Here is a 106990-nt window from a genome sequence, read left to right on the forward strand (position 1 = left end):
TTTAAATAAATGGCAACAATTTTCTTGCCACATTTTCTAGCAACATAATCATAGTAACAACTTCAACGCAACATTTTTCTTATTTATCTTTAAAATCTCATCCGGCGATTTTTGCCGCAATACTGTCAAATTAATCCAAATAAACAATACACACACAAAAACGTTTGTAAACACACAAAATGTGCGTAAATACATGAACTTACATGAATACACATAAAACCTACATAGACACACACAAAAACATGTAAACACACAAAACGTACGTTTATACAGATATATATGGATACAGGCATGAAAACCTATGTAAAAAAACAATCAAAACGTATGTAAACTCCCATGAAGACTTGCATTAAAATGCACAAAATGTACAGAAATACATAAACTTACTTTGATACACACAAAAACATGTAAACACAAAAACGTATGAAAAACCGACAAAAACGCCTCCAAATGCTTATGATGACGTATGTAAAAGCGCACGAAATGTACGTAAACACGCTCAAAAACGTAGTAAACACGTAAAACCATGCAAACGCAGAGATCCCCGGTTTTCACGGTTAATGGGGACCAGAACCACCCACGAAAAGTGAAAATCCGCAAAATAACAGGGCACCTTCAAAAAAGGTTTAAACTTACCTCAAGACAACGTTAACACCAACCGAAAGTATACGACAGTTATAGGTTTACAAATAACACACGTAATTGAAGTTGAATGGATAATTTTATTGTCATAATACAAAAGTAAAACAAAATTGTAGGGCTTTTCCTTTCAGTGTAAGAAAGCAATATAGAGAGCGGCTGGCCAGCTGCACGCTAGCATCAGGTGTCTTAAAATGTAGACAGATCTCGGCGATAATTAGAATAAGACCAGCCCAAGTCATCCGTTTCATAGCTAATGGACCTGGCATTGGCAAGATACAGGGTCCGCAGCGGTGGCTTCAAAGAGTCGTTAACTTAGCCGTTAGCAGTCAGCCCAGGCGTGGCCTCTGTCGTTTCCCGGACCCGACAAGCATATGACAAACGCACGTACGTAAATGCAAAAAATGTACGTGAACACATAAAACGTACGTAAACACATGCAACGTATGTTAATTCACACAAAAACGTACATGAACGCACATTCAGTGCATCCGGAAAGTATTCACAGCGCTTCACTTTTTCCACATTTTGTTATGTTACAGCCTCATTCCAAATTGTATTAATTTAATAGAAAACTAAGAAATCACATTTACATAAGTATTCACAGCCTTTGCCATGAAGCTCAAAATTGAGCTCAGGTGCATCTTTTTTCCACTGATCATCCTTGAGATCTTTCTACAGCTTAATTGGAGTCCACCTGCAGTAAATTCAGTTGATTGGACATGATTTGGAAAGGCACACACCTGTCTATATAAGGTCCCACAGTTGAGTGTGCATGTCAGAGCACAAACACCAAGCATGAAGTCAAAAGAACTGTCTGTAGACCTGCGAGACAGGATTGTCTTGAGGCACAAATCTGGAGAAGGATACAGAAAAATTTCTGCTGCTTTGAAGGTCCCAATGAGCACAGTGGCCTCCATTATTCGTAAATGGAGACATTTGGAACCACCAGGACTCTTCCTAGACCTGGCCGGCCTTCTAAACTGAGCAATCGGGGAAGAAGGGCCTTAGTCAGGGAGGTGACCAAGAACCCGATGGTCACTCTGTCAGAGCTCCAGCGTTCCTCTGTGGAGAGAGGAGAGCCTTCCAGAAGGACAACCATCTCTGCAGCAATCCACCAATCAGGCCTGTATGGTAGAGTGGCCAGATGAAAGCCACTCCTTAGTAAAAGGAACACGGAAGCCCTTTTGGAATTTGCCAAAAAGCACCTGAATGACTCTCAGACCATGAGAAACAAAAATCTCTGGTCCGATGAGACAAAGTTTGAACTCTTTGGTGTGAATGCCAGGCGCCATGTTTGAAGGAAACCAGGCATCGCTCATCACCAGGCCAATACCATCCCTACAGTGAAGCATGGTGGTGGCAGCATCATGCTGTGGGGATGTTTTTCAGCAGCAGGAACTGGCAGACTAGTCAGGATAGAAGGAAAAATGAATGCAGCAATATATAGAGATATCCTGGATGAAAACCTGCTCCAGAGCGCTCTTGACCTCAGGCTGGGGCGAAGGTTCATTTTTCAGCAGGACAACGACCCAAAGCACACAGCCAAGATCTCAAAAGATTGGCTTCAGAACCACTCCGTGAATGTCCTGGAGTGGCCCAGCCAGAGTCCAGACCCGAATTCGATCGAACATCTCTGGAGAGATCTGAAAATGGCTGTGCACAAACGTCTCCCATCCAACCTGATTGAGCTTGAGACTTATTGCAAAGAAGAATGGGCAAAACTGCCTAAAGATAGGTGTGCTAAACTTGTGGGATCATATTCAAAAAGACTTGAGGCTGTATTTGCTGCCAAAAGTGGATCAACAAAGTATTAAGCAAAGGCTGTCAATACCTATGTAAATGTGATTTCTTAGTTTTCTATTTTTATCATATTCAAAAAAAGTAAAAAAAAAACGTTTCCACATTGTCATAATGGAGTATTTTGTGTAGAATTTTGAGATAAGAGATTAAATTAATACAATTTGGAATGAGGCTGTAACATAACAAAATGTGGAAAAAGTAAAGTGCTGTGAATACTTTCCGGATGCACTGTACGTAAACGCACGTTGTCACAAACCAGGACAGGAAACAGGAAGCAGAACCCAATCGCGTAACGTTACTCACAGTTTATTGGGGAGAAGAGGAATGAATGCACACTCGATCCGGGGATCGTTGGTTGCGGAAGTAGATTGATCGAAACGAGGAAGTGGTCAAAATCAAACGGATGGGGCGAGAACAAAACAGGAGCAAAACACAGGCAAAAACGGAGATTCACAGAGCTTGGCAAAACAAGAGCAAAAAACACAGGCAAAAACGGGGATTCACAGGGCTTGATGTACCTTAACAGAGTTTAGCAGGAGTTCCGCAGACGCTCCGACCAGAGGCGACTCACAAGACAGCGTTTAGGTAGTCAGGGAGCAATCTGTCAACGCGTTTCAGCTAATGTCCATGGGCGGGGCCGATTGGGCGCCTTGGCAACCGTGACAGAACCTGGCGCGACACGGTGGGGACCAATTGGGCGCCATGGCAACACACATACGTAAATGCGCGTACGTAAACGCTCATATGTAAACGCGCATAGGTAAACGCGCGTACGTAAATCCGCGTACGAAACGTGCGGAAAAACACAAGTAAACACGCACCAAAACGTACGTGGACACACAAAAACGTACGTAATCGCACGTACGTAATCGCACGTACGTAAACGCACGTACATAAGAGCACGTACGTATACGCATACACTAAAACGAGCATAAAAATGACACAAAAACATACACACAAAAACGACATAACCCACCACTTTTTGAGTAACTTTAATTCACATTTAAAAGTCACATGCCCAACACTGCTTCTTCCCAACCCTTGTTAGGTCGCATTTACAGACGCTGCCCTACTTACGAACAAGATCGTTCATAAGTTGAATTTGTTTGTAAGTTGCTTCAGTGCTAGATTTTGTATGTTTAAGGTTTATATGAGTATGTTGAAGGCTTATGTAAGTTACCTGTATTGTTTTGTACTAAAAAAAATATCTAATAAAATAATATGCTCTATAAAGATAAATAATGTTCAGTTTAACTTACTTTTGGAAGAGGTCTTCCTCCGTGCTAAAAAGTGGCCGAAAAAAAGCGTCCCAACCATTTTCTCAACCACATCGGGCTTTCTTAGTCGACTTTTGCTTCAAATGAAACGGGTCGCCTCTTCTTTACACTTTACACCAAACATATTGAATGGATGCACAAGATATTAAACAATAAAAATGTCTTAGTTCTTAGAGCGCTAGAGATAAGGTGCAGTGTGTTTACACACAAACTTGGAAGAGGAAGCGGATTTCTTCTTCGTGGATGGTGGGTGACCTCCCAAGTGCACCTGGTGGGAAGAAGCACAACAGTACTGTCCTCTACTCCAAAAAAGGTGCACACAATACAAAATCTAACTTACAGCAATGTCCGGATATTTTTCGATATCCGGAATTTTTTTTCTCCCCGGGTACCGTTTTTCGTAACTCGAATGTTCGTAAGTAGGGGAGTGTCTGTACTGTATGATGGCAATAGTATAATAATGTATTTCTCTGTCATTCTCCTCAGCCACTTGATTCGTCTGTTTTTTCCATTGCTTTTCGCCTGTGCATCATTAACATGACTGGAAATTGGGAATTCGGTTCCCAGTGGGCTGGTAAATCCTCAGACCACTCCCATTCCACGGAGCCATCTCACTCCCACACTATCAGACGGAACTCATCTCCTCGAGGTCTTCCCGGAGACGACACCGAGCAGCCGTTTGAGGTAGGAAAACCCAGAAAAGGAGGAATTAGAATGACTAATGTAATAGGGGACATATTGCATGCCTGAGGACTAGTTCCTACAAGTAGAGCGAGTAGCATGTGCAAATATGTCTTATTTGCTTTGAAAGACTAACCGCAGACATAGAAAGGAAAGCATTCTTTGGGACCCGTCTTCATCTTTTTCCCACTTTTGTCTTTGACTTTTGCGTTTCTGGGTGGCCATAATTTATAGTTATATAGTGCAGAGCGCTATTTGGAGTGAAGGGGTTAAGAAATTTGGCCAAGGGGCCAATCCTGGAGCCCTATCCATTGTTTTCATTCATAGATCAATATACATGCAGACATTTACTTTCTGTATTGTAGCTCTTGAATAAGATTAGTCTCATCAAACTGGTTTTGAAATGCTCACAATTAAAATTGGGTCCTTGTTTTAGGCACTACATTTGATATTTAGTTTTATAGTATTACTGTAGTTGTGTTTTTATATTTGTATATTGTATTTTTTGTATTTTTGTAGTATTTCTGCAGTCGTTTTTTTGTAGTATTTCCATAGTAGTATTTTTGTACTATTACTATAGTTTAATTTTTGTAGTATTTCTGCAGTCAGATTTTTGTAGTATTTTCTGGGATTACTGTAGTTTTATTTTTGTAGTATTTCTGCAGTTGCCTTTTTGCAGTATTTCCATAGAAGTATTTTTGTAGTATTACTATAGTTTAATTGTTGTAGTATATCTGCAGTCAGATTTTTGAAGTATTTTCTGGTATTACTGTAATTTTATTTTTATATTATTTCTGCGGGTGCATTTTTGTAGCATATCCGTGGTAATATGTTTGCAGTGTTATTGTTGTTTAATTATGTGTAGTACTTTGTGGTATTACTGTAGTTGTACTCTTGTAGTAATTCTGCAGTTGCATTTTTGTAATATTTCCATAGTAGTATTTTGTAGTACTACTGCAGTCTTTTTTTGTATTACTACTGTAGTTTATTTTTTATAGTATCTGTGCGGTAGAATTTTTGTAGTAATTCTATAAATTCCCATACAATTACTTTTGTAATATATCTTTTGTTAAATGTTTGTAGTATTTGTGCAGATGTATTTTTCTTAGTAATTCCACAGTAGTATTTTCATAATATTTATGTATTTCTGTGGTATTTCTTAGTATATTGTAGTTTTTTAGTAGTATTTTATGTATTAAAGTATTACTGTAGCTGTATTTTAGTAGTATTTCTGTGGAAATCTTTTTAAGTATTTCCATAGTAGCATTTTGGAGTATTTTTGCAGTCTTTCTAGAGAATTTGGTAGTATTTTAGTATTTTGTAGTATGTAGTATAAAGTTGAATTTCTGCAGTAATTCTTTAGTATTGTTTTAAAATGTCTGTAGTTGATTTTTGGAGCATTTCTGTAGTAGCAATGTTGTATCATAGTATTATGATAATAATAATAATAATAAATTCCTTTGTATTGTCATTCTTTGTAAGAACGAAATGTCGATACACCTGACCCGTTGTAGCGAGCCGATGCAGCCGCAGCCAACAGAGGGCGCCGCCATTTTACCAATGTTATATTGTACTATACGTTTGTTTGCAATATTTCAAAAGCATTTTTTCTTTTCAGAAAGAAAGCAAAATAATAGATTACATTTGATTAGTTTTTTTAGTACTTTTGTAGTAGTTCTGTTGTAATTCTGCAGTATTATTTTTGGGGGACAATGGACATAAAGTGGGTCAATATGCATTTATTTTCCATGTTTTCTGCGATGTTGACTTTACATTTTTTGAGTATTTAAAAAGTTACAAATTATTTTATCATTTTTTACATTCGTAGATATTGTAATTGATGTTTTCAGTCTTCGTTTTAAAATGAAAACTGTTTGCTGTGGTTTATTCTCGTGTTGATTTGTTGTTGTATGGAAAAATCAAGAATTTGTAATTGACATTTCATTGTGTCACGCTGAGATTCCAGTTGCTTGACTTTAAAGTTGCTTAGTTGGAAAAAGATTCAATCTTTAAATGAGTTTTAAGTTTACTGCAGAGTGAAAAAACAGATTATAATATAGTTTAGTGAATTTTTTTTAAGTAATTAATTACATTATTATTGGAAAGATACCTACCAAAGTGAGGTTTTTGAGTTTTTTCCTTGCCCTCATGTAGGTTTTAGATCAGGGGATGGTGTAGTCTGTAGTTTGCTATAATCTGGTCTGGCACTCCTTGTGATTAAGGGCTGTACAAAAAACATGACTTGACATGATTACTTTTTTATTCTTTTTTTCTTCCTTTTTTATTTTAGTTTTTTTTTCTTTTTTTCCTAGCTATCCACTTCTTTTCCCTTCTTTTTTCTGCATTTTTTTCTCTTTTTGTTTCTTTTTTTGGCTTTTTTACTTCTTTTTTCTTGCTTTCCTCCCTTTTTCAATGTTTGTATTTTTCTTTTTTCCTGCTTCTTCCCTTTTTTATTTCTTCATTCCTTTTTTAGGTTTGTCGTATTTTCTGTAACTTTACCTCACTTTTATTTCTTTTTTCCCGCTATTTCCCTTTTTCCGTTTCTCCTTTTTCCTAGCTTTTGACTGTACCTTTTTTTTGTTTCTTTTACCCACATTATTTTTCTTTTTATGTTTCATTTTTGTATTTTTTCCTTTTTTTTCTTTCAATATTTTCCCCATTTTTTAGTCGTAATGCGAATAATGCTACATACTAATTAATAATACATTGATTAAAGCGACAAATACAATCCGAACAGCAATTCTAGCCTCGAAAGACCTGGCTCTCTCACTACAACAGGGGAATATGTGTTTCCTTTGGCTGCGACATGTACTCATGCACACTCTCCAGCTATTCTGAATGGAGGCAGCCCTGTTCTCCAGTTCAAACACTTTTCTTCCTTTTTCTGTTCCACTGATAACACCTGGGCAGGTGATTTTATAAAACCACTTACGGGTGTCCAAACTTTTCAGAAAACGGGACAGATTTGGTAAACTGAAAATCCAGCCTGAAATTCTTTGAAATAGTCTTAAGTAAATTCACCCTCCGTGATAGGTTTCAGTGCTTGGCGATCAGTGTCGCGACCTCGTAGCTCGCCTTTGTAAGATTTTCATTCGACTCGCAAGGCCTCATAAAACAGCTTCCAGTTGCTTCACCTTTTCACAGCGTTCGTTTCCAGTTAGCTTTTTGCAGACAGCAAGTTTTGTCTGGCAGTACTTCTCGACATTATTTGAAAACGGCTACAGTCTCTAGGACAGTTAGGCAGACTGTCACGAGGTGTTGGACAGACCCAAAAAACGGAACACAAGTCTTACCCCACTAGGGGGATGTTTATTTAAACAGCAACAACAAACGTCTTGCCTGGCAAAAACGAGGTATGGTTCTGGGATTGCAGCGAAGGAGAACTTGAGAGGGAAACTTGAGAGGGGATCTTGGGGTGGTGGGAATCTTGAAAAGGAAACTTGGTAACCTTAAGGAAGAGGGTTGGAGTGGCAGGTTTTGGAGTGGAAAAACTGAAACGTGGAGGGAATTGAAGGAGGCGGTCCTGGGAGCTGAAGCTTGTCGTTTCGGTAAATGAAAGGAAAGTGAGGTGGTAACCTTAGGTATTTATAGTAGAGGAGGCTGGTTGTCAAATTGCAAAACCCTGAGGAGAGGAAAAGTGAATGGGATTGGAAAATGGCTCAAAGCTGCCATCTTTTGGGGGGAAGAGGTACTGCAGGGACCAAACAATGACACGGACCAAGTTGTTTAGGATTTTGGTAAAAAAAATATATATATATATATTTATCTTGGCTGCCCTCACATTCAACTTTCCTTTTTTTATGCGTTTTTTCTGTTGTAGTAAAATATGACACAAAATAAAGCAAACAAGGATACAAACGTATTTACCTTCAGTTCAGATGGCTCTAAGCAGTGCTGTGTGTATGTATCTGCTCATTTATAGTGTTCGCCCAATCAAATTGCTCTAAGTGCTATGGTAGAGATTCTGGGTATTTAAAGTTTGTTATGTGGCTTTTCATCATAAAGTGTCTCAAAAATGAACATGGATTGTTTAATGAACTTCCATATAAAGGATCATTTAGCAATATACAGCCGGGGACCGTTAGTGTGAAACCTTGACTGTAAACTGTAGTTACATTTTTGACTGAACCTTTTGAACAAAGAATATCGTCAAAGGCTTTGCACATGCGGTAGAAGTAAGATTTTTGGCATGGGTCCGAACACGACCTGACCAAATTTCGGGCCATACTAGTTTAAAATGTCAATCATTAAATCAGGCTTCTCTCTCTCTCATGTTTCAAAAGAAAAAAAAATATATTACGCTACAAAGCATGCACATACTTTTATTCAAATTATTGTTTAGATAAAGAAAATGCTTACCAAACAATCAGTTTAACTCAAAATCACTAAATCCAAATAAATATTCATCCTCTGTGAGACGCACGGCTTCCTCGTCCTACCTCCCTCACATCAGACGTCATTTCTGCTTCTTGCCAATAACCCACAAGCTTTACAAACCATCTTTCTTCTTTTTGGACATGTCTTTCACTTTTGCAGCTTGTAATCTGCAGAATTTGATTTTCTTTTTGGTGCCATTGTGTTCAGTTTCAGTTTTGTTCCCTCCACTTTGCCGAGATGCACCAAACCGTTCATTTAGGCGCTGAACTTACTGTTCGTTCTTGATTCGAGGGACTCGGCCCCAGAGAAACCCCAAGCTGCATAGTTCAGCCGAAACGCACAGTTCAGCGCTCAAGTACGTAAAGCTTCGTGTTTACTTTGATGGCAAATTAAAGCTTCGGCTTCATTTAGGGTTCGTTTATCAAACCGTCTGGTTTGGGCGGGTTCGGGTTTTTAAAATCGAAACTCGGATCGGGTCGGGCTGAATTTTTTAGGATTTTACCTCTAACATGCTGTAATCGTTCCGAGTATAACAAAACATTAAATAATACCGAAAATTATTTTTTTTATCTCCGAACAGGACCAGCCCAAGCCTTCATGGGGCCCTAAGCAAAATGAAATTTGGGGCCCCCTATTACTTGTTAATTTGCATACTTACTAGAACTCATTCCATGTTCTACTCCAGGGGTGGGCAACTATTTGTTGTCAGGGGCCGCATGTGACATGTTACACTTCTTTTAAAATAGACTTGTTTCATCAAATTGATTTTGATACGGCCACAATTAGAGCAAAGTAGTATATTAGGTCCCTGTTTCAAGCACTTAATTTGTTATTCAGTTTTGAGGTATTACTGTAACTGTAGTTTTTTTTAAATTGAATTTAATTTTTTCAAGTATTAGAGTAGTTAGAAGTTCGGTAGTTTTTTTGTTGTTATTGTAGTTTCATTTTTGTACTATTTTTGTAGTATTTCTGAATTAATGAAATGTAGTATTTCCAAAGTAATGTTTTTTTCGTGGGCAGCACGACGGCGCAGATGAGATGTTTTTTTCGTATTTCTGTAGTTCTTTTGTCGAATTTTGAAAGTAGATTTTTTTGTTGTATATCTGTAGAATCTCATCTCATTTCATTAGCTGCGCCGCTTATCCTCAGTAGGGTCGCAGGGGTGCTGGAGCCCATCCCAGCAATCATCGGGCAGTGGGCAGGGGACACCCTGAACTGGTTGCCAGCCAATATCTGTAGTATTTTTATTGTATTTTTGTATATTTACATTAGTTTTATGAATATGGTATTTTTGTCGTATTACTGCAGTATTATATTTAAAAAAAAAATTCTACTCTGTTGTATTTTGTATTCTATAAGAATGTTTGTTTTATTTCTATAGTATTTGTGTAGTACAGTGTTACTTTGGTTTCATTTTTGTAGTATTTTTGTAATATTTCCATATGGGAATTTTTCTAGTATTGCTATAGGTGTAATTTGCAGTATTTCTGTTGTAAAACCCTTATAGTAGTATTTTTTAATAATATTTCTTTAGTAGTTTTTTTATATTATACTATTATGGATTGGTATTCTTTTAGTATTTCAGTAGAATTATAATTGATGTATTTCCAAAGCAGTGTTTTAGTGGTATTTTTTTAGAATTTTTGTCGTATTTCCTTAGTAGTATTTCTTGGAGTAAATAATTCTGTAGTAGTATTTTGTAGAATAGTATCACTGTAGTAGTATTTTTGTAGTATTTCTATCCAATTTTTTATTTTCAGAACGACAGCAAAATCATAAATGAGGTCCCTTTTTTCAAGCACTCTATTTGATATTTAGTTTTGTAGTTATTGTGTAGTATTTTTTTGTATTTCTGAAGAAGTATTTTCTAGTGGACACACAAAGTAACGACTTGGGGGTCCCCTAGTGGTTGCAAGGCCCTGAGCAGCCACTTAGCTCGCTCACGTCTCCAGGCCATATGTAATTATGAAAAGAGCTTCGTGAGCCATAGGTTCCCGACCCCTGGAGTATACAATGCTTCAAGTTTCTCAAATATGTATTTTATTCTTTGAAGTAGGTGAAACAAAAAAAAAAGAAACAATGCTCCTCCGACATTGTCTCAGTTAAACTCCTAACAATGATTTGGAACATAACAACATGAATCCACTGGTCAGCAAAACCATTAATCAATGAGCTCATGTTACTGCATCCTTTGAGATGGAACTCTTTTCAGGGCCAAGAAACATAATTCACAAAAAGTCTTCATACAATAACATAGTAAACCCGAGCAAACTACATGATTCGTCGACACAAGAGCCATTGAAAAAACATCAGTGTTTACAAACAAATGTTAGAATACAATTTAATTTCAAATCTGAAGTATTATTTGTACAGTTTCCTTTATATAAAGAATTAAAGCCCTGGTGTGTAATATTTGACCACCAGATGGCACTGTGTTGACTGGTGCGAGCGAGGGCCAGTACCACAGAGCGTGGCGGATGGATACCGGAAAAACATGGCAGCGACCTATGTGGGGATTAAAAGAAATTTAAATTCCTCGACTAATAATTTTTGTATAAAAATGAACATTGATATGATAGTTCATGTATTGTTGCCTAGTATTCAAATCAACGTTTTTTTCAGTGAATTAAAGTTTTTTTGGACCACTAGAAATTATATTACACACTGTCCCTTTAACGTTTTTTATTCATTCATTTTTATTTTCATTGTGTTGTACTAAAAAGGAGGGAAATGACTTGTCTGAATAGTTTTTATTTGAATAGTGTCAACCTAATTATGTCACGAGGGTGGACCGGACCAGAACGGAGGCAGGAGGCAGGAAGGGAGAACTCAATTGCGTTGACAATCATAACTTTGATTTAACAAAATAAAAGTCGTCCAAAACTCCGGGACAAAACAGAACAAAAACATTCTTACACTCAGAATGGGCAAGTACAGGTTTCCTCCGACTCAAACTAAACAGGACAGGGCATAACAGAACGGAAAATGTGTAATGAGCCAGCACCCGCAAAACCCACAACCCAGCCTTAAGTAGCACACACGCAATTAGCTGATCTGCTTCAGCTGGTGCCCAGGGGGCGTGGCCAGCCGGTCGCCACATCGACCATGCTGGCCATGACAAATTATTTCTTTTAAATGTTTTAAATGAGTTCAGCAATGACCCTCAGATTAAAAAAAAAACGATTTCCACTCAATGCAATTAAAGAGACAGTGTGTGTTATTTAGCATGTGCGAGTGGTAAAAAAATACTTTATTCATCAAAAAAAATAAAATTCATTTGAATAATGAGCAACTATCATATTAACGGGTATTTCCTTATATACTTGTAGCAGGGTTCGTACAAGTGCTTGAAATCCTTGAAAATGCTTGAATTTCAACGTTGTGTTTTCCAGGTCAGGAAAATGCTTGAATTGTGGGTGTAGTGCTTAAAAATAATTGAAATTATTGCCATTGCCATATTTCTTGGCAGTGGTACTCTACAGACCATGCAATAAATGAAAAGTTTTTTTTTTTAAAAGTGCATGACAATGACACCCACACGCCTGCTCTCAGTCTTTATGGCATAGTCATGTGAAGCACCCCCCACTGGCCGCACCCAAGAGGACAGCTTTATTTAGATTACTGTCTCTTTTGGCTTGGCTCACTGAGAGGCTCCCAAACTGCTCCTAATATCCTTTATACCTATTACTAATTGTTGTTTGTTGAAACCTTCAGAATTATTTCCCATGCCCAAATCATTGTTGTGCTCCAATTTTGATTTCTGGTGTATTATCAGTTCTAAGACTGAATAAAATGAAAAGAAAATGGGACTCAAAAAAATGACTTAAATGAACTCAACTGTATAAAAAAGGGGCCTAAAAAACAAACAAAAAATACGGAATCATGAAAAACAGAGAAAGAAGTACCGTATTTTCCGCACTATAGGGCGCACCGGGTTATAGGGCGCACCCCCCAAAAATAGTTTTTGGTCCTATATCTTCCATAGATAAGGCGCACCGGATTATAAGGCGCTACAATGGGAACGTCGACAAAACAGTCAGATGATTCAGTCCAACTGATTACCCCCTTAACATTCCCAAAGCTTGCAAAGAAGCAAATACGTGGATGCGGTGTCCGTACGATGTCACTTAAATGCATCATTTCAAATATCATTCGGAAGGTTAAAGTCTTGGAATTCAAGAAATGCCAACCATTCCTTACTTTCTATTTTCTTTTTCGCTCGCAACTTTACTGTGCATATGACAATAAACACTTGGAATTGAGTTTAATTCACTCAACTCATCACAGCAACATCAAGATCGTTCTAAAACAAGATACCGGGAAAATATAAAGCCGCATAGCTCACCTAAGTTCTCACGTTCAATAATGATACGCAATCATGGTCTTCTTACAACTGTGAGTGTAGTAAATCCAGAAGAGTAAAATGTTTACAAATACAGACTAATGAAACATGTTTCTTTATGGCGTACTTTAGCAAGCTTGCTATTCAGTCATCTTTTTCGGCCAATTGCAGGGTTGGTTTTGGCCCTCTAGCGTATCCGAGGCTCCGAATAACTTCAACCAATAGCGATCGATGTAACGGATGATTGACACATCTTTTTCGGCCAATTGCAGGGTTTGTTTCGGCCCTCTAGCGTATCCAAGGCTCAGAATAACTTCAGCCAATAGCGATCGATTTAACGGATGATTGACACATCTTTTTCGGCCAATTGCAGGGTTTGTTTTGGCCCTCTAGCCAATCCGAGGCTCCGAATAACTTTAGCCAATAGCGATCGATTCAAATAATGATTGACACATTGGTTAGCCAATGAAACGCCGGTATATAAATCCCAGCATACACCGCGGACTACTCCACGTTCGGGGGAAAATCGAGTCGGCGGCTGTTGCGTAAGTTGCGAGACCTTGCGAATTTAATATTGAGCCATATATAAGGCGCACTGTATAATAAGGCGCATGGTCAGCTTTTGAAAAAAAATTAAGACTTTTAGGTGCCCCTTATAGTGCGGAAAATACGGTAACTATCAAAACGTATCACCGTTCAGTCTCTGAGCCATGTACCTGATGAGTGACAAACAGTATTCTCCATCAATCTGTTGCCAACTCTCTCCGATCGCAGATCATCTTTGCAGGTCGGAGACTTTCTGTGGACAATTATTTTCAATTTCCACCACAGGTTTTTTAATTGAGATCTGGGCTATTTGCAGGCCATGACACCAGACATGGGGACTTGAGACTTAGTGACTTGGACTCGAGTCGACTCGAGTCGCTGTTTTTATGACTTGTGACTTGACTTGGACTTGGCAATCTAAGACTCGGGACTTGACTTGTGACTTGACTTGCCCAAGAAAAAAATACTTGGGACTTACTTGGGACTTGAAGGTGAAGACTTGAGACTTACTTGAGACTTGCACATGTGTGACTTGGTCCCATGTCTGCATGACACTGACTGGATGCGTCTTTCTCCAAGGAATGCTTTCACTGTTTTTGCACTGTGGCATGATGCATTGTCATCTTAGTAATAAGTTCATCATGCCCGGACATTTTTTTCGATCGAAGGAATAAGAAATCTGTCCAATATGTCAATGTAAGCTTGTGCATTTATGGCAGATTTGACCACGGCCATCTCCCCAGTGCCTTTGCCTTTCAGGCTGCCCCATATCATTAAGGACTGTGGGAATTTTGTTTACTTTAGAAAATCCCACCGGAACGGCACCAAACAAAAGTTCCAATGCAGATTCATGACTCATCACTGAAGATTACCTTCATCCAGTCATCCACAGTCCACGATTACCTCTCCTTAACCCATTGCAATCTTGTTCTTTTGTGTTTTAGCATTAACTATGTTTTCCTTTAAGCTTTCCTATATGAAAATCCCATTTTCATTGACTCCAACTTCCTCCCATTTCCTCTTGTCTTGTGCATTATTGGTTTTCAAGAAATACGGCCTTTAGTTGTTTGTCTTGACGCCTACATGTCTTTTTTGGCCTACCAGTACGCTTGACTTTAACAATCTTCCCATACTGTTTGTACTTGATCCAAATCTTCAATACAGCTGACTGTGAACAGCCCACATCTTTGGCAACCATACAAGTAAATTTACCTTCTTCAAGAAGTTTGACGATCCTGTCTTTGTCTCAAGAGACATCTCTCTCGTTGGAGCCATGATTCTTGCCAATCCACTTAGTCCAAGAGCATTCCAAGGTGTGATAACGCACTGTTTTTAACTGCTGACTAACAAGCAGACTTCATCAGTAAGGTTCCTTAGGCAAGACCTCTCATGATATACCTTTCTACCTCACGTATGAGAGAGTAACATTGGCTCAGACATTTTCTGGGTCAACAAGGTCTGCGTCAGTTAGTAGGGAACCAGGGCATACTGATGAAAGATTTTTTGTCATTGAAGTACATGGTATTTTAGGAAAAACCTATAATAAAGACAAAGGAGAAAAATAGGATGAAAATATGTTTGTAAAAATAGGTGATACTTTTTCGAAGGTAGTGCTTGCAGACTGTTTTAAGTTATAAGTGCATCAGATCAATAATGCAATGAAAATTAGGACAAAGAAATTAGCAGCAACATATTTCCAAAGTGCAGCACGGCGGCGCAGTGGTTAGCGCTTGTGCGGCACAGTTCATGTCATGGGAACCTGTCGTGGGTTCAAATCCAGCTCCAGACTTCCTGTGCGGAGTTTGTATGTTCTCCCCGTGCTTGGGTGGGTTTCCTCCGGGCACTCCGGTTTCCTCCCACGTTCCAAAAACATTCATTTCAGGTGAATTGGCCGGTCCAAATTGTCCCTAGGTGTGAATGAGCGAATGAGTTGTCTGTCCCCGTGTGCCCTGCGATTGGCTGGCAACCAGTTCAGGGTGTCCCCTGCCCACTGCCCGGAGATGGCTGGGATGGGCTCCAGCCTCCCCGCGACCCTAATGAGGATAAGCGGTACGGCTGATGAGATGAGATGAGATGAGATATTTCCAAAGTAAGTCGAAAAATAATTTTTTTGATACATAGTTGAGATATGAATACTTTTCACAGGTTTGTTCACATGTTTGGGGTCGTAATGGCCCTGGGAAAAAGGTTATCCGTAACATATGCCAGAGGGCAGACAGAGGTGGTGGCTGCGGTGAGAGGAGTCCTTTGAAATGTTGCCGGCAACGTCCTTTTTTTCACATTTTGAATTTGTCTAGGTTTGACAAAATACATTTTTATGAAGAACAAGTATGTCAAGTTATTCAATGTTTAAGTTTGTTTGTTCTAGAATGATATACCTGTCTGTTCATGTTTGTTGAAAAAAACAAAACGTGAAGTTCTAGTGCATTCAAAACATGTTTATCTTGTTCGGCCCATGACCAAAGGTTTGGTTTTAGTTTCGGCCCACTTTGTAAAATAGTTTGACACCTCTGCTTTAGATCATCAAATCAATTCAAATATCCCATAGAGACACCCCAAGGAAATACAAAATGTAATTTTGAAATGTTGATTCCATTTATTATTACACAAATAAAGTCCAAACCTATATGGCCGTTCACAAAAAAGTCATTGCTCCCTAAACCTAATAGCGAGTTGGGCCACCTTTGGCAGCAATAACAGAAACCAAAGCTTTACGGTAATAGGTAATAAGTCCTTTCACAACACTTCTTTTCGAATCTGCCATACTGGGGTTTGGCACACACCACAGCATCTCAGTTGGATTTAAATCCTGACTTTGAACTGGCCACTCGGGAACCTTCTTTTTTGTTTTTTTAGCCATTCAGAGGTGGACTTGGTGTTTCAGATCGTTGTCCTGTTGCTTGATCCAAGAGCGCTTGAATTTGAGGGCACAAACTAAAAGCCGAACGTTCTCACGATCTTCTAGTAAACACCAGAATTCATTATTCCTTCAACCACAGCAAGTTGTCCTGTTCCTGAGGCAGCAAAGCAGCCCAGACCATCACACCGCCACCACCATACTTTACTGCTGGCATCATATTGTTTTTGTCACATGCTGTGCCATTTTTTTTTCCAATCGTTTATTTTATTAGGCATTTACAATGCGATGTACAAACAGCAATGACACAATGACCGCTAATTCTGGAGATTAGTCCTTTAGCCTTAAATGTAGATCTTGTTAGGGAAAAAAACTATTTTACAAATGTATCGTTTACTAAATTGTTCGAATTAGTTATCTGACTCCATTAACCAAACACAAAATTCATTTTCCTAACAATGCATGCTCGTTTCTTAATTTAGGGAAAAATATTGACAAGAGACAGGCATTTCCACACGGGGCAGATTTATTTTCTTAAAGTATTTAACTAAGTGAATTCCATCGAACTTAGCCGAATTCTTGTCGAATTAGTCTAATTAGTCTTCGTCGAGCCTCCCTCTCATTCTCCCATCTCTGCTCTCCCATCTCTCGTCTTCCGTCTTTTCACACGTCGGGGCGTCGGCCACCCCCCATGGGCGTGCTGACTCCTCCCATGGGCGTGCTGACTCCTGGAAACAGCTTTGTGACCTTTTCCAGACTGATAGATTTCAATTATCGTAAATTCCGGACTATAGAGCGCACCTGATTATAAGCCGCACCCGCCACTTTTTAGGTGATTTGCAACTTTTGTACTTACACAAGCTGCACCCATGTATAAGCCGCGTACGCCTGCATCCATTCTTGTGACTCAATCACAAGTTTAACTCAGAACAGGCTGTAAATTCCACGATGGTAACTACAGTTTTTGGTTTGAACAAATTTATTGACACTAATAACAGCAAACAAATAATGTGGGGTTTGATCAACCCTAGAAAGGTAGGTACTTTTAAAGTCCGGGTCCCGTTGAAAGTAATCCAAGGAAACAAAATGTATATTTCCAAAGTTAAGGCTGGGAAAAATATATATCCACTATTGTCTGCTGTGACAACAGACAGATCTACCGGTAACTCAGCTTTACCCCAACTCCAATCAGCCCGCGTTTGCTCTGCCACCTCTTTTTGATTGGTCCGTAGAACACATAACTGAATAAATCTCTAAAATAAATACATTACAAAAATATACAGTTGCAAATACATATTATACATGGTTACACATATTTACGTAGAAAGACGGTACACCGAGAGAGTTTTCAAAGCTTTAATAATAATATAACTTTCATCCCAAACCGTGCCTTTGAAATGTACCAACACGCTAGTAGGATCACGCCCGCAATGTATCGAACGTGCCTGTCAAAATAAAGCATACCGTAATTGTGAAAATTCACGGAAAATCGTCCTCAACTGCCTCCTCACAATTATAGCCATCAAGGGCGTCTTCCTTATTATCGGAACGTACCTTAACTTTACAGACAATGTATGCTTAAACTTAGAGGTTGCAGTCTTTCTTGGCGCACATATTCTACTGGTCTTAATCTTACCTTTTATACTCCAGTGCCACTGGTGGCCGTTAGAAAAATTCCATAAATTAGCCGCTTCACTGAATAAGCCGCAGGGCTGAACATTTGGGAAAAAAAGTAGCGGCTTATAGTCCGGAATTTACGGTACTTTTTTTTCTGATTTCTGCTGAAATTTCTTTGCATCATGGCATGTCAATTGTGATCTTGAGATTTTGTTGCCCACTTCACTTTGTCTAACAGTTTTTTCTTGATATAACAGAGGAGGTGGCAATCAATTTTGGGTCCGGCCTGCGGAATTTAACTCAGCTTTCCCCAAACTGTGGCTAGTCACAGTTACTTAGAATTGAGCAAGGAGAGGCAATTACTTTTTAAATAGGGCCAGATATGTCTAGATGTTCTTGTGCCATAATAAATGGAAACAGTTCAAAACTGCATTTTGTATTTCCTTGAGTTGCATCTGTGTCCCAAACCCTTAAATAACATTGATGATAATAATAATGCCTACGATATGTCTTTATGACCATGACCTTTGAATCTTTTAAGTGAGTCTTTTTTCGTCAACAGGAAATGGCTGCGAAGCGAAAAGTTGGTTACAAGTGTCGCATAGCCACCGTTTTATTCCTCCTCCTGGCTAGCATCGCTGGGCTCATTGCTGTTGCAGTCATCCAGAAAAACTGGCGGTCCACGGAGTACACAATAGAGGTGAGTCCTGGCTAACATGTAAACTAACCCTTGTTCGCTGGACCGGTCGCCTGCACACCTGTATAGTCTGCGTTGTGTTTTTCGTTGTTGATTTTGGGTTGAAGGGAACCAGCACGGAGTTCGAGATGCGGCTGATACGTTCACCTATAATTCCTTATCAATCCGAAAGAAACACTGACACGAATATGGCACCCAAGGAAGACGTAGGTAAAATAAGGGGTCTCCAAACGGACAAAATAAAACCACCTGCTTACATTGAAAAAGAATACTAAAACAGTGCAGACGCTGCCCCTACTTACATATGTTCATTCGTAAGTTGAATTTGTTCGTAAGTTGCTTCAGTGCTATATTTTGTATGTTTAAGGTTTATATAAGTATGTTTTAGGCTTGTAGAAGTAACCTGTATTGTTTTGAAACAGAAAAAAAGAACGTTTGAGAAAACAATATGCCTTATAACGTTACAAGGGAGGCTGAATAATTAAGCATAGTGCTAAAAAGTAAAGCTACACAGTAGGCGTTGACATTCTTGTGGTCTATAAGCCCTTTGGGACTCCTTATGATTATGGGCTATACAAATAAACATGACTTGACTTGACTATAAAGATAAATAAAGTTAAGTTTTACTGACTTTTGGAAGAGTTAGGCGACTTCCTCTTCCGTGGTAAAAAGTGGACGAGAAAAAAGCGATCCAACCATTATCTCCACCGCATCAAGCTTTCTTATTCCACTTTCATTTTAAAAAACAACAACAGTTCGTCTCTTCTTTACACTTTACACCAATCATATTGAATGGATGCAAGAGATATTAAACCATAAAAATGTCAAAGTTCCAAGCGCGCTGGAGATACAGTATACAATGTTTACACACAAACTAGGAAAAGGAAGCGGATTTCTTCTTTGGTGTGGATGCTGGGTGACCTCTCACAGCGCCACGCGGCGGAAAGAAGCACTACAGTAATTTCCTCTACTTGGAAAAAGGTGCACACAATACAAAATCTAACTTACAGCAATGTCTGGATATTTTTCGACATCCCGAAAAAATGTTCTCCAGTTTTGTGTAAGTCGAATATTCGTAAGTAGGGGATCGCCCCCCAGGGACGCTTTTCACTAACTGCCCTACATATACAAACAAAAAGAGAGCTAGGACTCCACTTATGATCTAAAAGAAGAAAAATATTACCACAAAATATGAAAGTGGCAGTGAAGTTGCAGATTTGATGAGGGAGTACTGGCGAAGCATTTCCATGATCTCTACTGTCTCAAGACAAGAACAGACCCTGAAGAGGAAGGGGGGCGGCTATGTACTAAGATACGGAAAAGCTTCTTATGATTTGGACACGTGAAAAACAGCTCGCTGGGGACAAAATCAAGCTATCAAAGGCAGTAATCGAGGAAGCAATTTCCTGCTGGGAAAAACACAGGCTTTGATCACAGAAACGGCACCCCGATAAAGCCAAACGTGGATGGTCAATGGAGGTGTTGGATGAAAACTGTCTCAAACATTTTAAAAACAGTTCGAGATTTAGACGGAAACAACAACCAACACAGTGAGTGCCAAGACTGACATTTTCATTCAGTTGTTGTGTTTTTTTCACTGTTCTTGGCTAATAAAGCTTTGCATTGTACAATAACTTCATCTTTTGCATTCCCTTAGCCCTCTGTTTTGTTTTATTTATACTACATGTGGTATATTTATGAACATTGACTGAACACTAGTGTACCTACAAGGCAGCGGAGTTGAATTCATGGGGCTTTGGTTACATTTGATGACCCTGGAACGGGTTGATTCTGTTTCAATTCATTTTAATGGTAAAATGTAGATGCTGAGTTGGTGAGTATGACAAGCATCTGGTCATCCCTTGTTTTGCCAGCTTATTTTCCTTCACCTGATGCAATTTCACTGAGGCCGGTGCCTATCTTCCAAAGAAAACTGAAGGAGGATTTTTAATAAAATTAGCATAGTTAGCCACGGCGACATGACAGCTGGGTGGTTAGCCCTGAGCCCCACGGTGCAGAGGTCCAGAGTTCAATACCAGCTACCACAGCTTCCCTGTGCGGAGTTTGCATCTTGTCCCTGTGCTTGCGTGGGTTTCCTCCGAGCATTTCGGTGTTCTCCCACATTCCAAAAAGATGCATGGCGGTTTAATTGGCCTGTCCAAATTGTCCCAAGGTGTGAATGGGCAAGTGAGTTGTATGTCTCTGTGTGCCCTGCGACTGGCTGGCAACCAGTTCAGTGTGTCCCCTGCCCACTGCCGTAAGATATCTTGGATGGGTTCCTGCACCCCTGTGACCTTAGTGAGGATAAGCGTCGCAAATAATAGATGGATGGACTGTTAGCCACAGATACCAGTATCATCTGAACAACCTTAATGGGGATTATTCTCCCGAATCATGGTAGAGCTGAACATATGTTACCAGCCACATCGTTATCAAAAAGGGCGTAGAACCTAACAGGGCAGCATCCCCTCCCATTCCCCTACCCAACCAACTCCTAGGGACCCCGGTAGCACCCGGGCACGCCAATTCCACCAGTATAAACAACCACACCCAGCCCAGTGACACGGCACTAGGCCAGTCGGCCCCCCAACCAGCTCCAGCCCCAACCCCTGATCCTGGGCTCAGCGGGTCCCTGGCAACTGAACCCCACCCTGCACCATAAAATTAGTATTTTCTCATTTCAAACAGTAAAGGGTACGTACCAGTGAAGTGTGACCAAACTTAAATAATTTAATCACATCATCCATGTTTTCTTAATGAATATAATTGACTAACAAATATGTATGTAACATCCGAGCAAAAAAGAAAGTGGTTTCAAACATGATTTCTGTTATTGCAGTATGGCATCGTGATTGACTCAGGATCATCTCGGTCCAATATCTATTTGTACGAATGGCCTGGGGAGAAGGAGAATGAGACAGGAGTGGTGACAGAGAAGTTAAACTGTAAAGTTTCTGGTGAGTCATTTCTTGTTGAGAAAATCACAATTGTGATTTTTATTTTTTGCATAAGGTTAAAAATAATGTTTTTGTATTGTACTTATTAGGTTCTCCAATCTCTGAATTAAAAATTGACCCGAAGAAAGACAAAGATACTTGGGAAGGCTTTCAAAATTGTATGAGCCAAATTTCTGCTGCCATTCCTGCTATGAAGCACAAAACCACCCCTCTCTTCTTAGGAGCTACAGCTGGAATGAGACTCTTACAGTAAGTAGGCAAGTAAGCATTTTTTACACTACCTTCTCAGCATTCTCACAACAGAATCACATTGCGGCATTGTTTGTATATTAATAATTCAAATAAAACTTTAATAGCTCTCTGACTAAAAAAAAAGTATATAAATAGAACCAACGTGTCTTAAATTACCTTAAAGCAAAAAGTGCATGGAACTTTTAATGGAAGTCATGGACTAAAAAGTGTGGGCACTCCTGTTTCAGAGCCAGATTGACAAACTAATGTTTTGGTAATAGCTCATCATTTAGCTTTCCACTTTATCTGGCTTTTTATGTTCTCTCTCATTCACAAACGCGCATGCTTGATTTAAGAACTGATAAGAGTTAATATATTAGTCTCCACCTGAAGGTGCTTCCCTAAAACAAGTTAACTACCAGTACACTTTTTACGCTATTTCTTAATCACACACACACCTTTTTCTTCTACATACTTTTTAAAGTGTCAGTATTATCAGCGGATCCCTTAACTGCATGGGTCTTCGGGGCGCCAATGAGGATACAACTCTGGTCAGTTTTCGGCACTGTTGACGGTTCCAACTGAGATGCTGTGGTGTAGGCCTGTTTTTGGGTCGTGTCGAAGTTGGCCCTAGTCAATTCCTTATTGTTAGATGTAGAGCCCTGGGATGTTTATTACATTCTCGGGGGAGTTTTCTGTCTTTATATTGTACATTTCTGTACTCTTCCTCCGGTCTGCATTTTCTGACTAGCAGAGTCCGGAAAGCTTTTGCCTCAGTTGCTCCGCCTCGTGTCGCTTAGTCCAATCAAATAGCCCAAGGTGGATAGTGACTGAGACAGAAGGCAGGAGAGAGAAAGTTCGAGAGAGAGTTCGAGAGAGAGGCTCGGCTGCATCTGAGCCTAAATAATGTTTTGAATAAATCAAAATGCCGAGACCAATATCTGTGCAATTCCCAAATGTTGGTGCTGGGTTGCTCGATAATCGGTCGATCTCGATTCCATCACTTGCCCCTTTTTTCCTATTGGCATAGGGTTTGTGTCAGGTTCTGAGTTCCCTGGTGTTTCTGGTGTAAGATATTTCCTGTCCTCAAGATTTTCTCACTTGTGTCAGCCAATGAGCACCTTAGCGCTCTTTTCTAATCTCCAGCTGTATGTCATTGTCTCGTCATTATGTGCCTATTAAGTTCTCCGTTTTTGCTGCAGTTTATAGCAGGTTGGTGCCAAGTTGCTGCTATGTCACCAACAACTTTGCATTGCTCCATGCCAGATATTTCAGCCTCTGTGTGCTATTCACTTATACTTAGCTTAGTTTGCGGATCCCTTAGCCGGTCGTCAGTGAACCACTACCTGTGGTGTGTCTTGGGAAAGTAAAGCCTGACGGCGCCCATCCCTCTCCAGGCTGATGCTTAACGTTATCAAACTTAGACACCGTTTTTTGTGGAAACCTTTGTGCTGCTCTTGACTTTACCGAACCTTGACCCTTTTCTTTCGTGCTTGTCTTCTGAAGTTCTTTTCCACCCCAGAACTTCTTTTGAATGTCACTGTTTCTTTATGTTTTCTCAGAACTGACCAGGTTTGATTAGCTTTTTGAATGGAGCAGGGCTTTATGTGTTTATGGCATTCTGGGATATTGGGTGGGGAGAAAGGGGACATTTGTTTTATTATACAGTACATTGAATGTTCTCATAAACCTTGGTGTTGCATTTCATTGTGTTTTAAAAGTGCTGTGTGTCATGTTGGTGTAGAGATTCCATGTCTCGCTGCGTATTCAACTCCAGGGAACATAGCAAGTATTTGAATGAAGTAAAAAGAAGCTGAAGAGAGCAGTTGAGGACTTTTGATACAAAGTTACAAAAAAATATATTTAACATATTATACTGTGGTCCGACTAGGAGACAGGCTTTCTCAAAAAAGGCATTGAAAAATGTATTTTATAGGAAAAGGTGTGCATTCGAAAAAATTGAAAATAAAATTTACATTGGCTGTACACCTTAACAGGAAACCTTTGTTCGGGCTGTAACTAACTGTATCTTGCAAGTGTTCTGATAAGAGTATGGTAGACTCAAGGGCACTTGCAAACATCACTGGGAAAGTACAGTAGTGATAGAAACCTTGAAACATCAAATGAATACAGAGAGTATATACTTCATTTAAATATGTGGATGAACATAAGTGCATTTATAACAAATATATAAGTGATGTGATTATCAAAGTAATAATGTTAAATAAATAATTAAACTAATACAGCTAGAAAACGACACATTCAGTGACACGTTTTAATAATCGAACAGTAACCAGTCGCATTGTATTTTTTTCCATGCCCAATAGTGGTTTTCCCACACACCCAATAGTCCCTGAATGTGCCCTGGCACATAACACAACACCTGTTTCAATAATTCAATCTACTGTGCACTATATAGGCTGCTCTCCCCAGTTGTGTGGGAGCCAGCCAAGGAGAAGCAGCTGCAAAATTAAACCATTGCTTCTATTGGGGACCTGTTTGTATGAGTGATGGCCAACTAAACTGGCCAATTTCCAGACCTTAGACTCCAAATTTATGGATAGTGAGCCAAGAATATTGGTAAAGAGCCTCCTTAGAACCCTTGCCTGGTAGGAGGCAATACAGCCTCTCACTTATTATCCCACCTCCTCAAGCGATGCCACAAACCAAGTTCCATCTAACCATTTGCACTATGGACATTACTCACCCAAACCCATAAATTCAGCATTGCTAAATGGTGCAGTAGGACCACACCTAGTATTCCCAGGTGGTCTCCCATCCTAGTGCTTAGCTTCCCAAGATCGAGCATTCTCAAATATAGCCGTAAACAGGTCAAATAAAGTTTACAGTTTGTAAAAACCTCAGTATTTAGTATTTATTAAATATTTATACAAACACATTTTGATTTGATTAAAGATTTTATATTAAAAATGTTTTCAGGACCTTTGGAGCAGACAACAGTTCTTTTTAGGTATGGTGAGGTATTGCATGTAGTGTACTATTGTATTTTGATAAATGCACTGTAAACTTAACTTTGTAAATGCACTTGTTTTGGAATTTTGCCACCATTTGATTATGTTTGCTCTGCTTCATTATAAGAGAGAAGGATTTGCAAAGAACCAATGACATCCTGGATCTTCTGAAAGAGTATCTCCTATCTTTGCCCTTTGACTTCCAAAATGCAACTATCATTACTGGTCAGGAGGAAGGACTATATGGATGGATTACTGTCAACTATTTGATGGGAAACCTTCTCGAGGTAAAATAAACTACACATTAAAAAAAACTCAGTCATTTCACAGCCATGAGAACTTTAAGACTATTTTAATACATTTTAAATATATGGCCCTTCCATTCCCACACCTGTTCTCTGCACATTTCTCTATATAACAGAAGATTAGGATTACCCTGAAAAAAAAACCCTATAGCTGCAAGAAGCAATAAATTCTGAATGGGGGCATGGCGGCTCCAAACAGGAAATTCATGCTGCGAAATCCTTAAATGTACATGTGCCATGAATTTTTTTTTTTTTTTACAATCCATTCTTTGAACTTTTTTTTGACTCTTCAGGGGTCATACTACTCCTTGTTGCAAAAGGTCAAATTGACTTTACCCATCTTTTTCCCTGGGAGAAAGGGTGACAAATTTAAGTGGTATTTACAGTGGTACCTCGACTTACAAATGGCCCTACATACAAAGGTTTTCAAGTTACTACGTACCTGAACAGGAAAATATTGCCTCTTGTTACAAAGGCATTTCTGGATACACAGTCAAAAACACAGTACAGTACGCGTTGCCATGCTATGCCCACAGTTCTACCTGGCAACCAATGCGTAAATATAAATCCTGGCATGCGCTTCACGTCCCCTTCCTGCTCAATAAACGGTCTACTGTATGGTACCACTACGAAGAGTAATCATTCACAATGGACCCTACAAAAAAACATGCAAAAAAGTGGACTACGAAAAAGGAAGAGGAATAGACCTTTTCTGGCTATCGAAACAAATTAAGAGATAATAGAAAGGTATGAAAACACACACCGCCGTGCAGAAGGAGTTCAGAGACGACAAGGAGGAGAATACAGCCATTATTCCATCAGCCCAAATGAAAGACATTTTGGCGAAAGTTCCATGAAGTCTCAGAATTATCGGAAAGGAATCTCCCAGAAAAAGTGTTGACATGTCGGGCTAGCGCTCGTTATGATGACGTCTGCCTCGCGCATTTTTGAAGGATTGTCAGAAGCCAGCAAAGCAGCGTCATTGGATCAGTTTTTCAAGAAACGCGAGACAAAAACATTGCTGAGGACCAAGTCAAGTCATGTTTATTTGTATAGCCCTTAATTACAAGGAGTCTCAAATGGCTGGCCAGACCACAGATTTTAGCAAACTACAGACGATTATTACACCATCCCCTAATCTGAAACCTACATGATGACAAGGAAAAACTCAAAAATCTCAACATGAGAAAAATGAAGAAACCTTGAGAAGGGACCGCACATGAGGTAATTCCCCTTCCAGGATGACCAGGCTGCAACAAATGTTGCAATAACAAATAATACACAGATATTGTCATCATAAAATATAGGTTATTCATCAACTATAGAATAGAAGTGTGTTTTAAGCCTGGATTTAAACAGTTGAGGTTGCAGATCGATTCTCAGGGGCCAGAGCATTCCACAACATTGGGGCTTGAATGGAGATCACTCCAGTAAAAAAAGAGATCAGTTAAACGGTTAATTAATATATATATATTTTCCTTAATTTTTACATTATGTGCCTCTCGTTTATGTTTATTGCGTGGTAATCTATTTTTTTTTGTTATATGTTCTGATGCTCTTTCATGATTACAAAAATATATGTATCATACTTTGGCAGGGCTTGGAACAGATTAGTGCATTTGAATTAAAAAGACGTCCGTACTTACAAATGTATCAGTTTACAAAGCTACTCCCAGAATGGATTAAATTCATAAGTAGAGGTACCACTGTATGATGATTTGTAACACAGGCTCTGGCATTATTATCATTTCATTGATGTTATCAAATCATCAAGTGCCACAGAACTATAATGCGCTGAAGAATAAGCTTTTGTCTGGAAAGTGCGTTTGGCGGTTTTGTTGTATTTCGAAATATCCCAATTTAAAAAAAAACATCTGCTTTTATGGAACTTTGGGTGAAAAATCCAAAATCCAAAATGGAGCCACACTTTGCATTTTCACTAAAAAACTTTTACTTTTTCTTTGCAGAAAAGTCTATGGAACACATATATTCATCCGCAGACATCAAAAACGGTGGGCTCAATGGATCTCGGCGGTGCATCAACACAAATTGCCTTTGTAGTTCCGGAAGAGTTCAGGGGACCTGACTACATGCATATCAAGCTGTATGGCACCTCTTACAATGTTTACACCCACAGTTTTCTCTGCTATGGCAAGAACGAAGCTGAGAAAAAAGTCCTGGATAAAGTCATTCAGGTATATACATCTTTGCAGTTGGGGTGATCATTTTGTCAAGATTGACAATGTATGTGAAGCATTGAAGAAAGAAAGTATGGTGTTTTCACGACCATAGGGCGCACCGTGTTTAAAGGCGCAGTCTCCGTGGCTGGTTCTATTTCTGTATTTACCGCATAAACAGGGCGCACTGCAGATAAGGCGCAGGCGCCTTCAGACAATTATACAAGTATGTGTGTTTAAAACTACAGCGGGTGCCTAAAACTGAATTTGGTTGGGGTTATTTAAGTATTGATTACAAAGTAAAACGTACCGATAAAAACTTACCGGGGTTTGTTTTTCAGCTTCCTACACTTGCGTTCTATCCATTCATTAATCTTTAAATCTTTTGCGACATAGATTACCAATACTATCACCTAATTAATTGCTTGAAATTAATTATCAATACTTGGACAAATTGTTTTTGTCCTTGAGGCCCATGAACTGGAATTTATTTGTTAGAATTTCTAAAATAACAGTTTATCATGTTATTACTATGTTGTTACTATGTTATTACCAGGTTAATTAGAAATAGGGTTAAATAGACACAGACAACAAATACAAAAATAAATCATATTAGTCAAAAATCACAATGACCCAGCACTGGTCAGCTATTTTCACGACAGGTCCGCGGGCAACTCAACTATCCTAAGTGGGCACTCCGTTGCCCGCGGCACCATGTTGGAGATCCCTATATTTGTATAATAACGTTTTAAAATAATCATTGATGCATTTCGTATATTATGTTTCATTATTATTGGTAACATATCGATTGGGATCCGAAAGAGCTGGCTCATTTTAGTGAGCCGAGCCCGGAAGTGCCTGTTCCCTGAAAAAGAACCGGGATTCCCATCACTACATTGCAACAAATCAATCCAAAAGCTAGGTCGTTAAAATTTGGCGTTGACGTTGCATTGTTTTTATAGCCTCTGAGTGCTGCTTGCAGTTTTTAAGTGGTCTAGTTTAGTGCACCAGAGAGATATTATATCTGTTTATTTATACATAAAACCTAAATGCAGAAAGCTGTTTGAATTGCATTGGAAACAACTAAAAGGGAAACAAAATATGGTGAGCTTATTGGCTGGCCAACAATATGCATAACCATACTGTAAAAACATACATTGTATTTCAAGTGCAGATGTAAAGCTAGTAAATCAGAATCAACAAAGATTATCTTTTTCTACACTCTGTCAATTCCAGCACCCAATTTGAGCACGATTTTGCTTCTAACAACTGGTAATCGCTCATACAAGTGTGAGGATGTTGGCGCAGGTAACATATAGTATGACCTGGCATGTGCACCTCAAAATTGGGGTCAGAATTGATCAGTTTGAATTACTTTCTGTTAGACACAAAGGGAAGCTTTTTTTGGTCATCCACAACATAACATTAGGCACAAAGGGAGTCCCATCCTCTAGAACAGGGGTGTCAAACTCATTTTAACTCGGGGGCCACGTGATAAAACGAATATTCTCTCGGGAGAGGGTGGGAGAAAGAAAGGGAGAAAGGGGAAAAGAGAGAGAGAGAGAGAGAGAAGAGAGATGGAGAGAGGGAGTAAGAAACAAAGGAGATAAAAAGAGAAATCGTGAGAGAGGGGCAAAGAAAGCGAGAGAAAGAGAGAAGGGGAGAAAGAGAGAAGGGGAAAGCAAGAGAGAGAGAAAGAGAGAAAAGAGAGAGAAAAGGAAAAAGGGAAGTGTGAGCAAAAGAAGGTAGAAAGAGACAAAGAGGAACAACGAAAGAGAAAAAGAGAAACAGAGAGAGGGAGAGAATGGAGATACAGTATAGAATGTTTACACAGGAACTAGGAAAAGGAAGCGGATTTTTTCCTCGGGGCGGATGCTGGGTGACCTCTCACAGCGCCACACGCCGGTAGTGGTGAAAAGAAGCACTACAGTACTGTCCTCTACTCTAAAAAGGTGCACACGATACAAAATCTAACCTACAGCAATGTCCGGATATTATTTGACATCCCGAATTTTTTTTTCGTATATAACGTTCTTCGTAATTCGAATAAGTAGGGGAGCGTCTGTATAGTCTAACTTTTTTATCTGAGTCAAAAGTCTCAATGCCGCATTTTGAACCGGCTGCAAACTTTCAATGTATAACATCAGGAGACCAGAGAGCAATATGTTACAGTTGATAGTTAATAAACACATTAAATTAAATTTTAGCATTTCCTTTCGACAGCATCGGGCGAATCTACGCAATATTACAAAGTTGGAGGAAAGCTATTCTAGTAATATTTTTACATGTAAACTGAAACGACAGATGAGGATCAAATATATCATCTAGACTTTTGACCAAATCCAGGTTTAGAGCAGTGTTTGAAAGCAAGTCACGACAATGAGCCGGGCGGAACAATTAACCTCTCGTTTTTTTTTCAGGATTTAGGCGCAACAGATAAAGTTTAATGTTTTGTGATCGTGGTCAGAAATATCTTTGACAGGTAAATCATTGCGCAAATAATATACTAATACATTTATGCATGTCACCCCAAGCCTTTTTTGTACCACGCACCTAGAATTTGAGTAATTTTTGGGTTATGTCACAATCACCCGGATCGGGAACACCTGTGTTCAGGATTTGGCGCCAACAGCCAGGACAGCTGATTGGCGCACCCTGTATATTTAAATCCCCAGCTTCCGGTAACACTTTGTTCGATTGTACTCTTGCTACCTGTTGCCTTCAGCTCAGTAAGCCCGTACCTCTGACTCTTTGCCTGCTCCCTGTTCTCTTCTGATTGATCTCCGTTGCCGACCCGTTTCTGTAAATCTGCCCTGCCCGTCTGACTCCTGAACCATTTTCCGAACACAATGACGCCCTTCTTCTCCAGCCCCAACCAACAACACGACGACTACGCCTGTCCGCGACCATTACCGCCAAGCCTTTACCCGCCTGTCAAGTCTTGACAATCCGTCAACCAACGGATCGAAGAATCCCACCTTGTCATTCCTTCCTTCCAATAAAAACCAAAAAACGAGCGCAAGTGATCTCAGTCTTCCTTTCGTCCTGCCTGACAGATTAAAAAAATACAACCTTATTCTCTAATAATTACGGTGTTTTGATTCACTGCACAGGAGTTCCATTATATTTGCAATAGCGTAAGAAGTACAGGTATACGGAAGAGTATGATGCGATTGCCTTGAATTTCAAGACTGTTAGTGATACTGCTGGTGCAAGCAGTCCCATGATAAAAATTAAAATTGTGATCTGGGTACCTTATCATCTTGTCTTCCTATTTCATTTATGGCTCTTTCATTTTTTTTTTTAATTGCAATGCCCCATGTAAGCGGGTTGGCAGCCACCCATGTCATGTCATAACACAGTAATACATGTTGAATATTTTTTTTTTTTTTGGGTGTGGGACTCTGGGCCTTTTTAACATACATTTTAAACTGGACTGTACTTGGACTATTCTTACACTAGAGTAATATTTCATGTTTCTTTTCAATGCAGGAATCATCGGACGCTGCCTACATCACCAACCCCTGCTACCCCAAAGGCCTAAACGTAACCATTCCGGCTTCAGCTATTTATGACACGGAGTGCACAAAGAAACCTAAGGATTACAGTTCAGATCAAGAATACTTCATGGTGGGATCTGGCAAATCAGAACAATGTGAGAGGATAGTTAAATCCATTTTCGATTTGGTCTCTTGTTCTTCGGCTCACTGTTCATTCAATGGGGTTGAGCAACCACCAGTTTCTGGGGAATTTATGGTAATGACACAGACACACACAAACCAGGGTTCCCGCAGGATTTTTCCGTTCAAATGCAAGACTTTTTAAGGCCTTTTCAAGACCAAATCCAATGAAATTGAAGACCAATCGATCTCGCACGTATTCTGAAGCCGGTTATACTTGAAATCACCCGACCACAACGAGCTATACCAAAGTCTGGCCCGGGGGCCAGTTACGGCCCACGATCACATTTTTATTGGCCTGTGGCCTCTGTCATAAAATTAATAATATGTTGCCCAACAGTAATGTTGACTGCAGGACAAAATACATTTGTACCCAAAAATAAATAAATCAGTATTTCACTAGGTGATTTAAATTTATTAAAGACTATTCAAAGAATGCGCGGCACCACGGCAGCGTAATGGTTAGCACGTGTGCGGCACAGTTCTGAGGTCATGAGATTGAACCTCCTGTGTGGGGTTTGCATGTTCTCCCCGTGCTTGCGTGGGTTTCTTCCGGGCACTCCGGTTTCCTCCCACATTCCAAAAACATACATGTTAGGTTAATTGCCCAGTCCGAATTGTCCCTAGGTGTGAATGAGCGAGTGAGTTGTGTGTCTGTGTGCCCTGCGACTGGCTGACAAGCAGTTCAGGGTGTCCCTTGCCCACTGCCCGGAGACAGCTGGGATGGGCTTCAGCACCCCCGTGACCCTACTGAGGATAAGCGGTGCAGTAAATGAACGAATGAATAAATGTTCAATGAATGCCTTGCTGAAGTGTCGGCCCTCACACATTTTCATCTTACCAGAACGGGCCCGCTTTCTGAAGTTTGGACACCCCTGGATTAAACCTTCATTTTCCCGTCCCAAACATAATGCAACAACAACAGCGGTTTAGAGACTGACTGTATGTAAAGCTTTAATGTAATGCTGCCTTTTGGAAAACGCGTAAATCCGGATTTTCCGTCTGACATATTGGTCAGAGATCAATAAAGTCGGAGAAAATGAAAAATAACTTCCGTTCCATACTTGTGTTAGTTAACTTAAGATGTAGTTCTTATCTCTATCACACAGATAAGACAGGGAACAACAGAGACGTTTAAGATTTAAATTTAAGTGTCATAGTCAAAATTTGAGACCTTGTCTGAATTTAAGACTTTTTCGAGTCTTTAAGACCTTGGGGGAACCCTGACATATACATTCAATATCTAGAATAACACATTTTATCCTTTGTTGTGGCTTTAAGGCCTACGCAGGCTATTTTTACGTGGCTCGAGCTTTGTTGATGTCAGAAGCAACCAACACGATCAGACCGTCAGAGTATGATGAGTTCTATAATTCCATCAATCAGCTGTGTAACACATCTTGGAACGAGGTAAGCAGGAATACACTGAACGAGGAATTTTGCGAAGCGCTCTAAATTAGGGATCTCAGACTCGAGGATGATAGTTTTAGGCCCCTACCTAAATGTGAGAGTCAAAGGGACGGGGTGGATTATTGGCCCACTGGATATCGCTGTATTCTGTCTAAAAGCACAGCGGAAGAATACAAAACACAGAGACTCATTGTGACAAAAACCCACCTTACTACTTGTAATAATAATTGAAAAAAGATCATGGTAAAGAAAAGGAAATCAAAGAGAAAAAAGGATGGAAAAACAAACAAAAAAATAATTTAAAAAAAATGCCTTTTTTTGTTTGTCTTTCTTCTTGTTACTTCCTTTCTTTTCTTTTATCTACTTTCATTTTTTGCTTCCTTTTCCTGTACTTTTCTTTTTATTCCTGTTTTCTTGTTCTGACTCTTTTTCTTCCTCCCTATTTTTATTCCTTTAAAAACCAACAACAATGTTTTCATTTTTTTTCTTTCTTTGCGAAAGTCTTGGTAAAAATTGGAAGAAAATGGGTCATTCTTGCTTACTTTCAGTCTCCGTGGTTTGTAGTCTTTGTTGGGCTCATTTTTGGTTGCACTTTGCATTTCAGCAACATCTAGTAGGCAAATATGAATCACTGTCTCTTTAAGAACAGCCCTACCTCACCCAGAACCCAGCATCCCCCAACTCGGTTGTGTTTGAGACCCCTGCTCTCAATTAAACAAACATTACATGAGCTATATTTAGCGATTTCAGCCACGTTGTGTCAAAATCAACTGGCGTTTGTGGCCCAAGCAACCATTCCGGAAGTACATCAGCCAAATCATTTATATGTGAAAAAATAATTCACCATTGCCTGAAACTCAGCAAGATGTACTGTATTTTCAGGACCATAGGGCACACTTTGTTAAAAACGCGCAGACTCCACGGCTGGCTGTATTTTTTTTTTTTAACACTACACAGGGCGCACCGCTCGATAGGGCGCGGCTGCCTTACAGCAACATGGCATACAAGTGTGCTTATTTAAACATGAGTTTGGCTGGTGTTTATTTAGGTATTGATTACAAAGCAAAATACACGGATAAAATCTTGTCGGAGTTTTTCAGCTTCCTAAACTTGCGAACCATTGATTCATTAATCTTAAATTCTCTCGCGGCTGCTCGGTCTCCATGTTCTTCCGCCTAATGAAGAAAGCAACACACCATGGCGGACGAAAACAGGGAAAGCATTTAATGAAGGGAAAGTGAGATTTTGGTTTGAATTCATATTTGGGGGGGACATGTCTGTCCACCATCTGGAAGCACAATAACTTTCAAATTGCAAGATACGCTCCAGCGGTAGCATTCTTCAGAGGTGGGTAGAGTAGCCAAAAGTTTTACTCAAGTAAAAGTACTGTTACCTCAGAATAATATTACTCAAGTCGAAGTAAAAGGAGTCATCCAAATACTTAATTGAGTAAAAGTAAAAAAGTACTGAGTAACGGGAGCCACGTCGTATTTATTGATTGTTTTAAAACAACCAATCAGATCATCAAATGATAACAGTCCATCAAATTAGCAAAAAAAATACATTTAATTTAAAAGTAGATTGAAATAATCAACGTAAAATCAAGTGTTTTAATAAACAAAAAAATGAAAACAGTATAAATCAAATCAATAAATTAGGCACATGTAGCACCAAGTATCACATTTAAAGCCCCAATACTTACCGTAACAGGCTGGGCAAGCAGTACAACAAGCTAAACCATGAACAAAGGAGACATTGCATATTGCACCCTTTTTAAGGGGAACATGCTTTTGATGTGAGGCTAAGGGACATTCTCCTCTTCTGTCTTTTCATAGTAGGCATTGCTAAGCAATATTTTCGATCAGTTTTATCCAATAACAAGTTTTCCCCCGCTGAAGTTGAATAGGGTCACGTGACGAGGCCGTTGAAGATGGCAGAGCCTGGCAGAGATCTGCGTCAAAATGAATGCGCCTTAGCGAAGACAGACAGACGCGTACTTACCTGAAGGGGATTTAACTAACAGCTTCAATGTTGCCTAATGTACCGGAGTAAAAGTGCTGTTTTTTTTCTTCACAAACCTACTCAAGTAAAAGTATAGGGATTTAAAAATACTCCTACAAGTACAAAATCTCCCAAAACGTACTCAAGTAAATGTATTTACATTTACTCCGTTACTACCCAGCTCTGGCATTTATGAGTACTTTCGCAAACAATGGACACATTGCGTGTGACATCACGTGTCCTCTTCTGCACAACCGGAAGACTTGTGGTGTTCGTACAGGAGACGCATAGAAGTCACAGGAGATCACATACGAGTCGCAATTATTTGGAAATGTGGACGATCTCGCAAAAACATCGTATTTCACCCAAAAATCGGAATTGAGCATTAAGCTCCTTAGTGTGAACCTAGCTTTCTTCACACACCCACACTTCGCCCTTAAGCAGCCTCATGGTGTCCCTCAGCTACTGTATCTAATATTAGAAGTAAAGCCGAGATTTTGTGCTCGTGCAAGTACGATAACTTGATTCGATCTCAGGTTTTGAACATGTTCGATGATGCTTTGTTTGAAACACTTGGGATCAGTGTTGCTCACCGTTGTTCCAAGTGATACTCAAGGAATTTTGTGTGATTCCCCAGACTCGTGGAAGCTTAGAGATAACTTTGCTCTCCACTAATTCATTTTTTTGTCGCTTTTAGCTGAAGGCGCAAAAGAAGTGGGTGTCAGCCAAATATCTTCGTACCTATTGCTTTGCAACTCATTACGTGTTCACTCTGCTGACCGCTGGTTACAAATTTGACAACAACACATGGAATGACATTCATTTTCAACACGAGGTGAGTAAGACTAAGACCCTTATTATTGAAATCTAAAAGAAGTGTATTTTTATGTAGTGTTTCACTTACACAGAGATTGTATGGGTGCTTGAAACCCTTGATAATGCGTTATATTCATGTTGTGTTTTAATTGTTTGAAAAGTGCTGGAATTTTGGGTTTAGTTCTTGTAAATGCTTACAATTGTTGCCGTTGACTTGTTTCCCGGCCATCTGACTCAATAGACCGCGCATTGAATGAAAAGAAAAATGAAACAAGTCTGCTTACAAATGGGAAATGGCAGCTGAGTGTTTAGGGCGTCCGTGGTACAGTTCTGAGATTATGGGCTCAAATCCATCTACCAGCCTTCCTGTGCGAAGTTTGCATGTTCTCCCTGTGTTTGCATGGGTTTCCGCCAGGCATTTTTGTTTCATCCCACTATCCAAAAACATGCATGTCAAGTTCATTGGCCGGTCCAAATTGTCCCTAGATGTGAACGAGCGAGCGAATTGTCTGTCCCTGTGTGCCCTGCGACTGGCTGGCAACCAGTTAGGGTGTCCCCTGCCACTGCCCTTAGTCAGCTGGGAGGGGTTCCAGCACCCCCGTGACCCCACTGAGGATAACCGGATCAGATAATGGAAGAAAGCTTATAACGACACCAACCGGTCTACTTTGGTGGCTTTTCCTTAAAGCGTCACCGCCCCCTACCGATAACTCTCAAAAGGACAGGTACATAAGACTAGTGATGGGAATTCCAGCTCTTTTTAGATACCTGGCTTTTTGGGCTAGGCTCCTCTGATATCTTTGGGTTTTGTTTCAATGATATATTATTATTAATAATAAAACATTATGCACCAAAATATTTAGAAAACAATTTAAAAATATGTGTTATTCTTGTGCATTATGATAGCCATCTACTGTGAACTCTTACTTCATTTAAACTTTCAAGTTGTTATCTACTATAAGTCACTTTAAAGTCCAGCAACACAGAATCCCTGAAAAACACACAAGACACCAAAATAGATATTATACAATTTTCCTTTTCCGTGGAACAAGATAAAAAGTATGGAATGCAAAAATACACTTCTGTCTTTTTATATGGTTATTTTAGTGATTGTAGTCAACAACAATAAAAATGTTATTCTGACAGGTGCTGTATTTCTTCTTTTTATGGTACTGGAAAAAAGTAAATGGGTGTACGAACCCTGCATACAAAATATTCTGTTGACTTTTATAAGCAAATGAAATTGCTGTTGGCTGTTCCATACTACTACACTGTCAGTGGTGGGCTGTGCATTTCACACTGAGGCCTTCAGTGATGGCCTGTAGTGGGGTGCTGTTTGCAAACGAACCGGTTCCATGAGCCGACTCCCCACCAAACAAGAGCCGGTTCATTCGAGACGCTTTTTCTTTTCTCCAGTGATTGGTCAATATGCAGTTTTTTTCAGAGAGTTCATGTTGTTGACTTAAAACTTGTTAGGTATAAAAAGAGTTAACATTGTTTTGTATTTTATCTTTTTGTAGATCTGTAAATATTTCTATTCATGTTTCCTCTATTTTTCAGGGATACTTTGTTTCACACAACAAATGTAAAGTTTTGTATTTGTTTTTGTTTTTTGTTGTTGCACTGAAAAGTCAATATTTTTAATTCACATTTTGTTGTGTTTTATCAGATGTTCAACATTAAAGTTGCTTGGTATAAAAAAGTTAAAAGTTTAAATGAGTTAAAAGTCCCCTGTAGAGTAATGTAAATTAGTAGAATCCATTTTAGACTTGGGTGCATGAACTGATGTTTCCATATGCATGTGAGAAGGCCTTTATGTTGCCATCTCAATTTCTGATTGGCTAAACCAAGTTTCATTGACCCTATGTTATACCTCAGGAAGGCCTGCAGGCAGATTTCTGAGCCTGGCAAGAAGTAATGGTTGAAATGTGATTGTTTAATTGCCTTAAAATGAAAGCACACATCTGGGAGCAGCGTAACCAGGGGGCGAAAGAATGAAAAGAAGCTGAAAGACAATTTGGAATAAGTGAATAAGCAGTCATGGACAAAATACATTTACAGAGTTAATGAGAACCAGAAACACTTGAAAAAAGTCCACCTTCATGAATGCCCCCAAGAGTTAAACTTACTTTAAAAGGACATCATTACCAACAGAGTGTATGTGACTGGAACAAAAAAAAAACCATTATAAATCTACAATTAATAACACACAACTCATAATAGCAGTTAAATGAATGACGAAAATAAATTTGTGGGCTTCTCCTTTCAGTGTAAAAAAACAATTTAGAGAGCAGATGGTTAATTGCGCGCTAGCATCGGGTGTCCTTGAATTGAGCAAAGTCAGTGATGATTAAAATAAGATGGTCCCGAATGTAACGGTTTTCCGCAAGTTGTTGATGCAGGTCATCCATTTCATGGCTAATGGACCTAGGTTTGGCAAGATACAGGGTCCGTAGCTGTGGCTAAGCTAGCCGTTAGCATAAGCAGCATCACTCGTGTCTTTTCCCAGACGCCGCCCGAGTCGCTTCTGGAACCCGATAATAATCCATGCAGCACCTGCAGGTGATCATAAATTCGTTGCTATCTTTTGACTTTTGTTTCAGTCCGATTTAATTGATGAATTTATTTTCAATGAAACAAGCGGCTAACGGCTAGCGGTTCCTATGCTTCCCAAGTTTGTTTACAGAAGCAGCGCCCACCCACGGTTTGACTGACCCCATACACCAGGCTGTCACGGCTGCGCGCACACACACTCACACCCACGCAACACAAAGCGCCCTCCCTAATCTGTCCCCGCTGAACACAAGGCACGATACGATGACATTAAATGACCAAAAAGCCAAATTTATTTCATTTAAAAATCCATGAAGAAGTGATAACCTAAGCGCGATCAGACATTTTTCTTGGCCACCAGAGAAGGCCTCGCAGTCCCTGATGGCCTACCACTGTGCATTGTTGATAGTGCAATCCATTTCAGAATTGCATGCAGAGCTTCTGCATTGAAGTTGAAAGGTAGCAATGTTTCAATTTAGAATGCCTGGAGGATAGTCGCCCTATTTCCCCTAAAATGAAGATAATTTCTTATGAGTCATACACAAGAAGAAGATGAAAAGAAGCTGACCTTTTTATCTCTCAGCGTTCCCAACCGAGAAGTCAATTGACAAGATGCTCTGTGTGCTGTTTATTACATTTGGGTGTCAAGAGGTTTTCCAGCAATTGTTCTAAAATGACACACTTGAATTCCTTACAAGCATCGTAATACAGATTTGTGTTTCTGACACATCTTAGGGACACTTCAGTCTTTTCACGATATTTTGGGACATTTAACATTCTGAAAAAGTGCTATTCAGTAACAAACAGTTGCCTCATTCAAAGAAAAATTACGCCAATACAATTCCTTGTGGTCTGTGAACATGTTCTTTATACAGTCCACTAGTTTTAACATGACATCTTTTCAATATTTTGAATTTTGTGATGAGTTAGACATAAAAACGTATAGTCTTTACCCGTATCGCGAGGTTAATATTTTGCTATTTACATTCAAGTGAAGACAATAGCACAGTGGCTCAGGACCAGTGTTGGGCATGATACTAAAAAAGTAATAAAAGTAATAAGTTACAGTTACTCACTACTTCCCAAAAGTAAATGCGTTAGTAACTGAATTACTAGTAAAAGTAACTAGTTACCAGGGAAAGTAATTATTTTACTTTAAAAATAATTTGTTGTATACCAAAGAATTGATAGTTTCCTGAGCATTATTTGAATCTGCTGAATAGAGAAGTACAGACTGGTTGTTGTGTTAAAGAACCTTGTCATATTTATTGCACCTCGCCAGCAACAAGTTTATTCTACACTTGAAGTGCAACACAAATAAATGGTAAACGATATAATTAAATTACATAAGCAGTTAACAATATAAAATGAGTTTACTGAATTAATTTAACTCTCACAAGCTGAGAAAACTGGTCAAGTAGACATAGCCCACTGTACTTCAGGTATTTTGTTCCCAACAAAAGTCAACTTTAAGACAATAAGAAGTGAGTTTCACTCTATATAATAAATCACAATCTCCTCTGAAACAGCCTCCCAAGTAGACCATATGCTACTGTACTTCAAGAATTTTTTTAACACAACAAAAAATAAACAGTTCAACAATATAAAGTGTGTTTAACACTGCAGTGTCAAATAAATAAATCAAACTCTCACAACTTGAAACATTGGTCAGTTAAATGCATTTTAAATAAAAAAAACAATATAAATTGACTATCGGATCCCTCTCTTTGTGATGTTGCATGCTTAATAACTACACTACCCATAATACCATAATGTTATACCACTGAGCATTTGCAGTGTGTCCTAATGTTTACAGTTGTATGCTATAGGTTACTTGTGAGTGACACAAAAGTAAAAATGTCATAGTTATTATTATTATTATTTTTTTTTTTCTTAAGCTCAGATGAGGATGTAATTATGGGCATGTGCAGTTCTTTGAGACATTTTGTGATGAAGAGCTGTACAAATAAATGTGACTTGACTTGACTTAACCGCATCAGACCGTCAGTAACAATAAGCGTGTTCTCATGGCAGAAACAATAACGATCACCTAAAAAAATAACACGGTTACGTAACGCCGTTATTTATAGCAGCGTTTTTTCTGATATTGGAAATGTGTGATATTTACTTTTCGTGAACATATTTTATTTCTCTCATTTTTTTTTCTACAGGTGAAGAACACCAGTGTAGGTTGGAGTTTGGGATACATGCTCAGTATGTCCAATATGATCCCGTCTGAGGTCAACGAAGTCCTTCCATTGACCGATCCTGTTTTCGCCGGTCTTATCTTTTTATTTTCAGCTCTGACCATCGCTACTGTCATTTTTATTTTTATCATTCTTATACGTACATGTTATTAAAACCCTTTACCTTTCCTGTAACATTGTCCTACAATCCCAATCCTAGACGTACCCAAAGTGAATTCAATGCTGTTCTTGAACCGTTTAGGTGTCTTTTGAAAAGTAACACTCTTAATTTGGTTCCAAACTGAAATATCCACTGCAAGTTCTATTAACATGAAGTAATTTCAGTTGGAACACACAGAACTAGAAGGTATTTATTTTCCCCTGAATTTGTTCTTTGCGATCAAATGCCTGCAAATGAGTGTAGCATGGGTAGCTTAGCTTGAAGCCTTACCTGGTGCCTTGTCAAATTTGATCACATTCTGAAAACTAACATTTGTATTTTAGACACTTTTCTAAGAGCAGGTTTAGCCGCTTCCAAAGGTGGCCATTTGGAAGCGACACTGGATTTTATTTTTTAGACATTATGAAAGAGTTGTAAGAGTTTGACTTATTTCACCAGAAGTCAATGATTGTGCACACTTGCACATAATGATGGGTAGAAATTAACCACGAGTGGCGTTACGCATGTTCCGAGGGTCTAATTTGAATACATTCCGAACATCTGCGTAACATTTTTGAGAACTTCATTGGCAAACTTATGAGTCAATCATCATTTGAAGCGGTTAGTCCTGCCTAAATTCAGAGTTAAGAGATCTGCACTTTGTCAATACAGGTCCTTATAGGCTAATGCGACTGTGGACCATAAAAAGCGTGCAATTGGCCGAGAGTGGTGTCAATCAAAATGTCGGAGGCTAACAGCCATATTGGAAATCATCTGACAATTCTGTCTATTTTTAAAGGGGAGTTATGGAGAAAAGCGAACTGATTACAACAGGGATCGTCAAATGATGCAGGAATGTTTTTAGGCGATTTTTGTTTTAATCTGTCAGCATTATCCTGTGTTTTGCACGGTTAGATTCGTCACCAACCAGACCATGTTTGTGTATAATTCAGAGAAACATGACAGCACTTTTGGGTGAGTTATACTGGCTTTTTAGTTTATGAGTATCTTGATTGAGACTGATCGTGATGAATATATTTTGAAATGTGTTATGTGTTATATCTTGAATTCAAAGAGTTTAAGCTTTCCTATGATAATGTGGCATGATGTATTTTAGTGAATAGTGACATCATACAGATGCGTATTTGAGTATCAGCAGTCCGACGGCCAGTTAACGGGCCAAGTAGGTTAAAAAAGTTGCAAATGAATGTGTAGATGTCTGTGACATCTAAAAGTGAGCTTTACATGTAACAGTTCTGATTTTACTGGCCTTATTTTACCCATACTCATGACAGCAGTATCATTTTAGGATCTACACCCTTAGAAATTAGAAGAATGTTCTATTGTCATGAATTGAATGCAGTTTCGATAAAGAATAATGTTGGGGTATAAAAATGTGTCTTACAAATGATGTACAAGCTCAGTATCAATGACTCTCAAAAGTTACGTATTGGTATCAGTCTCAAAGCACAATTAGTAACAGGAATTCCGACTCGTTTTAGAGAACCAACTCGTTTGGCTCAGCTCACCAAAAGGAGATGGCTCTTTTGGCTTTCGGCCCAATTGTATTATTCGCTTTAATTGGTATATTTTCAATGACAATGATAATGAAAATAATGTTAATGTGACACTATGCAGAAAAATACTTAATACTATTTATAATAATTTATTTTACTACTAAATGATATTAACCTTTATTCTTTTCACTCATTTAAAGATTTAACTTTATTTATACTGAGCATTTTAAGAGTAGAGAAACACAGAATCCTTGAAATACAGAAACTAAAAAAATGCAAATTAATTTCTGTACTTATTAGAACCACAACAAACGATAAATATAAAAATACATTTGTTACTTATACCTTATAAAGCAGGGAACTCCAACCTTTTTTTTTAACTTTTTGTCAAAAATTGGCGTAAAGGGCACCCAGTTTTATATGCATTTCTGAAAATAACTGAATATGTTATTACTATGTTATTATTAGGTTAGTTATTGTAATTAGGTTTGAATAACCTAACTAAATCAAAACCACTAAAAAAAATCATATCACTAGAAAATCACAATGACCCAGCAATGGTTATCCATTTTTAAGACAGGTCTGCAGGCATCTCAACTATGCTTTGGAAGGACCCTGGTGCCCATGACCACCACTTTAAAAGCCCCTAAAAATAAAAAATCACTGTTGAACATTCTCCTGAAGAAGAATTTGGGTTACAAATTAAATTTAAAAGGCCCTGGTGAGGATTGAACTCATGACCGTTGGTTTACAAGACCAGTGATGTAACCACTGAGCTTCAAGGACTGATATCTGTTATGAAGCGCTTTTAAAAATAAAAATTAACTAACTAAAAAAAAAAATCCCATCATTATATGAGATCTAGATTGTCATTCAATAGAGTACCGGATAGTTCTAGACTTTGACTAGAACGACCAAACTGACTACAGGAACATTATCATACCATTGATATTATTATCAGGTTAATTTTTTGGAAGTAAGGTTTAATCACCCCCAAAAAATCCTTTTAATGGAAAATCCCAATCACCCAGCATTGGTGAACGATTTTCAAAACTCAGTTAACCTTCGGGGGGCACCCCGGTGCTCGTGGGTACCACGTTGGAGACCACTGTTATAGAGGAACACAGAAGCCCTTAAAAACACTCAAAGTACAGATGCTCCCCGACTTACGACCATTCGATTTACGATAAACGGTAGATACGGATAAAAAATTGGCGATGTCGAAAAATATCCAGACATTGCTGTAAGTAAGATTTTGTATTTTGTGCACCTTTTTTACGAGTACAAGACATTACTGTCGTGCTTCTTTCCGCTGCTACCGGCGCGTGGCGCTGTGAGAACTTACCCAGTCCCCACTCAGAAGAAGAAATCTGCTTCCTCTACCTAGTTGGTGTGTAGACATTCTATACTGTCTATGTCTATACTATCTCCAGCGCGCTGAGAACAATTGTATTGATTAATATCTCGTACATCCATTCAATACGATTGGTGTAAAGTGTGAAGAATAGGCGAGCCGTTCCTTTTGAAATGAAAGTGGAATAAGAAAGCTTAATGCGGTAGAGAAAATGGTCGGAACGCTTTTTTTTCTGCGACTTTTTTGCATGGAGGGAGATCTCTTGAAGTGCATCTTCCAAAAGTAAGTTAGACTCAATTTTAAGACTCGTTATTGTTTCTGCCATTACAACACGCTTACTTATTCATCTTTAGAGAGCATATTATTTTATGATATTTTTATTTTTTAGTACAAAACAATACTCGTTACTTATGCAAGGGTTAAACACACTAAATCTTGTTCGTAAGTAGGGCAGCATCTGTATATATGAAACTGTTTACAGTTGTACAAAAATAACTTGTACAATACAAAACAATTCAAGTATTTTATTTGATCAACAAATATAAAGTCAAACAATAAGACAGAATCACGTTTCAACAGGCGGCGGCTCCTGATTGGTGGGGAGCCGGCTCATGTTGCTTTTAGTTTGCGATTCAACTCAACCTGCAAACAATACTACATGTCAGACTTAAAGCAATAGAAAACCATAATGCTTAAAGGTTGACGAGTTGCAATAAGACCAGTCCTTCTCCATGATTTTCTTGGAGACCCTGCAACCTCACAGTCCCAAGACCAGTCAGTGTCCAAAGGTTAACTGAAACCTCTGAAAAAGAGAAACTAAGATTTTGTTAACGTTGTCAAATCTTGGTATTACATTGTTTGTTACATATTCTTGAGTACAGGAAATATTTGAGTGCCCCCTTATGACTGTTGAGGTGCCCGCAGACCTGTTCTAGAAAATAGCTCACCGGTGCTGGGTCATTGCGATTTTCTTGTAAAATTATTCTTTTTATTGGTCGACTGAGTGTATTTAACTTTATTTTTTTAATAAATAACCCGGTAATAACATAGTGATAACATGAGTCAAGTCAAGTCATTTTTATTTGTATAGCCCTAAATCACGAAGAGTCTCAAAGGGCTTCACAGATTATTACACTTTATTACACAGACTATTTTTCAGCCGACGAGAAGAGTAGGTTATTCATATGCTATGGAGTAGAAGTGAGTTTTAAGCTTAGATTTAAACATTTCCACTGAGGTTGCAGATCGGATCTCAGGGGGAAGAGCATTCCACAGCACCGGTGCCCGGATGGAGAACGCTCTCGAACCAGCAGAACACTTCTTTGCTCTTGGGATCACCAGAAGACCGGCACTCTCAGATCGTAGGCTTCGGACCAGGACATAGGGGGAAATCAGATCTGAAAGATAAGAGGGAGCAAGTCCATGTATGATTTTGTATAATACTAAGAGAACCTTGAAATCACATCTAAGGCTAACTGGTAGCCAATGCAGGTTAGCCAAAATCGGTGTGATCGGACTTTTTTCTCCTAGTTAAAAGCCTCGCTGCGGCATTTTGTACCAGCTGAAGAGACTTGATTCTAGACTTCGGGAGACCAGAGAGTAGTGCATTACAGTAATCGAGATGGGAGGTAACAAACGCATGAATTATAATTTCCGCATCCGACTGAGACAGTATTGAACGGATTTTAGCAATGTTACGAAGATGGAAGAAAGCGGTTCTAGTAATTTTCTTTACATGCGTTTCAAAGGATAGATCAGGGTCAAATATGACACCTACATTTTTAACTGAGTCACTCTGTGTGATGTGACATTTGTCAATGTTCACAGCAGTTTTTGAGAATAAGTCACGGCATTTAGATGGACCAATGACTAACATTTCGGTCTTTTCAGAGTTAAGACGCAAGAAATTGAGTGACATCTACCCTTTGTTCTCAATGAGGCAGGCCTCCATATTTCCACAGTTTAGTGTGGGAGATTCCTCCAACGAAAGATGTAGTTGAGTGTCGTTTGCGTAGCAGTGGAAGCTGATATTGTACTTGCGATTAATATCACCTAATGGAAGCATGTAAATGCTGAAAAGAAGGGGGCCAAGCACTGAACCCTGCGGAACACCACAGGTAACATTAAACGGCTCAGATGTCATTTCGCCATATTTAACACAGTGCGTCCTATCTGAGAGGTAAGATCTGATCCACGAGAGGACGGTTCCTGAGAGACCAATCCTTTTTTCCAACCGTTCTAGTAGGAAATTGTGGTGCACTGTGTCAAAAGCAGCACTAAGATCCAGCAGCAGCAAAAGTGATGAAGCGCCAGAATCCATTGCCAGTAGGAGATCATTTGTTACCTTAGTCAGAGCTGTCTCAAGTCGAGTGGTTAGCCCTGAATCCTGATTGCATGACAAGTTGCTATTTTAGAAATTCAAATAAACAAACTTATTTCATGGGCTTCAAGTATTAATAATTCTAGAAATAAATTACCGTAAAAGGGTAGAATGAAATATTTTCATGTTTTAAACAAATGGATGTATTCCTCTTTTTGGTATTTTTATTTGACAGGAAATACAAAAAAATAATATTCCAATTTCTGGGTTTCATATAGCAAATGAGCCAAAAATAGCAACCTCGCTTCCTTTTTAGCTATTTAGCAAAATTGCTATTTTAAAAATCAAACTGGGTGCCCCTTGCGCTAATTACTCACAAAAAGTAGCTTGACACTTGAAAAAGGTCGGAGACCCCTGGTATAAACTGTGTTTTGATGTTTTGCATTCTAGTTGATCTTATTCTGCATTGCTGTTCTACACATTTAGCTCTATTGTGTTCGTACTGCATGTAAAATGTGTTTGGATGGAGAAAAACAAATAAATGAGAAGCTTCATTTGAAAGGTTCGGGGTCATGGCTATTGTTTCCTAAATCCGTAAGTTGAATAATTGCGTCTCTGTTATGAAACAAAGAAAAATTTTTTTTTAATTTTTTTAGTCACATCACAGAACAAAGAAATCACCTGAAAAGAAAAAAGGGATGACAGGTTGAAGCCAAAGGCTTATTAGAGACCCGTCCCTAAAATAACTTTGGACAGTTCTTCAAACAATCATATCAATAGATTACCATAGCTTTCATCATCATAACAATTATTTGTCAATCCATCAAAAAATAACAACATTATTGAATCCCGGTATATACAGTTACTAAAAAAATATTCTTTTCACATCATTCTCCTCCTCACTCTACAAAATAGTGTGTAAAACCTGTGACAAACACGTATTGTCTTGTGAAAAAATCTTTAAAGAGGGATTGGACGTGCACCAAGAGTGAACCACAACAGCCCGACCAAACCAGGTGAGCGCCCGCCCAGCTTCCCTTCTATGGCTTTTTGCAGCGAGATAACATCAACCCGTCATGATTACTCATTACACTCACCTGTGCCCGCTCGTTTGGCGCCAGTTGCTGGTTACCTGATTGGTTCCCCGTCCTATTTAAGCTCAGTCCTTTCTTTCGCCTGTTGTCAGTCCGTCAGCGAACATCTGTTTTCACAGGGCAAGCATTTTCGAAGCTGACTCCCGTCGCTCCCGTTTTGTCACCTGTTTTCCACTCGTCCGTTCATGAGTTCCCCGTTTGTCCCCTGCTACGAGCCGTTTTTGACCCCGGCCACGTTTTGATCTCCCGGCTAACGACCCGTTTTTTGTTCATAATACGCTACAAAGCCTAGGAGACGGGACACTTACTCTCAGCCAAGAGGCCAAGCTAAGGTCTGAGCCCTAAAGCCTTGCTGCGATCATTGCGGATGCACCGTTCCCGGAGGTACTGCAATACCGGGCCGATGCATGGAGTGGTCAGAAATTTCTGGCCGTGAAGCAGACGCTGCTGATATTGGCCCTGAAAAACCCATATTGGTTAATGGTTTTTTTTTTTTTTTTTTTTTGGTTTGGTTTGAACAAATTTATTGACACTAATAACAGAAAACAATCATGACAATCTCAACAGCAATTAAGCACATTCACAATATTATATTCCAATATGACGTTTTGAACAGCAAACACAAAGAGAGTTTTTTTTTTTTTTATTCCAATATGACGTTTTTAACAGCAAACACAAAGTGAGGTTTGAACAAACCTTCTCGAAAATCTTATTAGCAATCAAGCATATTCACAATTTCATTATATAACATCTTCGTTATTCATTATCCATTATCCGTTATCGGTCAGTTCATAATACGCTACAAAGCCTAGGAGCCGGGACACTTACTCTCAGTCAAAAGGCCAAGCTAAGGTCCTAGCCCTAAAGCCTTGCTGCGATCATTGCGAATGCACCGTTCCCGGAGGTACTGCAATACCGGGCCGATGCGTGGAGTGGACAGAGCAAGCTCTTATAGTGTCAATAGGTCCCGTCCCCAGAGGCACTCCAATTTCGAGCTGATACTTGCAGTGAACAGAGCAAGCTACTTATCATTTGATGCAGACCTGCAGAGTCGGGGTACCCGTTAAAAGTAATCCAAGGAATAAAAAGTGTATATTTCCAAAGTTAAGGGTGGGAAAAATATATATCCACTATTGTCTCCTGCGTTCACAAACACTCACCTTTACCCGTCCCCAGTTCCCATCAGCCCGCGTTTGCTCAGCCCCTTCTTTCTTATTCGCCCGTGAAAATCAGCATGTGTCTCAAATAAATACAAATAAATACATTACAAAAATATACAGTTGCAAATACATATTATCCATGGTTACACATATTTACAAAGAAAGACGGTACACCGGGAGAGTTTTCAAAGCTTTAATAATAATAATATAAGTTTCATCCCAAACCTTGCCTTTGAAAGGTACCAACACGCTACTATGAATACGCTCGAAACGCATTAAACGTATCTGTTAAATAGGCATACCGTAATTGTTAAATTCATGGTATACCGTCCTCATCTTCCTCCTTATAACTGTCGCTATATGAGACGTCTTTTCGCCACCTGAAAGAACGTTGGTAATATAAACAGTTTTTGCATAAACTAAGAAGTTGAATTCTTCGACACACGTGTTCCACCGGTCTAAATCATAAGCGGCCGCTAAAAAAATTACATAAATTGGCCTCTTCACTGGATAAGCCACAAGGCTGTACATTTGGGAAAAAACTAGCGGCTTATAGTCCGCAATTTACGGTATTTCCAAAGCAGTATATTAGTAGTATTTTTCCAGACATCTTGTCGTAATTCCATAGTATTATTTTTGTCATATTTCTTTAGTATTTTTGTAATATTACTGTAGTTGTCTTTGTGTAGTGATGAAATGAAAATGAAATGATCTGCATTTATATGCCTCTTTTCAAGTCAATGAAGACTTCCCAAAGCGCTTTACAATATGCTTCACATTTCCCATTAGCGGCCCTGCAGCCATGTAAGGCGCTAACCTGCTTATTGGGGGCATAAAGGGTTCAGTGTCTTACTTCGACATGCAATACGGAGGAGCCGGGATTCGGACTGTGATCTCTTGATCCCAAGACGAGCGCTCTACCTCCTGAGCCACTGCCGCCCCATGATGTTGGAGTCATTCATTCTGTAGTGGTATTTTGTAATAATGTAGTATAGTATTACTGTAGCAATATTTTTATAGTAATCCTATACTATTTTCATATATTCAGAATGAAAGCAAAATAATATATGAGGTCCCTGTTTTCAGGCACTATATTTGATATTTAGTTTTGTAGTCATTGTGTACTATTTTTGTTGTATTTCTGTAGAAGTATTTTGAGTGGACACACAAAGTGACAACGGGGACAATGTCGGCGGCAAAAAAGTGAACCACTCTTGGGGGCCCTCTAGTGGTTTTATGGCCCTAAGCAGCCGCTTCGCTCACATATACTTTGGGCTGGCTCTGCTGTCAAGCCGATTGCGCACCTTATCAATGAATGCAATCCCCCCTAAGCAATTAAAAGCAAAACAACCTTACAAACTCATGTAGGTGTCAGACAATCCGTGTCTCGACCAGACCCAGTATTCAGACCAGAACAAAGAGCTGGAGAGAAGCAGTTGAGTTGTGGACATGTATTACAAAGTTTAAAAAATAAAAGTAAAGTAGAAGAAAAGTAAAAACGGAATACAAGTAAAGACTGAATGCATTCTGCACCAATTGATCTGGGAAACCCTACCCCCATGTCTTGTTGCACTGAAGAATACATAGTTTTCATTTACATTTTGTTATGGCGTGTGTTTTTCAAGTTAAGTCAAGTCGAATCATGTTTATTTGAATAGCCCTTAATCACAGAACAAAACAAAACAGAACAAAAACAATAACTCAACAAAAAAATAATATTACATAATGTGTTCGAAAAGAAGTAGTCAGAAGCAAATGCTTATATTCCCTACCCCTTCACCATCCCCTCATCCAAAACCTACATGAGGGGAAATAATACACATAGTATCAGTTAATTTCCCCCTATGTTCTGGTCCAGAGTCTCCGCTCTGAAAATGCTGGTCTACTAGTGATCCCAAGAGCCAAGAAGAGATCCGCAGGTTTCAGAGCGTTCTCCATTCGGGCCCCGGTGCTGTGGAATGCTCTGACCCCTTAGATTTGATCTGCAACCTCATTGGAAATGTTTAAATCTAAGCTTAAAACACACTTCTATTCTAGCGCGTATGAATAACCTACATTTTATGTTGACAATATCTGTGTATCATTTGCCCTCATGTAGGTTTTAGATGGTGTATCAATAGTCTGTGGTTTGCAATAATCTGTGGTCTGTGCAGCCCTTTGAGACTCCTTGTGATTAAGGGCTATACAAATAAATATGACTTGACTTGACTATACTGATTAAAAGAACACCCAAAAACTTTTCCTTTTTCGTCTTTTACTTGCTTTACTTTTCATTTTTAAGTCATCCCACACATAGTAGTAGTATATGGATTAAAGAATCACGAAAAATATTTTTGGGAGCTGGAAGAGCTGGCTCTTCGAGTGAACTGAGCCAAAAAGCTGGTTCTCTAAAAAGATCCTTACTCACTCTGTGTTCGCACCCGATTCAAGTCTCTTCTCTATGGCTGCATAAGACGTCAGCAAGAGAGATCGATGCGTCGGGCCTGGTCCCATGACCAAATCAAAAAACAAGGCTGCATTTTCCCAGTCACATGATGCTGCGTCACCGACACACGGGGCTTCATTTTTCCAGGGAGGCTCTTACTCGACACACGCTTTGAAACCGCGCTTTTACCCATCACTGCCAGCTTTTGATACCGCAGAAGAGCCTTTAACATTTTGGAATAACCTCTTTGCCCCCTGGAAGGCGCTACAGATCCCTCAAAACAAGATCTTCCCCAGGGTCATCACCATCCTAAACAAGCGCACAAAACTGAAATCATACATCTTGCGACTTATTTAGGGATTGTTGTTGCTGCAAAATTTTGTTTCACTACTTTCATTCACTGTTGCTACGATGCACTATTATTGCCCCAATTTCGTTGTCACAATATGTTAACCCATTTTATAACAATGACAATAAAGGTATATTCTATTCTATTCTATTCTATTATAACTCGGGCGGGTCTCTAAGCACTAAATTGTAAATGTAAATGAAATATGAAATGATCTGCATTTATATAGCGCTTTTCAAGTCAATGACTTCCCAAAGCGCTTTACAATGTGCTCCACATTTCCCAATAGCGGCCTTGCAGCCATGTAAGGCGCTAACCTGCTTATTGGGGGTATTGGGGGTTCAGTGTCTTACCCAAGGACACTTCGACATGTAACACGGACGAGCCTGGATTCGAACTAGGATTCCTTAATCCCAAGACGAGCGCTCTACCTCCTGAGCTACTGCCGCCCCTACTGCCTTTGTGTTGACAGACTTATCTTTAAAATTTTTGTTACACCTCGGAGTGCCATGTCTAATCGTGTTGCATACAATGTTTCCCAACGTTGTTATCAGTGAAAATAAAGAAAATTCAATTGACCAGAACAAGAATGTTTCTGACTCATTATTTCAGTTTTGACCTTCCAAAAGTGAGCGATACATAAAACACTTGAGTCATTAAAAAAAAAAAAAAACCCTAACTTAAATTATAGGTGGAATCAAAACACAAAAAATCTACCAAGAGATTTAAATCAGGTCCTTACAGCAAGTTCCCTGTTTGGGTCTTTAAAATCAGAAGTAAAATTATAGTTTATAGTTTTTTTATGGCCACATTGCTGTTCATTCTTATTATTATTACTTAAAATAATATGATTTAAATGAAATTAATTGGTCTCAGCTGTGCATAATAGTACAATTTTGGCAAATAAGTAATTTCACAAATGTGTATCAAAAGAATTGCACTCGAAAACAACCAAAATTTGTTAAAAAGAATGACATGCAAATCCAAGCCATACATTGATGAGTGTGAATAATGGCGGGGCTCATCATGGGTAATCCTTTTTAAAGCTTGAGCACAGGAGTCGGAACCTTTGGCTCGCGAACCCTATATGGCCCTTTTATAAGTACATGTGGTTTGGAGATGCATTTCCATTTTAAAATGCTCAGAGACAAGTCTAGTGTGCGTATAGTTAACATTTCACTAATAGTCTAAAAGGTTTGGGCCATTATATGGTTCACTACAGCCCCTTTTTATCCTTCAAAAACGTGCAATAAGAACCATACACAGGGTAGGATATCGGGATCATACTAATATTTTACCAGCTCAGTAGCCTAGATGGTAAGGCGCCCGCTTTGAGACTGGGAGGTCGGTGGTTCGCGCCCCGGCCGAGTCATTCCTAAGACTTAAAAAGTGGTCGGCGGCGCCCTCTGTTGGCTGCGGCTGCATCGGCTCGCTACAACGGGTCAGGTGCAATCGACATTTCGTTCTGTGTACATTGTTACACAGAATGACAATACAAGGAAATTATTATTATTATTAATTATTTGATTCATGCAGTCCAAATTATTAAACTTGGATGATTTAATACAAATTTTCACTTCGAAAGTGTTATTTAAGGTCAACAAAAACATAGTGCCAGAAAACATACAAAAATAATTCGCTTGGAAAGAGGGAAATTATAACTTGAGGGGCTGTAGTGAATTAAAAATCCCAAAGGTGAGAACAACCAGGAAAAGTATGTGTGTGTCTGTGTGTGGAGTCAAACTTTGGAATAATTTACAAGATGAGATCAAACAATGTCCAACTATCCACGTGTTGAAATTTAAATACAAAAAAGCATTACTGGCGAAATACAGGGATGAAGAAAATATATATATGAGGGAGATTGGAAATATTGCGTTTAAAACCATGGTTAACTTGTTGTTATTGTTGCTATTATTATATCAGAACTGTTAATAGAAATATTATGTTTATTTTTATTGTTGTTATTGTTGGTGCCGCAGTGACATTTGGTAACTAGGCGCATTATGACGTTGAGGGATGGGTATTACAAAGACTAGAGTATAAAATATGTGATTATTGTAATTATAATGATTATTGATATCTGACCTATGTAATAAGTATATCCATGAGATTTTGTTATATTAGACACAAGAGGAAAGGAGGATTTGTAAAATGTATTTAATAGGGAAGATAAAGGGGTAGGGAAAATAAGCATCTGCCTCTGACTACCCCTTTTCGAACATGTTATGTGACATTATTTTGTTGTTGACTCATTGTTTTTGTCCTGTTTTTATTTTAATGTTCGAAATAAAAGTTTTCATTCATTCAAAGAGCATACTTAATACGAGAGTTCACAGTCAAGGTGTCACACCAACAGTGTCATGATTGCCAAACTCAAGACACCTGGGGCAATCGTTTGGCGCTAAGGAGCGCACTCTCTGATAGGCTGGCACTCCCCTCTTAAGCAGTCAGCACCCACAGGGGAGTGTCAGACCGTACTTGTGTCTCTCTGTGTGTTTCGCTGGATTACCAGTACCAAAGACTTCTCCTGCTGGATTCCTGCCTGCCTCCTGTTACGACCTGTTTCTGTCCCACGTTTACGATCTACTCTCCTGCCCTGGCCACCGACCTGCCCGCTAAGCTGTATCGATTCTGCCTACCTGTCACGGAACGATTCCGTCCAACGCTGCTAGCGACCGACAACCATCGGCGTCCATAGCAAGCTCTGTCAGCTCAATCCAATAAAGATTCCTTTAAAACGAACGCAATTGGGTCCGAGATTTCATCCTGGTTCGTGACAAACAGATCCCATTTTGGCTGTACGTCGCTAAGGAATCCTTTATATGGAAGCTCATTAAACAATTTAGGTTCACTGTTGAGCCACTTTATGATGAAAACCCACTGAAAAACTGTAAACTGCCGGAAACTCCAGCCAAGCAGACAAAGCAGTTTGATTGGGGGATCTTTAGGGGTGGTCAGAAATATGGTCACAGTGCACTTTTTTCTTCCCGGCGCTTCTGCACCGAAGGTTAATATGTCAGCATCCTCGTTTGCAGAATTTTGTGACATTTTTGCAAAATAACTCCAGTGCACCATGAAACCATTATTTACGAGAAAAAAAAAACTAGGTCAAAATAAGCCTAAACGATCTCAAGTAATTTCGGGAGGGAGACAAATTTAAAGTGGTATGTCTCGATATTTCATTAATTTTTATCAAATCATCTAATGTCACAGTAACATAATTGTCTGAAAAATTAAATACTGTCTGGAGAGCAGATTTTGCGATTTCATCGAAATTTGTCTTAAAATATACGGTGTGGCTCTCTTAAAGGAATAAATAAATAGATAAATAAATAGATTTTGTCATTATGGCTCTTTGGTTCAAATAGGGGCGTCACGGTGAATGGGTGGTTAGCGCGCAGCCCCTACTGTGCGGAGGTTCCGGGTTCAAGTCCGGCTACCGCAGCCTCCCCGTGTGGAGTTTGCATGTTTTTCCTGTGCCTATGTGGGTTTTCTCCGGGCACTCCGGTTTCCTCCAGTTTCCAGGTTAATTGGCTGGTCCAAATTGTCCCCAGGTGTGAATGAGCGAGTGAGTTGTCTGTCTCCGTGTGTCCTGCGACTGTCTGGCAACCAATTCAGGGTGTCCCCTGCCCACTGCCGGAGATAGTTGGGATGGGCTCCAGCACCCCCGCAATCCTACTGAGGATAAGCGGTGCAAATAATGGATGGATGGATGGATAGTTCAAATAGGTAAAGATTAAAAAAAGTATGCAAAGTTCAAGTCAGGTCACAAAATGTCACTTAAAGGGCTAAACTTCAAATATGCTTTACGTAACCTTTTATTACGACCACTTAAAAGAAACCTAAAAATGTCATTACTTTATGCTCTTGACTCTATATTTACCTGCTTTATAATCTGATAACTAAATACAGTATGCATGGTTGATTGTATACCTCACTAAAAGATGCCTGATAAAGGTCAAATATGGTGGCTGAATCTGGTTGTGCTTGTGAGCAAACATCCCACTTCACCTCCCAACCCCCCACCTCCAACGTAAGTCCCTTCCCTATTGGCTATCCAGCAGTGCGTTGGTAAGGTGGGAGTGGACATCGGTGAGATAAAAGAACAGAATGTGTCTCCCCAGTGTACACTTAGATATCTATTGATACTTTCCATTTCCATCGACAGAGGAGGAAACAATCCCCAATACACCACTTTTGTTGCTCTTGTGGCTGGAAACGTGAGTACAGATGCATACGCACATTTGAACACACACACACACTCACACACAGCTTGTAATCCTATTTCAGAGCAGTGTAAGGATAATGAGAGAAGGGTGAAGTACACTTGTTGCACAATAAAGCTTTATTGTAGTGTTGCACCAGCATGGGCTGTTATTCATATTCTTATGCATATTTTACTCTAACGGTACTTATCTCTAATGTACAAGTTCTATTTCAAATACATTTTTCATAATAACTTGATGTGACCTAAATAACATTTAGACAATCTGGCAATGCCAGTTATACACTTTTATGATTCCTCCTGTACAGTATTAAACGGAAATGAGCCAAATGCGAACTAATAACTACTTGGTTTATTCCACTGCTGTATTTTTCTTCCCACTACTATAATCATTGTGACTCTAACACTGGATTGACACCTTTGACAATCGCTTCCTAATGCATCCTGTTTCAAAGTGCGTTGGTGCGTGTGTTTGTGTTCTGGTTATAACACCTCTATTGACGGGAGGGAATTTATTATGTTCTCTAAACGTTGGGATTTGACTGAGGCGATTAAAGAAATCCTCTTGTCAGTTAACACCAAACTAAACCACAATGCAGTAAAACACGACCTGTTACAAAGTCACACGGTGCAGTCGAACACTCCAATAATTTGATTAAATCCAAAATAAATAGGAGGCAATTTTGCAGCTTAGTATATGATGCTTGTTTCCTAAATGGATCAGATATGTCAGGTTTGAGCCAAAGTAGGTAGGAAAGATAGATCAAATACTGTATTATTTGGATTATAATGTCAAGAACCGGGAGAGGAGGAGGACCCAGATGCGTGACGTTTCTCACACAAGCTTTATTTTACGGGAAATGGGGCAGTCATGCACGTTAACCCAAACGCCAGTGATTCGGCGATCGTTGGGTGGAAGACGTAAGGCGGCAATCTGGTGTAGAATGACAGGAAGCCAGAAACCGACGAGATCTATACCAATTGTACGAGCAGATATCGGAAAGATGGGGTCGATACCGGACAGGACGGGACAGACAGGATTGATATCAGACACTGGAGACTGGAGTCCGATAACAAGCAGGACGAGATGGACAGAAACCATACCAGACACGGGAGATCAAAATTAAACAGGGCAAACAAGACGGGAACGCCACCAGACACTGGAGATCGATAACAAACAGAACAAAATAGCCAGGAACGAAACTGGAGATCGATATTAAATAGGACAAAAATAGATGGGAACGACAGGGAACACAGGCAGGAAACTGGACATAGTCAAAACCCACGTTTAGTGGGTGCAGAGGTTCGTTGACGGACTGACAAGGGGTGAGTGAGAGCACTGAGCTTAAATAGAAAGGAAGCCAATCTGTCAACAAGCCGCAGCTGGTGCCACACGGGCGGGGCCAATTGCGCATAATGGCAACCGTGACATATATATCACACCAGCCCAAAAAGATTGTATAGTTAAGGAAAAAAACATGAATAGGTTGACTGGAGTATAAGTAGCATTTTTTATAGGGATTTATTTGATAAAATCCAACATCAAAAACACACAGCAGGAGTTTCCAAAGTGGTGCCTGACTTGAATCACCACAGACCGATTGCGCTCACTTCCGTTATCTCGAAGTGCTTTAAAAAACATATCCTTCGCTATCCTTCCAGTGGTTTGATCTTTACGAGATCCATTCCAGTTTGCAGGTGGGGGAACTGAGGATGCTGTAGCATGTCTCCAATTTTGCAACATCTCAAGTCACCTGGCAGATTAGAATCCATCCTCTTCAACTTCAGCTCAGCATTTAATACGATACAACGTCATCAGATGATCAGGAAACTACAATCCCTCAATTTGTCCATGTTCTTCATTCACTGGATCCGTAACGCCCTTAGTAACACACCACAGGCCGTCAGAGTTGATTTAGTCACCTCGTATGTCATAACCACCATCACTGGAGACCCACAGGGGTGTGTACTCAACTCCTTTCTACAGCCTCTACAACAGGGGTCAGCAACCTTATCGGTGCAGGGTGCCACTTTCAAATTTCCACGTAAATCAGCGTGCCACACCAAGATTAATGACTCGCACAACATTTTTTAATATCCAACAGAGCTGTCATTTTACACCAATCTAAATATACAACATGGATAGACATTTTAATCGTATAACTCAGTGTTTTTCAACCCTTTTTGAACCAAGGTACACTTTTATTTACGTCCGTCAAAAATGTTTAAAAATGAAGTTATCTCAAATATTTTACTGTACTCATAAGCAGATAATTAGTGTATGAAAAGAAGAAAATAATACTTAAACTAAAAAATAATGATGTGCTTTATGTTTTTATTTTTTACAGTGCAATAAAACTCACTTCTACTCCATTGCATACGAATAACCTACTCCTCTTGTCGGTTGAAAATAGTCTGTGTAATATAGTGTAACAATCTGTGAAGCCCTTTGAGACTCTTCGTGATTTAGGGCTATAAAAATAAAAATGACTTGACTTGACTTGACTATTAAACCGCTTTGTTAAACAAATTAAGTTATTAAATGTACTGGGCTACCTCAAGAGCAGATAATTAGTACATAAAAAGTATATAAAAATCTACTGCCACCTACCGATATGGATGACTATTACATTTCCTCGTCTGAAGAGTGCAAAAATACTGAATAATGGCCTGATTTTTTTGGAAAGATAAAATTCCAGCGGCACACTTAGACAAGGTCTCACGGCACACTAGTGTGCCCTGGCACACTGGTTGAAAAACACTGGTATAACTGACCTATTTATCTTCCACTATTCTTGTTCATCAATTAACTAAAATATGAATGTGAACAACATGTGGAAAGGCCTGTAGCCATTCCGACTTCAACTTTTTACCACAAGAACTAGAATCAACCATTCTTCATCAACTATAAACTACAATCAAAAAACAAGTAATATGGTCAGCTACTATACCTTTCATCAATGATATCTTCTTGCAGAAAATATAAAAACTTGAAACAACAGCAGCAATGCAGAAGGCAGGCGCGCGTGAGTGCGCGCGCTAACAGGCGTGTGTGTTAGCGCGCGCACTCCATCCATTATCTGCACCGCTTATCCTCAGTAGGGTCGCAGGGGTGCTGGAACCCATCCAAGCAATCCCCAGGAAGTAGGCAAAGGAAACCCTGAACAGGTTGCCAGACAGTTGCAGGGCACACAGAGACAGACAACCCACTCGGTCATTCACACCTAGGGACAATTTGGACAGGCCAATTAACCTGACATGCATGTTTTTGGAATGTGGGAGGAAACCGGAATGCAAGCACGGGGAGAAAAATCAAACTCCGCAAAGGAAGGTTGGTAGCTGGACTTGAACCCATGACCTCAGAGCTGTGCCGCACAAGCGCTAACCATCGCGTCGCCGTGCTGCCCTAGTGTTTCCACCTAGTTTCTAACCAGGGACCTATCGCGTGTTAGGCGAGCGTGATAACCACTACACTAAGAGGACTAACACACACACTTCTTTAAAATATTCGCCATCAGTCAATGGTTTTCTGAGCTTTGCCATTCAGTGAGCAATTTGTTAGATAGCTTCACTGGTGGTGTTTTTAGCAGTGACAAAGGTTTTTAGGGTCTGTGTTTGTTTGCTACCTGGACAAAGCGCGTTTTAATGTCCCCGCCTTGAATTCATGTTCAAGTTTAGTCTCGTAATGACGTTTAACACTTGATGCACGAGGTACAACGCTCTCGGGGCATAATGCACAAAGCCCCAGTCATCTGTCCACGCTGGCTGGAAAGAACAAGATGTTTTCGCCCGAGGAGCCGTCATGATTTGTTCATTTATCGTGCGCGTGTGTTTCGTTGGCTGGGTTAAGACACGGAGCTCTCCTTTGCGTGGTGTCGTGCAAACACGCGCTGACACACGGAGGGGCGCTAACGTAAATGGTAAATGGTAAATGCTCTGCATTTATATAGCGCTTTTCAAGTAAAGCTTCTAAATAACACGGTGCACAACTGAAAATGTCTAAATTTCAGGACGCTTTGTATTCAGAAATTATTGTGATTTTAATGCGCTTTAAAAAAAAATTCTTATTTTACCGTTCGCTTGCGTGCCACTGGTTAACCCCTCGCGTGCCACTGCTGGCACGCGTGTCATAGGTTGCCACCCCCTGCTCTACACCATAGGTCTCAAACTCGGGCCCAGAGCCAATTGCGGCCCCAGGATGATAGTTCGATGCCCCCGCTTTAATATGAAAGTTAGAGGGACAGTGTGTATTATTTTTCCACTACTTTGCCATGCCACCGTAAACAAGTGCTAAAAGCACTACGGAAGACGAATTCTATTGATTTTGAAAAGAGAAAAACACAAGAAAATTAAGAAATAAATGTAAAACTCAATATAAGAAAAAAAAAATAAAGGACAAAAAAGAAAACAAAAGAAAGGAATTTAGACAGAGAGTAAAATTAAAAAAGAAAATAAGAAAATGAGAAAAGGACAAAAAAAAAAGAAAAATGAAAATAACAAGATCAAAATTATATTTCAAGATAAGGAAAAGACAAATATGGTGGCTGAATCTGGTTGTGCTTGTGAGCAAACATCCCACTTCACCTCCCAACCCCCCACCTCCAACTTAAGTCCCTGAAGAGATGCTTTTCGGCGCGCAAAAAAGTAAAATATTATGTCTTTTTTCTCTTTAATTTCTTTTTTTCTTTATTTTTCTCCATGTTCCTTTTTTTGCCTCTTTTATTTTTATTTCCTTACTATTATTTTGAAATAATACTTCCCCTAATTTTTGTCTTTGAGAAAGGCTGGGTAATTGAAGAAAATGGCTGCTTTTTGCACACTTTCAGTCTCCGTAGTTTGTAGTCTTCCTTGGACTTATTTTTGGTTGCACTAAACGTAAGAGACATCTAGTTGACAAATATAAAACACCATCTCTTTAAGAACAGCGGAATGTTCTTATGGAAAACCCCATTTGGCCCGACTGAACCCAGCTTCAGTGGCCCCCAACGCAAATGAATTTGAGACCCCTGCTCTACACCAATGACTGCACATACCAACTTCCAGTCGTGCGCCAGCATCTTTCTTGATCTGAATGTGTAGACAAGACAATGGAATTACTCATATACAGCCAACAAAGTTCCCCGGACGTGGCACTTATTACACAATATGACATCCATTATCTGCACTGTTTATCCTCAGTAGGGTCGCAGGGGTGCTGTAGCTGTGGACACCCTGAACTGGTCACCAGCCAGTCGCAGGGCACACAGAGACATACAATTCACTCGCTCATTCACACCTAGGGACAGTTTGGATTAGCCAATTTACCTCATTTTGAATATTTGGGACACAAGTATCTTTCAACTCATCCTTCTCTACTGCTCCTCCTGTTATTTCAATATACGCTCCATTGCCAACAGATACAAACTTGCTAAAATCACCCAGTCTCCAAAATCATTAATCTGTCCATCACGTACCTCTCACATCAATGAAGTCATCACCAGGGCAGTTAGTAGAGACCAGACCATCCGCTACACAATCACTTCTCCCTGTAGCCCTCGAGCCGCAGATACAGAATTCTAAGGTGGAATCGGGTAGACTTCAGCAAAAGCTTTGTCTCTTCTGCTATTCCTGCATTTAACAGTCTGTAATCATCTTATCCAGCCATCTGTATGTGTATTGTTCATATTTGTCTTTGTTTTATGAATATCTGGCAGGTCTGGAAAACAATATCCCCCTGAGGACAATAAAGGTCTTTCTGTGAGTCGCACTTCCAAATTATGAAAAAACTGCGATTTATGATCCAAAAAATACGATAATTAATTGTTTGAGCTTTTAGCACATTTACTAACAGTAGGTGCGTTCAGATGGCAGGGACCTCTGTCACCTAGAACGTGCACTGTTGTAATATAAAGTGTGAAAATAAAGGTCTAACCTTTGAATCCACCGGGTAAAATTATATCACACACGTGTCAAACTCGTGGCCCGGTGCATCATTTTATGGGGCCTGCAGGACAATACTGAAAAAAGCACAAGAAAATAATTTGAGCTGCCCAGCATCAAACAATGACTTCGTTTTACATACAGTATATCAAGACCATAAGGCTCACATTAAAGTCCCAGATTCTCAGGGAATTGTGCGCCATAACGTATCTAGAATTTCAAAGTTATTGTCTTACCGGAGGCTGAGCAGAGTTGCCCACACAAATATTTCTTAAATCCAAACCTCATTTTCTTAAAAACATGGAAACCAAGCAGCCACGAGAGAATTGATTATTATTCATTCTATGGTTCGCAAGTGGAGGAAGCGGAAAAACAAACTCAAACAAAGAAAAAAAAACGCAGCTGAGCTTCCGCAGAAATAAGGCTAGGTGGACCAGGTTGGAGGAAAAACACGAGCGATGGATTAGCGAGCAAACACAACAGTAAAAGAAGACTTTTCAGACCCCGTTGTGCGCATCGCTACCCTGGTCTTTTTAAAAGTTTTTTTAATCCGTGTGTTTTACTTTGTAATCAAATCCTTAATAAACGACTACCAAACTCAGTTTTGCTTCTGCGGTATTTTCAAATGCACACACTTGTATGCTTGCCTATGCTGTTGTAAGGCGGCCGCAGCAGAGGGCACCCACACCCAACAATAACATGAGCCCTATGTATGTGTCGAATATAGAAATAGAACCAGCTTTTTACACGGTGCACCCTTTGCCCGTGAAAATACGGTATGTCCACTGGCTGTTGCCAAATCCAGGTGTCAAGAACCGGAACAGGAGGAGGACCCAGATGCATAACGTTTCTCACACAAGCTTTATTTTATGGAAACGGTGCAGTCTTGCACACTAACACAAATGCCAGTGATACGGCGATCGCTGTGCGGAAGAAGAAAGACAAAAGTCTGGCGTGAAACAACAGGAAGCCAGTGACCAACGAGATCGATACCAGTTACATGAGCCGATACCGGACAGAAGGTGTAGATACCGGACAGAACAGGACTGACAGGATTAATAACAGATTTAGGAGACTGGAGACAGAGATCAGACGGAACAAGATAGACTGGAACGATACCAGACAGTGGAGACCGATATAAAAACAAGACGAAATAGACGGGATCGATACCAAACAGGATAGACAAATAGGATACCGGACAGAGTCAAAACACACGCCTTGCGGGTGCTGAGGTTCGTTGACGGACTGACAAAGGGTGAGTGAGAGCACTGAGCTTAAATAGGGGGGAAGCCAATCAGTTAACGAGCTGCAGCAGGCGCCAAACGGGGAGGCCAATCGGGCACCATGGGCAACCGTGACACCAGGTGCTACATGCAAAGCACCCACTGTAGCTGTATTTGCTGATGACAGTTAATCAACCAGAAAACATTGAGGAAACCCATCCCGATGAAATGTTAAATTAAAGTCACATATGCAATGTTCACAAAAATAACAATTTAAAAACAAGTAGTACCTTTGTGATAACATAGATGAAATCTAAAAGTAAATTGCCTATGTCGATGGTAACATTCTCATACCACTGAAATCATTTAAATCAGTATTTGTATGTAATTTTTGTTACCCTCCAATCTGCATGAGTTGAATAGACTGTCGTGGAATTGAATTTAATTGCTGTTTTTTGTTGTTGTTATGCCTTTGTTTTTGTGTTATTTTTATTTGTACAAATGCAAAGTTGATCAACGCTACTACAGATTAAATCTTATTAAAGGGGAACAAATAGGGGCAGATGGGTTCCCAATAATCATTTTCTAATCAAATCTTGCATCCCTGAATCGTACTTTATTTGTGAGCCTCTGAAAAGACCCCCAGCCATCCAACTAAGGCACACTTTTATGCCCTTAATTTCATTGGCTGGCCCTCGTGAGTATTTTTTTTTACCATGTATTCCCCAGCTAAAATTATTTTGACAGCCCTTCGAAGACTTTTAACTCAGAATGTCCGCGAAGGTGCGCTCAGTACTAACAAATGCAAAGTAAACTATGAGAAAAAAAAAACCCTACTGTTCTCGCAAAGTCAAATACGTACATCAATTGTGTAAAGAAGAGAGTCTGAGCAAGCTGTGTGACCTGCGTCACAACTTCGGCAACACTGAACACCATACCAGTCAACTTGTATGTTTTTGCCGTGCAAAGTACGTTTATTATGCATTTTAAGACGTGTACGACTTACAAGAAAATCCGTACGGAAAAACGCAAATTTGTCAATGATGGGTACCATCTGGTAAACACCGACTATACCGAAACGGCAAATCAATCAAGTCTAACGAGTTCGCCACAGTAGAACTCTATCTCGAAGCGAGCGGTGTAATGCTACTGTGCGCATGCGTCTGCTACCTGGGGATATCCCATGATGCATCATTCCGAAAAAAAAATAAAAAATGGTGTAAGATTATTTTGTATTTTGTAAGGGAGAATACGGGCATGGAGCCATGGAGGTTGACAGGTATGGAACACGTCAACTGCAACTGGCTGGCAACCAGTCCAGGATGTCCCCTTCCTAATGCTGGGAAAGGCCCCGGCACCGCAGCGACCCCTTGTGAGGATAGGCGATAATAAAACGAAATGAACAATGGAACACAGACATCGACAATACGCATTTCCAAAGGACGAGAGTGACATCATCAGGCTGTCTCTTAAGGGCACAGCATGTTTAAGAGCGTTTGTAGAGTGGGCAAAAAAATAGCCTTTGAAATGAAAATCACAATAATTTCTGAATACAAATGTTTAGAAAACTTTGAAATTTGGATGAGATAGATGAAAATCACTACTGTAGGGATACGCACCTCTATTAGGACGGTGTGCTTAAGTAGTCCCCTCAATCACTTGTCTAGAATACGGAGCAGGAGAGTTTGTGTCATCATGGGGTACTTTCTCCCATGACGTCACCCTAGAGCAGCAAAAATAAGAACAAATACCGTACATGGCATGGATTGTTTGAGTGAGACCATGTAGATGAATACAAAGAAACCCTCATAGGGATGATATTTGACATACGGCATCAAGGACATAGGTTTGGAGGTTGGCATTAGTGAGAACAGAATCGTAACAAGATATTGAATGAATGAATGAAAACTTTATTCGAATATCAAAATAAAACAGAACAAAAACAATAACTCAACAACAAAATAACGTTACATAATATGTTCGAAAAGGGGTAGTAAGTAAGTATGCTAATATTACCTACCCCTAAATTAATATTAATATAAGTCTCATTTGAAATAGGGAAAACAAACCATCAACACATTGGTCCTATGGATCAGTACTTTGAGAGAGAACGTGAATTACCCCTTTCTGAGCTGCTTCGGTAATAATATTGTTGGTGACAAAACAAGTTTGCTTGAATTTTAGTTGAAATGTTTTTCTGAGGTAGTAGCTCAGAAGGTAGAGGTCTTGGGATCAAGGGATCCCAGTTCGAATCCCTGCTCGTCCGTGTTACATGTCGAAGTGTCCTTGGGTAAGACACTGAACCCCTAATACCCTCAATAAGCAGGTTAGCGCCTTACATGGCTGCAAGGCCGCTATTGGGAAATGTGGAGCACATTGTGAAGCGCTTTGGGAAGTTATTGACTTGAAAAGCGCTATATAAATGCAGATCATTTCATTTCATTTCAAACCCCCCTACCCCCATGGTGAGCCCCAATAGTTGAGAACCACTGTCCTAATCCAATTTCCAAAAATTGAGAACAGTGTGAGAAGTAAACCTAATGGTTTGACAATTATTGAAATGTATGTTAAAAAAAAATATCAAGCTGTGACACAACTCGTGGGAAATCGTTCAGGACGGTCTTAAAATTGCTTTGTTACACTGAAAGGAGAAGCCCATTCATATTGTTTAACTTTTGTTCAAATAATAATAAAACCATTTGTTCAACTGCAGTTACGTGTTGGGTGTTTGTATTTGTCAATCTATGATTTTTTTGTGACAGTCATATCTTCTGTCGGTAATGATGTCATCTTGATGTAAGTTTAACCCTTTTCATGTAGGTGCGGCACTATTCCGCTGGTTTTGACTGGTTACTGGTGGTTCTGATCCCCATTAACCATGGAAACTGGGGATCTCTGTACATAATGAAAATTATACTGGGAATTTTGTGTCTTTAACAGTTGGAGTTATGAACGCAGAGGAGTTTCGTCGTCGAGGCAAGGAGATGGTGGACTTTGTAGCGGACTATTTGGAGAACCTGGAACAGCGACCAGTCTATCCAGACGTAGAACCAGGTTATCTTCAGTCCTTAATCCCCACAGAGGCACCACTGAAAGCAGAGAACTATGAAGAAATAATAAAGGATGTGGAGCGAGTCATAATGCCAGGGGTAACCTTTACTCGACTCATTATCATTTCAATGGTGTACTTAACAGTATTTATTGTCTGTTGTGTTTCTAAAGTCAAGGGAAAATTGACTATTTTTCTTCTTTCAAAACACCCTTTTAAAGCTTTCCATGGAAAGCGGATAACACACGAAAACACATATTATCATTGCAAATAGACGGAATTTCAAATACAACTAGAAATGGCAATTTTTTTTAAAAATAGTGCGTGATGGGAAAAAGGCTTGATGGAAATCTAATGAATGATTTTGAATGAACGTGAATCAAGTAAATTTAACTTAAATAAGATAGAAATGTTGGTGGAATATTTTAAATAAATCACAAATATGTAGAAGTTACCTCATGTGCGGTCCATTTTCAAGGTTTCTTCAATTTCATCATGTTGAGGTTTTTGAGTTATTCCTTGCCCTCATGTAGGTTTTAGATCGGGGGATCGTGTAATAATAGTCTATAGTTTGCAGTAGTCCGTGGTCTGTGCAACCCTTTGAGACTCCTTGTGAGCTATACGAATAAACATGACTTGACTTGACACCTATGTTGTATTTAACTCTAAATAAACTGAAACCACATTAGATTTTATATATATATATATATATATATATATATATATATATATATATATATATATACTGGACTGTCTCAGAAAATTAGAATATTGTGATAAAGTTCTTTATTTTCTGTAATGCAATTAAAAAAACAAAAATGTCATACATTCTGGATTCATTACACATCAACTGAACTATTTCAAGCCTTTTATTATTTGAATATTGCTGAATTTGGCTTACAGCTTAAGAAAACTCAAAAATCCTATCTCAAAATATTAGAATATCATGAAAAAGTATACAAGTAGGCTATTCAACTAATCACCTGAATCATCTAATTAACTCGAAACACCTTGCGAGGGTTTCCTGAGCCTTAAAAACACTCAGCTTGGTTCAGTAAACTAAATCACAAGTATGGGGAAGACTGCTGATCTGACTGCTGTCCAGAGGACCATCATTGATACCCTCCATCAGGAGGGTAAGACACAAAAAGAAATTTCTCAAAGAGCAGGCTGTTCACAGAGTGCAGTTTCAAAGCATATCCACAAAAAGTCTGTTGGAAGGGAAAAATGTGGCCGGAAACGTTGCACAACCAAAAGAGATGACCGCAGCCTTAACAAAATTGTGAAGAAGAGCCGCTTCCAGAATTTGGGGGAGCTTCAAAGACAGTGGGCTGAAGCTGGAGTCCAGGTATCAAAAGCCACAGTTCACAAACGTGTCCGGGAAATGGGCTACAATAGCCGTATCCCCATGGTCAAGCCACTTCTGAACTCAAGACAACGGAAGAAGCGTCTGACTTGGGCTATGGAGAAGAAGCACTGGACAGTTGCAGAGTGGTCCAAAGTCCTCTTTTCAGACGAAAGCAAGTTTTGCATTTCATTTGTAAGTCAAGGCGCCAGAGTCTGGAGAAAGGCTGGAGAAGAGCAAAATCCAAGTTGCTTGAAATCCAGTGTGAAGTTCCCAAAGTCAGCAATGGTTTGGGGAGCCATGTCAGCTGCTGGTGTTGGTCCACTGTGTTTCATCAAGTCCAGAGTAAATACAACTGTGTACCAAGAGATTTTAGAGCACTACATGCTTCCATCTGCTGAAAAGCTCTATGGAGATGAGGATTTCATTTTCCAGCATGATCTGGCACCTGCCCACAGTGCCAAAACCACCAGTAACTGGTGCACTGACCATGGCATCACTGTCCTTGATTGGCCTGCTAATTCCCCTGACCTGAACCCCATCGAGAATTTGTGGGGTATAGTTAAGAAGAAGATGAAAGACACCAGACCTACAAATGCAAATGAGCTGAAGGCCGCTATCGAAGCATCCTGGGCATCAATAACACCTCAGCAATGCCACAGGCTGATTGCCTCCATGCCACGCCGGATTGATGCAGTAATCCGTGCAAAAGGATTTCCAACCAAGTACTGAGTGCATCAATGGACATTTTCAAATGTTTGATTTAGTTTTGCTGTTATAAAATTATTTTTTTTACTTGGTCTGAGGAAGTATTCTAATATTTTGAGATAGGATTTTTGAGTTTTTTTCAGCTGTAAGCCAAAATCAGCAATATTCAAATAATAAAAGGCTTGAAATAGTTCAGTTGATGTGTAATGAATCCAGAATGTATGACATTTTTGTTTTTTTAATTGCATTACAGAAAATAAAGAACTTTATCACAATATTCTAATTTTCTGAGACAGTCCAGTATATATACATATATATATATATATATATATATATATATATATATATATATATATATATATATATATATACATATATATATATATATATATATATACATATATAAATATATATAGATAGATAGATAGATAGATACTTTATTCATCCCCTCAGGGAAATTCACACTTCCAGCAGTCTCCCTTGTTGTTTATTAACAGATTAACATGATGCCCTCGGGGTTCTTGTTGCAGAGTGGATGACGTCACACGCTAGTCCAAAAGTTCGACGTCTCTGCGGCAGATGGAAATCTTTGTGCCCAGAGATAATTAACCTGAGATGCATGTTTTTTGGAATGTGGGAAGAAACCCACGCAGGCGCGGGGAAAACATGCAAACTATTGCATCATTTTTAATTTCATTTACTTCCAGATAACTCACTGGCACAGTCCATACTTCTACGCATACTTCCCCGCTGCTTCCTCTTACCCTGCCCTGTTGGCAGATATGCTTTGTGGAGCCATCGGATGCATTGGATTCTCTTGGGTAAGAAGAGCACAAGAAATAACGCTTTTTTTGAAGTCCATCTACTATTGTGAATGTTTTTGTGTGTTTAGGCAGCAAGCCCAGCTTGTACGGAGCTTGAGACAGTCATGTTAGATTGGTTGGGGAAGATGTTGCAACTGCCACAGTCTTTCATAGCTGGAACTGATGGACATGGAGGAGGTGTCATACAGGTAAATCAGGACTGTCTTGAACAATGTAACTACAATTCCTGGAGATTGTGATTATTATAATTATAATAACAATATATACAATATTAAAAAAACTACTACTATTAAAAAAAATGTTTCTTTGTGCCATCGTCCCTTTGTGTGTCTAGAACAAAGATACTACAAGAGAAATACCACAAAAATACCATCAAATTACTCAAACTAAATTTTAAATTTAGTGCTTGAAAACAGGGACGTCGTATATTAATTCCGCTTTCATTCTGAAAAGAAAAAAAACACATGGAAATCCTTCAAAAATATTATTACAGTAATATTACAGTACAAAAATATGACTACAGAAATAATACAAAAATACTAAAGTATTAATACATAATACTCCAAGAAAATACTTCATAAACACTTCTGCTCATATACTACAAACATATCACTACAGTAATACTATATCACAAAAATACTACTACAAAAAATATCACAACAAAAATACTGCACAAATACAACTACAGTAATATTTAAAATAATACTACTGCAATAATACATAATACTCCTATGGAAATACTTCATAAACACATCTGCTCATATACTGTGCTACAAAAATAACACTACAGTAAAACTATGATACAAAAATATTACGGCAAAAATATCACAACAATAAAATACACGAGTACAACAATATTTCAAAAATACTACGGATATACTACAAACATTCTGATATGAAAAACTTTCAAATACCACATACATACAACATAAATCCAACGTAAATACTATTATGGAAATACTACAAAAATACTACTACAGAAATAGTATAGAAATACAACAAAATTAAAACCTCAGTAATATTACAAAAATACTACAGAAATATTAAAAAACACTCCAATGGAAATGCTTCATAGATTCTTCTACAGAAATATTACAATATTACCACTACAATAAAACTGTAATTCAAAACAAAATATATCACATTAAAAATACTGCAGATATACTACAGAAGTCCTATTATGGAATTATTTTTAAAATACTACATAGATGTAAGAAAGATATAACAAAAATACGACAATAATACTACAAAAATAATTTGAAAAAATACAACTACAGTAATACTAAAAACTGAATATCAAATTTAGTAACTAAAACAGGGGCTTTTTAAATCATGTTACTTTAATTGTGAGTGTTTTAAACGCAATTTGATGACAGTAATCTATTTAAAAACACATAGAAAGAAATGAAACATGTTGATGTTTGCATGTGTATTTATTTATTAACAAAAAGAATGGACAGGTCTCCGGGATAGGCCCCTGGGCCACATTTTTAAACCAATACAGCCACCTTTGAATTAGTTTTTAGAGAAATTAGATTCATCAAAATGGCTTTGAAACACTCACAATCAAGGGTAAATAATATATAAGGTCCCTGTTTTAAGAAATATATTTGATATTTAGATTTTTAGTACTACAGTAGTTGTTTGTAGTGGGTTTTTTTTGTCGTTTTATGGGTCGCATTACTCTAGTTTAATCATTAAAGTATTTTTGGGGTTTTTCCATAGTAGTATTTTTGCAATATTCAGGTAGTATATATGTAATATTTCATGTATTTCTTTAGGAGAGCTTTTGTAGTACATATGTAGTTTTTTGTTGTTGTTATATTTCTTTAGAAATATCTCTGAAGTATAGTATTACTGTGGTGGTAATATCGTAGTATTTATGTAGAAATATTTGTGAAGTATTTCCGTAGGAGTATTTTTGTAGTATTTTTGTAATATTTGGTAATATTACTGTCATTTTATTTTTGTGGTATTTCTTTTGTAGTATTCTTGTAGTGTTTCCATAGTTGCATTTCTGTAGTATTTATGCGGTATTTAAACTATTTCAATAGTAGAATTGCTTTAGTATATCAGAAGTATTTTTTTAGTATTACTCTAGTATATTTGTTGTGATTTTTGTAGTAGCGTTTTTATATAGTAGCATCACTGTACTGGATTTTTTTTTAGTATTTCAATAGAATTGTTCATGAAATGTTTTTGTAGGTGTATTTTGTATTATTTCTGTAGTATTTTTATAGTAATTCTTTGGTTGTATATTTGTATTCTAGTATTGCTGGAGTAGTATTTTTGAGGAATTGTTATGCTATAATTTGGTTTTCCTTCTGAAAAAAATATGTAAGGTCCCCATTTTGACATTTTGAAGTAGTTTTGTAGCATTTTTGTAGTTTTTTTGGTTGAAGTATTTTTGACAATGGCACCAAAAACATTTTTTATTTCATTTATTCACTGTTAATTATATTGTCGTTATAATTGTTTTGGTTTGGCGGGCCGGGTGAAAAAGCCCAGGGGGCCGCATGTGGCCCTCGGCCTGTAGTTTTCTGGCCTCTGCTCTAAGTTGTATGCCGATCATCTATTTCTCCTATAGGGCACAGCCAGCGAAGCAACCCTCATGTCGTTGCTTGCTGCTCGTTGTAAAATTGTGCGTCAAATCCAATCCATCCATCCACAAAAGTCGGAACAGGAGATCCTCGTCAAACTGGTCGCGTACACATCAGAACAAGTAAGGAAGATATTCCGTTCCCGCGACGTACAGTGGGTCAAATAAGTATCTGGTCAACCACCAATTGTGATGCATTTTGGGAAATGTCGTGTTAAAGGCCAATCACATTCACGTCATATCCTGGCGCTGAATTAATGTTTTGATGAATGCATAGCTATCTGCATAGCATATCTATATGGATGTATTTATTTGTTTTCATTAGAGGTTTTGAGTTTTTCCTTGCCCTCATGTAGGTTTTAGATCAAGGGATGTTGTAATTATAGTCAGTAGTTTGCAATAATATGTGGTCTGTTCAGCCCTTTGAGAATCCTTGTGATTAATGGGCGTCACAAATAAACATGACATAACTTGACTTGACTACTTCACACGTGTCAAACATGCGGCACGCTGGCCACATCAGGCCCGCCAAGGCTTTTAACTCGGCCGGCGAGACAAAACCTATAGAAGAATGGGAGAAAAATCAGCTGCAGTCTGATATGTGTCCACTGGATGTTGACAAAGCCAGACGTCCATTGCAAAGCAACTGGAGCGATGTTACTTTCTCTCTCCTTTTCTTTTTCACTCTTTTTTTTCTCTATATCTGTCTTTCTCTCTCTCTCTCTCAACACTTTCTTTTTCTCACTCTTTTTTCTCTCTCTATTTTCTCTTTTTCTCTATCTCTGTCCCTTCTTTTCTCTTTCTCATCCTTTCTCTCTTGTTCTCTCTTGTTCTCCCCCTCTTATTCTCTCTCTTTCTTGTACTCTCCCTCTCTTGCTCTCTCCGTCTCTCTCCCTCTATCTCTTGTTCTCTCTCATTGTCTCTATTTATCTCTTTCTGTCTCTTGTTCTTTTTCTTCTTCTCTCTCATGTTTGAGGTTTCCCCATGTTGACAATTACAGGCCTCTCTAATATTTTCAAGTGGGAGGACATGCACAGTTGGTGGTTAACTAAATACGTATTCGCCCCACTGTAATAGATACAAATCATATCGAGACAAATGTTAAAAAATATGTGTCTAGATCAGGAATGCTTGTGGGCATGAGGTAGCCTCTTAGGAACACCTGGGTAGCCCACAGGAAGGTTCTGAAAATAGCTCACCAGTGTTCATTATGTTTTTCCAAGAAGTTTGATTTCTAACTGGCATTATGTTTTAGTTGATGACTGAGCCTATTTTAACCCAACTTAGAATTTTTACAACCGGGTAATAACATAGTAACAACACAGTAAGAAATTCACATGTTGTTATTTGGAAATATCCATCTGAACAAAAAGCATGTTCCTAAACATAAGAATATATGTAACTGCTTCTGTCTTTTGCCAAGTATAAAACCTACACAAATAATCCAATGCCCTTAAAAGCCAAGCAAACACATACCATCACTCTATTTAGGCAGTGAATCTAATGGAAACAATTACAGTACAATAGTTTCAGCCAGCCTATTCCTTTGGAAACAACCTTTTTATCAGTTACACCTTTACACCTTAAAGGAACAATTTCACTTCCTGTCTTGGACCAACCCGGGAGTGCAGATAAAGATAATTTTGATGTACTGGTAGAAAAAAGAAAATGAACAGATACCAGTAGTGTTGTATGCTGTATGCTGGATTGCTGCCATGACAACTGTTGGAAACAAGACAATAGGCCACTGGCAGTAGCTGGGTCTGATCAGGTTAAAGAGTGGGCAGATGTGCAGTAATAGGTTTATGCAGTAACCAGAGGGCAAAATAGATTTAAAGAATGAATTTAAGAATAATTTTACATTCTCAACATTATCTATTCCTGCATCCGGTAGAGATGGTTGCAGCAGGGGTGGATGGATCAAATGTTAACATTATTTTTTAATTGGAGATTGCTTTTTAACTATTTTAACACAAATCTGAATATGGTAATATATGATGAAAATCATTGATTTTCATTCTTGCTCAAGCACTGATTGATTGATTGATTGATTGATTGAGGCTCTATTTAAGCAGAGCAGAAAAAAGCAGCATTAACAATTTAAAAACAAAAACAACAAAATATTTGCACTCCCCCCGAGAAATGTTATATGATACAATAAAATATACATAAACATATCCCCAAAGGGAGTAGGCTGAAGCCGTAGCTTTTACTGTAAAGCCCAACCGTTCCATTTTTTTTCCTTGCGAGGAAGACAAAAGTAAATCATGGCCATTACAGCACCACAAGGAACATTTTGAAAAAAAAAATACTTGACATTTCACACTTACAATTTCAACAAAATGCTGTAATGATAACGCCAAGTACTGATACTGGTCAAAGCAAAAAAAAAAACAACAATGTCAAAGACAAAATACGAGGGACAAAATACCAACTATGGTAAGAGAACAGATATACATTACAGAGAAAACTAAGTCTCCTTGCAGTGCATACTGTGACCAGACAAGCTGTTCATAGTTTAGCTTGAACCAGTAAATATTTTAGTATTGTTTCGGTTAAACTCAGAACAATCCAGAAGTTCACACCACATACAAACACACAAAAACCTTTACACGTTGTTCGAATTCTAGGTATTGCAAATTCTCCATAACTTCTTAAATTACGATCCCTTTTTTTGAATTTCAAACTCTTGGATCTAAACCTCTATTCATCCGCCCACATGTGAAATAACAAGACAGAAGTCTGAGTTTAGATCGGAGTGACACTTTATTTAGCTACTTGAAAGAAAGACACCCTGAGAGAGTTAAGCCTGCCGAGTGTTGTTTTGCCTTTTTATGCAGTTCCAGACTGTATAATATGTATGGTCAGGGAGACCATACATTGTTCTTATGGGTTGAGTATAAGGTCACATCACCCTAAGCAAATCTAAATTATTAACATAAAAAGACACACGTTTATAGTTTAATTTACCCCACACAAACATTTTCTGAAAATGTATGGTTAACATTTTGTTAAAAGCTTCAAATAATATTTTAACTATTGTATTTGATAAGATCCTAAAATTAAGACCTGAGAAACACCTCTGTGAATAATACGCAGTGCTTGCTTTTGTACTGTAACTAACGGTTCTACTGTATTTTATTAGGTTTTTCCTCACAATTCCCCCCAATATGCCAAACATGGAAGGACTGAGTTACAGTACAGAATATAAAGTGCACCCTTATCAAGGAACTTTGTTCATAAACTGCAAGGCTTTTGAAGATTTAGCTTTTTATGCAAAAGAACATTACTTTGGTCTAGTTTTCTTTTTACGATAATTTGTTTTTAATTCATTTCTATTCCCTTTTGACAGTCCTTACTTGTTCTGTATAGCCATTGTCACTAAAAATGTGTTGGTGTGGTCCGTGAACAGAATGAGCCTAAGCACTTGAGACACTGCAGAAAAATAATAAACTGTATGTACACATTGAAGGGTTTTGGTCCCAACATAGATCCCTGTGGAACATCATATACTGTATATATGTATGATATATACATATATGCTGTATAATATGTATAGATTGTTGTCTGTGATCAATGTCACTGCATGCACATCTGACAAACATTTCACCTATGTAGTCTCATTCCTCAGTGGAGCGAGCAGGTCTCATCGGAGGCGTCGTGATGAAGAAAGTCCCGACAGACAGCAATTATTCTGTCACAGGAGATATGCTAATGAAAATGGTGGCAAAAGACAAAGAAGCTGGACTCATCCCTTTTTATGTAAGACACACACGTTGATATTGCTGTAAATATTTTACTCGTGTTGTTCAGTCACCATTTAGTTGGGGGGACGTGTGTGAATTTTTTTTGAGATCCAGCTAAGGTTATATGACTTGTAGTATTTTCGTGTAATATTTAAAATTCAAATACAGTAGTGCACCCAGCCAAAACAAAGACGTGACACAAAATCGCACAACAAAAAGAGAAAAGAGAATTAATTGTTTTCTTTTTAAAATCAAATAAACAACAAAGTTACCCCTGTTTGTCAATCAAACCGACATTAAATCAATTGCATTCATTCAGAAGACAAATGGCAGTGAAAATTTAAGACTTTTAAGTCGCCTTTTGGTTAGTTTCTGAACGTCTCATGTGTTCTTAAATTCACTCAAATACATGTAAATGCTTTCATGTAATCTGCCATCACGGACTTGAGCTTGAGAACTGAAATGTCTTGGGACCAGGTTAAGAGTTTTGGTAGTGCGGAGCACACAGAGTGTCGGGCTGGTTAAGTTTTTTTCCCACAGGATCATTCACCATATTCAGGTCCATCCTGTCCTTTTTAAGTTTTAAAAATGCTTTAATCTTTGGGGGGTGTTTGTGTTGAATTTGGGGGTTCTTGAGCACCCACTAAAACGGGCATGTTATGCCCAAACTTAGCACCCTGCATTCCCGTGGTTTTGCACTTAAAATAAAATGAACAAATAAAGAGCACACAATTACCTGGACATTGAATTTCAAATACCATAGAGCAAAGATTTTCAGCCCAGGTCAGGTATGCGTATAATGGCAAATTTGCCCCGAATGCGTTTGCTACCTGGGTAAAGAATATCAAATAAATTTTCAAGGTTAAAAGTTGAGATTATATTAAAGTAAAGAAACACACTCTGAGTCGGAGATTCATTTTGGGTAGCCCTTTAATCGGAGGCGCATCCCACCTGAGCTTTCCCCTAGATCTACTTCAAAGATCGGCTCAGAGAGAAAAGACCCCCAGGCGATAACTACTAGCCCATTTATTCCAAACACAGGCGTAAAACAACATATCTAATTGGCTTAAACAAGATCACACGAATACATGAAAATAATCTGATTGGCTTAAACAAATTCACACGATTAAATGGAGCGATATAATGCTGGTCTCTAAATGGCGTGCAAGCACAACTATAAGAAAAGTGAAACTTTTGTGACATAAAAAAACAATGAGTTACTGTAAAATCAAGGGGGTATAGATAGGGGAGGCAAGCTTGTGACCAGACTTTCCGGAAATAAAGTGAAGGACATCTGGATTAATATTTAGCGGACCCTAAAATAATACAATTGTTGTAAGAATACAGACAGCACCTGGATATAATATTTAGTTTCGTTAAGGTACTTTTGAGGATACAATCACACAAAGGCACATTCAAACTATAATCAAACTACTTTCCCTTACAGAAATGTTATACTAGCTCCTTTAGGGGTTGAATTTAGATTGCTAGCGTTCTCATTCAATTTGATTTTCATCTTGTCTGTTTTAGTTCTGTGCAACACTTGGCACCACTGCGTCATGTGCGTTTGATCATATTTCTGAGCTGGGGCCAATATGTAAGTTACTTTGGAAGCAAATACTCTTTCATTTATTTTATTGGCTCACTCAAATGCATTTTCAGAGGCAACATATGTCCATTACAGTAGCAGTGTGTTTCTGTCATGGGGGTATTTTTTGGGTGTCACTTTATGTGCTTAATTACTGTAATGAATTTGAAGGTTGAATGTGCATAGCTAAAAGTGTTTTTAGGATAAATTGTTTGAAGTATCGTATTTTCACGAACATCGGGCGCACCGTGTTAAAAAGCACAGTCTCCTCAGGTGGTTCAATTTCTGTAATTAACATACACAGGGCGCACCGCAAGATAGGGCGCAGGTACCCTCCCCTGCGGCCGCCCTACAACAACACCGACAAGCATACAAGTATGCGTATTTGAAGATAGAGAGGGAGCGAATCAGAGTTTGGTTGTGGTTGATTTAAGTATTGATTACAAATTAAAACACATGGATAAAACTATTTTCTTAAATAGCACTGTAGTCTTCTTTCACTTCTGTGTTTTGCTAGATAGTTTGTTTTTCACCCTCCTCCACTTGAGAACCATCGATTCATTGTCCTTCAATTCTCTCAACCTGCTCGGTTTCCATGTTCTTCCACATAGCGTAAAATTCAACACCATGGCGGACAAAAGAACGAAAAACATTCAATGGAGGGAAAGTGAGGTTTTGGATATCATTGATATTTAGGGGGGACAACTCTGGTAGTACAAAAGCCTTTAAATTCTTAGATACGCTATGGCGATAGAATCCATGTGTACTTCCGCAAACAATGGCTGCATTGTGTGTGAAGTCACAGGTGCTCTTCTGCGCAAGTGAGACATAGCAGCGCTCACAAAGGAGACACATAGAAGTCACGTATAGTTGGAAATGTGAAAACACCGGATATCACCTAGAAATCGGTCTGCAGTGTGAACCTAGACTTATAGACACGTCCACACCTCACCCTTTTGCAGTGATGCCCACATTTTCCACACAGCCTCATATTTTGTTTTGTCTTTGTCTCTTTCCCGATTTTTGCGAGTCATTAGGTGACCAAAACTGCCCATTCTAACCCTTAATGTTGAGTGCCAATCAGGGCGGCAACGGGTACCAAGAAGGTATGACTCGGCCGAGGTTCAAACCTGTGACACACCAGTCTTGGGGCGGGAACCCACACAGCCTCACGGTGTCTCAGCAACGTCTGTCACTTTACATCACACACACGGCACACCGCACTATAGGGCGTGCCGCACAATTTGAAGACAATCTGTTTTTTATGTGTGCCTCATTGTCGTGAAAATACGGTAATTACTTTGAGATGTAAAGAATTTGGAGTTTCGATGTGCATAGCTAAAAATTGTTTGGAAGTGAATCGCAGGTAGAGCTACGATAATATACTGTGTTATCATGACAACATAGGTGAACATTATTGATCCGCATGATCAATACTTCATTGTTTGTTCACCTCTGCAGTTAATAAACAATCTATAATATTGTTCTTTGTCTGCTCTTGCAGGTAATGAGCAAAACATGTGGATGCATGTTGATGCTGCATATGCCGGGAGTGCATTTATCTGTCCTGAATTTCGGCCTTTGTTGAATGGCATTGAGGTATGTGAAAAATCAACACAATATACAGTAATCCAAGGCTATAACGCAGTTTCACGGTCTCACTACTTCATGGATTTTCAGTATGCATTGTGTTCGGCGTTGTGATTGGCTTAGAGGGCAGGAACCTTTTTGATCCAAAGAGCCATAATAGCAAAACATTTCGATTTTTGGGGGCAGAGATAGCAGTACAATTTATTTGCAGACAAATTTCAGCAAAAACTCCAAACCTGCTTTCCAGAAAAAAAATTAATTTTTCACACCGCATTTAAAAACTCCAGCCTTTATATACTGGACCGAACCCATTTCACTTACAATTGAGGTGCCGGCAGCCCTGTACATCAGTGCTGGGTCTTGATATTTTTATTTTTCCGGTTCATGAGCTACATGGACAAAAAAAATGTTCAAAAATGAATCATTACTTCTGAGGAATTAAATAAGATAGTAGAATGAGAATTTTATCGTGTATTAAACACATTAATATATTCATCTTACTCGTGATTTTTTGACAGGAAATACAACAAACTAAATTCCAATTTTTGTACAAAAAATGCTATCCGGCTACATTTTTAGCTTTATATCTTTTTTTATTCCTACGTTGTAAGCTATTTAGAAATCTAGCTAGCATTTGACCTTTTTGCCAGTTATCACGCTAAATTTTGGCCTCCTTTCTAGCTTACTATCTGGCTATGTTTTTTAGCTTTCTATCTGGCTGTTTAGAGTGCTTTTTACTCTTTTATCTAGCTATCTCGCTCCCTTTTAGTTTTATACCTGTTTCCCTTATAGCTAACTATCAAGCTATCTTTTTAGGCATTTAGCAAGCTATCTAGCTAATTTGCTATTTTAGAAATGTATATCAAAGTGGGTGCCTTTTGCACTAATGAGTAGCTCCCAGCTTGAAAAAGGTTGGACACCCCTTAGTTAAGGCAAAGCAGAATTGGAGTAACACAGATGAAATTTCCACGAGTAAACTTTTATCTCCGAGCCATATGTACTCATGAAAAGAGCTGTATAGGGCTTACGAGCAATAAGTTCTCGAACCCTGCTCTACAGCAAGGCCTCATCACCACAAAGCCTTAAACTGACAATCTCTCATTCCAGCCTGCCCTCACTCATCAATACACCCTGGTAATCATGGGGCACAAGAATTTCCCATTCATTTCTTCAAATTGACTCGTTGAATTGCCTGCCGCAGGCTCTTCGCTTCGCCTTAAACAGGAAAGACGCACGCTTCAAAAAAATCGATGTGAGCAAGAATATTTGTCCGTCCAAAGGTCCAATTACATGTTGCAATGATTTTTACTATTTTGAGTGTATTATTTCAGGATGAGTACATCAAAAATCATCTAACTTGGTTGTGCTTATCCTGAAATACAGAAAATATGCTCAGTTAACATCTCTGTCCGAAGTTGCCATGTGTATTGTGAGTAGACCTAAGAGACGCGTCTCCTCTGAAAGTCTGAAGTCGTGAAACACGGTTTTAAAGTGCAATGTCCCTGTTCTAAGTGCAATACCCCGGTTTGTGACTGCAATATCCCTGTCAAGTGCAATATTCTAGGTATGTACAGTTTTTATGTAGGATGTTACATACAGTTTTGGGATCGTATTAGATGCTCTTATCTCGGTTCTAAAACAGTTATGGAGAAGAAGTATTTTATTGCAGAAAAGTTCTTTATTTATTTTTGTACTGTTTAAGGTTTTACATTGTACTGTTTACATCGGACACTGTGGTTAGCAGCACAGGATCTCCGCAGGGGACCGTGCTCTCTCCATTCCTATTCACTCTGTATACAACGGACTTTAAGTACAACTCTGAGTCCTGCCACGTGCAAATGTTTGCCGACGACACTGCGATCGTGGGATGTATCAGAAATGGGCAGGAGGAGGAGTACAGGAAATTGATTCAGGACTTTGTCCGATGGAGCGACGCAAACCACCTGCACCTGAACACCACCAAGACCAGGGAGATGGTGGTGGACTTCAGGAGAACCAGAACTCACCCGGTTCCTGTAACCATCAAAGGAGAATGTGTAGAATTTGTCCAGACCTACAAATACCTGGGTGTGCAGCTGGACAACAAACTGGACTGGACTGCCAACACAGAAGCTCTATGTAGGAAAGGGCAAAGCCGACTTTACTTCCTCAGAAGGCTGGCCTCCTTCAACATCTGCAAAAAGCTCCTGAAAATATTCTATGAGACAGTTGTGGCAAGCGCCCTCTTCTATGCGACAGCGTGTTGGGGAGGCAGCGTCAAGAAGAAGGATGCCTCTCGTCTCAATAAACTGGCTAGGAAAGGGAGCTTTGTTGTGGGCAAAGAGCTGGACAGCCTAACAACAGTAGCTGAGAGACGGGCACTGGAACAGCTGCGGTCAATCATGGACAATCCATCGCATCCACTACACAGCATTATCTCCAGACAGAAGAGCAGTTTCAGCGACAGACTGCTGTCACTGTCTTGTACTACGGACAGACTGAAGAGATCTTTTCTTCCTCATGCCATGAGGCTCTTTAACTCCACCCGGCAGAGTAAAGGCCCACATTAAACCACACCACCTACATTGGATATTACCGAATCTTACTGCAATATGTATTCTGTGTAGCACTATTTAGTTACTCTATATAACACGCTACAGTGGGCATTTGCACGTCACACTGGGTATTTGTATATTGTATTCTTTTGGCTTTATTATTGTACTGTTCTCAGCTCAGGGATGCTGCTGGAAATGTGAATTTCTCTTCGGGGATGAATAAAGTATCTATCTATCTATCTAACTATCTACTTATTTACACTTGACCTCATTTCGATAACTTTGAGCAATTTAAGATTTTTCAATTGTCACAATCACTGCTTACAGTTTTAAGTGCAATATCCCGGTTATGTAAAGTTTTACTTTCGATGCTCTTCTCTGAATTCTAAAACAGCAATGCGGAAAAAGTATTTTGTTTGCAAAAGAAGTATGTATTTTATTGCAGAAAAGTTCTTTACCTGATTCATTTTTGTACTGCTAAAGGTTTCGCATTATATCGTTTACTTATTTACCCTCAACTTCATTTCCTTCGACTACATTTTAAGTTTGTGCAACGGAGAATTTTTCTTCATGTTGACTTCATGTTTAAGTTCAATTTCACTTGGTTCAATTACAATATCCCGGCTGTGTATACAGACGCTGCCCTACTAACATAGGTTCCGGACGATCATTCGTAAGTTGAATTTGTTCGTAAGTTGCTACAGTGCTATATTTTGTATGTTAAAGGTTTATAAAAGTATGTTTAAGGCTTGTAAAAGTAAACTGTATGGTTTCGTACTAAAAAAAAGCAATATTCCATGAAACAATATGCTCCTTAAAGATAAATAAAGAGAAGATTAACTTTCTTTTGGAAGATGGGCTTCAAGAGTTCTGCCCAACTTCCTCCTCCATGGTAAAAAGTAGCCGGAAAAAAGTGATCCAACCATTTTCTCAACCGCATCAATATTCCTCATTCCACTTTCATTTCAAAAGAAATGGCTCGCCTCTTCTTTGCACTTTACTACAACCATATAGAATGGATGCATGAGATATTAAACAATAAAAATGTCAAAGTTCTTACTGCGCTGGAGATACAGTATAGAATGTTGACACACAAACTAGGAAGAGGAAGCGGATCATTTTTCGCCAGTATCAGCGGAAAGAAGCACAACAATAATGTCCTATACTCGGAAGAAAGTGCACACAATACAAAATCTCCCTTTGGCTATGACATCCCGAAAAAATGTTCGTATCTACCGTTTTTCGCAACTTGAATGTTCGTAAGTAGAGAAGCGTCTATAGTTTATTTCAGATATAAATACTTTATACTAGAGCTGAACCCATCATAGATAGGTTTTTTTCTCTGTTCATCAGTTTTATACTGTGTATATATTTTTTCCAACTGGAGTGCAATCGTAATCTTGTTGTAGAAATACATTAATAAAAGGGGATTCTGATCTGATTTTAAAAGGCCCGACTGAAACCCCATTACCCTTTGGATAGTTATTGTCGTCACACGATGTTGCCACAAAACGTAAATCGAGGAATTAACAACACCAAAAGACAATTGATAAATGTTACTAAGTCTTTTTTGTTCAAACAAATACAAATTGTATTCATGTATTCCCATTCTTAAGACTTTCAAAATTTGTATTCAAGACCTTTTAAGGCCTTATTTTTAGAATAATGAATTCAACGCTTTTTAAAAAATGTCAAGGATCCGCAAGAACCCTGTATTTACTGTCACATACGTGTAATGTCAGAGAGAGCCTTCCCACTGCACTTGCTCTTTCCAGCCAACAAATGGCTGCACGGCTCAGAGAGAAGCTGCAGATGCAGAGATAAGGCTCAAGTCATTTCCTGGGGCATTGTTAGACCTTTACATATCTCTCTTTACTAGACACACGTTTTCAAACAACAGAAGGACCAAATGCCATGTACAAAAACTGCATAAGAGCTGTTGCGAATAATATCGTAGGAGAAAAAAAAAGAAAAAACGTGAAATAGGCCTTTGTAGATAATTGATGGTTTGGTTGCTAAGGGTGAGGGACGAGCCACCATTAGGTGGCATGGCAACTGTCTGTAGCACATTTTTTCCTTTTTTCTAGGGCTCTTATTGGATCAGATTGGGTTTAGGGAGGATATTACAAAAAAAGGGAAACAAGACAATAAGACAGATAAGAGTCTACGCAAAGCTAATGTTTGCCTTCTATTTGGAAGGAAGATGTTGTCAAGGGACCACAGGTATCAAACGTGCATCTTGCGGGCCAAATCAGGCCCACCAGGGGTTTTAATCTGTCTTGCGAGACATTGCCGAAAGGCGTACAAGAGAAAAATGAGCTGCAGTTTTAAATATGTCCAGTTGATATCGCCATAGCCCACAGGGCTGTTTTTTTCTTTCTTTTTTTTCTCTCCTTTTATTTTTTCCTCTTTCTCTCTCTCTCTCTTTCTCTCTCTCTCTCTTTGTCTCTCTCTTTCTCTCTCTCTCTTTGTCTCTCTCTCTTTCTCTCTTTCTTCCTATTTCATTTTCTTGATCTCACACTATTTCTCTCTTTTTCTTGCTCTTTCTCACTTTCTCTTTCTCTCTCTTCTTTTTTCCGTTTATCTCTATTTTTCTCACTTTCTTTTTCTCTTTACTTCTTTCTCAATTTTCTCTTTTTGTATCTTTCTCTCTTTTTCTGTATTTTTCTTCGTTTCTCTCCATATTGTGCTCTTTCTTTATTGTACCTTGTCTATCTTCCTTTTTCTTTCCTTGTTTTTCTAGCCCTCTGTACTTCTCCCTCTCTCTCTCTGTCTCTCTCTCTTTCTCTGTCTTCCTTGTTCTCTCTCCTTTTTTCTTTGATCTCTCTCGTTCCTTCTGTCTTCCTGTCCGTCCGTCTGTCTTTCTTTCTTTTTTCAATCTTTTGTTCTCTTTATTCTACTTGTCCGGCCCCCATGATATATTTTTGTACGTAGCATGTGGCCCCCAACTTGAAGGAGTTTAAATTAGACATAAACAAAGTTCATGGTTAATTATTTTAAAGAATCTGCAGCAAAATGTGTAAGCCTTTTAAAAAGGCTGTGTAATCCTGATGCTTGTGTTACTCTTAAAAAGCAAACAAAGTCTCATATACATTTGTCTTACAGTTTGCCGATTCTTTCAACATGAACCCGCATAAATGGCTTCTGGTCAACTTTGACTGCTCTGCCATGTGGTAAGATGTTTTCATTTTAAATTTGAATTAGTAGCATTTATATGTCAAATTGTAGTATGTTTTATAAAGTTTACATTATAAAGATAATTAGTTATATTGACTCAATTGCCTAAACAGAAAGTATGAGATTTATGAGAACTTGATTTAACCCTTTCTGGGCTGCGTTAAACGAGTGCTCGACGTTGGTAGTAATATGTCACCTTCGCGCATGCCAAATGTCCGCCTTTTCACGTGTTTTCACTGAGCTTATCAGTAGGGTTTGTACAGGTGCTTAAAATCATTGAAATTGCTTGAATGTTGTGTTTTCAAAGTCAGGAAAATGCTTGAATTTTGGGTATAATAGTTCCACGAGGTTAAATGCGCCGGCTCTCCCCTTTATGGAGCCCTGCACCCACTTATGTGGGCCCCACTATTTGAGAACCATTGTCCTAACCCAATTTCTGAAAACTGGGAACAGTGTGATAAGGACAAACAGACAAGCAGCGATTCGTATTACTGATTATTAAAGAAGCGATGGAAATTTCTAAGTGCAGAGACCCCTTGCTACCTTGCACTTCGGTTATTTCTGGTTCACTCCTTCGTGCATTTTTAAATGAATTGATTTTGTCTTTGTTGTCATTGATATCATTGTATCATGCATTGTGTTCAGCGGGGACAGATTAGGGTGGGCGCTCTGCGTTGGGTGGGTATGCCTGTATGTGTGCGCGGCCCTAATAGGCTGATGTATTGCGTCAGTCAAACAGCAAGTGGGCGCTGCCCCTGTAAACAAACTTGAGAAGCATAGCAACCGCTAGCTTTTGGCACATTGTTTTATTGAAAAGAGATCCATCAATTAAATTTGCCTCAAATATCATAGGAAAAGTAATTACTTTTACTTCCCAAAAATATTTGAAATATTTTGTCCTCTTTATTTCTACATAAAAGTTGTGTTTACTGTACATAGGTTGTGGATGTAAGCTTTAACCATAATAATTATAATTTGGATCTGGATAAAGACGATTTTTGAAGTGATGAAGAAGAAGAATGAAGAAGAGTAATGTTTTTGATACTAGCAGTGAAGCATTTCTTTTTCTGGCACCATGCACTTTGTTAAAGGGACAGTGTTTTATATTTAGTGCCTCTTTGTGGTAAAAAAAAAAAAAGGTTCCATTCAGTAAAAAAAACATTGATTTGAATAATAGGTAAAAACACAAGCACTATCATGCAATGCTAATGTTTATGATAAATCATAGGCCGAGAAATTTGTATTTTGTTTACATCCTTGAATCCCGTTGTATCACTGACCCTCGCTCGTACCAGACAACACAACGTCGTCTAGTGTTTAAAATTTACACATTAAGCGTTGACAACACTGAATCGGGATGATTAATGAAATGTTCAGAAAGCATTTCGCCTTTTTTAGGATATACACAATGCAGAACGAAAGTAAACATTAACTCATGAAACAAAAACAGAGCCATTAATCTTTTAATTACAGTCAACTAAAATAGTTCTAGTAAACCCATCCAGGTTTGAGATGTGTCTTTAGAAATAGAAACTTAGCTAGATGGCTTGTTAAATAGCTAAAAACAAAAGCTAGAAAGGTAAACAGGTAAACAGGTAAAAAAACTAAAAGGGAGTTACATAGCTAGCTAAAAGATTAAAAAGCCAACCAAATAGCCAGGTAGAAATTTAACGAACGCTAGATAGCTAGCTAGAAAGGAAGCCAAAATTTAGCTTGATAACTAGCAAAAAAGGATGAACATTTGTTAGATAGCGTGCAGAAAAAAGTAAAAAGCTAGCTATATAGCTTGCCGAATAGCTAAAAGGTGGGCTGATAGCTAGCCATAAAGCGAAAAAGGGAGCCAGATAGATAGCTAAAAAAAACTGCACATTAGTTCCTTATCCTTTTTATAGAACCTATAAATTGGAATTGTCTTTTTCCTGTAAAATAAATCAATATAAATATGAAAAAATACATAAAATTTGTCCTATATATGAACAGATTTTAATCTTGTTCTCCTATTATTTTTTTTCAAATAATTATCAATACTCAAATAGATTTTTGGGTCCATAAAACCCATGAACTGAAATGTCTTATATGAATTTTAAAATAACAAGTTATTATATGTTGTAAATATGTTATTACCAGGTTAAATATTAAAACCTGGGGGTTTGATAGATTTAGTCAACTAATAAAAACAATAATCTACTTAAAAAACACACAAAGCAATGGTTAGTCATTTTTAGAACAGGTCCGCGGGCATCTCAACTGTCCTTATGGGGCACCACGTAGAAGCCCCCTGGTGTCCAGAATTGTTTTGTCGAAAGTAATTAGGGTAAAATATTTTGCATACTGGTGAAAAGATGTTTGACTTTGAAAATCTTACTAACAGGGTAAAGGAAAGGCAGGACATGATTGGAGCCTTCAAAGTCGAACCGCTCTACCTGAAACATGATAATCAAGAGTCCGGTAAGTTCATATTTCTTGAACTAGAGTTTCTGCTTTTTCTTAAAACATTGAGAAAAAATGTCATTAGAATTAACATGAGACTGTTCAACAATCTACAATTTTGGGTGGATATTGTATTTTTACTGCCTTTATACTGAAAGTTATATATTAAAGGATTATAAGAAAGACCCATTTCAATCAAACAAAAACCTCATTTCATTCAATCCTGACATTTCGGTATTATTGGTGTTTATTCTATCGCCCTTCGCACAAGCGTGACCTAACCGCGTGACGACACCATGGTGGACGGCATTAAACCGTAATAAACACTGTGTAGGGATTTTTGTAGCTTTGATTTTGCAAATCATTAGGATTGAGACAAATGATTTTTTACTTCTTTGCTTCTTGGTGTTGCTTGTGCTCCACCATAAATCTTTTTTTTCTCGGAAGGATGCAAGAATTTCCTACACTGATAACAAAAATAAATTACGTTATTACTTTGAGTTCTTTGAGTTGTTTTCTGATTTACTAATCCCAAGAAAATTGATTCAATGAATAAAATAGAATAGAATAGAATAGAATAGACCTTTATTGTCATTGTTACAAAATGGGTTGAACATATTGTGACAACGAAATTGGGCGTGGCACTCCAAGTTCACATTTAAGAGTGAACTGCTGGGCCTTCCCTACCACCGCTCTGGTGTTTGCAGACAAGGAGAGGTCATCGGAGATGTGCACACCCAGGAATTTGAAAGAGTTGACTCTCTCTACACAGTCCCCTTTTATAATGAGTGGTGCTGGGTTCCTGCCTTTCCTCCTGAAGTCCAGTATGAGTTGTTTTGTTTTTGTGGTGTTCAGTATGAGGTGGTTTTTCGAACACCACGTTGTCAGTGACTCCACCTCATCCCTGTACGCCGCCTCGTCCCCTTCAGAAGTGAGGCCGACCAAGGTGGTATCGTCGGCGTACTTAACAATTGTGTTTGTGAGGTGGGTCGGTGAGCAGTCGGAGGTATAGAGGGTGAAAAGCAGGGGGCTCAGAACACAACCTTGGGGGGAGCCAGTGCTCAGTGTCAGGGTGGGAGAGACGTCAGAGGTGATCGGATTCAGCTAGGTGGGGTAGGGGGGTAATTCTGTAATTGATGTTACTATACACACATGGTCCAATGTTTCCCCCCCCCTGGTTGCACAGTCCACGTATTGAATGAATTTTGGAAGTACAGTCCATATGGATGCCTGATTAAAGTCGCCGGCGACGATAAAAGCTCCGTCGGGGTGTGCAAGCTGTTGTTTATTCATAGCAGTGAGCAGGAGATTTAGCGCTATGCTATGCGATATTGGGTGAGCAGTGTCTGTCAATTATTCTGCTGTTATTGCACCACGCGTTATGCAGGTAAGCGCATAGTCCCGCACCCCTGTTTTTACCGGAGTGTTCGTTTCGGTCGTGCCGGTGAAGCGTGCGTCCTGCTAGTTGGATTGCAGCGTCGGGGATCCGCGGGTGAAGCCAAGACTTCGTGATCACAAAAATACTGCAATTTCGTACAAAGCTGTTGGTAGCGTTCCACAGCTCAAATTCGCTGATTTTGTGAACGATGGATCTGGCGTTGGTCAGAACTATCCTCGGAAGTGCTGGTCTGTATGGTAGCCTTCTTAGCCTCGCCGCTAGGCCTGACCGACAGCCTCGTTTTTGCCTTCGCTCCCTCCGCCATCTCCGTCGCTTGTCGGGCGGGCGCATCACACAGTGAGATCCCGGTGGTCTCTGTATATCCCTCGGGATGTTGTGGGTGTTATTGTAGTCGTGAAAGGAGTCGAAGTTTAATCTTAGTCCCAGGTTAATAATTTCCTGGCGATTGAGGCTGTTTGTTGCCTGAGCAAGTAAATGAACCAGGCCCTGTGAAATAGGACACACAATTTATTAAAGCTGTAAATCAATGAAAAAAAAGGAGGGGAAGTGCCGGGGATTATGTTAAGTTTTCGACCGCTGAAAAGTTACTACAACAAAAAGGAAGTTTCCCGCTAAAATGCTAGTCAATTTGGAGGGATTCCCTTGCATAGAAAAAAACCCTGCTCATTTCCACGAACCAACAAACATGGTGTTAAATCTGAAACTGCCCTCTTACTTTTTGATGCGCAGATATTTGGTCTCGTGCCAAATAAATGAGAAATTTGCGCAATGTTCTGTACTTGAGAATGCCCCTCCAATCGACATAATTACGTACGGTGAGAACATTATTTTATCAATACATAGCCTTGGACATTTTAATTACATTCAAATCTTCATGTTATCAGATTTCATTATGGTACATGGTGAATTGGTACCTCTGGAAACTGTCCAAAAGTTGGAAGAAGGTGGAAGTCATTTTTGTGCTGGGCTTATTTTCCCTACAACTGGGTATGGCCAGTATATAGTACACAACAACATCCAAAAATCTATACAGTACTATTCAACACAATGTTCCCTCTAAGCTGCGCGTGTGCGCAATGGCGCATGGCCCAGACTTTGTCCACGGACAAGAAAATCTATCCACCACATAAAAATCAGGGCTTGGTATTGTGAATTCAGTAGCAAATTTAGCCCAAATTCGTAATTTCTGTGTGTTTGTGTATGAAAATTCTAATAAATTATTTATTTGTACATCAACAGGGCTAGTGACAGATTATAGGGTAAGAACATGCTATCTTTGTGCCTAAAATTGTAATGAAATAATGATTGAATTATTGCGGCACATGCTTTTCATGGGGTGTATCATTTGCCTTTTTCTTTTCAGCATTGGCAGATTCCATTGGGCAGACGATTCCGATCCCTCAAAATGTGGTTTGTCTTTCGCATGTACGGCCTGCAAGGATTACAGGCTCATATACGCAAGGTATTCCTTTAGACCCAGTTGGTTGCTGCTTCATAATATTATACAGAGTATTACAGAGTAATATAGAGAGCTACCTGACGTTGGGTGGTTGGTGGTTGGATCCCTTAACCACTAGGGCCGTAGGAGCACCATTTCCTGTCTAGCCCTGTGGCCTCCATCCCAACCATAACCAGGCTGGAGGAGTAACGGAATACATGTAATGGCGTTATGTTATAAGGATACAATTTTTCCAAAATTTGTATTCTGTTACACAAAAAAAGGACCAAATTACAGGTATAATTTGTAAAAATCAGTATTACTTTGCAGGATTACAATTTTATTTCAAAGCATTTTATGTTGCTAATATCTGGTATGGAATAGTTTTAACCCTTTTTATTCTTTTACTTGTTTGCATTAGCTTTGTTTACATTCGCCATGTCCGTTCGCTCCTCTCTCTCTCTCTCTCTCGGCAGTCTCATTCAAATTCTACACATGCAGCACACTCTTGACCCGTGAAGCTGCCCAAGGTGCCTGACTAAAAAACATGACTATATTGCCAAAAACATTTCAAAACTAACACAAAAGTGCCATTTAATTAGGTACACCTAATGAGATATCAGCAAACAAGTATAAACAAATAAAATAACATGAATTTAAATTATGAATGCAATTTAATGCCTGGGAGCATGTGCCCTCTTGCACAACGTCTCTCCAAGTATATATTCATTCACTTCATGCATGCATTTATTCACGTGTGTCTTACATTTACATACTACGGACGCTGCCTTACTTACGAACAAGATAGGTTCCAGACGATCGTTCGTAAGTTGAATTTGTTCGTAAGTTGCTTCAGCGCTATATTTCGTATGGAATGTATGTTTAAGGTTTGTATAAGTATGTTTCAGTCTTGTATAAGTAACCTGTATTGTTTTGTACAAAAAATAAACATTTCATAAAATATGTTCTGTAAAGATAAATGCGGTGAAGTTTAACTTACTTTTGAAAGATGCGCTTCAAGAGGTCCTCTTCCGTGGTAAAAAGTGGCCAAAAAAAAGAATTCCGACCATTTTCTCAACCGCATCAAGCTTTCTTATTCCATTTTAATTTCAAAAGAAACGTCCCGCCTCTTCTTTACACTTTACACCAACCATATACAACCATTTACACCGACCATATATAGATGCACGAGATATTAAACAATAAAAACGTCAAAGTTCACTGTTCACGTAGTATGCTTACACATGAACTAGGAAGTAGGAAGCTGTTTTTTTTTTTTTTACTGCAGCATGTATGCTGGATTACCTCTCACAGCGCCACACGCCGTTAGCGGCGGAAAGAAGCACTACAGTATCGCCCTGTACTCGGAAAAAGGTGTACACAGTACAAAATCTGACTTACAGCAATGTCCGGATATTTTTCGTCATCCCCCAAAAAATGTTCACATGTACCGTGGTTCGTAACTCGAATGTTCGTAATAGGGGAGGGTCTAAATACATAATGCACTCATAGATGAATTGGTTCTATCATTTCAATTACTGACACTTGAGAGAGAAGTCGCAGAGTGTGTTGTAAATTTAGAACCTGAACACTTTGAGTGTTTAAAACAGTATGGGGTTTTTAGTGTGCTCTTAATGCGATCTAATACAAAGTATATATTATCCACCATGCGAAAAAAAAAGTTTGTATTTTACACGATATTACGTGGTTAAAATGTGAGCACTTTTTTGTTCGACTACTGATCTCGGTTTCCTCTCTTTCTTTTTCAAGGTTACATCATTCATTTATTTTAAACCAAATTTGTTCATTTTATTTATATTCGGGATTTGATTTTTAATTAGCATATTTGGTCTTGATGTAACCCAATAGTAATCAAAAGTAATCAAGTAATTTGAATATTAAAGTATTTGGATTACGTTACTGATTACATCTAGAGGCAGAAACTCAGCAGGTAGAGCAGTTGTCTTGGGACCAAGGGGTCGCAGGTTTGATTCCCAGCTCCTGCGAGTTAAATGTAGTAGTTTACTTGGGCAAGTCCCTGAACTCCAAATGCATAGCTAAAGTATGGCTAAAGTATGCAATGCATGGCAATATTTAATTCTTTATAGATATTGAATTATATGTCCTCCATTGTGTTCGTCATCAGCAAGTAGGCCTGGCCAAGGAGTTTGAGAGTCTGGTGAAAGAAGACAAGAGATTTGAGATCTGTGCTGACGTCATCATGGGACTGGTTTGCTTCAGGCTCAAGGTAACAATACCCACCTTTAAAATATGTTAATGGAAGGAACATTTCTTAATTTATCTCAAGGTTCATACACCTTTTCATGGCAAAATTCAAGCTCTTTTCAAGCACTTTCAGTGTTTCAATTTTTCCACTACCTTTTATGACTAAAATAAAGCCACTATCTTGCTACTAGCTCATACTTTGTAATATTTTGAGCATTTCCTATCCATGAATTTTAATCTTTTGTGTCAATAGGCTGCTATAAACTGACTTGAATTCTGGATTCTGCTTCAACAATGAACATGCAGCTTGGCTACGTCACACTTGTTTACGAACACAAAAAGGGCTCTATAGGTGTTGGTCAGGGATACCCTGCAAAAAATGGAACACTAATGATTATTATATAATTTGGTGCATATTGTTTCATCATTATTGATAATATATCATTCGAAAACAAAGAGACGACTCTTCTCAGTGAGCCAAGCCAAAAAAGCGGGATTTCAAATAAGAGCTGTCCTCTTGGGTGCAACCCCTAGAGTGCAGTTACGATTCACATGACAACACCATATTGACAATCCCCCAGAGCAGGCGCATCGGCGTCATTTTCATGCACTTTCTAAAAAAAAATGTCTTGATTTATTGTGTGGTATGTGAATCAGAATGCCAAGAAATATAGCAATGGCAACAATTTTGTTCAGGTTTGCAGACTGGACCCAAACGCAAGACACTCAAGCAGAGTTTTAACAGTTTATTAGAGACAACAGGGATGAACCAATAGCGTTCCGCATACGGGAAGAAAGGAAAAAAAAGTATCGACAAAAAAACAAGTCCGAAATAAAACTCACTGCTGGAAAACTACGGGAAGTCTTTGGTTGATTCTGGGTAGGTGTCAGGAGGCAGCAACAGGCATGATATCCACATTAAAAGTACAATTTGGCAACTGGCGCTGTCAGTTGAGTCCTTAAATACTTAGGTGGTAATGACGACCAGGTTTGGGTGATCATGGTGATTTTCCATTGACTTGCGACATTTGGGGACTGTGGCTCACTGGATTCTCACAAATGTCATGCTTTATCAAGCACGTCACCCAAAATTCAAACATTTTTCTGACTTTAGGGACAACATTAAAATTCAAGCATTTTCAAGGATTGTAAGCCCCTGTACAAACCCTGTTATTTGTGAGAGATCATGTAAAGTACAGGAGATTTGGATCAGCCCGTCTCCCCACCGTGCGCCTGGTTGTCTGCGTCTGACTGTGGCGGCATCGAGTGTCAAAGAGCATGGTCTGCTCAGGGAACCAGAAATGAAGACTGTGCGAGAATAAGGGGTGGGATACGAAGACCCCGTGCCGCACAGACAAGCGACACATGTAAAGCCTGTCTTTTGTAACCAAATCCTACTTAGACATGACTCTATACACAAGGACAAAAAGGAAAAATGACAGATGTATATGAAAAAAAATATGTAGTGAGAGAGAAGCTTGGCCACACCCGAATTTAATGATTGACATTTAATGCCGTACCAGTTAAAAATTTGGGTCGGACTTGAGATCTCTTTTACAGTTGCAAAAGGCTTCCTCACCTTAGAGTTGTCTGACCGTTTGCTATTAAATCAACACAACAGTATATTTTCTTGATTAAATCAACTCAACGTTATATTTCCTTGAACAACTTGGTCTCTTCAAGTTATTGGGTGTTGGAGCGATCCCTTCCGTGAATTACTGCCCCAGAGCCAATCATAGTATGTGAACCCAGTGATGTTTCTCAACACCCTCTTGCAAGCTTTCAGAGGCCACCTCGGAATCTGATATGCCAAACCAACAGCTTTCTTGAGGACTGATTATACGGTGCACGGCCTTCAGGATTTTTTGTGAGGGCCTCCAGGTGGATTTCTGGGCTTAGCAACAACTAGTGGCTGAAAAGGGGATTGGTTAACTGCCAAAATATGAATGCACACATCTGGAAGCATCCCAACCATGGTGAAGCCATGAGAGGAAGTCGACAGGAGGCATGAAAATCCCCTTTTTGAAGTCAAAAAGCAGAATGGCAGAATTTATGTCGGTCTATAGCGGGCTATTGACACAAAAAGATCAACATCATGAATAGGAACCGCATTAAATAGCACAACGTATATGCTAAAAGATAGGGACTTTAGTTTAGTCATCAAAGCCAACCAAAAAACACAAACTTTGGATTGGCGCCAGATGTCTTGCCATGTAGGTACCAGAAAAAAATGGAAAATTGGCCTTGCAAGTGCTACAAAAGGGCTTGAAAATGTGTACGAACCTAGAATATGTATTTTAAGAGGAATGCAATGCACTTCTATATATCTCCCGCAATGAGATCAGTTGTTTTACTTCCTCACAGGGTTCAAATGAGTTGAACCAAAATCTACTGAAGAGCATCACAAAAAGCAGAGTTATCCACCTGGTACCCTGTCATTTGTCAGGACGTTTTGTCCTGCGTTTCGCCATCTGCTCACGCACCACTGAGTCCCGTCACATCCAGGAAGCATGGCGCCACATCCTGAAGTTGACATTGGAACTTCTACAGGATTCCATTCAATGAGAATTTGGCAAGCGAAAAATGCCCGTTTTAATGTCTGGTTAAAGGTGAATGATATTAATCAAATGTTGCAAACAGAAAATTTGTGCACACTTCAAAAAAAATGATACCTTGAAAAAAACAAAATTTGCGTGGCTTATCTCTGAATACTACATGTTACACCTACCTATGTATGTAGCCGTCATGTTATTTACTGTGTATACATGTTTGTAAGTCGTTTTGTCATCGTTTCACTGAAAAAAATCAAATATTTAATGTGCAAAATGAGACTGTTCAGAAGCTTTGTTTATGTATACTCGTTGTCAGATCCGTAGTTGGGCCCTTTTTCTACTCAAAGCCATCCCACTTAGCTAAGGAGGAGGAATTTGAATGAATGGACCAGCAGTGAGCTCTTATGATTAAGAAATTCAGGTCTATGTTGATAAGTTGATATAATACACTTTACAATTGTTCTTCAAAAAAATGTACATAAAGATTCCGATACAGACGAAAACCTATTTACCTATGTACAGGATCAGTAATTTGAAATCAAAATTGTATTTGTCTTTTCAACAGATTGTTAAACTTTACACTACACTAAACACAATATAAGTAGGCTACTTAAAATATCCAAATCCTCCTAAGCAAAGTACTGGTCGCTGCAACTTTGTTGATGACAATCTCATTGTCTATAGACATAAAAAATTCCTTTTCAGTGTTCATCAGCATGAGGGCTTCCAAAGGTTCCTGATACAGTAAGTTCATAGCCTAGTTTTCACACGTTATTGTCACGAGGCGGAGTGGAAGGGGGCTGTCACGAGGCGTGGTGGAGTGGAAGGGTTGACCGGACCGGAACGGAGGCAGGAGGCAGGAAGGGAGAACTCAATTGCGTAACGATCCAAAACTTTTATTCACCAAAATAAAAGTTGTCCAAAACTCTGGGACATGACAAAACAAACAGTTGATTCTTCCAACTCAACTAAACAGGACAAGGCATAACAGAACGGACAATGTTTAAAACTAAAACAGGACAAGGCATAACAGACCGGGGAATGTGTAATGAGCCAGCGCCCGCCAAACCCACAACCCAGCCTTAAGTAGCAGACCAGCAATCAGCTGATCTGCTACAGCTTGAGTTCGGGGGCCCTGCAGACTGGTCGCCACGGCGACCGTGACAGTTATAAAGTAGAGAAACTCTGCTCACATACAACCTGAGTAGAGGAAAGGGTCAACAGGAACTTATATGCCAGCCCAATGACATAGTAAGTCAAGTCAAGTCATGTGTATATGTATAGCCCTTAATCACAAAGAGTCTCAAAGGGCTGCACAGACCACAGATTATTGCAAACCACAGACTATAATTGTACCATCCCCTGATCTAAAACCTACATAAGGGCAAGGAAAAACTCAAAAACTTCAACAGGAGGAAAATGAAGAAACCTTGAGAAGGGACCGCACATGAGGTTATGTATCAATGAGGAGGCGATATTGTGAGAGGGCCTGTTTTTTTTCTTCTTTTTCATTTCTTTTATCTTGTTTTCTAAGCTTTTTTTCTAGCAGTTTTACTCATGTTCCTTATTTTTTGCTTGTCCTTACTTCTTTTCATTTTCCTTGTATTCTTTTGAGTTTTCTAGCCTTTTACTTCGTTTTTCTTCCTTAAGTATTGTTTCTTATTTTTTTCTCTCTTTTGGCCTTTATTTCATTTTTTTTCTTCTGTTGTTTCTTCTTGTTGTTTATTTCTGTTGTTTCATTGTTGTCCTTTTTTCTTTTTTAGTTGTATTCGTCCCCAAAAAGTAATACTGAGCACAATGTTAGATAATAATTTTAACATATGGATAGAAGCAACAAAAAAATTGGGGACTTGAAAGAGTCAAAAAGGTGAAACCAAATCATGCAATCAGTCCTGCTGATTAGACACCATACAGTATGTCACAAGAGTACACTCCTTACATTTCTGCAGAAATTTTATTGTAATTAATTGTTAAATAGAGCATCACTGAAGAAACATCACTTTGATTCAATAAAAATGAGTATGTAAAAAAAGGCCTTGGCATAACTGGAAAGATGTCCTGATGAGACAAAAATTAACGTATCTAGCTCAGATGGTGTGAAACATGTGTGGCGGCAACCAGATGAGGAGGTTAAACATGATTGTGTCGTGTCTAAAGTCTAGAATGGTGTAATCAATTTCATAGTTTGGGGCACAATGAGTGCAACTGGAATTGGGGAGTTGCATTTCAATAAGGGAATAAGTGAAACACAAACACAAGATTGTACTGTAAAATTATGGAACAGAGAATAATTCCCTTCCTCCAGATACTGGGTTGCAGGGCAATGTTCCAGCCTGACAAAGACCCCCAATGCACTTCTAAGATGACCAAAACTTTTTTAAGGGGGGAAATGGTAAAAGGGATGGACTGGCAAAGCATGTCTCGAGATCTAAACCAAAAAGAACACCTTTGGGACATTCTCAAAAGGTGAAGGAGCACCAGAATTTGAATATCTGTTGCTAATGTTTCCAGTAGATGTACTGCGTTCATTTCTGTATTGCCATCATGTCTGCAAATCCGGGTAACCACTTGTAGTAAATTGCCTTATGTGTGATTCACGTTTATGTCCCTCTCGGGTTGTCCTACTCTCTGTTGTCTTGGGCTGTTACCAAGTAAAGTTGAATCTAGCAAGAAGTCTAGTTTGGTGTCATCATTCTTTCAAATAGACAAAATATTACACTACCTTAAACATAACATCAGTGATAGCTCTCTGTAACCTAGATATGGGGTGTCCAAATTCAAACAGATGAAAGGACCAAATTAAAAAAAATATATTTGACAAGCCAAGGGCCGAACTGATTGATTTTTTTTTTCCAAATGACACATTAGAGTCTTGTGAATGTAATTGAACCTACTGAAAAGATAAGGAATAGATTCAGATCAGATAAATAAAGCAATATTGTCAGCAATTTTCCCTCGAAGCAGCGCATATGCGCAATTCACCTGTCACTAAGACAAACTCAGCTCCCACGCCCATTGAAATACATGTTTTGTGTTTTTCTTACATTTTAGACTTTAAGATGGTCAAACTGTGTGCATGGGGTACATGCAAATCTGATACAAGCTATCCTGAAAGGTGCCTTTGAGATGAAACGCGATTTTTCTGGGTCCAAAAAAGCATCCATTGCCTCCTGCCAAATGTCTTCTACTATGACACTTGCCACAGCGCTCTTTACAGAATGAATTACAGGTACTCTATAGTAAGAGTAACTAGTTGCAAGGGAGAGGAATTATTTCTGTTACTTTAAAAAGAAGCTTCTGAATGTCAAAGAATTTTACATTTTCTGTGCGAAACACCGCGGTGACGTCTTTGAACAGTGTTTACTTGACTATTTTAAGAGAACCGTTGGTTTTTTTGGGCTTGGTTGACTAAAAGATAAAAGAACTGGTTGTTTTGTGTTGCTTTAATCCCTACCTTACCCACATTATGATGTAAAAATATGCACATAATGGCTTAAAAACAGGCGAGGGAATTAAAAGAGACAACATTTTTTAAAAAAAAGGAACAATACAATAACAAAAGGAAAAAGAGAAATAAAATAAAAGAATAAACTTCACATTCTTATACAATATATTAACACTATAAACACAGGAAATATTATTAAAATATTTATAAATCTACAAAAAAGGATCAAATACAAAATAATTTCAACCTTTTTATGTTCAACACATTTAAATGAAATGAAATGAAATGATCTGCATTTATATGGCGCTTTTCAAGTCAATGACTTCCAAAGCGCTTTACATTGTGCTTCACATTTCCCAATAGCGGCCGTGATCTGTGCAGCCATGTAAAGCGCTAACCTGCTTATTGGGGGCATTGGGGGTTCAGTGTCTTACCCAAGGACACTTCGGCATGTAACACGGACAAGCCGGGATTCGAACTGGGATCCCTTAATCCTAAAACGATCGCTCTACCTCCTGAGCTACTGCCGCCCCATTTAAAGTCAACAACATGGAATCCTTTAAAAATGGCCATTCACCAATCACAAGAGAAAAGGGTATTTTGGAGGTAACCAACTGTTAATTGGTGGAAGGCCGGATCCTCTCGTTTATTTCTAAGAGCGGCTCAAAGAGACAATCCGTTTGCGAACAACACGAGTCGCGGTAGTATCAAATAAAGGGCTCACTTTTTGGGGGGAATCAGCCTTCATTCGCCTTTTCTTTTGCTACACTAATAAATGCTGTATTCGTAATCACTAGATAATTATATGGCAGTCGCTATTTTGAATGGTGACGAGATATGAAGAGATGTGACGCAAACAACTCGGAGGAGAGTGGAAAACCCATGCTGAAAACAGGTGTGCAGGAACACGCCACCGTTGGCGTTCTGCAGGCAAGTAACGCACCGCTTTTAACCGTCAGTAACGGCATTGTATTGGTGAAAAGATTATTTACTTAGATTACCCCATTACTGAAATAATAATGGTCACTTCAGTAGACATCAGAACTAGATTGGTTAGAGTGCAGCCCCACGGTGCGGAGGTCCAGCGTTCAAGTCCAGTTGCCGCAGCCTCCCCGTGTTCTCCACCGTGCCTCTGCAGGTTTCCTCTGGGCACTCTGGTTTCCTCCCACATTCCAAAAACATGCATGTCAGGTTAATTGTCCGGTTCAAATTGTCTCTAGGTGTAAATGAGCGAGTGAGTTGTCTGTCCCTGTGTGCTCTGCGACTGTACTGGCAACTAGTTCAGGGTTTCTCCCACCCCCTGCCTGAAGATTGGTGGGTTGGGCTCCAGCAAATGGATAGATGGATGCCGAGAGACTGTATATGATTATTAGCAAATTCGCCTATCACGCTAAAGGTCCCCAGTTCGAAACATGCTGGCTTGGAGACAGATGGGCGCCAAGACACACCAAAGGAAATGGTGCCCCCTACCACCCTTAGTTAAGGGATCCAACCAACCAACCATATATAGTAAAGTGAAAAGAACAACAGATAGTGTGTTTCACTTGGTTAGGGAAACCACATTGTCCTCTTGCACATCTGAGTATCAGATCAGGCTGTCACCAACTGTTTTCAGGGAGCTCCTTCCTTTATTGTCTTTGAATCGTAGAAACTCCACTCAAACAAATAGTACTGTGTACTCAACAATTATGTATAAATTGTCGTTTGAATAAATATATATTGGTTTTTATTGAAAAAAAAAAAAACTTTCTGTTTTTATATTTAAAAAAATAAATTTCTGTAACAAAATAAAAAGTGTTGTCGTTTACAATAAAGTACCTGCATAAAAATAACAGTAGTAAAAAAAAACAAGTTATAATTTATTTTCAATGACAATTCATAGCCTTAGCGGAGAGGTTGACCCGACCAACATGGCCGCTACGTAGGCGTGTTTGTTACTCGATATCTACAGTATGCCTATTTATATCTGTAAAGTGCTACGCATGCGTATGTCTTGTGCGTTCACTGCACGCTTATCTACCTAAATATGTTTTCGTTTGACGATGAATATTGAATAGAAACTGTGATCATGTTTCAAGAAAAAACACTACAGTCTAAAGAGAGGAGCGTGGTTTTGAATCAGTCGCTCAATCTGCTTCAAGGTAAATATTCCCGTGTGTTGTTTTGAAACGTTTTACCAAATTGGCTTGATATAGGCAGTGCGGAATACAAACATTGATTTAGTGATAATACACATCACGATGCTCCTCGAAAAACTCAAATACCCTTATAATATCATTCTTAACCTGCATAGGAATTCAAAGACGTCCATATAACGTGGTTATTTCACCGTCACTACCAACCGTGAATTGTAGTATGGTGGGCTCTGCTCCTCTCGGGTTATTTGACCGTGACATTCCATTTGCTATATTGTGATACCCAGCCGAGAATTGTAGCATAAAGGTTAGTTCTGCACCTCTCATGTTATTCTACCCTGACAATTAATTTGCCGCCTTGTGGTATTCTCTCGTGAACTGTAGCGTATGTGCTAGTTGGCAAATACTAATTCCCTTGGATATCTGTCAACCCCTATTTGAATGGCATTCTAACTTCAATGACTTTGCAAGATGGTGGGCCATTCTAAAGTGACTGGAAGCCTCCGACAGCAGGTCGTTGATCTGCTGTCGGTTGATCGTTCCAAATCTGTGATTTCAAGATAATTGATTCTTTACAAAACTACAAACTCATTCAAGTCACCCAAGAAGGCTGGTCGTCATCCATGGAAGACAGGTCACTGCGGAGGATGCCAATGGGTAATTGTTTCCCCACTGCAGCTGGAATTGCTTGCCAGTTCAGTGCTGAACATGGTAAGATTCTGTCTCGCCGTTTTGCTGTGGAGCATGTTGTGTGGACAGAAGAGTACTGGTCCAGAGTTCACTTCAGTGATGAAAGCAAATTTAATTGTTTTGGGTTTGATGGGAATTTTTTATGTTTGGTGACACATTGGAGAAAAATAAACCCAAAGTGCATAAAAAGTCAGTGAAAGGTGAAGGAAGACATGTCATGGTTTGGGGCATGGTTTCTGCAGCAGGAGTTGGGCACAGCTACATGGCTAAGTGAATGCCGATGTGTATTAGAACCATCTCTAACAGCACATGTTTCCTTACTCGCGTTCATCGCCCACTCTTCATGCAGGACTATGCTCCATGTCACACAGCAAAACGGGTGAAGAATTTTCTCGAAGGTGAAAACATCAAACTAATGGCCTGCCTTTAGTCCTGATCGCAAGCCAATAGAAAATCTCTGGAAAATTCTTGGTGACAAAGTTATGGTCAAGAAACCTACTACAGCACCGAACTGTGAAGGAGGCTGGAGGAAGAATGGCCCAAAATCACACCAGTGATAGACAAGTGCTATCCTGTCATTGACAGCAGAGGCCTATACACGCATTACTTATTGCTGACTGTTGGGGGTTCACTTCCCTGATCAATCGTTCCGGAGTGCATTCCGTTTCACTCTTATTCAGTCTTATCTTTATTTTGAAACATTGCTTCTCTCTAGCTCTATTTATTCAAAGTCCGAATACTCTTTCTGGTACTGGAAAATTACACAAGGCGAGACACCGGAATGTCAGTTCGCCTTCATGGTTAAGGGAACCAACCAACCATACATATATATATTAGATATATAGATAGATACTTTATTCATCCCCGCAGGGAAATTCACAAATTAGTGGCCATCTAGTGGCCGTTTTAAATTCAGAAATCACCACTATTCGAGCCATAAAATGCTGTGAGTCGTTTGGTTAAGGCAGTTCCCTTTTTTTCTCGTGTAAACATATTTTTTTTTTTTACGTCCATGGCACCATGCACTGATGACATGCAAATGTTATTTCACGTTTGTGGCAAAACAATAGTTTATATGTATATATATATATATATGTATGTATGTATGTATATGTTTGTATATATACCTCACCCTTAATTATATCATGATTAAAAAAGCCACCTGTTTTTCTAACAGCGTGGCTGACTTTTAGTCTGCTACCAGCGAGTTCTTCCAAGCCTCTCTGTTTGTAAAATAAGAGATACTTTCCCAGACGCTAGACTCACCACCTCAGCTCCTGAAATCCATGTATAATTATTTCCTTTTTTTTTCTTTTTCCTTTTTCAGGATACTGAGTCGATAGACATGGATGTCTTGGACTATCATATCGTTACATCTGTCTTTCACTTCTTGGTCTCCTGACAACTACATCGGTTTTCCGAGAGGGAGAAATATCCAGGATTGGCAAAAGATCAATGAAGATACAAACTCAAGGGTACAAGTGAATGCATATTGACACACATGCATACACACTAAAAACAATCAGGTCGCGACGAAGAAACGGTCTAACTAGCATAAGAGGACAGCTCTACTTAGAAAACAGGCCCTTTTTGCTTGGCTCACTCAGCAGTTAGTTCTTTCGGCTCTCAAACTGCTCCTCAGATTATTTATTTATTGAGTGATCTATTATTCATAATAAAACATGCACGAAATGAGTAATTAGTAATTTCATATATTTTGCATGTGATCCCTAAAACACAAAATTTAAATTAAAATATTCTAAATTGTAAAATACAGAACTATTGTAGCTTTTTATACACTGAACAGATTTAAATTCGAACAACAACACTAAATCACTGAAAATGCAAATCATGCACTGCCCGAAGATGACAGAGATGGGCTCCAGCAGCCATGTGACCCTACTGAGGATAAGCGGTACAGATAATTAATGGATGGATAATAAACTGTATGAATTAATACCAGAGCCTGTGTCCCATATAAATTTAAATTCAACATTTAAAATGTGTTTCCCTTCCCGCAGTCACCTAGTGTTGAGGCTCATTTTGATTACCATTTTTGTCTTAAATAAAGGTTTCAAAACAAGGTTTTTCTTCCGCAATGCTCTTGTGGAAGAAAATGTCACAAAATACTGCAAACGAGGATACCAACGTATTTACCTTTATTGCAGACAGCGCTTGTTCAGTGAGCTTCCGTATACAGGATTTAGCAATTTACTGCCAAAACGGGGTCTGTTGGTGTGACACCTTGAATGTAAACTGTTGTTGAAATGTCTCGCATATACTGGTAGAAACCCTGACAATAATCATTATCATTTTGGCTTCGCACGTGTCACAATCCGTTCCACGTGTATCAATTCATCAAATGAATGTGCATGTTCCATTTTACCTCCAAGCCAGGAGATTACTGGGTTTGTTCATTAAGAGAGAAGATTGGAGAGCGATATTGATTTCAGATGTTGTGATAAAACAACACAAAAGAATCATTTACAATAAAGCGCGGACAAAACACTAAAAACAGTCGACTGTTCAAGGTGCACAAGAAGAGTTATAACAGACTAAATCAGAGTCCAAACTGCCCCCTGCCATACATGCTATTGAAGATTCACTTCTTCAACATGCTCCTTTCATCTACCTCAAACTGAGCCTCAGCCTATTAATAACAAAAAACAATTCAAATGTCCCTATTCAATATTTCAATGTGTACAGGAAAGTGTCAAAACAGACGCGTACATTGCCTTGCAAAAGAATTGGTCCCCCAAGAACTTTTTGACATATTGCCATATTTCAGATTTGAAACTTGTAGATGAAAAAACTAAATATTTTCTAAGAAACAAAATCTTAGACACAATCGTGAAAAGAAACCAAATGTTGTCAACATTTTATATGGCCTCGACAAATAAAAAATTGAAAATCGGTGTTGCAAAAATATTGTCAGCCTTTGATTTTATACTTTGTACAACTTCCTTTTGCTGCGATCATTACCACAAGTATTTTTTTGTGTATGTCTATAAGTTTTGCACATCTTAACAGATATATTAACCCATTCTTCCTTACAAAACAGCTCACATTCCTTAGGGTTTGATGTTAACCGTTTGTGCACAGCATGTTTCAGATTTTTTTTACAAATGCTCTAATGGAGTTAGGTCTGTGCATTGAGTTGGCCTTTCTAACACCTTTACATTGTAAGTTTTAAACCATTCCATTGTAGATTTTGATTTATGTTTAGGGTTGTTTTCCTATTGGAAGGTGAACTTGTGCCCCATTCTCAGGTCTCTTTCAGACTTTCTGACAGAATCGCCCTATATTTGGCTCCATCCATCTTCCAACCCCTGAGCATAGTGCTGCCACCGCCATGTTTGACATTGGGGATAGTGTTTTTAGGGTGTCCTGCATTGTTACACTTAGGCCAAACGTAATACTTTACATTCAGCCCAAAAAGTTTCATTTTGGTCTCATCTGACCAAAACACGTTGTTCCATATTTTGTTTGTGTCTACTGTATTGCTTCTTGCAAACGCCAGGCAGACATTTCTTTGGTATTCTTTCAGAGACTGCTTTCTTCTTTCAACTCTTCCATAAGGGGCAGATTTATGCAGTGAACGATTAATAGTTGTCTTTTGCACAGAATATTTTACCTTGGCTCTGTGTCCCTGCAGGTCATCCAATGTGATAATGGACTCCTTGGTTGTTTATTTGATTAGTTTTCTCTTTAATAATTCAACATTTTAGCTCGGCACTGTAGCTTGTCCACCCTGCTCCTCCTGGAGTAGAGTGGCTTCCACAATTAGTGGATGCTGAGACACTACATTTGTTAGAAGTCCCTAAACATGTGACCGATGATCTATATTCAATAGAATGTTACCACTTTGAAGTTCTCGCAACTAATTGAACGATTTTGCAACTCGTTGTCTAAAACGGACAGCATTTTCCCCCTCTTGGATAACAGTATTTACTGATCCCCATACTTTTTATGATCTACATTTGAGAAAAAAAAAGTTGAATTGGCTGATGCTAAAATGTATTACTTTATACAAATCTTATTATTCTAACCAACTTTACTCTCTCTCTTCTTCCATTTCCCCACCCTTTGCATGTCTACTCTTTTTGTCAGCAGATGTTTTTCCTACTGTGCGACTGAAGGTCTTGACAACAGCTACAATGCACACTACAATGATCAACTGCAGAATGAGTTTGGGTCTACTTCTTAATGGACTGCTTGTCGCTGTCGTTGCTGCTTTACTTTGGAAGTACTCTGTATTGAGGGAACATGCTACCATGCTAGAGAACCAATTGCACATGACACAGAGCTCCCAAGCATTTACGCACACCAATATAGACTATCACGTAGCCCTAAAAGCCCTTCATGAGGAAGGGACCCGCATGGTTTGCAGTAGTAAAATGCATACTGATCGCATCTGCCACTTTAATTACCTCTGTTACTGTACAGAAGGAGAGGAGTTTGTATTCTTTCACTCCAATACTTCAATTATGGTACCAAACTTGGGTTCCAGACGATTCCAACCAGCTTTACTTGACATGTCCTCAGTAGAGGATCACAACACCCAGTATTTTAACTTTTTGGAGCTTCCAACTACTGCTTTGAAGTTTTTGTCTAAGCCAGTGTTTGTACCAGACACAACATTGATCTTTAATAGGTTCAATCCTGACAACATAATGCATGTTTTTCATGATGATCTTCTACCAGCCTTCTATACCATGAAACTGTATTCAGACTTAGATGAAAAAGCACGCTTAATGCTTATGGAGGGTTGGGGTAAAGGTCCGTACTTTGACCTCTATCGACTTTTAAGCAGCAAGCAGCCACTTCTCAAAGAGCAGCTGAAAGAATTGGGAAAGCTAATTTGTTTTACGAAATCTTATGTAGGCTTGTCCAAGATGACAACTTGGTATCAGTATGGATATGTTCAGCCACAGGGGCCAAAGGCTAACATTTTGGTCTCAGGAAATGAGATCCGACAGTTTTCAGAAGTGTTGATGGATAAAATGAACATTACCCGACTTGAAGGTGTACAACATTATGCGGGAGATGAGATTGAGAAAGATGAATATATAGTTGTGTTTAGCCGCCTAACAACAAGGTTAATCCTGAACGAAGCAGAGTTAATCATCGCCCTGGCTCAAGAGTTCAAGATGAAAGTATTCAAAGTTTCTCTGGAGGAGCAATCGTTTCCCAGTATTGTCCAAGTTATCAGTGGAGCGTCTGTTCTTGTGAGCATGCATGGAGCCCAGCTCATTACCTCTCTTTTTCTTCCTCGCGGTGCGATTGTTATTGAAATTTTCCCCTTTGCTATCAACCCAGAGCAGTATACTCCATATAAAACCCTTGCTACACTTCCTGGGATGGATCTACAGTATTTTCCATGGAGAAATACCAAAAGGGAGAACACGGTAACCCATCCAGACAGACCTTGGGAACAAGGTGGTATCGTGCACTTAAAGAAGGAAGAACAGGAGCGAATATTGGCAAGCAATGAAGTCTCAAGGCACAAATGTTGTCGCAACCCAGAATGGCTCTTTCGAATATACCAAGATACTCTGATTGACATCCCTTCACTTACTGACGTTGTCAGGGAAGGAATGAAGACTAGATTAAGTTTTAAGGAGTCCAAACCCGCGAGTAAGATTCATCCAGGCAGAGTTAGGGGACCGAAGTGTCTAACCTCGGTGCAAGCTACAGACAAGGCTCAACTTCTGATCTCCTGGCAGATCCCTTGGAATCTGAAATATCTTAAGGTCAAAGAGGTTAAGTATGAGGTTTGGATTCAAGAAGAAGGAGAAACAACTTATATGCCTTATATCATTCATCAGCAAAACTATACATTTTCAGAAAACATTAAGCCTTTTATCACTTACCTAGTATGGGTCAGATGTATATTTAACAATAGCCTTCTGGGCCCTTTTGCAGATGTTCTCTTTTGTAGAACCTAAGGTTATTATAGTGTACTGTATTAGATTCTGGCTCGGTGTTACATAATGAAACAAATTGCATGTTTCAATTAGTGATTCTCCTGCTACTTAAATATTTTGTGACAATAGTATGAACTTCAATTTGGAACTGATTACAATAATGTAATTTCCCCTTCAATTAAATCAATTGCAGGCAATCTGATGTCAGTGAAGGTTATTGGAGATGCGGCTGTTGCCTAGCAATTGTTATTCCTTTTTTCCAATGACCATGGCTGTAGTGTTCATCCATCAATCCGATAAAATCCATTTTGGTACCATTTATGCTCCTCAGGGGTTGTTGTTGTATTGGAGATTATTTCTCATGACTTTAGGGCAGTGGTAATAAAATAGTGGGGCTGTGAGGCTTCAAGGGGGACACGGGTTTGACCTCAAAACTTTCAAAGTGTGATTGCCCCTCTACTGCGCTAGGGAGTAGTGACCTTATTGTCAGTCTTTTGTTTTTGCATGTAGCCTTCATGCAGTTCACTGTATACAGCAGGGGGGGCGCTAAGTGTAGCAGACCCTTTAAGTGACCCCATGAAAAAAATACTTAACACAAATAAGGAGACAGGTAAAGAGAGACTGGGTGAAGGGGAAAAAAAGACTCATCTTAAACACTAAGATGAGGACGTATGATGTAGCGTACCGTAGCGCTTAATTGCGACCACAGAGGTGAAGAGGGGGAAGGACTGTTGCTGACAGCCAAATAAATTAAAACGGTACACCCAAATGACGTCGATGAGACGCTGGAGTTTTATTAGTTTTTCAGCGGAGACATGCCGAAATTGGACAAAGATTTGCCATGAGGTGACGTGTTACCACCGATATCGAGCAATCATTGCTTTATATCCACCATTATTATGCCATCGCTTGATAAACAGATCTACTGATCAAAGCAGCGCTGAAAGGTTCAAACCAAATAATCTCCTAAAGTGCTGACACATAGGACCATTGTATTGGTGATGTGTTTCCCCTATGTCATAGGGGACTTATGTTTTGTTGTTTGAGAGGATTTCTTCTAAGGGGAGGCAACAAAGACTCCAGCCTAACTCGGTGTGCTAATGTAGGCAACCAGTATCACTAATTTTGACTTCGGATCATCAACCCAGTGGTGGGCCATCAGGGTCTGCAAGGCATTTTTGCTGGCCTAAAAAATATCTGTATCATGTCATGTTGATAATTTTTTTGTCCACAACTATTGAATAATTCTAGGTTGTCGGACATCTTTCTTTCATTAATTTCCCCCAGATTGCACTCCTTCCAGATGTGTGCTTTCATATATAGGCATTGGAAAAATGACATATCAGCAGTGTTGGGAATGCCGCCATATTAAATAACGCCGTTACGTAGCGGTGCTATTTTTTTCAGCTACGAGGTAATAAAACTGATTCCATTTTTTTTCCGTTACAACACCGTTATCGTTTACAGACGGTCAAAAACGGTACGTTACTTTGAATAAAGCAGGTTTCTGCTCTCTTCCAAGTATGTTTACGTTCAGGTCTTTTAGGATCATGCCACCATTCAAAATAGCAACTACATATAGTTAGTCGTTATAAATACAGTATTTACTAATATGCGGGGAAAAAATGCCAATTGGTGCCGATTTGCACAAAAATAAGGCACCCCGACTCGTGTTGTTCGTGAACGAAACGTCTCTATGAGCCAGCTCTTGAAAG

At 39.0% G+C, this 106990-nt stretch overlaps 3 protein-coding genes across 3 annotated transcripts; all 3 read left to right on the top strand.

Annotated features, from left to right (window-relative positions):
- The first annotated feature begins 4288 nt into the window (after window positions 1-4288).
- entpd3 (ectonucleoside triphosphate diphosphohydrolase 3) lies at window positions 4289-44954 on the top strand. The gene is made up of 10 exons (XM_088327884.1): window positions 4289-4403; window positions 18702-18839; window positions 21676-21793; window positions 21883-22042; window positions 25124-25283; window positions 27269-27496; window positions 30971-31234; window positions 32440-32568; window positions 35267-35404; window positions 40110-44954. Exons 2-10 carry the CDS (start codon window positions 18705-18707, stop codon window positions 40296-40298), a joined length of 1521 nt encoding a protein of 506 aa, XP_088184010.1. The 5' UTR covers window positions 4289-4403; window positions 18702-18704; the 3' UTR covers window positions 40299-44954.
- Window positions 44955-54598: 9644 nt separating this feature from the next.
- Window positions 54599-95751, top strand: ddc (dopa decarboxylase). Its single transcript, XM_088326068.1, has 14 exons — window positions 54599-54726; window positions 64814-65022; window positions 67683-67796; window positions 67868-67987; window positions 70387-70521; window positions 74017-74160; window positions 75675-75741; window positions 77237-77331; window positions 82962-83029; window positions 85405-85481; window positions 88102-88121; window positions 88226-88324; window positions 90447-90548; window positions 92891-95751. The coding sequence occupies exons 2-14, from the start codon at window positions 64822-64824 to the stop codon at window positions 93089-93091; spliced, it is 1443 nt and encodes a 480-aa protein (XP_088182194.1). The 5' UTR covers window positions 54599-54726; window positions 64814-64821; the 3' UTR covers window positions 93092-95751.
- Window positions 95752-98518: 2767 nt separating this feature from the next.
- Window positions 98519-105472, top strand: pomgnt2 (protein O-linked mannose N-acetylglucosaminyltransferase 2 (beta 1,4-)). The gene is made up of 3 exons (XM_088326069.1): window positions 98519-98664; window positions 100676-100823; window positions 103462-105472. The coding sequence occupies exon 3, from the start codon at window positions 103506-103508 to the stop codon at window positions 105294-105296; it is 1791 nt and encodes a 596-aa protein (XP_088182195.1). The 5' UTR covers window positions 98519-98664; window positions 100676-100823; window positions 103462-103505; the 3' UTR covers window positions 105297-105472.
- The last annotated feature ends 1518 nt before the right edge of the window (window positions 105473-106990 follow it).

Source organism: Urocampus carinirostris, chromosome 2 (assembly GCF_059441175.1).
Source record: "Urocampus carinirostris isolate Australia breed hairy pipefish chromosome 2, RoL_Ucar_1.0, whole genome shotgun sequence".
In the NCBI taxonomy this organism is placed as follows: domain Eukaryota; kingdom Metazoa; phylum Chordata; class Actinopteri; order Syngnathiformes; family Syngnathidae; genus Urocampus; species Urocampus carinirostris.

What these genes read in the sequence shown, in the direction of transcription:
- entpd3 (XM_088327884.1), top strand. Translation starts at nt 18,705, where the DNA reads ATGGCTGCGAAGCGAAAAGTTGGTTACAAGTGTCGCATAGCCACCGTT. An exon ending in CCACGGAGTACACAATAGAG is followed by an intron (nt 18,840 to 21,675) that starts GTGAGTCCTGGC and finishes CTGTTATTGCAG; the next exon opens with TATGGCATCGTGATTGACTC. An exon ending in ACATTCATTTTCAACACGAG is followed by an intron (nt 35,405 to 40,109) that starts GTGAGTAAGACT and finishes TTTTTTCTACAG; the next exon opens with GTGAAGAACACCAGTGTAGG.
- ddc (XM_088326068.1), top strand. Translation starts at nt 64,822, where the DNA reads ATGAACGCAGAGGAGTTTCGTCGTCGAGGCAAGGAGATGGTGGACTTT. An exon ending in CTGGACTCATCCCTTTTTAT is followed by an intron (nt 74,161 to 75,674) that starts GTAAGACACACA and finishes TGTCTGTTTTAG; the next exon opens with TTCTGTGCAACACTTGGCAC. An exon ending in TTCTGAGCTGGGGCCAATAT is followed by an intron (nt 75,742 to 77,236) that starts GTAAGTTACTTT and finishes CTGCTCTTGCAG; the next exon opens with GTAATGAGCAAAACATGTGG.
- pomgnt2 (XM_088326069.1), top strand. Translation starts at nt 103,506, where the DNA reads ATGCACACTACAATGATCAACTGCAGAATGAGTTTGGGTCTACTTCTT.